This window comes from Protopterus annectens, chromosome 2.part1, assembly GCF_019279795.1.
Source record: "Protopterus annectens isolate FY-2018-M chromosome 2.part1, PAN1.0, whole genome shotgun sequence".
Lineage (NCBI taxonomy): Eukaryota > Metazoa > Chordata > Ceratodontiformes > Protopteridae > Protopterus > Protopterus annectens.
This window is the reverse complement of record NC_056729.1, coordinates 1,415,150,497-1,415,294,675: the sequence shown is the minus strand read 5'-3', so window position 1 is coordinate 1,415,294,675 and position 144,179 is coordinate 1,415,150,497.

The following is a 144,179-nucleotide window of genomic DNA, read 5'->3' as shown; positions in this document are numbered from 1 at the left end:
TTCTATACATTGATGCCAACATGAGAAATATTTCTCTTTCCATGAGTTGAGTATTTATGGAAATGTTATTAAAAGTTTTGTAATATTAAAAGGAGTTAACTGAAACCATAATTTAATTTCAATATTATGAAACTCCAAAAAGTTATAAATGTAATTTATATAATTTAGATTAGTAGGTTTGGTGGAATTGCATTGCAAGTTGATACAAATGATATGCCAGAGTATATTGTTCTGTCCAAGCAGTTGTATATTTTTTGCCAATTTATTTTCTTCATGAAAAATAGCAGTATGTAATGTTTTCCAAGTAGAACTTTTTGGATCTATCCAATTTATAACTGTTTTAAGAATAAATGCTTTAATGTAGGATTCTAAATCAGGAAAGTTTATGCCTCCCATTTCCCAGGGTCTAATATGGTTTAGAAGAGCAATCCTATTTTTTGGGATACCAAAGGAATCTTAAAAAGATACTATTTAATTCTTTTAAAACTTTTACACTAGGTATAATAGGTATTGCTAATGCAACGTAGTTTACCTTTGGGAGAAGTACCATCTTTATTAACTGCAATCCGTCTTCAAATGTTAAATACAATTTATTCCATTTCACTATTAATGATTTACGTGTAATCAGATTATGATTTGTAGATAACTGATTCTAATGTTGTACATAAAACTATTCCTAAATAATCTAGAGATGAAACCTGTTTTCCAACAATTGGATTTATGTTAGCATTAGAATTTTTATTATTTAACATACGTTTAGACTGGGAAGCATTAATCCTTAAACCTGAGATGTGATAATTTTCAGCTAATGAATTTAATTCACATATTGACTAGAGTTTAATAAGGTGAGTAAAATATCAGCAAAGAGCATTTTGGAATGAATTTGATTATTAATTTCAATACCTTTAATTTTAGGGTTAAGACAAATAGTAGAGGAAAAAAGTTCAATTGCTAATGCAAACACTGGCAACATGGGGCATCCGTGTTTGGTATCCTTAGTAATTTTAAACACATCTGATGTGAAAGGGCCTAACTTTACATAAGCTAGATTATCCTTATAAATGTCATTTATTAAATTAATGAATCTTGAGGGGAAATTATAAATCTGAAGTATTTTGAAAAGATAATCCCAGTTGAGTCAAATGCCTTTTCAATGTCAAATGTTACTATTAAAGCTTCAGCTTTGTCTCTATTTAAGAGGTCTATAATGGTTAAAATTCTTTGTATGTTGTCTTGAGTGGGTCTATCATGAATAAATCCCATTTGATCATTGATAACTTGAGTTAGAGATGTTTTAATCCTATTAACCAGTATAGACAAAAATTTTGTAATTATTTAGAAGTGAAATAGGCCTGTATGAACTGCATGAATTGGGATTTTTATTTTCTTTTAAAATAGTTGTAATCAATGTGCATCTCCATGAAGGTGGAATAATGCCTTGTAAATAAGTTTAATTTAACGCCTTCTGAAGTATGACTGCTGATGGAAATTTATAAATTTCTATGATTCCGTCTATGCCTGGAGCTTTATTATTTTTGCCTTCTTTAATTCTCATTAATTTCTTTAAGTTGCATATTTATATTTAAACTATCTGGTATTTTATTTAAATTTGTATAATTGTCCCATATCTATGTTACGAGGAGAATCATTAATATTGTAATGTTTTATAAAATGAAATTTGAAGGCTTCTAATATATCACCTATATCCGATACATTTTTGTTTTCCCCTTCATGAATTATATTTGTAATATTGTTTGTATTGGAATGCCTTTTTAATCTCATTGCTAGGCTATGCATATATTTGGTGACAGAGTATGAATTTAATTTAAAATTTTTTCAATGCCAGATTGGTTTTATGCATTATAATGTCATTGTATTATTTCCGACCAGGTTCTCCGCATCTTTAAGGTTAATTTCTAGAATTCATTTTTGGATATTAACTAACTCAGACTCCCATTTTTTATTTTATTACACCAGGAAATTTTACCGTAAAGATATGCTTGGTGAATCCCATAAAATAACTACATTTACGTCACCAGTATTTGCATCTAAATATTATTTTATTTCTAAATCTAACCAAGTCTTAAACTCATTTAATTTAGTGAAGTATGCAGGAATTCTTTTAATAAGTGTTAGTCTCTTAAAGTTCATTTGAATTCTAAGAATGAGTGAATTGTGATCCGATATGGGGCAGGGAATTATGGAAGAATGTGATATTTTCATTTTTTAAATCTTGGGATACATATACTCATCAATTCTTGTTTGGGTATTGAATCTATAATCACTATGAGAAAATTGTAATGAATTTTCATTTAAGACTAAATGAATCTAATAACTACATGTTATCTATTCATTTCTTTTCCTATAGATGTTATACAAAAAGGTCACTTACGTGTAGTCTCCTGGCTATCTAAGATGCAATTAAAATCCCCTCCTACAATTAAACTACCTTTTAGTTCTATGTGCTTAATTGTTCCTACTCCTATACCTGGAAACCAATAAAGATTCACCAATGTCCAAATTCTATTACTATATCTTATAATTACTATTGATAAAAGGCCATCTTTGTCTTCATAATTATATATTACTTGAAGATTAGTAACACTTTTCCTCCACAATGTTAATACTCCTGTTTGTTTACTATATGAAGAACTAGAGAGCTTTAAGAAATCATTTGGATTCTGAATGAAATCATTAACTTTAAAGTGAGTTTCCTGTAGAAATACTAATTGCTTTATTTACTTTTAGATATTTAAGTAGGCTAGATCTTTTCCTTGGGATATTTAAACCATTCATATTTAGAGAGAAGTACTATAGTCATCCAGTTAATTTATTGAAGAGTTCTGAATGGAAATAAGTTATTTTGCTACTTATTTGCTGTATATCTTCCATACATTTATTAATTCTGTAGTAAACCTTATTTCCCTTTGATTTATATATTATATATACACTAGTAAGACAAACAAGAGTAAATAGTTAATTGTATGCACATGTATAGGTAAATATTTAGAATTATATTTTAACATGGCATGAATACCATTCCCAATCTGAAACTAAAATGTTCAGTCAGATTAACCCTCATTACTAACAATAAATCAAATGAGAAGCTAGAGGCTCCATCATGTTATTCTGGAGGTAACAATCATCTCTATCATACATCTGGTTTGATCCATGCAGGTAACTATATTCTTATTATAAAATTAACTTGTATAGAATTTAGGCAATAACTTTGATCAACTTTACTTTGTGTAGTGAATCAAACATGTAAATCATTCAAAATCAAATATTCATGAAGAGTAAATATTTCGAGATATTTACTAATCCAGTTTCCTTTCAACTTTCAGGAGTTTCTGTATAGTGACCCATTCATTTAGTAATCTTATATGATATACTATAACCATTATAAGACTTAACTATAATAGTAACAATTAATCTAGTGAACTATAGTAGAACCACAAACCATTTCTGATGTATTGGTTAGAGTACTCAAAATTATATCATTCCAGACATGTAGTGATTCAGTACATATATAAAATACTGCTCCAAACAGTACTATATAGTATTTTAGTGTAAGAGCTCAGTATCATATTTGTTACATTACCCTAAACTTCAGTAGAGCTCTTTTGCTACTTTTAATGTAAAGCATTAAAATAGAGTAAATCATAAATGATTATTCAGTCATACCTCGTTATTAGAACACTCAATACCATTCTAGGCAATATAAATTCAATTAAACTACCATAAATGCTAAATAAATTATACCAAAACTTAAAAATGTAAGCAAGATAAACTGTCAGGTCTTTAATAATGATAACTTCACAACCCCGAGCCTTCTCAGCAAGAAATTCCTTTAGAATGCAGTTAAGGATTAGTATGATTACCTAGATTAATGAGCATGCACAAATTGCTCTTTGCTTGTATTCTGTCACTACTATATCAAGTGAGATGCAGTATTAGATATGGAGTTTTCAGAAAATATACACCTTTGTAAAGATAAAGTGTCAGTTAACACATCACATTTTCTTTTCTTCTAGTTGTGTAATCAGTTTCCAATTTTAAATTATTTCCCTTAAACCACCACAAAACACACAATATACAGGTATCTTAGAGTCTTGTTTTTGTTTATTTATTCAATAAAGAATGCAAGTTCATGAGTAATTTGAAAAACTCAAGGTAAAATGAGTCAACTGATGAATGTTTCAACTACCCTCTCTAATGAATGTTTCAACTACCCTCTCTATTTTAATGTTTCCTTATGTATATCTCGTCCTTTTATTTCATTTACCCCCCCCTTTTTAAGTTTGAGCAATGTTTAACAATCATTTTTCCCTTCTACACAGCCCTTCATGTTAACAGATTTTAAGGGTGGAAATAGGATGAATTTGTGCTAGTTTCAATTAGTGAAGGTGTGGGTCAACTAAAACATTGCATATATTATCACCTGTTTAAAGTTATACTAATCCAGACATTTCAGGCCTCATCTGCATATATTCAGTGAACTTGCAGAATATGCTCCATCAGAATACTTTTCCCACTATTACTGCTGCAAGACCAGAACTCACTTATGTCCCGTACTATAATACTAGAATGAAACTTTAAGTAAAGATCCATACAGCTTGCAACTATTGAATGTGAACATTATGCCAGCTTACATATTCCTGCAACACCTGTGACTAGTTTACCTGCTTTATATCACTGGACAAACTCAACATTTTGTCCATCCTTAAAATAAATGTAAACTTGGCTCAGATTCAGTATAAACTGTTAGTACTAACTTCTACAGTGGTTGTTCTTAGCCTTCTTTGAGTCTTGTCTACAGTTGTACCATTATAGATGGTCACTTTGGCTGTGCCTAAAATTATTCTTATGACATCAACGCACTATATAAATATCAGGGGCGATCTTTGCATTTGTAGAAAAACAACTAAGACTCTATATCGTTTAATGTCTGCACATGTGTATTTATTCAGCCGATATACTGCTTAGTTTTTTCCCTTGTTCACCATCAGTGAGAAATGCTCAGCTTTCTGGATGGGCAAGTCAGTCATACAAACACACACAGTAGCTCACATGTGCTATTCCCGAGTATAAGCAAAAGAAATCTATTCACATGCATAACTGGACTAGAATGAGAAAGTTTTAGACCTTAAATGGTTAGGGCACAATGCTCCGCACAGAGTCTTTTCATACATCAGCATTGAGACTGCTTACCTCAACAAAGGCGTCATTGACCATAAGAAATATACGCTTCACATAAGCGTCAACATCTAACATTCCGTGCCAACACCAACCCATGTAAAAAACAAAACAGGCTACTTTCAATATTCCCTCGCTTTATATTTTGTTAGTCAATGTATAAACAAAGAGATCCTGACCAATTGTAGGTCTCAACAATCCAAGGCTTTTTAACGCCTTGAAACAAAATGGAGGAGAAACATCCAAATAAACATTTTGTATTTAAAATAAAATTCTATGTGATTGATCTATCTAGAGGGGTAGAAGTGGAATTCATTTAATGTATAGGGTTTATAATTAGACGTTAAATGTTGAGAGCCCTTTACGTTCACGTCAGTTCGCAAATACACTGACAGGCTCGCTTAAAGGGTACTGAAGACTTCCCTGCATGTCTCATGCATTTGAAAGCTACACTTGTTAGTTTTAAAAATAAATGTCCAACTGGATTCATGAACTTGCTTGTAATAACCTCCAGTGTCTATGCATTTCTTTGCATAAATTAATGACAAAACCATACCAATGACTGAAACTAGTCATAGACATAATTAAACTTTACTTAATACTTAGCGACTAAGAGAAAATTAAAATAACTAATGCATAGCTCTTATTGTGCTAGAAAGTACAATGTATATTAAGTATTTCTTGCTCAGCAAATCATTTCTTTTCCCCGTGTATTCCTGTCATTGACCAATGTAAACTAATAGAGTCAATTAAATTATTGATGTTGGTTACTTATGTATTAAACTTTACATCTAAAGTATGCAATAGGAGTATTATAAGTTTATAAAATAGAATTTATAACATGCTTAAAAGAAACAAACAATATTAATTTGTTACCTTTAGTATAGATTTTGTTTTAGTTGATACTTTGAGTAGTGGAAGAGATACTTTGAGCCAGTTCTTTGCTTTTTTTTTACATCAATCCAATTTTTTTGGAGAGATCTTTTCAGCGATATAGTTAAAGCCCAGTCCATTTCCTCCGGAACTGTAACCATATTGTTTTTGATGTTACTGCTTTCTCAATGTCATTAAAAGTTTTTATTTCATTTGAAGTAAAAATCCTTATTTATGCAGGGTATGCCAGTTGTGCCATTATTTTGTTTTAAGTAATTTTACCAGTGGCCAGGCTTTCCTTCTCATTTCCAAAACTCGAGGAAAAGTCATTGCCAAATCTAATTATATTTTGCTTGTATTTCAGTGGGGATCTTCTCCAAGCACATTTAAGGACAAGTTCCTTATCAAGATGAGAAATTTAACCACAACTGATCTGGGCATGGATGATGGTGATGAAGGAATGGGTTTCCCCAATGGCCCTATGGGCTCTTTCTATACCATAAGAGAATCCTCTAGGATTTCAGGTAACCATGAGTTAAGGAGATCTCCTTCAGATTTTTCTGGTAAACCAAAAATTCTCGCATTAGACCTCCTTTCTCCATTTTCCATGTCATCCAACTTAAGATATTTATTTTGCTGCTGAAGGACATCTCCCTGGATTTCATCCTCTGAGCCTTCCATCTATATCAGATAAAGACTCTTCAGTGCTTAATATTTTAGTTTGATGCTGTTGAAGTAACTAAGATTCAGTTTATGGCAGTTCTCAAATTTTCTAAGTTGATATTGAAGCTGTCCATTTTAATAGATAGTTCTTGTGAAGTTGTTCTTGTGAAGTTGAAGACATCAACTTAATTTCTTTCTTCAAAGTAAATTCTGCATGTGAGTTCTTTGAGCCACTTATCTTCAGAGAGCAGTTTTAAACTCCAGATATTTCTGACATGAAATTTTTGAATAATATTCCAAACTCGGTATAATGACAGTATAAATGTTAAGGAATAATATTTAATGTTTTTTCTAAAAAAAAAATGGTTATTTCCTGTTAAAGTATTTTTGATGAGCCCTAAAAAGTGCTGCTTTCAGAGTGCCATTTAGGCTCCGCCTCCCTGCAGTTAAAAAAAATTGATAAATGCAATATAAATTCAAATAAAACTGCTCTTACCAGTCAACTCCACAACAAATCATAAACCAAGACAGGATTGTTTTGATATGCTCAGAATATTCCTCTGCACCCTGTGCAAATTTAGTCTAGGCCCCTTGTGGTGGCAAGAGCTTGCCTGTCCATAACCTATGCCTTTCTCAACCAAAAGTGAAACTAAAGGTAAAAGAAAATATGAAATCAAAGTAAGGCTCAATAAGCAGTCTTTTCCTACCTAGAAACAGTTAGTGATAAATGCAATTTAAATTCAAATAAAGCTGCTCTTACCAGTCAACTCCACAACAAATCACAAACCAAGACATGATTGTTTTGATATGCTCAGAATTTCTCTGCATCCTATGCAAAATTTACCGCTGTCTAGGCCCCTTGTGGTGGCTAGAGCTTGCCTGTCCAATACCTATCCTTCTCACAACCAAAAGTGAAACTAAAGTAAAACAAAATATGAATCAAAAGAAAGCTTGTTAATAAGCAGTCACTTCCAACAGTTAAAAATAGTGATAACAAATGCAATATAAATTTAAATAAAAACTGCTCTTACCGGTCAACTCCACAACAAATCACAAACCAAGACAGGATTTTGATATGCTCAGAATTTTCCTATCTGCAGTCTGTGCAAATTTATAGCTGACTAGGCCCCTTGTGGTGGCTAGAGCTTGCTTGTCCAAACCCTATCCCTTTCTCACAACCAAAAGGGAAACTAAAGAAAAACAAAATACGAATCAAAGGAAAGCTTGTTAAAAAGCAGTCTCTTCCTACCTACAAAGTTAAAAATAGTGATAACAAATGCAATATAAATTCAAATAAAACTGCTTACCCATCAGCTCCACAACAAATCACAAACCAAGACTGGATTATTTTGATATCCTCAGAATTTTCCTCTGCAGTTTGTGCAAATTAATAGCTGTCTAGGCCCCTTGTGGTAGCTAGAGAGCTTGCCTATCCAAAACCTATCCCTTTCTCAGTGAAACGAAAGGTAAAACAAAATATGAATCAAAGCAAAGCTTGTTAATAAGCAGTCTCTTCCAACCTACAAAATGTAAATAGTAATAAATGCAATATAAATTCAAATAAAATGGCAGTCAGCTCCACAAATCCAAAACAAGACAGGATTATTTTGATATGCTCAGAATTTCTCTGCACTCTGTGCAAATTTATAGCTGTATAGGCCCCTTGTAATGGATAGAGCTTGCCTGTCCAAAATCTATCCCTTTCTCACAACCAAGTGAAACTAATTTTTATTTTGTTTTACCTTTATTAAAGCAAAGCTTGTTAGTAAGCAGTCTCTTCCTACCTCAGTTAGAGATAACAATTGCAATATAAATTCAAATAAAACTGCTCTTACCAGTCAATTCCACAACAAATCACAAACCAAGACAGGATTGTTTTGATATGTTCAGAGTTGTACTCTCTTCAGTACAAGGACATTTATAGCTGTCTGGGCCCGGTGTGGTGGCTAGAGCTTGCCTGTCCAAAACCTAACCTTTTCTCTCAACTGAAAGGGAAACTAAAGGTTAAACAAAATTTGAATCAAAGCTTGTTAATAAGCAGTTTCTACCTACAGTTAAAAATAGTGGTAACAAATGCAATATAAATTAAAATAAAACTGCTCTTACCAGTCAACACCACAGCAAATCACAAACCAAGACAGGATTGTTCTGACATGCTCAGAATTTGCCTCTGTCCGTGCAAATATTTTGCTATCTAGGCCCCTTGTGGATGCTAGAGTATGCCTGTCCAAAACCTATCCCTTCACAACCAAAATTGAAACTAAAGGTAAAACAAATGTTTGAATCAGACTAAAGGTGAATAAGCAGTCTTTTCCACCCTACAAACAGTTAAAATAGTAATAAATGCAATATAAATTCAAATAAAACTGCTTTTACCAGTCAACTCCACAATAAATCACAAAGCAAGACAGGATTGTTTTGATATGCTCAGAAATTTCCTCTCTTCGGTCAGTGCAAATGTATAGCTGTCTAGGCCCCCCCTCCCCCTTGGTGGCTAGAGCTTGCTTGTCCAAAACCTATCAGTTTCAAACAAGTGAAACAAAAAGGTAAAACAAAATATGAATCAAGGTAAAGCTTGTCAATAAGCAGTCTCTTCCAACCTACAAACAGTTAATAGTGATAACAAATGCAATATAAAATTTAAATAAAACTGCTCTTACCAGTCAACTCCACAACAAATCACAAACCAAGACAGGACTGTTTTGATATGCTCAGAATTTTACTCTGCAGCCTGTGCAAATTTACCGCTGTCTAGGCCTCTTCTGGTGGCTAGAGCTTGCCTTTCCAAAACCTATCACTTTCTCACAACCAAAAGTGAAACTGAAGTAAAACAACAAAATATGAATCAAAAGAAAGTGTTAAACAATCTCTTCCTACCTACATTTAAAAAAAGTTTTAATAAATGCAATATAAATTCAAATAAAACTGCTCTTACCAGTCAACTCCACAAGAAATCACGAACCAAGACAGGTTTGTTTTGATATGCTCAGATTCTCTGCAGTCTGTGCAAATTTTTAGCTGTCTAGGCCCCTTGTGGTGGCTAGAGCTTGCCTGTCCAAAACCTATCCCTTTCTTACAACCAAAAGTTAAACTAAATATAAAACAACAAGATATGAATAAAAGTTCTTCCAACCTACAGTTAAAAATAGTGATAAATGCAAAATAAATTCAAATAAAACTGCTCTTACCAGTCAGTTCAACAAATCAAACCAGGACAGGATTCTTTTGATATGTTCAGATTTTTCCTCCCTGCAGTCTGGGAAATTTATACCTGTCTAGGTCCCTTGTGGTGGCTAGAGCTTGCCTGTCAAACTTATCCCTTTCTCAACCAAAGTGTAACTAAAGGTAAAACAAAATATGGATCAAGTAAAGCTTAATAAGCAGTCTCTTCCTACCTACAAACAGTTAAACATAACAAATGCAACATAAATTCAAATAAAACTGCTCTTCCACAACAAATCATGAACCAAGACAGGATTGTTTTGATATGCTCAGAATTTTCCTCTGCAGCCTATGCAAATTTATAGCTGTCTAGGCCCTTTGTGGTGGATACAGCTTGCCTGTCCAAAAACTATCCCTTTCTCACTACCAAAAGTGAAACTAAAAGTAAAACAGCAAAACATAAATCAAAGTAAACCTTAATAAGCTGTATCTTCCTAACTGCAAACAGTTAAAAATAGTGATAACAAATGCAATACAAATTTAAATAAAACCGCTCTTACCAGTCAACTCCACAACTAATCACAAACCAAGACAGGATTGTTTTGATACTCAGAATTTTCCTATCTGTAGTCTGTGCAAATTTATAGCAGACTAGGCCCCTTGTGGTGACTGGAGCTTGCTTGTCCAAAACCTATCCCTTTCTCACAACCAAAAATGAAACTAAAGAACAAAATATGAATCAAAGGAAAGCTTGTCAATAAGCAGTCTCTTCCTACCTACGAACAGTTAAAAAGTGATAAATGCAATATAAATTCAAATAAACCTGCTCTTACCAGTCAACTCCACAACAAATCACAAACCAAGACATGATCGTTTTGATATGCTCAGAATTTTCCTCTGCAGTCTGTGCAAATAGCTGTCTAGGCCCCTTGTGGTAGCTAGAGCTTGCCTGTCCAAAACGTAACCCTTTCTCACAACCAAAAGTGAAACGAAATGTAAAATATGAATCAAAGCAAAGCTGGTTAAAAAGCAGTCTCTTCCAACCTACAAACAGTTAAAAATAGTGATAAATGCAATATAAATTCAGTAAAACTGCTCACCAGTTAGCTCTACAACAAATCACAAACCAAGATGGGATTGTTTTGATATGCTCAGATTTTTCCTCCCTGCAGTCTGAATTTATACCTGTCTAGACCACTTTTGGTGGCTAGAGCTTGCCTTTCCAAAACCTATCCCTTTCTCACAACCAAAAGTGAAACTAAAGGCAAAACTAAATACGAATCAAAGGAAAGCTTGTTAATAAGCAGTCTCGTCCTACCTACATTTTAAAAAGTTATAATAAATGCAGTATAAATTCAAATAAAACTGCTCTTACCAGTCAACTCCATAAGAAATCATGAAACAAAGACAGGATTGTTTTGATATGCTCAGATTATTCCTCTGCAGTCAGTCCACATTTATAGCTCTCTAGGCCCCTTGTGGTGGCTAGAGCTTGCCTATCAAAAACCTATCCCTTTCTCACAACCAAAAGTGAAACTAAAAATATTAATCAAAGCAAAGCTTAAGCAGCCTTCCTAACAAACAAAGATAAATGCAATATAAATTCAAATAAAACTGCTCTTAGGAGTCAACTCCATAAGAAATCACAAACCAAGACAGGATTGTTTTGATATGCTCAGAATTTTCCTCTGCAGTCTGTGCAAATTTATAGCTGTCTAAGCCCCTTGTGGAGGCTAGAGCTTGCCTATCCAAAACCTATCCCTTTTTCACAACCAAGAGTGAAACTAAAGGCAAAACTAAATATGAATCAAAGTAAAGCTTGTTAATAAGCAGTCACTTCCTACTTAAACATAGTAATAACAAATGCAATATTCAAATAAACTGCTCTTACTCCACAACAAATCACGAACCAAGATAGGATTGTTTTGATATGCTCAGAATTTTCCTCTGCAGTCTGTGCAAATAGCTGTCTAAGCCACTTATGGTGGCTAGAGCTTGCCTGTCCAAAAGCTAACCCTTTCTCACAACCAAAAGTGAAACTAAAACCAAAAACTATATATGAATCAAAATAAATCTTAAGTAGTCTCTTCCTACCTACAGATAAGTGATAAATGCAATATAAATTCAAATAAAACTACTTGCCAGTCAACTCCACAACAAATCACAAGCATAGTGGTGCTGTATTGTTTGTTTCGTGTCTCCACTGTTTTCTCAGGGTAGCTCAGGCTAGTTTCAGGGAGGGGGCTGTTGAGCCAGCCCACATCCTAGCTTAGTCATGACCTGAGGTGCATTTCATTGCAATTCCAATACAGATTGCATTTTGGTGAACTGTTGGAAAGCTGATAGATTTGTCTATTTCAAACTGATAAGTACATATTTTGCCACTTTACACTTTCCTATTTATAGTGGTGGTGTATTGTTTCTGTTTGTCTCGTGTCTCCACTTTTTCCCACCTATCCTCCCTGTTCTTGTCTTGGTGGCTTTGAAAACTGCCCGCCCCTCTTGTAAGTTTGTATTTGGATACTCCTTCTGGGCCTATCTCATTTGCTCAGTCAACTGAGTGCAGTGATATTATAGGCACTCCTGTGTACGAGCATTTGAGAAGGACCATCCATGTAGTCTCTTAATCCTGCTGTGTTCCCTCCCTAATATTATATATATATATATAATATATATATATATATATATATATATATACACACATACACATATATATATATATATATATATATATATATATATATATATACATACACATATATACACACACACACACACATATATATTTCAGCTGCTCTTACTATAACTGTCTTAGTTGCTGTTCTGCGGGCTGTTCTGTTCAGTTCTTACTCTGCACTTATTACTGCTTGTTAGTAGGCTTCTATTTTAATGCCTTCTGCACTTGTTTAGTCATTTGTTAATTTAATTGCATTTAAACTGTATTTGCCACAATATTTATATATGTGTGCTAGCCTGCACTGCATTTGAATTGTATTTACTGCTGTTTTAGCTGCTTTTCTGTTAAAAAAATTCCTAGCTTATTTCCTGCCTTTCCTGTAACTTAGAGTCCAGATACAGACTTGCTGTATCCAGGTCTGTAAGCTCCTGAGCCCCCCCAAGCCTGTGTTGGAGGGAAGCCTTCTAGCTAATCAGTGGGACTGTTAAGCACTAGGTAGCCTACCACAGAAGAGGTGTCTGGCCCATAAATTAGTTTATTGGCCGTTCGGGAAGCTCTTCCATCTTTCAACCTTCTGATTCAAAAGCCTGTGTTTGTGCTAGTTTCCTGCCTCTGTTACTAGTCTAGTCCAGGTACAGATTTGCTGTATCCAGGACTTTGTAAGCTGAGTCCCACAAGCCTTTCTGTGCTGGAGGGAAGCCTTCTAGCTTACCAGTGGGAGTGGTAAGCATTAGGTAGCCTACCACAAGAGTGGTTCCTGGCCCAGAAATTTTAGCTACTGGCCATTTGGGCAGTTTTACCCATCTTTCAACTTTCTGGTTTAAAAGCCGCACTTGTGCTAGTTTCCTACCTTTCCTGTTACTAGCCTCGTCCAGATAGTTGCTGTATCCAGGATTGTTGGTAAGCTGAGCCCCCCAAGCCATTCTGTTGGAGTGCAGCCTTCTAGCTTATCCATTTCTCTCAACTTTCTGGTTTTAAAGCCCATGTTTGTGCTTGATCCCCACCTTTCTCTTAACTAGTCTAGTCCAGGTACAGATTTGCTACATCCAGGACTGTTTGTAAGCTTCTGAGCCCCCCCAAGCCATTCTGTTGGAGTGCAGCCTTCTAGCTTATCAGTGGGAGTGGTAAGTACTAGGTAGCCTGTCTACCACAAGAGGAGTGGTTCTTGGCCCAGGAATTGTAGTTTGACCATTCGGGAAGTTGTTCATCTCTCAACTTTCTGGTTAAAAGACCACATCTGCGCTTGTTTCCCCATCTTTCCTGTAACTAACCTACTGGAAAGCACTAGAAAGCCTTAAACGGATATAAGCCTTCTAGCTTGAGAGAGACTTTGGAGTGACTATCATTTTTCTGTATTTTCTTGCTGTACTTAACTGTTTTCCACCTAAATGCTGATTTTCCAGCACTTGTGATTTAAAAGCTTGTTTTTTTCACATATTGTACTTATTTGACTGCCTGCACTTTTAAATATTGTTTAACTGTTGTAGGCTACACACTAAAGTGTGATAGCCTTTTCTGATCACTTGTAGTCGTTTAAAGCTGTTTTAAGTGTACTTTTTACTGTTTTTGCCTTTTCAAAAAATAAAATACATTTCTTGTTTCCCACCTTTCTAAGCTAGTATAGTCCAGTGTTACAAGTTTGAGTTGCCCATACCTTACTTGGATAGAGGGAAGTTTCTCTGTTCACCTGTGAGAGAGGGGAACTTTGAGCAGCCATCTGTCCCTGGAGGAGTGGTTCCAGCCCAGAAGTTAGTTTAAAAAGTGTTGCATGGTTTTGTGCGCTGGGCAGCACCAGTTAGCTAGGGTTAAATTATTCCTGGCTCCACTAAGTCTCCTTCAGTTTTTCACTTGAAACTAGTCTAACTCTCAACCTAATCACTCAAAAAGCATCCTACAGTCCAGCACTTGCTCAGACCTAATAGCAAGCACCAATATACCCTGACACTCAACTGCCCAGCAGGGCAAGGCTTTTTATCCACCCCTCACCAAACAAGTGACTAAGCAGCTCACCCTACTATTCAGGCATGACCAAAGGGCAACTTCAGGTGTACTCCAGTCCAGCTGGTGAATCTGGGTATCCTGAGGCAATGTTACAACTGCCTCATGTACACAGACAGCCCTCTCTTACCACAAAACACTAACATACGAGAGATGCAATTATACAGCCAAACTGGAGGCTAAGGTATCGCCACCCAAGACTGGGACAGTAATGAGAAGGTTAACACTTGCACCACACCTCCAGCCTCACATAGACCTACTAAACCAGCACTGGCAAAAGATACACAAATACACAAAATCACTCTGAGGCTCTAAATAAAAACCTGCAAAAGCATCAGAGAGCTCCAAAGCACACACCCACAAAACCTGCACCTCCCATCACAAGCCAGACAACACAAAATCAATGTGCTGCACAATCACAGTCCTTAAGGCAAAATAACATACCCAACACTAGTAATAGGTGACTCAATAGTCAGGCACACTGACACCCCACTCACTAGGCTGGACAAGGTTACTGTTAGCTGCCTGTCGGGAGCCAGAATCCACCACAACACAAGCACTCAGGTCACTCCAGAACAAGTACAAATATGACTGTCATTGTTCATGTTGGTGTGAACGACCTGAGCCGTACCTCCCTGGACTATGAAAAGAGACATGGAAGAGCTCTGATCATGTAGCCCAGGTGGGTATGACCCTGAGTAGCATCCTGCCCTCACCAAGAATGATACCTCAGTATAAAGAAAAAATGATCAATTTCAACAATTGGCTAAGCTTCTGGTGTCAAAGGGGATCCAGTGTCTGTCAGCCTGGGACGACATGCTCGACAAGCTGCATTGCTTCACAAGAGATGGCTTGCACCCGTCATCCCTTGGCTTTCGAATACTGGCCAAGGCACTTGCTGCCCCCATAGTGCCTTTTTTAGGCAAAGCTCAAAATTCAAACCCACCTCCATAAATTGCACAAGTAAAAAAGAGGGTTATGCTATTCAATGTCAGGAGTTAAAATCTAAAAATGCATGTGCTCAAAGCACTCAAGTATGGAGAACGTAGACATCTGTGCAGTAACTGAAACCTGGTTCAAGGCTCCAGGGAGCACTACTGGGCTACAACTCATGCCACACATTTCAGCCAAAGAACACGGACCGAAAAAGGAGGGGGGGGTGTATCCATATTCAAGGATACCCACACATCCAGGTTAGTGGCGCAGCCTCTGAGATCATCCATGTGCAACTAACATCGGGCAAATCTGCAATGCAAGTTGTGACCTGCTACAGATCACCCTCCATGACCCAGGACCACCACTCCACCTTTCTGGAGACACTGGAAAACATGAACGTCCTACCAGACACCCTGATCTTGGGAGATTTCAATTACCCTACCATTAGCTGGGAAAACTACTTGAGTACAAACTCCCAGGCTCAGCGCTTCCTGGAATTTATCAACTCAAATGCCCTGGATCAGCTGGTAAACTCCCCTACCAGAGGCCACAACATATTGGACCTGGTCATCACCAACATGGGTGACAGGTGCTCCGTACCATAGGTCAACCAGTCACTGGTTAGATCAGACCATAAACTAATCACCCTGGATGTCCACACCCCACCACCACCCCCAACCAAAGAAACCACTTTTCTAAAGCAAACTTCACCTTACTTAAGTCAGAGGTGGTAAGTTTCACAGCCCCCACGCTAAAGGATAACACTGCCCAAGATGCAGAATCCTTTACAATTGCACTCTATGAGCACCTACAAGGATGCATGGATTGTGCCATCCCTAGCAAAACCAAGACTCATTCCCCTAAGAGAAGGAAACCAGTCTGGTGGACCCCTGCCATACACAGCTTATACAACAAGAGGAAACTAGTTCAGAAAAAAGCAAATCCCAAGAAGGAAAAGACATCCCCGATCAGTATCAGTAAGAAACTAAGGTCCCTCAAAATCATCCAAGGCTAACTTCAAACGTAAAATAGCCAAGGACTCTAAAGATAACCACAAAGCCTTCTTTAGCCATGTAGTGGCAACTCGCAGATATGCTCTGAGACGGTGCAAAATAGCACAAAATATACTGAACCTACTGATATTGCCAACATACTGGCAGATAGATTCAGTGCAAACTTCCTCCCTCTCACCTTCAAAAGGGCCCACAACAATACCGGAAAAGTGTAGTGTCCCAGAAATCACAGAAGCACAGGTGAAAACAGCCCTTTCAAAAGCCAAAAACACAGCGCCAATGGGGCCAGATGGTGTCCCAGGCTGCGTCTTGCATGAACTACAGAAAGAACTAACCCCCCACCTAAACACGCTGTTCAACCTCAGCCACTCCACAGGCTGTGCCCATAGAATGGTGCACAGCAATGGTTATTCCACTCCACAAAGGAGGAGCCACAACTGACCCTGGTAACTATTGCCCCATAAGCCTGACTAGCCTGGTCTGCAAGGCTATGGAGCACATCATGGAACTCATTAAAAAAGACACTTGACCCAACCCAGTTTGGCTTTGTTAAGGGCAGATCATGCCTACTAAACCTGGTTGACTTCAAGACAGTTATCAAGGCCATAGATAAGGGAAAGGTGCTTCACACAGCCTACCTTGATCTCGCCAAGGCGTTTGACACCATTCCTCTCTGGTATTATAGAAAAACTCACCAGCCTGAACAAACCCCTACGTCACAAGATTGGTAACTGGCTTTCAGACAGAACTCACGGTAAGAATAGCTGGCTCCAGGGCTGACTAAACCAGTCACAAATGGTGTCTCGCAAGGCTCAGTTCTGGGACCCCTACTGTTTGGCATATATTTCTCAGAAATACAGGTAAACACAGGACTATGGCTAAGTTCACCGATGACTGCAAACAGGGAGCCATAACTGACTCTCCTGCTGACACGGACATCCTCCAAAAAGGCCTTACTGAGACGGACACCTGGTGTCAAAGTCATAGCCTCAAGAGAAATGCCAAAAAATGCATAGTCATCCCGTTTGGGAAAAACAAAACACCCAGAAATTACCACATAGGCAGCAGCCCCCTTAATACAAGAGGTAATAACTGATCTGGGGACCCAGGTAGATATTAATCTCTCCTTTGACAATCAAATTGCCAAAGTAGTTAGGAAATCCTTTTATGTCCATCTAATTACTAAGGGGTTTGCATCTAGAAATAAAGAGGTTATAGTGCCCCTCAACCAGTCACTCAGACCCCATCATAGAGTACAATGCCCCATTTGGGATGTACCTCACAAGACACTTCCAACAGTTTGAAAAACAAAAGCACCTCACCAAGAGGATTACTGGCCTCAAACATATGTCCTATGCAGGCTGACTGAAAAAACTCCGGCTGTACTCGGGTGGCATATCGCTTACTCGGAGGTGATCTCTGCCTGACTTAGAAAGCCATGTCCAAGTCAGAATTGATGGACATGCTCCACCTAAAGAAATCCAAGTCACTGCGAGCCACACACTCCAGTGAGCTAAACCTCACCACAACAAAAAATAGAACATGCTGGAGCATAGATTCCTGTCAGACTCCCATGCTTTGGAACAAAATTCCTAACTACATTAGGCAGAGCCCCTAACACTCTTCAAGAGAAGCTTTGATGAGTGGATGGGTAACAGAAAGTACACCCCTGGGATCACTTCATTGGCTCTGCTTGACAGAGGCTGTTAATCAATGGGGCGGCGAAAGCAGACACTCTGGCTAGGCTTATAAATGCCCTCGGGCAGATAGCCTAGTACCTACCTATGAACCAAGACAGGATTGTTTTGATATGCTCAGATTTTTCCCCTCTGCAGTCTTTCCAAATTTATACCTGTCAAGGCCCCTTGTGGTGGCTAGAGCTTGCCTGTCTAAAACCTATCCCTTTCTCACAACCAAAAGTGAAACTAAAACAAACAAAAATATATGAAACAAAGTAAAACTTGTTAATAAGCGTTCTATTCCTACCTACAGTTAAAAAGTGATAACAAATGCAGTATAAATTCAAATAAAACTGCTCTTACCAGTCAACTCCAAAACAAATCAAACCAAGACAGGATTGTTTTGATATGCTGAGAATTTTCCTCTGCAATCTGCAAATGTATAGCTGTCTAGGCCCCTTGTGGTGGCTACATTGCTTGTCCAAAACCTATCCCTTTCTCACAACCAAAAGTGAAACAAAGTAACAGCAAAATACGAATCAAAGTAAACTACAGTTAATAGCAAATTCAAATAAAACTGCTCTTGCCAGTCAACTCCACAACATATCACAAACCAAGACAGGATTGCCTTGAAATGCTCAGAATTTTCCTCTGCAGTCTTTGCAAATTTATGGCCGTCTAGGCCCCTTGTGGTGGCTGGAGCTTGCTTGTCCAAAACCTATCCCTTTCTCACACCCAAAAGTGAAACTAAAGAACAAAATATGAATCAAAGGAAAGCTTGTTAATAAGCACTCTTCCTACCTACAACCAGTTAAAAATAGTGATAAATGCAATATAAATTAAAACAAAACTGCTCTTACCAGTCAACTCCACAACAAATCACAAACCAAGACAGGATTGTTTTGATATGCTCCTGAATTTCTCTGCAGTCTGTGCAAATGTATAGCTGTCTAGGCCCCTTATGGTAGCTTGCCTATCCAAAGCCTATCCCTTTCTCACAACCAAAAGTGAAACGAAAGGTAAAATAAAATATGAATCAAAGTAAAGCTGGTTAATAAGCAGTCTCTTCCTACCTGCAAACAGTTAAATGGTGATACATGCAATTCAAATTCCAGTAAAACTGCTCTTACCAGTCAACTCCATGACAAAAAACCAAGACAGGATTGATTTGATACGCTCAGAATTTTCCTCTGCAATCTTTCTACACTAGCTCTCTAGGCCCCTTGTGGTGGCTAGAGCTTGCCTGTCCAAAACCTATCCCTTTTTCACAACCAAAAGTGAAACTAAAAGTGAAACAGCAACATATGAATCAAAGTAAACCTTGTTAATAAGCAGTCTCTTCCTACCTACAGTTAAAAATAGTAACAAATGCAATACAAGTTCAAATACTGCTCTTACCAGTCAACTCCATAACAAATCACAAACCAAAACAGGATTGTTTTGATATGCTCAGAATTTTCCTTTGCAGTCTTTGCAAATTTATAGCTGTCTAGGCCCCTTGTGGTGGCTAGAGCTTGCCTGTCCAAAACCTATCACTTTCTCACAAACAAAAGTGAAACCAAAACAAAATATGAATCAAAGGAAAGCTTAAGCAGTCTCTTCCTACCTACACAGTTAAAAATAGTAATAAATGCAATATAAATTCAAATAAAACTGCTCTTACCAGTCAACTCCACAACAAATCACAAACCAAGACAGGATTGTTTTTTTATGCTCAGAATTTTCCCCTCTGCAGTCTGTGCAAATTAACAGCTGTCTAGGCCCCCTTGTGGTAGCTAGAGCTTGCCTATCCAAAACCTATCCCTTTCTCACAACCAGACGTGAAACGAAAGGTAAAACAAAATATGAATCAAAGCAAAGCTTGTTAATAAGCAGTCTCTTCCAACCTACAAAATGTTAGTGATAACAAATGCAATATAAATTCAAATAAAATGGCTTACCAGTCAGCTCCACAACAAATCACAAAACAAGACAGGATTATTTTGATATTCTCAGAATTTTCCTTTCTGCAGTCTGTGCAAATTTATAGCTGTATAGGCCCCTTGTAATGGATAGAGCTTGCCTGTCCAAAACCCATCCCTTTCTCACAACCAAGTGAAACTAAAGGTAAAACAACAAAATAAAAATTAAAGGAAGAGACTGCTTATTAACAAGCTTTGCTACCTCAGTTAAAAAACAACAATTGCAATATAAAACTGCTCTTACCAGTCAATTCCACAAGAAATCACAAACCAAGACAGGATTGTTATGGTATGTTCAGAATTGTACTCTAAGGAAATTTATAGCTGTCTAGGCCAGGTGTGGCGGCTAGAGCTTGCCTGTCCAAAACCTATCCCTTACTCAACAAAAAGTGAAAGTAAAACAAAATATGAATCAAAGCAAAGCTTTTTAATAAGCAGTCTCTTCCTACAAAGTTAAAAATAGTGATAAAAGCAATATAAATTTAAATTAAACTGCTCTTACCAGTCAACTCCACAACTAATCAAACCAAGACATGATTATTTTGATATGCTAAGAATAGAATTTTTCTATCTGCAGTCTTTACAAATTTATAGCCGACTAGGCCCCTTGTGGTGACTGGAGCTTGCTTGTCCAAAACCTATCCCTATCTCAACCACAAATGAAGCTAAAGAAAATCAAAATATGAAAAGGAAAGCTAGTCTATAACCAGTCTCTTCCTACCTACAAAGGAAAATAGTGATAAATGCAACATAAATTCAAATAAAACTGCTTACCAGTCAACACAAATCACAAACCAAGACAGGATTGTTTTGATATGCTCAGATTTTTCCTCGCTGCAGTCTGAAAATGTATACCTGTCTAGGCCCCTTGTGGTGGCTAGAGCTTGCCTTTCCAAAACCCCTATCCTTCTCACAACCAAAAGTGAATCTAAAGTAAAACAAAATACGAATTAAAGGAAAGCTTGTTAATAAGCAGTCTCGTCCTACCTACATTTAAAAAACTTAATAAATGCAATATAAATTCAAATAAAACTACTTACCAGTCAACTCCATAAGAAATCATGAACCAAGACAGGATTGTTTTGATATGCTCAGATTCCTCTGCAGTCTGTCCACATTTATAGCTCTCTAGGCCCCTTGTGGTGGCTAGAGCTTGCCTGTCCAAAACCTATCCCTTTCTCACAACCAAAAGTGAAACTAAGTAAAAAAATATGAATCAAAGCAAAGCTTAAGCAATATTTTCCTACCTACAAACAGTTAAACATAACGATAACAAATGCAATGGCCGGGATTCACTAATCCTCCATGTAAGACTAACCAAGTCTTACTCTGAGACTGCAGTCTAAGAGTATGACATCAGCTTGTCATGCATATGCATGAAGGTGTGCTGACTCAACTCTAAGGCTAACATGGAGCATGCACAAGTGCAGGGGGCATGTGCAGTCCAAAAATCCATGCCCCTGCAAGTGCCTAAACAGCAAATGCCACCAGACATGAGCGAGTCTGCTCAAATGTGTAAATCTCCAACACAACACTCCCCCACATTCCAAACCAGTGTACAAATAATAAAATGTAAAACCATTTTTTCCTCATTCCAGATATAGCTGCCTGTATTTGCACAGGTTTGCCCATTGCTTAGCTACAGTTAGCAGTTCAGACATCAAAGAGTCTAACTTATATGCAAATTAAGCCAAATAGCAATAGTGTAGTGGTAGAGCCTTCGCACAGAGGAGGCATTCCCGGTTCGAGTCCCACCACTCCCCTTCCCATTTTCTGTAGTAAATCTGAGCATAAAATTCCTGACATTTACCTTTTAAATTAGTACAATGCATTGAAATGGCCTATGTAGTAGTGAACTATATTATATATATGTATATGTATATGTATATGTATATATATATATATATATATATATATATATATATGTATATGTATATGTATATGTATATATATGTATGAAGATGAAATGGACATGCATACTGATAAAGTCACATGTAATGCATCTTAAGCAGTGTGAAGCACCGCTAAGCAAAGTTTACCAGTATTAAGCATATTTAAGTATAATTGCTCACAGCTTAGCAGTGCTTTAACTAGCACAATAGTTTTGCATGGAGCCGTGCATCGCTCCAACTAGTGCAAACAAAACAGGTTTTGCGCGTAGCTGTGCACCATGCTAACTAGCGCAACGTCGAGCAATGTTGGGCAAAGTTGAGCAAAGTCTGCTAAACAGTCACACCCCCTACTAAATCAGGCCAGTAGTAAAATAAAAAGCAATGACAGGTCTCGAACCCGGGATATTGTGCACCATAATCACAGTACTGATCCACTAAGCCATGACAGCACTTGATGTTCATGGACTGTGTTGAATAAAATCAAGAATTCAATACACTGGAGGTTCAGGTTCAAGAGTTTACTAGTGTACACCAGGAGGCAAAAAACTTACAAGTACAGAATTTTGTCTAACATGAAACAGAAAGCACACAATTTTATATAGTCTTAACATTCAAGCTGTGCCCACCTTACGGACGTGGTGTCACAGGGCATCTACATCACTTTAGCTTACAGTCCTCTATTCATAAAAACTGCTGATGCTGTATATTTAAAAAAAAATTTTTCCTCTGGTAACAATACGGCCTTGCTTTCCACCTGGTCAGGCAATGTCTTTCTGTAAAGACACTTCAAGGTTTCACACCAGTTCGAAACCAATAGCAGATTCAATCTTCTAATACACATCTTTGTTCACTGTAACACTTTCCCACCAGCTGCATGCTATCTTAGTAACACATATATACAAGGCCAAATCCCAGCAGGAAAGAGCAGATGATTTCATTTCACTGACCCAGCAGATAATCACTTGTAAAAAGCATAAACATTAAAACTTGCTAAGCTAGCAACTGCCAGGGTCGGAGGTCAGTTTGCTACAAGCCACACTGCAGTTCCAAAACTACTTGCATTTACACATGAATTTATCCGGTTTTATGATTAATAGAATAAAATGCATTATATACTACTTTGTAGTTAAACTAGCATTTCCAATACACATTTCTAACATTTTCCCTCCTATTAATACTTTTTATTCTATTTTGAAGTATGCATAGTGTCATTTCATCTCCCAACCTCTTCCACTAAGGATTTTCAGCTAGGTGAGTCATTCAATCTATACTTCAGAAAAAATGTCATCCGAGATCAATTTTTCAATCTCAGATATCTTGATACAAGGTTTCAGTAACAGATACATCAATAAAATCTTTGATTAGTCTTTTCATGCAGGGAATTCCACAGCAAACATGCTCCTATTAGGAGTATACCCACACAAATGGCAATCAGAATATTCATTAGGATGGAACCCCACCCCCCCAAATAGATTCTGGAAAAAGTCTGTGGGTTTGGGCGTGGTTCAGTCATGGCTGATACTTGCTGAATTACCTCTAGGTGGTTAATTTCATGCCTATTGTCTGGTATGTACGCACAGCATTCTTCTTTGATAAGCGCGCATGTACCACCTCTCGCCGCTAGGGTGAAGTCAAGAGCCATTCGATTTTGTAGCACAACAGTTCTCATTGCATTCAGTTCATCAGTCACCAGTTCTAAGGCAGAAAAAGTTGCATTACTCATTACTTCGAGAAGTTGACAACTTCCTCAGCTCCCAGATTGATTTGACTGCTCCATATGCTGGGAATATTCCTGCCCAAGATATAACACTGTCACTCAAGTCCATATGAGTCAATTTACATTTGTCTTTCATGCTATTATGGTCTTTCCAGCCAGCTTCGATCCTTCCAACTGGATTTACAGGTTTTTCAACTGGATCTTCAGGTTTTCGGGCTACTTCACTCATGTTTCGTATCTTACCCAAAGGTAATTCTGCAGCATGTCTTATTGCCGGAACCAGATAACCCAAAAAACAACTGCCGGACCAATTCTCAGGTAACCATTTATATGCTTTTTTCCCCACAAATAAAATAAGTTTTCTACTTTAGTACTAATACACATTAACCCTGCATGAAACATTTTCTGATCTATAACTGACAATGGTTTAAACAAAACAAGATTCTTGCGAATGTCATTCATGGTTGTTTTCAATGAGTTCAAATATGAGTCATAATTAGTATTGCAAAGAATATTGCCATTACTATTCTTAATATAACACCTGTAAGATATGGTTATATTACAATTGCTCCAGCCCACCTGGAGAGTATCATTTTTGTAAAAACTTACAATTCCTTTTTGTGTGACAGGTAAAAATAGCTATTTTATCCTGTGATCTCACAGTTCCTGTATCGAAGAGTAAATTCTCCCAAGTCTCATTTATCCCCAAAGGGATAGTGGACATTATCAGTCCTCCATATGCTGTTGGTATAGCTGTACAAACCCAGCAATTTGAAGTGTTCATAGTCTCTGCATATACATGCTTCATGGCTAGGTATGTTTTAAAATTTGGATGCCAGTCTATGGACGTTTCATCACGCCTTTCCACTTTCACTTGTGTGGTTGTGTGCAGGATAAACCACAACAAGAGGAAAATTGTCACAATTGGTCAATAAATGTATACTCAACAAAATGATTATGCAACATCTCTGGGGGTTGATATAAATTTCTATTCGCTTTGTTTTTGGCCATCTTGGTCCTGTTGTATATCAGTCACAAAGTTTTTATCAAGTTGAAAGTTCTTTACCGGTTTGCAGTGTCAAATGAATCCAGGACGTCCTCTCAGCCACTCTGACTGCAGTAGGCGTTACCAATAGTACCTGGTATGGTCCTTCCTACTTCGGACTCGCCCAATTCTTCCTTTTCTTCACTTTTAGCCAAACCCACTTCCCGGGGGCCAAAACTGCTTCTACCGGTCTGGTCTGTTCCTTATCTGAAAGAGAGTTAAACTGCAAAACAGATTTGTTAACAGTTTACTCATAACTAGCTAATGAACTGTCAGCCTCTTGTTCTGTGGGCATGAGAGCTTTCCACTGAGGCACATATGCTCTCCCAAAAATCATTTCAAAGGGAGTCAAACCCTTCACATTTGAAACTGTTCTCATACTCAGCAGTGCTAAAGGCAGACAGTATATCCAATTCTTTTGGGTTTCCTCAACTAACTTCCTAAGTTTATTCTTAAGGGTACCATTGTACCTTTCCACCAGTCCTGCTGACTGTGGGTGGTAGGTGCAATGGTTCTTTAAGGAGATACCAAAAAATCTCACAAGTTGCTGGATTGTCTGGTTCACAAAATGTGTGCCGTTGTCACTATAAATCCTTTCCGGAATGCCAAATCTAGGGATTACTTCTTTTATCAGGGCTTTCGCTACTGTTGCTGCATCTGGATTTTTGGTTGGAAAAGCTTCTACCCATTTAGAAAACATATCTAAACTAAACAGTATTTCTTCCCTTCACACTTAATTGTATGAAATCCATACAAATAGTATGGAACGGATATGGCGGTATAGGAAAACTTCCTTGCTTGGTTTTAAATGCCCCTTGTGCATGGTGCTTGTTACAAGTAGGACAAGCTGCACAAAATGTTTGTATAGTTTGTGAATCCATATGTTTGGAATATTCGGTTTACTAACTGTACCGTCCCCCCTGTTGAGACATGGCACTGCCCATGGCTCAAAGCTGCATATCTATATAAATTAGATGGCAATATCAGTTCTTTGGAAATGTACAGTCCATTTTCAAGAATTGCGCCTCATTTTTCCCATTTTTGTTTTTCTGCTTTTGTAGTAAGCATCTGCATTGTTTTTAACATGTCTAAATCTAAAATCTCAGAGGGTTGCAATTTCCTGAGGCCGCTTGCTTTGCAGCTGCATCAGCTCGTGCATTGCCTTTCGAAATCTTATCCTGTTTTGTATGAGCTACACATTTACAAATAGCTACTTTGGTATGTAACTGAATAGATTCTAATAATTCCAAAATAAATTGCACATGATTAATAGGTTTTCCACTAGATGTTATCATTCCTCTATTTTTCCATTGCTGCGCAAATACATGTACTGTAGAAAAAGCATACTGACTATCAGTATATATGTTTACACACTTGTCTTTTGCTAAAGTACATGCCCGCGTCAAAGCCATCAATTCTGCTGCTTGTGCAGATAAGTTATGAGGTAAGGATTGGGCTTCTAGAATTTCAGTCCAACTACTGCATATCCCACTAGATTCTTTCCTGTAGGGCCCCTTCTGCATGAGACGTCCACGTAATGTGTCACCTCGGCATCATCCAAGGGCATATCTGTGAGATCTTGTCTAGGCAAGGCTAACTGTTCAATTTCCTGCAGGCAGCTGTGTGGTGTGCCATCCGCAGGAGTTGGGAAGTAATGTTGATGGATTTAATGTCGTACATCGTTCAATTGTCATATGAGGTTGGCTCAGCAGTATAGTCATACATGAAAGATGTCTAGCAGGAGAGGTATGCTACTTTTTTTCTTGCAGTAAAATTATTGCGACTGCATGAGGCACTCTCAATGTGAGAGGGTGGAACACCACCACTGAGGCCGAAGCCTGTACTGCCATTGCAGCTGCAACTACTGCCTGTACACTGAGGCAAAGATTGCACCACTGGGTCTAACTGCGATGAATAGGCTATGGGGCGTTGCCTATCCCCATGTTGTTGTGTCAGTACTGATGTCATATATCCTTGCTTGCAATCTACGGTCTGAAAGAACAGTTTGATAATTTGGGAGTCCTAAAACTAATGAAGAAGCTATCAACTGCTTCAACCTGCAGAAAGCCATTTCTGCTTCGGTTGTCCATTGTAACAAATCTTGTGCTGCCATTGGCGTTTTATATATCAAGTCAGTGGAGCAGATTCCAAAGCATAATTTGGTATCCAACTCCGACAAAAATTAGTTGTACCCAAGAAGGACATAATTTCCTTCTTGGTTGCTGGTTTGGGTGCTTGCAAAATCGCCGTTTCTCTTTCCTCGTCTTTCTCTTTCCTAGTCTAATATTCTACCTTCATTGGATATCACATCCTAGGTATCTAACTTGCTTTTTCCAAAGTTGTAACTTATTGTTTACTTTGTGCCCTTGTGCAGCTAAAAACTTCAATAATGCTACAGTATCCTCCCTGCATTGTTGCTGGGTGGGGGCTGCTAGCAAGATGTCATCTACGTAAACTAGAATGACTACCTCCGGGTGGGGTAAACCCTGCCAGGTTGCTAGCCATTTCTTGTGCAAATATTGTTGGGCTCTCACAATATCCCTGTGGTAGTAGAGTATAGGTATACCTTTTACCCTGAAATGTAAATGCAAACCAATATTGACTATCAGGATGTATAGGTATCGAAAAGAAAGCATTACTGATAACTACCACAGAGAAATATTTTTGTTGCGGTTTTAAATCGTTTAACAAAGTATGCGGGTCTGGCACCGTAGGTGCTCTAGGTATTACTGCATTATTTACAGCTTGTAAATCTTGAACCATCCACCATTCCCAGTTTGCTTTTTTAAAAGCAAATAGAGGTGTATTAACATGGTGAATCAGGAGATTCTACCAGTACTCCTTTGAGTAATGCTGCTATTATAGGTTTGATTCCTATTTCTGCATCCTTTCTCAAAGGGTATTGTCTTTTCTGTGGTCTAAATGCTGACTTCGGGGTAATTGTAACTGGTCCTGCTGTTCAAATAAGTCCTACATCTGACTTGCCTGTTGACCAAAGAGTCGTTGGAATTTCACAGCTGTCCTCGCTAGATTGCAAGTGAACAGCTGGATGTGTCTGTCAACCAATTCAGTTTTTGTTTCTGTATCCCTTGTTCTGACAGTTCTAAGTCAGTCTGTTTATCCCATCTTGTCACCTTTTCTCCCAAGTCTGCCCATTTTACATTTTTATTCTTTGTCAAGCTGACGTGGCAATCAATTTGATTTGTACAGTGCAAGGAATTCTTGAGGTAATGAACATCTAACTACACTGTTCCCTCAGTATCCCAGTACAAAGTACACAATACTAATCTAGTTGCATGATTTCTGAACAATTCTTGCTCATACTCTATCAGGTCCTGGTGTAGTACAGTAGTAGAGAGTACAGTGCAACAAATGCTGTCGATCAGTGTCAAGGGAGGGGGCTTTAATGATGGCTACATGCATCAGTTCCTAGTTACTGACCCTGGACTAGTCGTGACTAGGTCCTGGCTGTACCAGTAAAAAGTTTCACCCTCTGATCGTACTACAAAGTAATCCATTTCTCTGCACCGCCATACCTTGTACAGTTGGCACTACTGCTATGCCAAATATCTGCATAAGGTCCCTGCCCAATAGGCTCACTGGACACTTTGCAGAAACGGCAATTTTACTTCTCTGGGTCATACCTGAAACAGGGTCAGTTATTACTATATCATGGGAAAGTGGTTCCCTGCATAGTTGTCCGTTTGCAGCTTTTACTAGTATATAATCAGGTGATTCGGAATGTTCTGGTAACTTGGAGGGGTGTATCAGGGTTCGTGACGCTCCTGAGTCACACAGGAATTTGACTTCCCTTCCCTCGACCAGAAGTGTAACTTCCGGTTTCGTATCTGCTAAGTAGAGCTCTAAGCTCAATAATGCCAAGTCCAAAATTTCACTTTCTTCATCCTCCATATCTACTTGCGCTTCCTCTATTCCTTCTACCACATTTATATTTGTTTTCTGTAACTTTTTGATGATTTCTGACTTTCGCATGATGTATCTTCACTATCATATAGTCAGTCCTAGTCTCCCTTATCTTCTGAAATTACCTTTTTGTTCTGCTTACAATCTCTTGCTAGATGTCCCTTTTTCCCCACACTTGAAGCATTCACCTCTTTCCTCTTCAAAATCTTCTGATCGTTTGTTTATTTCCCTGGGCATTCTTCTTGCCCTTTTTACCTGACTAACACAAATACTTCAGCTCCGTCTTCAGCAATGAAGACTTGCGCCTTTTTTCTTTTTGCTATTGAAATGTCTTTCAGCATGTCTAACGTATTCAAGTAAGGCTTGTAGCCTACCTGTTCGATGGTCTATCATATGCTTCATAATGAAGCTAATAGGTGCAATGCAACCTTTTAGAAATGCATTCTTTAACTGTTGTATACAGGGAATCATTAGTTTGGTTTTCAGGAACAGTCATACCGCTACGATTATTAAAACATTCCAATAATCTAGCATAGTATCCATCTATTGTCTCATTTTCCTGTTGTATGCATTGATTAATGCAAGTCCAGTCTGCTCTAGGTTTCCATTTCTCAGATTTGGTCTGTAAGACCTTTCACTGTCTAATTCTGTGTCACTATGTGGGAGTGGTTTAAGCTCTGCATTATGAGGATTCCAGGTGCCACAAATCATGTGCCAATCTGGACCTATAATTTGTCTCACTACTTTTTCCACTTCTTCCCCATTCAAGTGGTAACTCAACCTCATGCCTTGTAAATCTAAAAATTTCGTAAAATTAACTTTCGGATGGGGAATTCCCTCAGTAGCTTTTCGGATATCCTCCGGTGTCCATGGTATATATACTAAGAGTGTTGGGTCCTGCCCTTCCTGTCCTGCCTGAGGATTTGGAACCTCTATAAGTGGGCATATTTCTTCCTCACTCATCCTGTAGGTTTCTCTATTTGATATGATTCTGCGTCCCTATGTATTTTACGTGTCCGGGACCTAGTTTCAATGGGATCTCTAAAAACGGTTGTGGTCTTGCTGAGACTTCAGGATAACACGGAGGCGGATCAGCCTGTCCACTCGCTTCATATCCTGAAAAGGGTAAAGGAGGGGCAAGGGAGGAGGAGGAGCTGTTGCTATTACCAAGTTATCTTTGGTCTAAAAATAATGTTTGAATTTTTAATCTTCTGTTCTCTACGATTTGCTTCCTCAATCCACCTGTGTGCCTGAGGAATACCTAATCGGCGTTGATTTTTTGCCTGACCTCCCGCATCGGATTCAAGTTGCTTAAGGAGTTTAACTAGTGAAGTTTTATCTAGTTTACCATCAAATTCATATTTAACCCATTTCGCATACCCAACGTTATCGGAACGTTGTGATTGCATGTATTTTGCATCTTCGGTTAGGGACGAATCTCGCGATGTTTTAGTGCACTGATTTCCCATGGTAAAAGAAAATGGGACGTAACCCTTTTTCACGCGATATCGGAAGTTCAGTTCCTTTTCACAGTTCATCTAGAATAACTGCCTACCTTATTCTGTTACCCTGATCTATGACCTAATATACAGTACTTCCTTTTGTCCCTGATCTGCATAACAAATCTTAATATACTGTAACCTAGTCCCTGATCTAAAACAGAAAAAAGGCAAAATCTTCCTACCTGAGCCTCTGGTATTGAGTCGTCCAGGATCCGCTCTTCGGCCAGTGGCCAGCCTCTTTAAACGACAATTCAGTTGGAGGTCTTTTCACCCAAGAACCATTTCGGTAACTTCTCCTGTGCAGTAATCGACCACCGGTAGACTCTGATCTGCAGCTGTCAGAGGGACTTCCGGCTAAGGACCAAACTGTTAAATAAAATCAAGAATTCAATACACTGGAGTTCAAAAGTTTACTAGTGTACACCATGAGGCAAAAAATACACAAGTACAGAATTTTGTCTAACATGAAACAGGAAGCACACAATTTTATATAGTCTTAACATTCAAGCTGTGACCACCTTACTGACGTGGTATGTCACAGGGCATCTACATCACTTAACTTGGTCCTCTATTCATAAAAACTGCTGCTGTATATTAAAAAAGTTTTCCTCTGGTAACAATACGGCCTTGCAAAAACTGATGCTGTATATTAAAAAAGTTTTCCTCTGGTAACAATACGGCCTTGCTTTCCACCTGATCAGACATAATGGCCAGGATTCACAAAGCCTCCATGTAAGAGTTATAACTCTTACACGGAGGCTGCAGTTAAACGGAGTGATGTCAGCATGCTCTGCATATTCATGAGAGCATGCTGAATCACACCTAAGGTTAACACAGTCCGTGTAAGACAGTAGGGGAGCGTGTCTGTAGGCAGAGCCCTGCAAGCGGACACGCCCCCAGAAGAGTAAAAGTGCCCAAAGTAAACACCCATGACAGAGTCCATGGAAATGTGAATAAACACAACACAATCACACCTAAGGCTAACACAGTCCATGTAAGACAGTAGGGGAGCGTGTCTGTAGGCCGAGCCCTGCAAGCGGACACGCCCCCAGAAGAAGTGCCCAAAGTAAACACCCATGACAGAGTCCATGGAAATGTGAATAAAGACAACACACATGCCCCCACAGACTAGGAACATAATGTACAAATGAACATCTTATAATTTTTTTTAAATTGTAAAGATGTTTGCCCGTGAGAACGCTCGTTTGTGCGGGCGTGCCCATAGCGCAGCCACAGTTGGCAGTCAGTGGGAAAGCATATAAGAACTAAATATGTAAAGTAAGCCAAGAAGCAATAGCATAGCGGTAGAGACATCGGCTGAAGAGCAGGCATCCATGGTTCGAGCCCCCACAACATTTTTTTTTTAGCAAAATAAGCACGAAACAAGTCCCTGACAAATATATACACATAAAATCACAATTTATGTAAAATGTAATGAAATTGTCCATTTATTTTGAAGAAATGTGAGGTAACAAAATAGAAAATGCCAGATATGCCTATAGCTGAGCTACAGTTTAACAAGGTGAGTGCATCTGCCCGCAGCTGAGCAGTGGTTTAACAGGTGGAAAATGAGTGCCCGTAGCTGAGCAGTGGTTTCACACACTGAAACTGTGTGACCCTAGCTGAGCTGAGCGTAATGTGCGTGCTGACAACCAAATGAGCTGTGAACCAGCGCACCCAGTTTGCACGGAGCTGTGCACCACGCCAACAAGCTAACTGACAGGCAACATTGAGCAAGCCGCATCAAAACTGCCTTTACACAGACACACCCCTCACCCAGTCTAGACTGTCATAAAAAATAAAAAGCAGTGGCCAGGTTCGAACCCAGGATACTATGCACCATAGTCAAAGTACTGAACCACTAAGCCATGACAGCAGTACCTATAAATGCAGTAATAGCAAATATATAGGAATGAATAGAAAGTGGAGCATGACAAAGCAGGTTTTGTGAACTGGATACAATTCCAAAATGGCCAATCACAGATAAGTGCGGGAAAAAAGGCATATATAAGCCCCATAGGCGGGAATACACAGCATAAATGATTGTAGAACTGACTTGCAGCCAGAATGTCAGGTGTAGGTGAGGGTAGTTGCTTTCGAGCACAGAGGCGGGGCGTTGAGTAGTCCAGATACATGGTCTGGCTCCTAGTCCACAATCATGAGGCCCAACTCATGCAGGGCCAGGTCCTGTGGGGAGCATATAGGGCTGAAGCATGGGATCGGTTGGCTCATGATCTCCAGTGCCACAGGGATTCCAAGGACTGGTGAGCAGGTCCGTCACCACCATGCGGACCTGAAGAGACACAAGCAGGACCAATTGAACCTTTGGATACAGGAGGCCCGGCAAATGCCCAACGCCCCACTACTGAGTAAGTTGCATTTAATTATGTAAGAAATTAAATTAGCTGATATTATGGAGATGTGTATTCCAACATTACTTCATTTATATTACAGCTGCAGGTGTCCATTCTGCAAACCGCAGAGCCTATGGCAATAGGCTGGTGCGGTTGCGCCACCAGGCAGGTCAGTAATCCACTCCCAGTAACTGTAAAGAAATAAAGTATGACAGTTAGCAAAAGAGTACAGTGTAGTCACTAAGTAATAAAATGTGCAAGTAACAGTGTAAAAGTGTTTGCAAGCATTGCTTGATTACAAAAGTGTCGCAGTCTGTAATCCAAACAGAAAAATGAAAATGTCTGAAATAGTCTGAAATAAAGATGCCCCACCTGTAATATAGTACACAACCTGCAGCAGGCTGAAAAGTACAGCTACAGAAGATGAGCAAATCACATGTGTGAAATATATCCCTGTTGAAATACTGAAACATGACAGAAGTGAGACTGCTGGAAAGGATTGTAATAACTACAGGTAAAACATGTCAATAAAGCCTAGAAGTACCATCGTGAATAGTAAAATGAAAACAAGTGAGAGAGTGTGAAAGAGTTATGAATCCACCAATAAAGTAGTAAGAACCCCTGAATAAAGTATACTGCAGTCAGTACAGAATGAAATGAATGTGACAAGTAGAACCAAACTGCGAAATGTGTCCAAAGTGTTGCTGCAGCCGGAATGTGTATCCCAAAATCTGGATATGTTGCTCTCAGTCTGCAATATGCAGATAGTATGATTGTCTGAAATATCAAACATCCACAGTTGTCTATAGCTATAAGCAAATGTAGCAGGATGATGTAGCTGAACAAAGCCAGATATGAACGTGTATGAATAACAATAAAATGTATATTGATGTAGCAGTAACAGTCCTATAACCAAATGGTAGTTATCATATAGGAAACAGTAGTGTGTATATATCTGTAGCTATTAGAAATGTACAGCATATGTATTGGTATTCGAAGGTGTTAATATTTTCTTCACCCCACCCTATAACCACATATAATCCATTCCACGTGAAATTGATATGTGCAATCACAATTAACACCCCTGGACATTTGCCCTGTTGGGTCATAAATATTTGCATGTCCGTTGATGCATCTGCCCTGTTCATACATCCAAACCTGATGGCCTGTTGCCATCAATCAACCCTGCATGTTGTTGGACTGTATTGCTGTTCAAATTATGCATGTGTTATGCTCGCTGTTAAATGGTGTGAATATCTGGGTGTTTGGTTAATGGGAATACTAATGCATGCTGTTACAACTAATTGAGAATGGTATTGTATGTTACCAACCCAAACCCTCATGACAATGCAAAACATAGGACAGGGAAGGTGGGTTCCAGCAGACCCACCTCTCCCAACTCAGCTGGCGAGTGCACCTGGCACTAGTGCCCAGTCTGGACCCTCCTCCAGTGGCCCTGTGCCACCTGCGGGTGGAAGCGCTGCAGGGGATGGGGCCCATCCCCCCTCTGCAAGCGTGGCCGGAGGAGAACCACCACTCAGCCTCTGTAGTGTCCGGACTGTGGTGTGTAGGGAGATCCAAGACTCTGTTCTTGGGCCCCTACGCCAGCTTGAGGCACAGGTGGCACAACTTAAGGGCATGCCTGTTGCCTGGCCTACACAGCCCCCAGCACAGCCCCGTCCTGGGCAGTGAAGGAACAGTGGCAACTGCCCATGGGTGGGGATATCAGTTCCACTGTTGCCATCTGTGGGCTCATGGGCTCTGGATATCCAAACCTCCGTCCCTGTCAATTGTGTAACCCCCCCCACACGTGTCATACACCGCCCCTGTATGAGTCTTGTTTGTCTTGTCTGTTGACCTACCCAACCTACCTCCCCAGCTATACAGACTTCCTTCACCTGAACAAAAAAAAGGACACTCTGCACCCACAAAAAAATTATGCCCCACACATACCTGCCCATTCCGCACATGTCTGCCGGACATGGAAACTATCAATTACAACTGGCTGTACAACAAGTATTATTGTTGTCCTTGCACCTCTCAGGGGTGGAAGGTATCAAATGTCACACCAAATTACAAACATGCACAGATGTTGCTGATGAAGAAATGGGCAGCTATGGGCCTTGCCTACATCCCTCCTGCAAAACCCAAGCTTGTTTCCCTACTGTCTTACCCTCTTTGTGACCCCTTTTTCACCACTTTCCTGTCTCCCCATTTTCATTTCTGATAGCTCGGGTGTGCGCAACAGTAAACACGTTTAAGCGGTTGTAAGTGGGTATGCGTGGAGCTGAACACCAGTGCGCATGCGTGAGCTCCACACAAACCAGCGCTAACCCAGTTACAACTGCTTAAAAGTGCCTTAGGCACTCTGACAGGTCCTGTAGTCAGTTCAAAAGCAAAATAAAATCCCACTCAGTCCCGAACCCAGGACCTTGGAAACAGTAGTCTGCATGACTTACCACTAAGCCATGACTGTTATAAAAATACATTGTGCTAAAATAAATATATCATGTAATAGTAGGAATGAATGAAAATGGAATATAGGATGTGTAGTACACAAAGCATGTCATTTAGAATTACTGTCAAAACTAGTGGATTTCCATAATAGTAGTGTGTGAACAGAAACAACCATGCTAGTTGGTAGCTAGTAGGTAATGTCACTGTAGCACCTTGCAAGCCACACACTCACATCAGGATAATCACTGCCCATACCCCACAACCTCTTACAGGATACGGACCAAGTAATAAAATGTGGAGCAAAGGGCCAAAATCAGGGACACATTACAAATAATGTTACAACAAACTTACAGTTCAGAGAGTAACAGGTTCTGCATTTTGTGGGATGTTTGGAAGGGTATGAAGTCTGAAACTTGAATGTTTGTCACTATATTCTGACTTGAGCCCAGAGTGATTTGCCAGAAAAAGCTGTGCATGAGATATTGACCAAAATATGAGGCAGAAATGTGGATAACCTGCAAATATTTGTACACATGAGAGGTCTGACACCACCATATTTGAATAGTTAAGAGCCTACACAGCAACAGTGAATGAGTTAGGGATGCCCCACAGACATGTGAAATGTACAAACAGTAGGCAGAAAGGTGTTACAACACATGCAATGGTAACTATGGAGTCTTGAAAGTATGCACCACTTGCATGGCAGAAAAAGTGTAGTAATACATATGCTCATGCTATCCCAGTCACAACTGCAGCATACCAGACAATTTAATGGGTGTACCCCACCAATATGTACCATTCCATGAGGCAGATAACAGATGCACCTGAAAGTCTCTGGGGCCTGCTCAGCAGCATACTCAAATACCCTAATAGATGTCAAGGCCCACACCATGGCCAGACCACACTGCATGCTGCAACACCCTAGCAGATATAGCAAGCATTCCAAGGTGTGAATGTACATGGAAAATAGGAAAGCCACAGCAGCACACTACAGTCAGGACACCTAGCAGGCATGCAAGTAGTGACTGTAAAGGGCAACTATTGAAGCCATATCAACAAAGTGCAAGCAAAAGTGCAAGGAAAGCACACATTAACAGTAGTAGTAGTTGTAGGTGTCAGTGTACATAGTTAGTACAGGAAACTGGAGAAATGAATGGAGGAATGTTAATCTACAACACAGCTGGAAATGAGATACCAACCTTTACACTCACAGAACATTGTCCACAGCATAGTCCCTGCCCTTAAAATCTGAAAGGGCTACGCCCATCTCACAACTTTTTATAGCACTGTTCTGAAATCAGTGAGAACTGCAATCAGTACACAATTGGCTGCATGCAATTAGCAAATGCTGGCTAAAATTGGTGCAGAGGCCATCACATGGACATATGCAGATACCTACAAAAGTATGCTGTACTCCCAGTCCACACATGCGATACTTTCATTGCACCCTGAGGACACAGACACACAGACACACACACACACACACACACAGACACACACAGACACACACACACACACACAGACACACACACAGACACACACACAGACACACACACAGACACACACACAGACACACACACACACACAGACACACACACACACACACACACACACAGACACACACACAGACACACACACAGACACACACACAGACACACACACAGACACACACACAGACACACACACAGACACAGACACACAGACACACACACAGACACACACACAGACACACACACAGACACACACACACACAGACACACACAGACACACACACAGACACACACACAGACACACACACAGACACACACACAGACACACACACAGACACACACACACAGAGACAGAGACACACACACAGACACACACACACAGACACACACAGACACACACACAGACACACACAGACACACACAGACACACACAGACACACACAGACACACACAGACACACACAGACACACACAGACACACACAGACACACACAGACACACACAGACACACACAGACACACACAGACACACACAGACACACACAGACACACACAGACACACACAGACACACACAGACACACACAGACACACACCTGTTCAGCTCATTGGTCCATACTGTGAACCCTCCATATGTGTCATTGGTCTGTATCCATATGTATATGAAGATGTGCAAAGGGCAGGGGACATACAGCAACCATCAGGGAAGGCTGTATACATTTGTATGTGAGAGCATCTATGTGCACATATCAATGTAAGCTGAATGTAGGTTGTAGTGCAATGTACAAAGTAGGTTTGTTATTTCAGCAACAGCCACCTGAAAGCTGACAACTGGCAAGTGGAGCAGCAGGACACAAAACCAGATGGCAACACAAGCAGCTGTGACAAACACAGGTAATGTAAAGTAATACTATAACTGTCTACATACTGTGAACCCTCCATATGTGTCATTGGTCTGTATCCATATGTATATGAAGATGTGCAAAGGGCAGGGGACATACAGCAACTATCAGGGAAGGCTGTACATACATTTGTATGTGAGAGCATCTATGTGCACATATCAATGTAGGTTGAATGTAGGTTGTAGTGCAATGTACAAAGTAGGTTTCACAGTTATGTATGTTTAGCAGTATGTTAGTGTGTGCATACAGTATGGTAGACAAACATGTTTATATACCTGTCTATCATATGGATATGTATGTGTAGAGACAATTGACATTCTGAGTGAGGCACGTGTACAGATGTATTGCAACAGGTGCCTGGTGACAAAGGCATGGAGTGAACACAAGTGTCAAAACTGGAGTACCATACCCCATTTCAAATCACCTACACCAGTAACCACCAGATATGTGATTGGCTGCCCACCACTGCATGTGTCAGGGGTGAACAGGGTCATAAATGTGTACAATAGTCCCCCCAATGATATTCAGTGGCACACTATTCCTGGAATACCTGCACATGGTATGTCAGCAGACATGGTGTCAGCTATGGACATGTAGGTCAGTGTACCCCTCCACACCACATAATGGCTGCCATGGTATGTACCTCACATGACAGCTACAGATATGGAGAAGGACAGCGACATGTACAACAGACAATGCACTCACATTACCAATGCACAGTGACTGACAACACTTGAGTACACATACTACCCACATAGAGGTTACCACTCCTGGATTTACATACGCAAGTCACACTCATGACAGATGTCCAACAACCATAGTAACACCTCACACCATCCACAACCTAAATGACTGCTGTGTGTCGTCCATGCCACTGCAATGGAGAGCACATGTTGAGGTAAAGGTTCCTACCCACAGATAAGACATACCTTGCAATAAACCACAGTGTTAAGAAGCAAGACTCCATGAGTACATGTCACACATACCCCTGCTGAATGTTAGGCAGATAGGTACGAGTCACCCTGTGTAACAGACAGCAGCAGGTACCATCACACCACGTGTCACAATGGTCAGGGTAGCAGAACAGTATGCTGCTGTAGTCCCAGGGGCAATAGCATATTGTATAGTATTGTAATGTATTGCATTGGTATGTTGAGGTGCCTCCTTCGTGGAGTGGAACCACTGCTGCTGTGCGCCAGTGTACAGGTACATATCCTGTAGTCAGGCTAGTGTTACATAGCACTTCTGTATGTGTGTTTAGCTCCCATCAGATTTCATGTAGCATGCAACCGGGGATACCATCAGGTCCCAGTCATGTTGTGTATTCTGCTTTCCTGAGGGCGGCTCTCACCTGGACATCTGTGATGACAGGGAGGTTACAGTCAGCTGGGATAACTGTCCTATATTGGGGGAGAGGGAGGGGTGACATCTGCACTGAACCTGTCTGCCACAATGTTGTCAATATCTGTGGTTTCAGTGAATTGTTGTGTACTAACTATGAGCATAGAGGAGGGATTCTGACCAGGTTGCTAACATAACTGAAGGCCTTCTGGTTATCTGTAGTGTCCCTCTTGATTTCCCTCTCAAAGTTGCCCATGGATGTTTGTATGAGGGAAAATAGATCCTTACTAGTTCTGCTCAAACATGCCTTCCCTTTATGGAATTATGCTCTGTCTTGCAGTAGCTTCCATCTTTTGTAATACAATCTGTCTATGGCTGGGGTCCACCAGATAGGATGCTGTCCCTTTGTGGAGAGTGTCTTGATCATATATGGGATTGCATGATCCATGCATTCTCGGAGATGTGCGTAGAAAGCATTTGTGTAGGGGGTCAGCATTGTGGGTTGTGTCTTCCACTGGCCCAGTGGGCTGAAAGGATACCATGTCACAGTTACAAAGTTTGCATCTGCAATGTTATTCACTATAGTCGTTTGTGCTGGTGGTGGAGGTGGGATATGTATATCCAGGGCAATTAGTTTGTGGTCAGCTCACAGTAGTTGATGTAGGCGATACAGTACCTAGATACAAACCCCCAGAGTGAGGAGGTGTTCTCGACCTGAATCAGTGTTCCGACTGCTGGGGTTTGGTAGTATGTCGTATGGAGTGTGCCAGGTACTGTTGCACAGTTGCTGGCTGGGCACTGATACCTGGCCATTTACATGTGTATCCACCAATAGACAGATGCTATATATGTGAGATGTTGTATCATAAGTAGAGTAGCATGTGTAGTATGTGTGCCAAATTCTGCTGACATATTGCTGATATCAGGTTATTCTCTTTTTCAGGTACATGGCTCACCTGCGAAATCCAGCTTACTCCGCAGCTGAGGATGAGGAGATACACCAGAGCCTGGTGCAGGATTATGCAATACTCTTTTCCCGCACCAGCCAGAATCAGCAGGAGGGCTGCACTGTGGCAAGACCTGGTCTGTCGGGTAAATGACATAGGCATGAATAGGACACATGAGCAGGTAAGACATCACTGCAGTGATTTAATCAGAAATGTCCATCAGTGTGCAGATATCCACAGGCAACAGGTCACCACAGGTGGTGGGGTGGCTACACATCCCCCACTCACCAGACTGGAGGGACTACTCATGAGTGTAGTGGCTCCAGTCCGCCAGCAACAACAACAGCAGCAGACATGCATTATGATGGAGGCTGGAGCCATGCAGCAGCAAGACTGAGTGTGCAGGTAATATGCCATATGTATAGTTGACTTGTGTACACTGGTAGTTAATGCATGTGTGAGGTGTGTCCTTGGTTTGTAGCTGTCATCATAGTATTTAATGTGCAAGTGTGATATCCTCAATATTAGCAGCTGACCTGTGGAAGGCGACTGTTGTACTACTGACCTGCATCATACTCAGTAACAATGGCACAGTTGTGCCCACTGACATTAGTTTCCTCACTTCTGCAGGTCCCTCCGGTGTAACAGCAATGCAGCCTATCCATGCTGGTGAGTGTGTATCAATACCTGTAATAGTCTTGATAGTAATAGTATTAGGCTCACTTAGTAGTGAGCTTTGTATGCATGCAGGTGTGTCTATGTTGATATCACGCATACTGAGTGTTGTACAATTGTGTGCAACTGTGTGCATGTGCGCACGTGCACACGTGTGCATGTGTGGATGTGTGCATCACTGGTAATAGTGTAGACATTGTAAACTGTTTCCCCGTTTCCCTCCCACAGGTTCTGGTGCTGCTCTGGTGTCATGCAGCAGGGAACCTGAATCAGGTGCCATGGGTACTGATAATGACGACATCTGTGTAATGGCACAGGAAGGTATGCCAGGGTCCATCATTGGTCAGCCGATTGACCGTACACAGCTGTCAACCCCATCAATGTGCACAGTTATCCTGCCAATACACCCTTTGTCACCAATGTCCCTAGGTGATGGACAGCATACAGTGGGCATTGACCAGGGTAATGTGGTATCTGTGGCACAGGCCTCCCCACACAGCAGCCATGGGCATGGCCCTGAGATGGTACCACAGACAGATGTCCAGGGGTTCTCATGGGAGCATCCGTGGGTGTACTGCCCCTGTCAGACGTGCCCACAGAGGTCTTACCTCAGCTATGTTTCGGGCTGTCATGCAGGCAGTCATGTATGGAACGGTACACCAGACAGGGTCTGAGGGAGCTGACAGCATGTCACACAGCCATGACTGACAGTATGTGTGACATTGCGGCTGCCATCCGTAATTTCACCGATGTCAGACAGACGTTGTGGGGACAGACCGGTTCCACAACTACATGTCCATGAGCCAGGGCGATGGTGGACAGTTGAGGTGTCAATGTGGGTGTATGCCAGCAACAGCAGCTGGCAGTCGTCCGATAACAGGGCCGCTGCTGCCCCCAGTGCCAGCAGCCCCAGCAATGCTGGGTCTGTGCTGTCAGACAGCTCCAGGAGACCATGTGCACGTGGCTCTAGCCAGGCCCGACAGGGATCTGTGTCCAGTCAACGAACACCTGCTTCTGACAGTACCCAGTCTGGGTTGGTACCGGATATGGTCCGTAGCACCCCTGCAAGGCACAGGTACCGTGTACATGGCCAGAGACACTGATCTGTATGACCTGGCAAGTACAGTCTAGCTGTCCACAAACACCAGTATATGGCAGCCATGAGGTGGAACTGTGCATCCATACACACATGCGAATTAACACCTAGGGCTACCGCATACATGCACACACTGCATCAACATTGCCCCACCTTGTACTGCTGTCCCTCACCAACACACATACATGTCAATCGGTGGTATCGGTGGCTGACTCAGGCATACCAAGTTCACACCCTGTGCATATGAGACTGTGCCACCTCCTGCAATCTGTAACATCAGTGCAGGTACAGGTTAACATGTTGCTGATGCACAGGGTGACTATAGACTTGTAGTAATAGTATCATGTTGTTAACAGTACTGTGTGCTGAAATAATTGTGGGTATATCACAGCATGCCTGAGGCAGTAAGGGTATGATTGTCATGTACTGTTGTCTACACCCATGGTAAGTACCATAGTGTATCATCTGCACATGTTGGCATACTGGTGGTAAGGATGTCAACAGAAGGCTACATACATAGGTAGCACAGGGGATAAGGTAATGAAAGTATTAATATGCAATGGACATGTAAACTACAAGTGGCATGTTGCCCACACTGGACTCTACAGTGCGGATGTTGGAGGATGTTGATGTGTGCAGTACTACACGACTGGTACAGGACACAGGAGTACCCTAGCACTACAAGCTCACATCTCATACCATGCTAGACAGCCCCAACACACAAAACTAACTGTCACAGGAGGGAGAGTCTCCATACATGTCAGGGATACTGTGGTGGCAGGCCAGGTAGCATACATCCTACTAAGTATGGAACCACTGAGTGAAGGCTCAGTGTCTGTTATTTGACACGTGTATTTACTGCAGGTACGAGCACATGGGTTTCCATCCAGTTATTGTACATCCTGACAGTACATGGTCTGTACACTTGTGCGCTGAGACTGGACCCTAGCCATCTGACCTGTGTATTTCCATGTACATGTGCATAGTGCCTGCATATTTGCAGTGTTACCTACTGGAAGTGGTACAGCTTGTTTGTTGTACAATGGACTACATGCAGCCCTGCTTACTGTAGCTTTGTTTGCATGCATGTTTGCTTGCAATTACCGTGGAATACTGATCCCACCTGCAATGCATAGTTAGAGCTTCTGTGGACTCCTAGTGACATCTGCAGAGCTTACTATATGTATGTCCATGTCTCACTTGACAGAATGTCACTGTTTGTCCTGTTCACATGTACGTTGCCTGTGACATTGCATATGACTTACCTGGCATTTGTCCACGTGAGCAGTCATATGCTACTGCTAACTAATCACAGGCACTACACCCTCACATTCATCTTCTGTTGAACCACCTGCTTCACTAGGGACAGCTTGCACCTGTCACCCCTGGGCTTTCGGATATTGGCAAAGACTCTTGCTACCCCATAGTGCCTTTGTTAGGCAAGGCTCAAATGACAAACCCACCTTCATAGGTATCACAGGGGATTAGAAACCAAGAGTAATGCTACCCAACGCCAGAAGTCTAAACCTCAAGATGCATGCACTCGAAACTCTCCTTAGCATGGAGAACATAGATATCTGTGCAGTAACAGATGCCTGGTTCAGGGCTACTGAGAGCACCCCAGCACTACCAGGTTATACCTCATACCATGCTTTTCAGCCCCAAAACTTGGAACGAACCACAAAAGGAGGGGGAGTATTGATATTCAAAGATACCCACACCTCCAGGTTGGTGGCAAAGCACCAAGCATCAGAGACTATCCATGTGCAACTAACAATGGGTGAAACTTCCTTCCAGGTTATAGCCTGCTACAGACCACCCTCCCAAACCCAGGTTATAGCCTGCTACAGACCACCCTCCCAAACCCAAGAACTGCACTCAGCCTTCCTGAGAACAGTGGAAAATATGAAGGTCTCTCCAAACACCATTATATTGGGTGACGTCAACTACCCAAACAGACTGGGAGCATGACTCTAGCTCCAACACCCTAGGCCAAAGATTCCTAGAATATATGAGCTCAAATGCTATGGAACAACTTGTTACCACTCCCACAAGGGGAAATATACTGGACCTGATAATCACCAACATGGGGACTCTATGCTGCAGACCAGAAGTGTATCCCTCACTGGTAAGATCAGACCATAAACTAATTTCACTGGATATTCACATCCCGACCCCACCCCCTGCCCAGAACACCAAACAACTTCTCTAAAGCAAATTTACACTCCTCAAAACTGAGGTGGAAACCTTCAAAGCCCCCGGGCCTGTGGAAACCAGACCAGACCGCAGATTCCTCTATAAATGCATTCTATGGACACCTTCAGGAATGCATGGATCATGTGATCCCGAATAAAACCAAGACCCAATCCTCCAAAGGCAGACGTCCTGTCTGGTGGGCCCCAGCCATAAACTACACAATAGGAGGAAGCTACTAAATGATACAGCAAAATCCCAAAAAGGGAAGGCATCACCGATCAGTATTAGAAAACTACAGGCACTCCTAGGATTGTCTAAGGCCAGCTTAGAGAGAAATTGCACAGGACACCAAGGATAATCACAAGGCTTTCTTTAGTTATGTTAAGAACCTGGGTGGTAATTCCCAGATATGCTCAGAGGTAGTCCAAAATGTCAATAGAAACACCAAACCCACAGACATGGCCAACATTCTAGCCGACAGGTTCAGCGCAAACTTCTCCCCCCCTCCACACCGAAAGGTCAAATATGTATCCCAGCAGAGTGCTGCCCCCCTGACATCTCAGATGCTCAGGTAGGAGCCGTCCTCTCCAAAGCAATACACACTGCATCAATGGGACCAGACAGTGTCCCGGGCTGTGTCCTACATAAACTCAAAGAGCTACAACCAAACATAAAACTACTGTTCAATCCCAGCCTTACTACAGGATATGTGACCAAAGAGTGGCATACAGCAACAGTGGTCCCTCTACAGAAAGGTGGTGCCTCAACAGATCCTGGACACTTATCGCCCCATAAGCCACACTAGCTCGGTCTGCACAGCTATGGAAAGGATCATGGACCTCAAAGATATTGGGGACCTACAGAAACTGGATCATACCCAGTTTGGCTTTAAGGGCAGATCCTGCCTCTCAAACCTGGTTGATGTCTTTGAAACAGTCACCAAGGCCATTGACGAGGGGAAGGTGGTCCACACAACCTACCTGGACCTTGCAAAAGCCTTCAATACAATACCCCACTCAGGCAGTCTAGAGAAGCTCACCAGCTTAAATACAAGCCCCTATGTCACTAGATGGATTGCACACTGGCTCAAGGACAGAACCCACATGGTTAGAATTGCTGGAGCCATGCCAGACTCCAAACCAGTTACAAGTGGTGTCCCACGAGGCTCAGTCCTGGGACCTCTCTTGTTTGGTATATATTTATCGGTGGTACAGGCCAACATGGAAGGACTGTGGCTGACCAAATATGCAGATGACTGCAAACTGGCCGCCATAAATAGACTCTCCAGCCGACACAAGCATCCTCCAAAAGGGCCTCAAACAGACAACTTGTGCCAGAGCCATGGCCTCAAGCTGAATGCAAAAAAGTGTATAGTCATCCCCTTTGGCAAAAACAAAGTGCCCACAAAGTACCACATAGGTAGTAATCCATTAAGTACAGAAGTAATTAGGGACCTGGGGACCCAAGTTGATAGCAATCTCTCATTTGACAACCACGTGGCCAAAGTGGTTAGAAGGATATTTTATATAGCCTACCCCATCATGAAGGGATTCACATCTAGATTAGGGGAGGACATCGTGCCTCTCTACTCATCCCTCATCAGGCCCATAATTGAGTACAATGCCCCTGTTGGGATGTATCTTACCAGACACCTGCAGCAACTGGAAAGACCCCAAATGTACCTCACCAAGAGGATCAAAGGGCTCAAACAGATGCCATATGCTGACCGGTTAAAGAAACCCCAGCTCTACTCAGTGGCATACCGCCTGTTCAGAGGCGATCTGTGCCTGATGTATAAAGCCATGTCAAACCTGGAATTAATGGGCATGCTGCACCTGAGAATATCCAAATCCCATCGAGCTATACGCTTGAGACTTGAACCTCGGCACTGAAATAAATAGGACATGCTGGAGGGACAGATTCATAACCCAGAGGCTCACTTCACTCTGGAATAAAATCCCAGTCCAGGTTAGGCAGAGTCCCTCATTGACTCTCTTCAAGAGGAATCTTGATGAGTGGATGGGACATTGTAGGTTTACCCCGGGTATCACTTCTGTGTCACTGTTAGACAGAGGCACAGTATACTAACCTCGAAAAAGGGCATGGCAAGATAAATTTACAATGGATGGCGACAGCCAAACACATTCTGGCTAGGTTTATAAATGCCCTAGGGCAGATGTTCATACTAGGCTATGTACCTTGTTCCCCATTGGCCCTATGTGCTGTTAATCACCATGGCAATCACAATACTATGGTAGCATGTGCAAAGGTCAGTTGTCAGTCACCTCTATGGTACAGTTGTGGAATATGTGGGTCATGTGGCAATGTCACAGCTGCCACATGTACAGTCAACCCTCTCCCCTACACATGGACGTACAACACATATATGAGATGGAACCACATAGCCAAACTGGGGACTAAGCACTCTGAACCCAGTACTGGCATAACTGGTCAGTTGGCATGAAATACTACAATGACTACAATACCAGTCTGATGTAGACCTACACTGACAGCAATAGAAGCACGTGAACACACTGGGCCATTCGTGGAGCCTAAGAATAGCATCCTGCCTGAGCGTCAGACACCTCTGCAGCTGGCACACAGGCATACGTTATGCCAGAACACATCACGCATAACACATAGCACACAAATCCTGTGTGCCAAACTGTCACAGCCTGTACGGCTAGACACCACACCTGCCACAGTTGTGTTAGGTACCTTTACTGTCCAGTACAGTGAGGTCACGCTCACCAGGCTGGACAAGGTGAAGGTCAGTGATATGCCCGTGGGGCACTATGGTCCACCACACAACACAAGCATACAGGTCAGTCAGAGGCATGGACACATGACTGTCATTGTCCATGCCACATACCTTCTCCTGCTGTACTTGTAGGGTGCTGACATCATCAGTGTTTAGAAAGGGGAATGTGCATCCTGTAGTGTGTTCTCCTAGTTGCCAAAAGGAACATTTCCCTCACACAGAATTGCACACACTAACCCCACTCATCCAAACACACACACTTGCCATTTGCAGGATTCAAACCCCTACCCAACTATGTTATGACACTCAAGACGGGGCGCATTAGCAGAGCACGCTATTCGCATTACTGGGAGGTTTCCCTTCTCCTGTTGTACTTATAGGGTGCTGACAGTGTTTAGAAAGGGGAAGGTGCATCCTGTAGTGTGTTCTCCTAGTTGCCAAAAGGGACATCTTTCATACAGACTTGCACACACACCAACCCCACTTCACACACCCACCAACCACACCCACACCCACCAACCCCACTCACACACTGAGCATTTGCAGGATTCAAACCCCTACCTAACTATGTTATGACACTCGAGACAGACGCATTAGCAGAGCGCACTATCCGGATTACTGGGCATCTGTTCTGCACCTGCAGTATTTATAGGGTGCTGACATCATTATTTCTACAGAGGTATGTACATCTAGTACCACCTGTCAGGTGGGGGATAGCATATATATGTATTTGCAGCCACCTGCGTCAGGGTCAGATATGCACATGGCACTGGCAGGTTATGTTTTATACCATGCTTCGTAACCACAGGACCTGTAACAACCAGTCCTGACCACCCCTCCCACATCCAGGACACACTTTGCTTCCCTGGACAGTGCCAAGATATGCAGGTGTTCACATACAGTGCCAAGATATGCAGGTGTTCACATACACCATTCCAGTTGTTAAAGTCAGGTACAGGCATATTGTGTGTGGGAACTACTCAGGCCTTTACAACATTACCCTACAGCCACTACAATTTGTGAGTCCATGTGCTATAGCAGAACCACTCACCACAGCCACAAGGGGGAATACATATTGCACCTGACCATCTACATGGATACTCACTGTTCCACACCAGAGGTAGACCACCATTGTTGATATCTGACCATACCCACCTTTCCCTGGCCATCCATATCCCATCCCCACCCCCAGGCAAGGTTGTCACTGCAAACAAACTATCTATCAACAGCAGACTTTACACTTGTGAAGTCTGGGATGGAAGACTTCAAAGGACCCATGCTGGGGGAGTATACAGGCCACTCTGCATAATCCTTGACAATTGCATTCTATGAGCATGTGGAAGGTTTGCATTGATCATGCTATCCCAAATATACCCATGACTGCTCCACAACAGTACACCAGCCATATATGAACTGTCCAACAGAGTGAGCTAATACATGGCAGAGCAGTAGCCCAGAGGGAAAACATCTCTGAACAGTACTGGCAAGACACTTCAATCCCTCATAATCAGGACACACTGACAGTGAAATTGTCCAGACAATGCAGATAAGGCTCCCCTCAGTCTTATTGATGCCCACTTACTGTTAGAGGTCCTCAGCAACCCTCTTCCAGCACACACCAACATGGCTGTGACTTACCAAATTCAAACCCTGGGATCTCCAGTGTCCCTGCTTGACAAGAGGCACAGCACACTAGCCTCACACGGTGCCTTATGTGACCTACTTTAGTGGCACAGTAGACTACTGTACTGGGGAGGCAGACGCCAAGCACACTCTGGCTAAGCTGTCATTCCCTAGGGCAAACAGCCTAGTGTTGACCTCTACACCCATATGTTTGTCAAATGCACATCATTTGTTGCAGATAGACTGTTTGCAGGTCTTTATTGCCATAGCATTCCCTGTTTGTATGAACAAGTTGTATATCTGTGGAAGATGTTAGCATATGGGAGGGATCCACTATATCACGTATGTCTCTGTAGTCATTTAACTGTGTGCATTGGGCAGATAGCTGTAATGTGGTTGGTTCCTGGAATAACATGTACAAATCCAGATGTGTGGCCAACTGCTAAACTGAGATTTGGCCTAAGTGTGTGAGCATGCCCAGTTCAGCCTTCCCATGGCATGTTGTCTGACATGTCTCATTTATCAAAGTGTGTGAGCATGCCCAGTGTGAGCTTTCCATCTGTTGAACTCTGCAGCCCACCACATTTGTGGATGAGTGAACTTCAACAAATATCTCCCGTTTATGGTTGTGTGTTGTGTCGTGTAGTTACTGTCAGACTGCTTTGTGTGTGAACACAACAGGGATTATACTGTGCCTGCAGGGTTTGCATGGGATACTTCGCATAGAGTTGTCAACATCCTTTCATACTGACCTAACTGTAGTACCGTATAGTGTACTGATTCAGTACTTAGACTGTGGTGGACAGTATCCTGGGCTTTAGTCCTATCACTGCTTTACATTTCCATAGTGAGCACAACAGCCAGGTTAGGGGCCAGTTGTGCACATCTGACCATGTTGCATTATGTTCAGATATGAACTACTTAAAACCAGGCTTGTCCAACATTGGTAGTGTATTCCACAACATAGGTGTAAATTTGCAAACACTAGCGATGTGCCCTAGGCCATTTCTACTGCTAGTCGGAGAGTGTTTGTCCGACACATTGTAAGTGGAGTTTGCCATGACATATGTCATGGTTAGTATACTGTGCCTCTGTCTACCTGCGATATAAGTGATACCCAGGGTAAACCTACCATCTCCCATCCACTCAAGATTCCTCTTGAGGAGAATCGATGAGTGACTATGGATAGCCTGTACTGGGAGTTTACTCATGAGTGGGGGTGGCTTCTGTGTTATGGATCATGCAGTACAGCTTGTCCTATGTATGTCAGTGCTGGGGTTCAGGTCTCATGTGCATAGCTCACTGCCATTCAGATTGTACAAGGTGCAGCATGTTTATTGATTCCAGCTTGGACATTGCTTTATACATCAGGCACAGCTTGCCTCTGGGTGGGCAGTATGGCAGTGTGTGTAGCTGCAATTTGTTTAATCAGGCAACACATGGCATCTGTGCAAGCTCTTTGATACTCCTGGTGAGGTACTGTTGGGGACTACAGTTGGAGGTGTCTGCTGAGGTACATCCCACAGGGGCTATTTTAGTCAATTGTAACGCTGATGAAGGATGACTGCAGAGCCACAATGACCTCCCCTTATCTAGATCTGACAACCTTCATGATTAGGTGGGTATATGGTATGTTTCTGTAAACACTACAGCCACATGTTTGTCTATCACCTTGTGTCCCCAGGTCACATTACATGTTAAGTATGTAATGGGTTAACACCTATGTGGTAATTGGTGGGCACTTACTGTATATCCACGGGGGTTTGACTATACACTTTTCTGCAATTAGCTTGCTGACATGACTATGGCACCAGTTTCTATGTGGCCCTTTTGTGGGATGCGTGTGTCAGCTGGAGGGTCATATGGTGGGCAGTTTGTAGTCCTCTGCAAACATGCTCAGACAGTCCTTCCATGTTGGCCTGTACCTATGGGACATACCAAATGAGGGAGGTCCCAGGACTAAGCCTTGTGGGATGCCAGTTTTATCTGGTTTGTAGTCTGACTTGGCTGCAGCATGTCTGACCATGTCAGTTCTGTCCTTAGTCTGGTTTGCAACCCCTCTACTGACATAGGGGTTTATATTTAAGCTGGTGAGCACATCTATAATGAACATGTAGGGTATTGTATTGAAGCCTTTGCAAGGTCCAGCTACGCTGTGTGGACCACATTGCCCTCAATGACCTTAATGACAGTTTCAAATGAGTCACACATGTTTAGGGGCAGGATCTGCACTTAAGCCACACTGGGTAGGGTCCGGTGTCAGTAGGTCCCCAATATCTTTGCGGTACATGCTGATCCTTTGCATAGCTGTGCAGACCAAGCTTCTCAGGATTCTGGGGTGGTAGTTTTCAGTATCCATTCAGGCAACACCTTTGAGAATGACCACTTATACACTGCTCTTTGGGTACATATCCTGTGGTAAGGCTGACATTGAGCAGTAGTGTGATTTGGCATTCCATTCTTCTTGGAGTCCATGTTGGACTCAGCCCAGGACACCATCTCATACCATTGCTGCTGTGTGTTTTGCTTTGTAGATGCTGGCTGTTACCTCAGCATCTGCAATGTCAGGGGGCCAGCAGTCTGCTGGGATAGATATTTTGCATTCGGGGGGGGTGGTTTGCACTGCACCTGTCAGGATGTATGTTGGCAATGTGTGTGTGTTTGGTATGTTTGTAATATTTGTGTGATTCAGAGCATATCTGTGAATTCCCAACATGGTTCCTTTTCCTACCATCAGTTGAGTAAGCCTTGGGATTATCCTTAGTGTCCTGTACAATTTATAACTTCATAGGTTCATAGGTTCATACTAGGCTAGCCACCCTAGGGCATTTGTAAGCCTAGCCAGAGTGTGTGGGGCTTTTGCCACCCCTTGCTATGTGATTATTATGGCCATTTATGATTTGCTTTGCTGTGCCTCTGTCTGGATGTGACAGTGAAGACCCCCAGTGTAAATCTGATAATCCATCCACTTGGCAAGATTCCTGTTGAGTGTCAGTGAGGGGCTCTGCCTAACATGGAGTGGGATTCTGTTCCAGGGTGTGGGGAGCCTCTGGGTTATGTATCGGTCCCTCCAGCACATCCTATTTTCATTATGTGTTGAGGTTGACATCTCTCACTCACAGCTCCGATGGCTTTGTTTTCTGGGGTGGAGCATGTCCATTACTCCTGTGTTGGACATGGCCTTGTACAACAGACATACAATGCCTCTGTGTAGGCAGTATGTGACTGCATTCAGCTGGGGTGTCTACAGCCAGGCAGCATATGACATATATTTGAGACCCTTTATCCTCTTGGTGAGGTACCTTTGAGGTCTTTCTAACTGCTGCAGGTGTCAGGTAAGGTACATCCCAAATGAGGCATTGTACTAGATTATGGGTCTGATAAGAGAACAGTACAGGGGCACAATGACCTCTGTTGATGTAGATGTGAATCCTTTCATGATACAGTGTCCAATATAGACAGTCTTCCTAGCCACACTGGCAATGTGAGTTTCACATAACAGGTTACTGTCCACTTATGTCCCTAGGTCCCTGATTACTCCTTCCATACATAATGGTTTACCACCTATGTGGTAATTTGTGAGTACCTTGTTTGGTATTTGGTGGGACATTCAACTGTCCAGTGTCTTCAGGACGGCTGGGTGGGGTTCCTGTGTGTGAGAGTATGGTCTGTAGCATGCTACAGACTGTACAGCAGTCTTGCCTATGGTTAGTTGCACATGGGTGGACTCCAATGCCTTGTGCATTGTCAGTTACCTGGACGTATGGGTGTCTGCTGAATATGGATACTCACCCTCCTTTTATGTTTTGCTCCAGGTTTTGGGGCCATAATGCATGACACGTGGTATAACCTGGTAGTGCTGGTGTGCTGTCAGGAGGCTTGTGGCATATTTCTGTCACTGCACAGACATCGATGTTTTCCATACTGGGGATGGCCTCGGGAGCATGCATATTGAGGTTTACACATCTGGCATTGGTCAGCATTACCCTTATGTTTCTTTCCACTTATGTTTTGTAGGGTGGTGGGTTAGTCTTTTCAGCCTTGACTACGAAAGGCTCTATGGAGGTGGCAAAAGCCTTATCCAATATCCAGACGCCCAGGGGTAACAGGTGCAAGCCATCCCCAACAGCTGCATGGCTTGTCAAGCATGACATCCCAAGCAGACAAACATTGGATCCCCTTGGAATGACACCAGTAATTGTGCCACTTGTTATAACTGATCATTCCGTGTTTGTACTGTGGCATCATTCTTGGTGAGGGTAGGATGCTGCAAACTGTCAGTGTCATACCGGCCTGGACTACATAATCGGAGAGCTCATCTGTCTCTTTTCATGTAGTCCAGGGAGGTACATCTCAGGTCATTCACACCAGCATGGACTAGGACTGCATCATTTCTACTTGCTTTGGGGTGACCTGCATACTTGTGTTATGTGGGGTATTGTAGCAGCCTACAGGCAGCTTACTGTACCCTTTCCCTTGTTCAGTCTGGTGTGCGGGACAGCAGCGTCTCACACTATGGAGTCAACTATTACAACTGTATCAGGCATGTTGTTTCTCCTTCTGACCTGTGACTGTTTGGCACACCAGCTTTGTGTACTATGTGTTGCATGTGCTATGTTTGGAGGTTGTTTGATTGGGTGTCTGCTTTGGAGGCCTCTGTTGGTGTGGTATGTTTGTAATTCGGGCCTCCGGGAATGTTTTTCTGTTTATGTCTTTGGTTTGCAGTTGTGATAGGTCTATGTGGGACTGGGTTTGTGGTGTGTGTGGTTACCTTCTCCTCCTGACTAGTTTTGGGAGTACTGAGTTGAGGGAGCTCAGCCTCCAGTTTGGATAGATGGTTGCATCTCTCACATATTTGTATTTCTTGGGGGGAGTTGGGGGTTGTCTGTGTACTTGGGGCAGGTGTAACATTGCCTCAAGATTCACAGATTCAACTGGTTGTAGCTGGCCTTAGTGGATTGTATGTGTGGACATATTTTATTGCCATACTAATGATCAGGGATTACTTTTTTTAATGTTTGCTCTATCATGCAGTAGCTTCCTCATTCTCTTGCATGGTTTGGTTATGGCTGGTGTCCACCATGCCAGATGCCTGCGTGTATGGCATTGTCTTGTTTTAATTTAGGATTGTATAATCTAAGCATTCCTGGCAGTGTTCATGGAATGTCTGTTTAACAGGTTGAGGTGTGGCCCATATTTTGCACCTGCACAGGACCTTTAATGGATTCCACATCAGTTTGGAGTGCAAATTTTGCTTTACACATGTTTTTCACTGTTTTGTCTGGCCAGGGACTGTGGTCAGGATGTGTATATCCAGTGTGATTACTCTATGGTCTGGTCTTACCAGTGAGCAATACACTTATCTTGCCATCTAGTACCCATGTTGCTGATCATCATATCCAGTATGCTTACCCCTCTTGTGGGAGTGGTACATTGTTCCTGGGCATTTTGGTTTATGGATTCTATGAACTTTTGTCCTAGTGTTGGAGCTAGTACAATGCTCCCAGTCTGTCTGGGTATTTTCAGTCACCCAATATAATGTGGTTTGGAGGACTTTATATATTCATGTATTCCAACATAGGCCAGGTGCAGTTCCTGGTGTTGGGATGGTAGTCTGTACCAGGCTATAAACTGGGGGGCAGTTTTAGCCACTGTTACTTGACCATGGCTAGTCCATGCTGCTTCTTGTTGTGGTACCAACATGGGGGTGTGGTTATCCTTGACAATTATTGATAGTCACCCTCCTTTTGTAGCTTGTTCCATGTTTGGAGGCTGTACAGCACAGTATGAGGTGTAACCTGGTAGTGTTAGGGTGCTGTTGTGAGCCTTGACCCAGTTTTCTGTTACAGCACAGATATCAACAGTCTCCATACTGGGTGAGTTTAGACTGCATGCATCTTGCTGTTTAGACTTCTGGCATTGGGTAGCATTACATCTAGGTTCTTATCCCTTCTGATACCTATGGAGGTAGGTTTGTGTTTTGAGCCTTACCTATTCAGGGCACACTGTGGGTAACAGCCTTTGCCAGTATCCATACGGCCTGCACTGATAGGTGCATGCCAGTTCTAGTAGGTGGAGCATCATGTCATGCTCAGCATGTCATCCCAGGCTGGCACACATTGGATCCCCTTTGACTAACTGCAATACTTCAGCCAATTATTGCACTTGATCATCTCATTGTCATATTGTGGCATGATGCTTGGTGAGGGTAGGATGTTGGTCACGGTCCTCAGGTGTGCATATAGTACATGGTGTTACATTACTTAACACATGGCATTCATGCCTCAGGTGGTGCTGCAGGGCTGCCTCTGTCGGATGCACATATTACACTCCCTGTACATGTTTGTGAGCAGGTCATGTAATTTTAGGCATCCCTGTTATTATTTGAGCGAGTCAGAGGGGGTATCATTCCCAGGGTTCCTACTGAGCCAGTGTATGTGCTATGCGTTGCCTCTTTGCCAAGGCAAGGGCATACTGGGCACGCCTCCTTCTGCCTACTGGGGCAGGCTCAGGTTGTTCCTCCTCAGAGTCACGGTCTGCCTGTGATGGCCTTGGCAATGGTGGGGGGCTGTTTGGCCCAGCCCTATGCTGGTCCTGCTGCAGCTGTTTTCGCAAGATCATATTATGTAGCATAGCACATACCATGACAATTTGGGTACATGTAGTTGGTGTGTACTGCAAGGCTCCACCAGATGTGTCCAGACACCGGAACAGTGACTTGCAGCCCAAACACATGCTCTATTACATTACGTGTTTGTGCGTGCGCCTCATTATGACGTTCCTGTTCAGGTGTGTGTACGTTTCTGATGGGTGTCAGCCACGGCTCGTGCATAACCTGCATCCCCCACTAGGTGTCCGTGTGGGATGTCCCCATTGGCAAATGTCTGGTACAGCTGTGTCAAATGCCAGATGTAGGAATCATGGTAGCTCCCAAGGCAGCCAGCACACATTCATTATTATGCCCTGGGCATCACACACGACCTGGCAGTTGGAGGGGAAGCCCTTGCGGTTAATGTAGGCCCTACCCACTCACCGGCTGGTGCTTTGATGCATATGTGCATGCAGTCTATTGCACCCACTACCTCCAGGTATTCCGCTATTTGCTGGAAGAGACACATTGCTGGCCAATACCTCACGGGCATTGGGGAAATGTACATGATCACCGACATGTGCGGACATGGCATCCAGGAACTGGTGCAGTACCCTGGAGGCTGATGCCTGTGATATCCCCATATTACCAGCTGGTCTCTGGAAGGTACCTGTTGCTAGTATTCTTAGGTCAACACATACCTTGGTTTCCACTGGGATGGGTTCCCCTCTGTTGGTTTTATGTGTGAGGCGTGGCCTGCACAGCTCCACTATTTGCTGCAGGAGCTCTGTCCACTCTATAGCGCTCTACTATCTCCAGCTCATGTAACCCGTGGTAGGTGACCCTGGGCCTGTACACTCTTCTCAGTCTCCTCACTGTGGGTTGTCTGGCACCATCTGCATTGTCATCACCCTCAGCAAGTCGCCTATGTCTCATGACAGCTATGGCAGCCCCTAACATTTCTGCTCTGAGTTCAGCTTTCAGTTTTCACTTCTAATGGCTTACTCCTGTCTTGCAGTGTCTCGAGAAATATCTTGCACTGCTGTTCGCAGAGTTTTAAGTGCTTGGCTGAGCTACTATTCTGCCTGTGTAATTGCCTGCTTCCAATTGTTTTCACCTGCTAGCTCCAGCAGTATTCCCTGCTAGCTTCCTACTAATTCTGTTGCTTCCTTTTTCCTTTGTTTCCTCAGGGGGGAGCAGCGTGCATACTAGAAGAAACACGCTCACAGTGGCTTACACGCGTGCACACATGCTTACACGGTTCAGAATCTGCTTATTCGGGTTAAAATGCGCGCACACCAGCGCAAACAGTGTTAAACATCTCCCAACACGCTCCCACATGCTCAGTCTGCCTTACATGCGCACAGTCTCTCGCGCTCCATGGCATGCACATGTGCGCATGCACGCCCAGCAAGAAACTTTGGTGTAGGCAGTGTACACCTTCCATTTCTTGACTTTCCCATGCTTTTGTGCCACTCCTCTTTCCATGATGTGTCTGACATCTGTCATGTAACTCTGACCTCCAATGAACTGCATTTCTTTCTGCCATTCCCCCCTGTGATGTCACCTATCTCCTACTCTATTCCTCCCCCTTATGTATCTGTTACACTACTCAGAATGTGCTCATTTGCTATGTGACAGTGGAATTCAGTATCCTAACACTCATTTGCATCAGATTGCCTACTAATGCTTAGTTACATCTCTTAAACTCAGCTTCCCCCCTTAGCAACCACTAAACGGTGGCCATGTTGTTTTTGGTCTGCTGGTCCCTGCATTGTAAATCCATGTATTGCATAAAACCCACATTTGTGGGTTTATAACCTTCATTTTTATGTTTTTATATAGTGCAGCCCGTTTGTGCGGGGCTGCGCTGCATTTAAACACTGGCGATCGCCGAAAAAAAATCTCATTTGCATGGGGGTACCTTGCCAATGGCCACATTTGGCCATTGGCATGCTGCCTGACACATATGCACCCTTTATTTGGAGTCGACATTGCTCCATTGTGTTTTTTGCAGAAACGTACTCAGTTGTCAGAATACATTTCTGCAGCTAAAACGGCTTACACGGGCTGCTTCGGGCTTCCTGGATCGCTAATCAACCTCATTTGCATGCTATTCGGCTGCAAGTGAGGTGATCTTATCCACGCCCACTCCGTGTAAGACGTTTTAGCTGGTCTCTTACATGGACTTTGGGCTGTTCCTGGATCACGAAGGCTGCCTGGAGTCTTACACTACTCTTAGACTCCGTGCAAAAGTTCGTGAATCCTGCCCAATGTCTTTCTGTAAAGTTACTTCAAGGTTTCACACCAGTTCGAATACAATAGCAGATTCAATCTTCTAATACACATCTTTGTTCACTGTAACACTTTCCCACCAGCTGCATGCTATCTTAGTAACACATATAGAAGGCCAAATCATCCCAGCAGGAAAGAGCAGAAGATTTCATTATTTCACATTTAATTTCTTGACCCAGCAGATAATCACTTGTAAAAAGCATAAACATTAAAACTTGCTAAGCTTGCAAGTGCCAGGGTCGGAGGTCAGTTTGCTACAAGCCACACTGTTTTCAAAACTACTTTCATTTACACATGAATTTATCCTCCGTTTTAGATTAATAGAATAAAATGCATTATATACCACTTTGTTTTTAAACTAGCATTTCACATGTATTCAAATACACATTTTTCTAACAGACTGTCAACACACATACATATTAATCAAAGTCTACCCAGTGCTAAGCAGGTGTGCACTCAGCTGAGAATTTTCAAATCCGGCCAATCACAAAGTGCAGGAAATGAGGCATATTTAAGCTCCATAGGTGGGAATACTTGCCATAACTGGTTGTAGCTCCCATCTGCAGGCAGAAATGGCTGGTGTCGGAGAGGGTTCTCGCTTCAGAGCGCAACGGTGGGGTATTGAGGAGTCAAAAGTGATGGTTTGGCTCCTCGTCAATCATGATGCTAGACTCCTGCAGGGCCAGTTCCAGGGCATGGAATACAAAGCGGAAGCCTGGAACCATCTCGCACATGAACTCACCAGTGCCACAGGCATCCCTCGGACTGGTGAGCAGGTCAGACACCACCATGCAGACCTGAAGAGATGCAAGCAGGACTAACTGAACCAATGGATACAGGAGGCCCATGGGATGCAAAATGCCCCACTACTGTGTAGGTAGCCATGGAATAAAGTATGTAAACATTGCTAGTGTAGTAGATAGTATGGATAGGTACATGTCTCAATTATCACTTCATTTACTTCACAGCTGCAGGTGTCCGTGCTGCGAATCAGCAAGCCTATGCAGATGGGCTGCTAAGGCTGCGCCATCAGGCAGGTTAGTAATTTTTCTGCATGTACTGTTATATAAAATAAGTGAGAGAGCCTGAAAGTGTCATAGCCCAATAATAAAGGTATAAGGCTTGAATAACCTCTCTGCATGTACTGTTATGTAAAATGAGACTCTGAAAATGTGTCGTAAACCATAAAAAGTACAATACATCTTGAATAAGATGTCTGCATGCAGTGTAATATCAAATAAATGAGTCACTAGAAAAGTGTGTAATGTAATTAATAAAGGTATAACTCCTGTAGTGTGTCCGTGTCACTTTCTTCGAAATGTTGATGTACTCTTGCAGTATAGAAATAGTAGTTTGTATTAAGCGCTGTCGACCCACACTTGGGTAGGCACATAGAAAGTGGATGAAGGGGGTAGGCACACAAGTGGATGAAGGAGTGCCAGTATCTCAAGCATATCTGCATCCTCAACTGTTCCAAGGCTGGCATGTACAGGTAAATATGGCACATGAGTAGTTTGTTATTGTGTTCACCAGAAATGTCAGTGTGCTGCTAGAAATGTAGGGAGCTGTTAAAGTATAACTGAATGTCACCTGAACACATCCAGATATGTAGACATATAAATAAAATATATAAATATGTAACAGTAACATCTGCATCCTGGACAGTTTGTATGTCAGATACAGGTCAGGTATACAAGGAACTAGCAACACATTTCACAACGTAATGGACATTGCCTAGTGTAATACATGTAGGGGATATATACCTGCAGTCAATAGGAATGTAGTGTAAACTAAGTTGTTAATGGAGGTATCTTTACACCCTACTGTATGTGCATAAACAATGCAATTCCACACCTCAATGGGTATGTGTAATCTCAAAACATTTGTTGGGACATATGTCCTATTGGTTTATAAACATCTGCATTTACTTTGATGCATGTGCCCTGTTCAAACACCACAATCTTGGTGGCCTGTTGCCACCAATCAATCCTGCATGCTGTTGGAATGTCCACTGTTCTATATATGCATGTGTTATGCTTGCTGTTCAACTGAACTCTGGTGTTGGGTTAATGGGAATATTAATGCATGCTGATACAACCAATTTGGAATGCTGTTGGCTGTTACCAACCCATATTGTCATTAAAATTCTCCTAAACACAGAACGTATGGGAAGGCCGGTCCCAGAGGACGCACCTATCCCACCTCAGCTGGCAATGGCACCTGGCACCAGCAGGTCTGGTGCTCAGCCCGGGACCTCCTCCTCCATTGGCCCTGTGCCACCTTCGGGTGGAAGCACTGCAGTGGATGGGGCTTGTCCCCCCTGCAAGTGTGGCCAGAGGAGGGCCACCTATCACCCTCCGAACAGTCCGGGCTGTGGTGTGTAGGGAGATAGAGCGTTCAGTCGTTGATCCTCTACGCCAGCTCGAGGCAAGAGTGGCGCGACTCATGTGAGCCTGCCCCTCCTACGCAGCCCCCAGCACAGCCACCCTCTGGGCTGTGAAGGTGGCAGTGGTGACTGTCCATGGGTGGGGATCTCAATTCCACTGTTGCCATCTGTGGGCTCATGGGCTTGCGATTTCCAAACATCCTTCCCAGTCAATGGTGTTCACCCACCCCATGTCATATTCCACCCCTGTATGCGTCTTGTCTGTTTACCTCCCCAACCTACCTCCCAAAATATACCTACTTCCCCTACCCCATATTCCACTCACCTGAAAAAAGAAAAATGGGCAATCTGCTCCCACAAAAAAAATTGCGCCCCATACATAGCCGCCCATTTTGCACAAATATCCGCTGGACACAAACTGAAATTCAATTGGCAGTACAACATACTTTGTTGTCCTCACCCCTCTCTCAGGGGTGGAAGGTTTCAAATTTCCCTCTAAATTACTAGTATATTCACAGCTGTTGCTGTTAAAGAAATGGGCAGCTATGGACCTTCCCTACACCCGTCCTGCATATCCCGAACTGTTTTCCCTACCGTCTTTCCCTCTGTGCCCCTTTTTCACCACTTTCCTATCTCCCCATTTTCTTTTCTTTCAAAGAAATGTGTGGGCTTTCCCATCTCCCCATTTTCTTTTCTTTCAAAGAAATGTGTGGGGGTTAGCAGGAGTAAGCACTTTTTAGTAAGCGGGTTTGAACGAGTGTGCATGTGTGCGCTTAGCATTGCTAAGCGTCGTGCAAACCCACTTACAACTGCTTAAAAGTGCCTTAGTCACCCTGCATACGAGGGGCCTTGTTCTGCTCAGCAGCAAAATAAAACACCACTGTCAGTCTCAAACCCCAAACCTTGGACACACTAGACTGCATGAAGTACCACTAGGCCACAGCAGATATACAGCAGGTTGTTGCTGAAGTATATACATCATGCATCAGAATGTGTGAATGTAAGGAAAGATAGGAATGCCATAACAAAACCTGTTCTGTGGAACTTTACCAGCAGTTGTTGTGGAATTGCATTACCTGACTGATAAGAACCAGACATTCTAGCAGTAAATACTGTTAGAGCAACACTTTACAACCCCCACACAGTATCATAGGACAATCCCCACCCAAATGTACAAAATACCAGTGTGTTAAAGGTACAGCAAGGATGTAGGTAGGCACTCAGTACTGGAAGTGTCCAGTTTTCATGAGCACCCTGTGATAATGTCAACAAAAAAAAGCACAAACTGTGCAGGAGTACATTTATATGCACAGTACAGTAGTTCCCAAACAGTTCATGTGCAAAATGAAAACATCTCAATAACTAAGTATGTATGCCAGCTAACTGTACAAGTAGAAAAGAAAATACATACTCCCATGTATCGTGTTACCATTTGTAGGGGTGAGTACAATTCTACACTGTCAACTGTGTACTGGAAGTGGCAACATTCAGGTCTGAGTACAACATTCAAATCACTGGCTACACCTCTAGCAGTTATGAGAAGAATACCAACCTGACTTGCACAACGGTGTCCACAGCAAACAAGCATGGTCCCCACTTTGGAAAGCTGAAAGGGCAATGCCTACCCGACTTAGCAATTTATAGTATTGGGTTGCTATGACAATGAGTACTGCAAGTACCACACAGCAGGCTGCATGCAATTGCCAAATGGTGGCCACCAATTGGTGCAGAGGCCATCACATGCACATGTGCAGATGCCTATAAAAGCAGGCTGTACTTGCTGTCCACACATGCAATCACTTCACTGCAAGTATGGAGAGAGTGCGAGAGAGACGGACGTACAGACGCAGCCAACAGCAGCAGGAAAAAAAAAAAGATAAACCACTAATATATTGAATGAAAAAGTAATATATAGCAAAAAAAGAAAAACTAAAATATATTGAAAAATATATTGAAAAATATATTGAAAAATATATATTACAAAAAACCCCATCTCATATTGAAATAAAAATATTTCCAAAAAATATATATTGAATATATTTAAAAAAATATTGCAAACATATTGAAAAGAATCATATTGAAATAAATCTTCTAGTAAATAAGCTATAAAAATAAAAGCCATTACAAAGCACACGAAGCAGAGGAATATGAACACCTACAAAGGTAAGGTATGTAACAGCTATGTATTTACTGGCATGTAGTAGATGTTTATGAAGAGTATTGAATCTTCCATATATGTGGCAGCAGTACGTATCTATGCACAGATGCCCTGCATCGGTGTGCAGCTGTGTGCAGTGGGATATGGCTGACATATGTAGTTCAGCATTAAATGTCAAACATCTGATCCATGTTATCTGTGTTCTATACAGTATTGTGTACAGTGTGTGGGAGTAGCGCATACGGTTATATAAACATGGATGTTAAGAACAAATGCATGATAGTCATATTAATGTGTAGCTTAGCATTGGCAACAGCTGTACCAGGCTAGTATGTTAATCTAGCATTTGCAGCTATATATACACCCTCTAATATTACTGTGTGCTCACATGTGACACCTGTTCATGTTGCAGCAAGGCCCAACAGGTCAGCCATGAGGTACACAAACTTACAACAGTGTGGACCTTGTGTGTATGGCACACATATATGGAGAGATCTGTCTGTCAGATATATTAGCATCTGTACATGTACATAGAGCAAGGGACATACTGCAAGGGACATACTGCAACTAACAAGACAGCATAGTGCTGTTATGACATGTGGTGGTTAAACGCTGTGGGTATGATTCATCAGGTTTGTAGTGTTGCAGCCACTGAGGCCTGCTAAAGCTACATGGGCTGAGAACACCTTCAATGCATTCCGCACAACACTGCAATATTATGACAAAGGTATACCTCACAACCTTTGCATAATTGATACCCCCACCATGAAAGGTGGACTGCATGTGTGCATGTACACACACAATTATATATTGGGAGGGGGTCATATTTACTGCAACAGATGCCTGGTGACAGCCATGGACCCAAGCTTACTGTTGACACTGCATTAGCATACCTTCTTGCAAAGACTCTGTACCCATGAACTACCACATAGGTGGTAGTCTACTTAACACCAAAGGTGTGATAAGAGACCATGGGACAGGTGGACAGTAGTCACCCCTTTGATAAGTGCCACACTAGTCATGTCAACTGTCTACGTGGCACATCACAAAAGGTGTCATCCAGGGAAATATAGGTCAGTGTCCCCCTATACTCACACAAAGCCCATTATCAAGTACAATGCCCCATGCGGTGTGTACCTCCAAGACATCTACAGCAACTGGAAACGACACACATACCGCACAGAGTAATATCAGCCTCAAACAGATGCCCTATGTAAACCATTTCACAAACCCACAGCTAGACTGTTGCATACTGCCTACACAGAGGTGACCTCTGCCTAACATACTAAGCAATGTCAAACCCAGAGCTGTTGGATATTCTCCACAGACAGATTACAATCCCTATGAGCTACATGCTCTAGGGACCTAAACCTTGTGACCTCAATAGACAGCACATGCTGGAGGGATAGATCCCTATCTCAGAGACATTCCATACTCTGGAACAAACCACCTATCAATAACAAACAAAGCCCCTAATTAGCTGTCTTCAGAAATAATCCTGATGTATGGGAGATGGGAAATACACCCCAGGAATCACCTCTGTGGCTCTGCTTGACAGGGCCACGTAAAACATACTTACCTGTGTGTCAAAGGCCAGGGTAGTGTATGGCTAGACTTCCATAGGCCCTACGGCCAATAGCCTATTACCTACCTATGAAGCGATACACACCCACATGTACTTGTTGCAATAATTGCGCTATGTGAGGTTGACTGAGTGTGATGGTGAATGTGTTAGTGAATGTCAGTTCTGTATGTGTGATAGCTTAGTGGGAAACTGTTTCAGTAATGGTATTGTGTCCTAGCTGTGATCCCAGCAAAAGATGTGTATGCAATCGCTAGGCAGAAAAAGCAGTATACCATACGGTCTGACGTAGTCCCTTGGTGTTGACTGGGATGTCCCACTGTAGGTTAAAGCAGTACATGTATGTTTGAGTGTTACTGCTGGTGAATCCAACTAATGTATGAACTTTTAGTACTACCTGAAGCTGTATGCCTACGCACAGTATGGTGCATGTCCACATTTCTTGGAACCACTGTTTTGTGTGTTCCCTGTAGTCCTCACAGATTACATACCTCAGGCATAAGGCTTTGTAACTGACAGCACTGTATGGTACACAGGTAAAGGTCATCTGAGTTGCCATACCTTTGTGTCTGGTATGCATGTGTGTGGGTATGCCTGTACACATGGCCTCAGTCATGTGTTACAGGATATAAGTGCATATCTAGCAACATGTGTAGTCTAGTACAGCAGTATGCCACCTATATTAACGAATGTGCACATGTTAGGCAGGGGTTTGCCATAGACTAGTGTGGTATACTGGTAATACTGTAACTGGACTTACAATCATTGCAATGGAATACATATTTCCTGATGCAGTAGCTTGATATATACCTCCTGTGGCTAGGTGGTGCATTGTCACATACAGTGTGCCATGTACTGTTGTAGAGTCTTACATACTGGTTTCTCTTTGTTGCTGTGCAAAACATAGTTTGATATATAGAATGTGCCAGGCACTGTCAGGCAGCTGTGGGCCGAGCACCGATATGTGGTATTGAAAGTGTGTATCCTCTGACAGCCAATACGTTGCTATATATGGCAGTTAATTGATATCTGTACTTTAGAATGTTAAGTGTGCCACATGACATGCTCACACTTTAGTCTTCCAGGGTAATGGCCCACCATCGTAACCCCACCTACAGCACGGCAGAGGAACTGATAACAGCAAGCCTGATGCAGCACTATGCCCTGCTGTTCTCCAGAACCAGCCAGGACCAGCATGAGCTGACTGCACTGTGGCAAGATCTTGTCCATAGGGTAAATGACATAGGCATGCATAACCTGACATATGAGCAGGTACGCCATCACTGCAGTGATTTAGACATGTCTGGCAGCGTGCGTCAGATATCCATAGACAACAGCTTGCCACAGGTGGTGGGGTACCCATCCATCCCCCCCTCACCAGAGTGGAGGAGCTGCTAGAGCCAGGTGGCTCCTGGCCAACAGCAACATCAAGCAACATGTATCATGGAGGCCGGATCCACCCAGCAAGTTGACACGGAGCGTGCAGGTAACATTGCATAGCTGTACACTACTGTTGCCTCTATTGGTAGAGCATGCTCATGTGAGATGTGTACTGTGTAGAGGATGTGGTGCCTAGTGTTGTGCAATACTAATAATTAGGAATGTAATCTGTAGGCCTGTGACTCAACCGTTGTACTACGGTAAGACTGCAGACAGTAGCAATGCCACAGTTGTTGCCATTGACAAACATCTCATATCCTTGTAGGTCCCCCTGGTGTGACAGCAAGGCAACAGACCAATGCTGGTGAGTGTGTTCTACATTTATTACTAATTAAATGTAGATGTCATAGGTGAGCTGTAGGTCATATACACAACACCTACGCATAATGCATGTTGTGCATGTTTGCTGAGAGACTATGCACATCCCAGTAATGTGGGTAGCTGCCTTAAACAATACACAGAGCATCCCGCACAATTGTGACAACACTGTAATGGACATTGGATATGCAGAGGCAATACACATGCACAAAACACACAACTTTCATACGCGGTACACATTCACATGCTACACATGGTGTATTCAGCGCTGTAAGGTCACACTCCAGTATCCTAAATGTCATCCGCACAGCACACAATATACCAGAGGGACTGATGCCTCATGTGGCTGTAAGACACTCTTCAACACAACATTCATGTTAGGCAATGCCCCCTATTGAGCACCATACAAACCCATGTAACAACTGGCTGTGAAATGGTGAATATAGCCATGGTACAGCAGTTCTAGTACAGCATGGTATGTGCTGGTCTGGCACACATTAGTAGCCTTGAGTGACCACATGCTGCATGATGGCTCATGGTACTACACCCCATCCAGTTACAGTGACCACAGTACTACACATAGCATTAAGTGCTATGCACCTCAGTGTTGTGTGCGCGCACACATATGGACCGATACACAATATGCATAGCAATCACCTTTTGTACAACGTGACACAAATGAATTGTAATGCTATTGAGTGTATAGGTCACATAACACTATGTGTGATGTCTAATATTGCAGTTGTGTTGTAGCATGCATGTCATGGCTGGCACTGGCATGGCCACAATATGTCCTACACTCAACATAACCACTGTACAATGGCTATGTTGAGCAATGGTATTCCATCAGCTATACATGCACCACTCATCCTGTGTGTATACATAGCATGCATATGCTAAACCTGTGTCCACATGCATCTGCTAAAGACACAGACGCTCTAATAAGAAATGGATATCTATGTGACACAGATACACATCCAGCCATGGTATGTATACCTGTGAGTAATGGTGCACAGGACATTGCAGAGCTTTTAATACTTACACAGCAATGTTGTCCATGTACACAGAGTTCCAGGGTGAGGCCAATCACTGAACACATGCATCAAAGCCATGTATCTACACCCGCACAGCATGCTGTTGAGCAATGCATGTCCTGCATGCTGACAGGTGTGATAGCACTGTTTGCCTTGTGATACTGTACCCCACCATCACCCGCTATTGAGTACATTCTGGATTGCTGGTGGTGTGTGTGCGCGTCTGTTTTAGTGAGGAGTGCATTCGTGTGTACATGTGCATATGTGCCATCATATACAGGTGGTAAAGTGGGTTTCCTGTCTTCCCCTCTCAGGTGCCGACTTTGGGCTAGTTCACTGCAGCAGGGAAACTGATGTCACTGAGCAAAATAGTGATGATGATAGGTGTGTTGAGGCACAGGCATGTTTGCCAGGGTCTGTTGGGCCACCAATCGACAGTACACAGGCATGTTTGCCAGGGTCTGTTGGGCCACCAATCGACAGTACACAAGTGTCCACCCCATCCATCCATCACCAATGCCCATAGCTGAGGGACAGCATACAGTCGGCATTTGCTAGGACAGTGTGGTATCCATGGCACATGCATCCTTACACAGCAGCCATACCCCAATGTCTGGAAGGGTACCACATAGGCAGATGTCCAGGGGTTCTCGTCTGAGCACTGCTGCTCATGCCACTGGCAGATGTGCCACAGGTCTTACCTCATGCATGTTCCAGGCTGTCATGGAGGCACGTATGGAACGGTACACCAGACAGGGACTAAGGGCACAACACTGCTGTAATTGACAGCGTCTGTGACCTAGCTGGTGCCATCTGTAATTACACTGAGGTCACTGATAGATGTTGGGGAGAGACATTAGATGTCCTCTGCAATGTCATGTCCATGTGTCAGGACAGTGGATGGTTAATTGTTGACGTGGATGTATGCCAGCAACATCAGCAGCTGGCAGTCACTGCAGATGCCCCTCAAGCCACAGCTGCTTCTGTAGTGCCAGTACCAGCCCCAGCAATGTTGGGGTGGGCTGTCCATAAACGTCCTAGAAGACCACATGCACGTGGCTCTGGACAGTCCCAGCAGGGACCTGGGTCCAGTGTACATCCATCTACCTCTGGGGATTGTACCCAGTCTGGCTTAGTACCGGATAGTGTCAGTAGCACCCCTGCCAGGCATAGGTACCATATCCATGGCCAGAGACTGATCTGTAAAGCCTCACAGGTACAAATACCCATATATGGCAGCCACATGGTGGAACTGTGTGCATGCAGACACACAATCCAACCACTTAGGGCTAATACATACCCACACACATTACATCAACATTGGTCCATACCAGTATTCTTGCCCCTCGCACAAAGTAGATTGGATGGCTCACTGTAGGCCTCTGGCAAACCATATGATAAAACCTGTGCCATCTCCTGTCATCTGTAACATTGATGCAGGAAGAGGCTACCATGGTGCTGATGCACAGGGTGTCTTTATAGCAGTATAGCAATGTTAGCATGTTGTCAGCAGTAGAGTGTAATGATATGCTTGAAGGTGTAGCTGAGCAGGCATGATGCATTAAAGCTATGGTTGTCATTGTAGTGTTGTTTACACCAGTGTTAGTTCCAATTGTGTATTGTCTGCCCATGTGCCACTTGGCTGTGTGCAGTATTGGCAGCATGTGTTAGAGAGTGGACAGTATGTGTGGGATGTGTGTAGCACAGATTTGCAGGTGTACAGTTGTGAATATGGTGGAGGTGCACTGTCTGCATGTACGTGCATAGTGGACACATGGGCAGGGTGACATGCTCTGTATTACAGTAACACTCCATAGTTTCTATTGGTGGCCAGTATGCATTGTACTACACACATTTCGGAACCTGACTACACGTGTGTATGACATGGTTTGACACTGCTGTGGGGAATACTGTTAAGTCATTGTTTTGCATTCTGGTAATATACATGACTTTAACAGCCTGACCATAACCAATCGTTAGATGGTCTTGACAGCTGACACAGATGTAGGACACAACATTTGGATCCTTCAGGTACTATACTATGCCAGTAACCAGTGGTATTCACCTACACCCATTACCGAGACCACTCCCGTTTGGCATATGACTCCAGTACAAGCAATCACAGTAGGGATATGTCTGTCCACATCTGGTAATGCATACTATGGCCTATACTGCTTTCTCCAGGCGACATCCTCCACAAAGGTATCAGACAGATACCCGTTGTCAAACCCATGCTGTAAAGCTATAGGCCAAACCAAGCATAGTCATCCACCTTTACGGAACATAGTATCCCTACAGTACCACATAGGTAGTAGCCACCAACATGATGAACAGGTACCGATGTGTACATGCAACCTAGTGTTACATCATCTCTCCTTTTGATAATCACATTTCCTAAGGTATTTTGAAAACCCTCAGTGGATCACATAAGCAATAAGGGGTCTGCATGCATATCCACAAAGTTTGTTGTACACCTATCATGAATAGTGATCATTGACAGACTGTTTGAACAGATCTGACATACCTCAGCCATGAACCCTCACTCACAATTCAATAGGAACTGTAATGAGTGAGAGACAGATGACCTAGGCCAGGCATCACTGCAGTGGCTGGCCTTGTCACAAGCATACAGATGTGACCTAAGGTCTGGGAAGCAGCAGCACAGTTTGGCAAAGATGACAGCTGTGTTCTTGGATAAAGCAGGGTTCCCACACATGCAATAACTGAGGTAACATGCACGTATGTTTTTGCCTCACAGCTACCTCACATGTGCAATGCCTACTGATATGTCATATGGTAGTAAAAGCAAAATCCACAACACATTGATCAACAGTGTCACAGAGCACACACTCACCAAGTGCAGAATTCAAACTCCTACCTAACTACTTCATATTACATATTACAGGAGTACACATTAACATGACACGCTATACACATTACTGGGAGGTCTCTTTTCCACAGGTATATTCGTAGGATGGTGACAGACTTGAGAAACTTAAGTATACCACTTGTAAGGTGTACTACTACTCTACAAAAAGGTTGCTCCTCTCCAAGGTAATTACACAGTTGTCAAGTACAGGATTCAAACCTCCTACCCAACTATTTCAGGATACTAGAGTACTATTTCAGGATACTAGGAGTACGCATTAACACTTCGTGCTATACAAATTACTGGGAAGTGTCTTTCCACAGGTATATTTGTAGGATGGTGACAGACTTGACAATGATTAGTATACCACTTAAGGTGTTTTACTACTCCAAAAATGTTGCTCCTTCCCAAGGAGACCACACAGACTTGTAGAGTGCAGGATTCAACCCCCTACCTGACTACTTTGATATTCCAGGAGTACACATTTACACAATGAGTGATGCACGTGTTCTTTCCACAGGTATATTTGTAGGATGATGACAGACTATACAATGTGGGTTACATTAGGTGACATTAGGTGGGCTACATAGAAGGAATGTCTGAACACTTTGGCCATGTGACCAAAGTGGAGTTTATCTACCTGTTGTGGTAATTTGTGTGCACATTGTTTTACTCACAGGGGATGACTATGCATTCATTGGCATTCGGCCTGAGGGCATTGTTTTGACACCAGGTATCAGTCACTTCTGGAGGCTGTAGTCGATTATGGACCACAGTTAGCAGTCATCTGCAAACCTGTTCAGCCATACAACTCCCATGCTTGCCTGTACCTGAGCAGTATCTACTGAACAGGTGGGATCCCAGGACCAACACCTGTGCGATGTCATTTGTGACTGGCTTAGAGTTGGACATAGAACCCGCAACTCTGAACATGTGCGTTTGATCTGTGAGCCACTTTGCCACCCATCCTGTGACATAGCTGTTAATGTTCAAGCTGGTATGCTTGTCCATGACGACAGGGAATAGTGTAGAAAATCCTTAGTGAGGTCCAGGTGGGCTGTGTGGACTACTTTCACCTCCATCTAGGTCCTTGGTAACTGTTTGACATAAGTCAACTAGGTGTAGGAGACGGGATCTGCCTTTAACAAGGCGGAGGTGTGTACAGTCCAGTGTCTGGTGGTCTCCAATGTCTGTTTATGGGTTCCATAGCAATTTGCTCAATAGCTTTGTAGACGAGGCTGAGTAGACATATAGAGCAATGGTTTCCAGGTTCTGTTGTGGCACCCCCTTTGTGGAGCTGGATAACTTAATGTATGCCATTGTTTGGGTACATAGCCTGTGGTACGCTTGAGTCTGGACAGTGGATGTAGGTGAGGGTGTAGTTACTTTTGGGCCTAGTTTGGGACGCAGCCTGGGACACCATCCAGTCCCATTGATGCTGTGTTCTTAGCTTTGGAGAGGGCAGTCTTTACCTGCATCTCCATGATGTCTGGAGCTCAGCATCCTTCTAGATGGACAGGGCCATTTGAGGGTTTTGGGGGGGAGTTTACACTGAACTTGTCCCCCAGAATGTGGGCAATGAAAGTTGGTTCAGTGTATTTCTTTCCTTTTTCAGTAGCTGACAGCATATTTGGAAGTTGACACCTACATGTCTGGTATAACTACCGAAGGCTATGTGGTTATTCTTACATTCCTTGGCTATTTGTCTTAAAATTGAGCAATCGTTTCTTTGTAATAATGATCAGTGATGCCTTTCCTTTAGTGAAGTTGGCTCTATCATGTGTTAGTTTCCTCCTCCTGTTGTCTAGCTTATTTATGGGCAACAACCACCTGATTGTTGTCTTATTTTTGGAGGAGTGCATCTTGGATTTCTTTGTGTTGTCTCGTTCCATGCATCCCTGTAGATGCTCATAGGATGCACTTGTAAATGATTCTGCAGATTGTATACCATTATCCTATAGCAAGAGGTCTTTGGAACGTTCCACTTTGTCTTGGGAAGTGCAGTTTGCTTTGGAATAGGTCTTCACAGTAGTTTCATTGACTGGGTGGGGAGGGCGGGATGTGGATGTCCAGTGTGATTACTTTATGATCTGATATTACCAGCGAGGGGTTTATCTGTTGTGGAACACTGATACCCCATGTTGGTGATAATGTCCAGTATGTTGTCACCTGTAGTGGGCATGGTGACCAGCTGTTCCAGGGTGTTAAGAGTTTTTAAACTCTAGGAAACATTGGGCAAAGGACGTTGTACACGAGTAATTCTCCCACTCAATGTTCCCACTCAATGTTTGGGTAGTTGTAATCTCCTCATATAATGGTGTTTGACAGGACCCTTGTATTTTCCACTGTTGTCAGGAATACTGAGTGAGGTTCCTGAGACAAGATATGTGATCTGTAGCCAGCTACAATCTGATGAGCAGCTTTGCCCAATGTTAGTTGCACTTGCATGGTCTCCAAGGCCTCATGCAGTGCCACTAACCTGAAGGTGTGGGTATCCATAAGGTAAATGGGTACACCCCTTCCTTTTGTATTTCACTCGTGATTTTGGGTCAGAGGGATTGTGAATGTTTTATGTGGAGCATGTCCCAACAGCTCCGTGTCTGGCATAGCTTTGTATGTTAGGCAGTGAACACTTCTGAGTAGGCGATATGCAAGGGAGTACGGATGGAGCATTTTGAGATGGTCTGTGTATGTCATGTATTCCAGGCCACTAATGCTCTTTGTGAGGTATTGCTGCAGGCTTTCCGGTTGCTGTGGTTGTCTTGTGAGGTACATAGCAGAAGTGGTGTTGTACTCTATTATAGTTCTAGTGAGTGATGAGTAGAGGGGAACAATGTCTTCTATTCTGCATGACATTTTGTGATGAGGTGTGCCACATAGGAGGGTTTTCTGACTACTGTGGGAATGTGATTATCACAGTTGTGTCCACTGTCCACCTGTGACCCAAGGTCTCGTCGCACTTTCAGTATGAAGTATACTACCACCTATGTTGTAGTTCTTGGCTACAGAGTTTGTAGGGGATGACAATGCACCTTTTGGCATTGAGCTAGAGCCCATGGCTTTGACAACAGCCATCTGTCTCAGTGAGGCCCTTTTGTAGGATGTCAACATCTTCAGTGTTTACAATTATGGCTCCTAGTTTGCAGTCCTCTGGAAACTACAGTTGCCACAGACCTTCCATGTTAAATTTTACTTCAGGGAAGTAGATGCTACACAGCCTGGGATGTTATCTGTTTCCATGGCTGCTGTGATACTGGCTTTGGATAGTGTTTCTGTGCAGCCGTGATGACAGCAACTTTGCAGTCTTCCATTATAGAGATGTGCTCTTTCATGGGTGAGGGGGGTAAAGTTAACACTGATTCTATCTGCCAGGATGTTGGCAATATCAGTTGGGTCTGTATATTTAGCGCCATTGAGTTGCAACTCAGAACAGATCTGAGTGTAGCCATGACATGGACCTGTTGGGCAGAGATCCGAGTTGGCAGTATGCAACAAGAGTACAGATTGGGTTACATTCAGTCTTGTTACATGGGGCAACTATATGAGGCCAGTAATCCTCTTAAGGTACTTCAGTGGTCTTTCTGGCTGCTGAACATGCCTAGTCAGATTCATCGCAAGTGTGTTGTGGTACTCTGATGGTTCTGATGACCGCTGAGTAGTGGGAACCTCCTTTGACCTACATACACAGACCTTGTCAGTTTGTGTGAAAACATGGCATGATTTTCTGACCACTTTGTGAATGTGTTTCTGGAAGTAGAGATGACTATCCACATTTGTCCATAGATCCCTTATCACATCCGTATTTAGCCTAAGTGTGTGAGCATGCCCAGTATGACCTTTCAGTGTGATGCTGAATGAAATCCACTACATTTGTTGTGTGTGAGCATGCCCAGTATAAGCATTTATACTATATATGTGTATGGCAAATTAAGTTGTATTTTTACAGCAGGGCTCACCTGTGTCATAGATCAACAGGGATCATGCTGTGCCTGCAGGGCTTCCATGAGACACTTTGCATAGACTTAACATTCCTACATACAGGGGGGATAGCTATTCTTTGTACATTTCTACTTGGGGGCACACCTGATTGTTACTGTGGGTGTACATAGGATGAAGGTTTCACCTGACACATTTGCTATGCCTGCACTGCTATGTACGGTACACCATTTCAGTCTGTACTGTTGCCTATCGTACTGGCTTGAGGCATACCTACCATGCTACAAAATCTTTGTCCAATGTCACGTATATTAGATTGTGACTTCATAGCCTACACAACCCACACCACACCGCCTGGCCTGATGTTTTCTGTCTGCATAGGCCTGTGGGGGAGGTTGCCCATATGCCTCTTTAGGGGCATGATACAGCATTTTTGTGTTTGCATTAGTGTACAATTGTCCTGCTGTGTCAGTGCCACTGAAATGCTATCATGGCTTAGTGGTTCAGTACTGTGACTATAGTGCACAGTATCTTAGGTTCGAGCCCTGCCACTACTATTTATTTTCATGTTGGGCAGACAAGACTGCTTAACAGTAAAGCAAATATGAGCATGTTTACCTGACTTGCTCAACTTTGCACGACTTTGCCCAACCTTGCCCAACACTGCTCAACGTTGCCCAACATTGCGCTAGTTAACATGGGCAATTTTGTTTACATATACTAAATATTGGTAAATGTTTTATGTGAGAGTCAGAGGTATCATTTCCAGGGTTCCTACTGAGCCAGTGTATGTGCTATGCGTTGCCTCTTTGCCAAGGCATACTGGGCACGCCTCCTTCTGCCTACTGGGGCAGGCTCAGGTTGTTCCTCCTGCGAGTCACTCTGTGCAGGCCTTGGCAATGGTGGGGGGCTGTGTGGCCCTACCCCATGCTGTTCCTGCTGCAGCTGTTTTAGCAGGATCATTGTGTAGCATGGCACATACCATGACAATTTGGGTACATATAGTTGGTGAGTACTGCAAGGCTCCACCAGATGTGTCCAGGCACCGGAACCATGACTTGAGCATCCCAAACACATGCTGGCTTACATTTCGAGTTTGCGCGTGTGCCTCATTATGGAGTTCTTCAGGTGTGCGCGCACATTGCTGATTGGTGTCAGCTATGGCTCCAGTGCATATCCAGCATCAGCCACGGCTCCAGTGTATCCAGCATCCCCCACTAGGTGACAGTCAGGGATGTCCCCATTGGCAAATGTCTGGTACAGCTGCATCAGATGCCAGATATGGGAATCGTGGTAGCTTCCAGGGCAGCCAGCACACTTAGTATTATGCCATGGGCATTGCACATGACCTGGCAGTTGGGAGTGGAAGCCCTTGCAGTTGATATTGGCCCTACCCTGCTCACCAGCTGGTGCTTTGATGTGTATGTGCGTGCAGTCAATAGCACCCACTACCTCTGGGTTTTCCGCTATTTGCCGGAAGAGATGCATATTGCTGGCCAATACCTCATGGGAACTGGGGAAATATACATGATCACTGACATGTGCTGACATGGTATTCAGGAACTGGTGCAGTACCCTGGATGCTGATGCCCGTGAAGTCCCCATCATATCACCAGTTGGTCTCTGGAAGGTACCTGTTGATAGTATTCTTAGGCCGACACACACCTTGGTTTCCACTGGGATGGGTTCCCCTCTGTTGGTTCTGTGAGAGGCAACAATTTGCTGCAGGAGGTCTCTGTCCACTCTACAGCGCTCCACTATCTCCAGCTCATGTAGCCCCTGGTAGGTTACCCTGGGTCTGTACACTGTCTCCTCACTGTGGGTTGCTCACCAGCATTCGCAATGGCACCACCCTCAGCATCTTGCACATGTTGCCTTAGCTTTTTAAGTGTTCACTTCTGTTTGTAGACTGCAGTGTTGCAGTGCTGAGAAAAACATGGGGAATGTTGTTTGCAGAGTTTTAAGTGCTGGGCTAGTGTACTGCCTGTGTAATTGGCTGATTCCAATTGATTTCACCTGGCAGCTCTGCTAGTTCTGTCAACTTCCTACTTCTTTTCCTTCCTTTTCCCTTTGTTTCCACAGGGGGCAGCACCGCACACACACATGCGCACACAGGCTTATACAGGCTTACACGGGTGCACACAGGCTTAAGATGGGTTTACAGGCACACACGCGAACAGTTAAGCATCTTTGCAAGAAACTTTGGTGATATCCACTGCAGACACCTGGTTTCTGGGTTTCAGTTAAGACAACTGTAGACACACCTCTTCCAGTCCTGAGTAACACAGAAAACACATGCCACACTGCTCCAATAGTCTTTGATACACACCCCCTCATGAGGTCACCCATCTTCTACTCTACTACTCCCTTAATCCTACACTTACACTCTAGGGACATGGTTCACATGGCAGGGAAACTTGGGATTCACTATCCTTATCCTCATTTGCATAGGATTGCCTACTAATGCTTGGTTACATCTCAAACTGAGCTTCCCCCTTAGCAACCACTACTCAGTAGCCATGTTGTCTTCAGCCTGCCATTCACCTGCATGCATGGTAGAGAAATATTTTTAACAAAATGCCGATTTTTGGCTTTTTTCTTTTTATTTTCTGGTTTTTATAGTGCCGCATGTTTGCACGGCACTACGCTTAATCGAAGATCGGGGAAAAAAAAATATTTTTAATATTTTGCAACAGATTAAAATGCCAATGGCCTTATATTTGGCCATTGGCATGCTTCCTCAACTGGATGCATCCTTTATTTGGAGCAGTCAGCTCCGTTTTGCTATTTGCAGAACGGTACTCTATTACCAACAGAGAACATTTCTGCAAATAACTGTACTCTTACTCGGACAGGTTAGTGTTTCCTGGATCGCAAATTTACCTCATTTGCATAGTTTTCAGCAGCAAATGAGGTAATTTGCATAACATAACACTGTCCGTGCAAGAGTAGTTTTAGGAGCCCTCATGCACGCCCCTGCTGGCTGTTGCTGGATCGCTCGGCAAACATATTGGATGTCTGGAGTCTTACTCTACTCTTGGACTCTGTGCAAGCCTTCGTGAATTCGGCCCAGTCCCTTTCTACGTACAGTTACAAATAGTGATAACAAATACAATATAAATTCAAATAAAACTGCTCTAACCAGTCAAACCAAGACAGGATTGTTTTGATATGGTCATATTCCTCTGCAGTCTGTGCAAATTTATAGCTGTCTAGGCCCCTTGTGGTGGCTAGAGCTTGCCCGTCCAAAACCTATCCCTTTCTTGCAAACAAGTGAAACAAGGAAAACAAAATATGAATCAAATTAAAGCTTGTTAATAAGCCATCTCTTCCTACCTACAAAGTTAAAAATAGTGATAGCAAATGCAATATAAAGTCAAATAAAACTGCTCTTACCAGTCAACTCTACAACAAATCACAAACTAAGATAGGACTGTTGATATGCTCAGAATGTTCCTTTCTACAGTCTGTGCAAGTTTATAGCTGTCTATGCCCCTTTTGGTGGCTAGAGCTTTCCTGTCCAAAATGTATCCCTTTCTCACAATCATAAGAGAAACACAAGGCAAAACAAAAAATATGAAATTAACCTTAAGCAGTCTCTTCCTACCTACACAGTTAAAAATAGTAACAAATGCAATATAAATTCAAATTCAAATAAAACTACTCTTACTAGTCACCTCCACAACAAATCACAAACCTAGACAGGATTGTTTTGAAATGCTCAGAATTTTCCTCTTTGCAGTCTGTGCAAATTTATATCTGACTATGCCCCTTTTGGTGGCTAGAGCTTGCCTGTCCAAAACCTACCCCTTTCTCAACCAAAAGGTAAAACAAAATATGAATCTAAGTAAAGCTTAAGTAATCTCTTCCTACCTACAGACAGTTAAAAAGTGATAACAAATGCAAGATAAATTCAAATAACTGCTCTTACCAGTCAATTCCACAACACATCACAAACCAAGGCAGGATTTTTGATAGTCGGAATTTGTCTGTGCAAACTTAAAGTTGTCTAGGCCTCTTGTGGTGACTAGAACTTGCCTGTCTAAAACATATCCCTTTCTCACAACCAAAAGAAAATTTAAAGGTAAAAGAACAAAATATGAATCAAAGTTTAATAAGCAGTCTCTTCCTACCTACAAATAGTTAGTGATAACAAATATATAAATTAAAATAAAACTGCTCTTACCAGTCAATTATACATCACAAACAAAGACAGGATTGTTTTGATAGTCGGAATTTGTCTCTGTAGTCTGTGCAAACTTAACTGTCTAGGCCCCTTATGGTGGCTAGAGCTTGCCTGTCTAAAACCCATCCCTTTTAACTAGGTAAAAAAAATATGAATCCAAGTAAATCTTAATAAGCAGTCGCTTCCTACCTACAAACACTTAGTGATAAATGCAATATAAATTCAAATAAAACTGCTCTTACCAGTCAACTCCACAACAAATAAACCAAGACAAGATTGTTTAGATATGCTCAGACTTTCCTGTCTGCAGTCTGTACAAATTTATAGCTGTTTAGGCCCCTTGTGGTGGCTAGAGCTTGCCTGTCCAAAAACCTATCCCTTTCTCACAACCAAAAGAGAAACTAAAGGTAAAACAAAATATGAATCAAAGTAAAGCTTGTTAATAAGCAGTTTCTTCCTACCTACAAACAGTTAAAAATAGTGATAACAAATGCAATATAAATTCAAATAAAACTGCTATTACCAGTCAACTCCACAACAAACCACAAACCAAGATATGCTTGTTTTGATATCCTCAGAATTTTCAGCTATGCAGTCTTGGCAAATTTATAGCTTTCTAGGCCCCTTGTGGAAGCTAGAGCTTGCCTGTCCAAAACCTATCCAATTCTCACAACCAAAAGTGAAACTAGGTAAAACAAAAAAATATGAATCCAAGTAAATCTAGTTAATAAGCAGTCGCTTCCTACCTACAAACCGTTAAGTGATAAAGGCAATACAAATTAAAATAAACCTGCTCTTACAAATCACAAACCAAGACGGGATTATTTTGATATGCTCAGAATTTTCCTCTCTAGTCTGAGCAAATCTATAGCTGTCTAGGCACCTTGCGTTGGCTAGAGCTTGCCTGTCCAAAACCTATCCCTTTCTCACAACCAAAAGTGAAACTAAAGGTAAAACAAAATATGAATCCAAGTAAAGCTTGTTAATAAGCAGTCTCTTCCTACCTACAGTTAAAAATAGTCATTAAGGCAATATAAATTCAAGTAAACCTGCTCTTACCAGTCAACTCCATAACAAATTACAAACCAAGACAGGATTGTTTTGATATGCTCAGAATATTTCTCTGCAGTCTGTGCAAATTTATAGCTGTCTAGGCTCTTGTGGTGGCTAGAGCTTCCCTGTCCAAAACCTATCCCTTTTCCCTTTCTCAACCAAAAGTGAAACTACAGGTAAAACAATAAAATATGAATTAAAGTAAAGCTTGTTAGTTTCAAAGCCCCCGGGCAAATGGAAAATGCTACCCAAACTGCAGAATCCTTTACAGATGCACTCTACGAGCACCTACAGGAATGCATGGATCATGCCATCCCAAGTAAAACCAAGACTCACTCATCCAAAAACAGGAGACCAGTCTGGTGGACCTTGGCCATAAATAAGCTATACAACAGAAGGAGGAAACTATTACATAAGGCAAGATACCAAAAAGGGAAGGCATCCCTGATCAGTACTAGCAAGAAACTTCGATCCCTCAAAATCAAAGGCTAGCTTTGAAAAAAAAATCGTCAAAGACTCTAAAGATAATCACAAGGAGTTCTTTAGCTATGTCAATAATCTGGGTGGCAACTCTCAGATCTGCTCTGAGCTGGTGCAAAATGGCACTAAATACACTGAACCCACTGACATTGCCAACATCCTGGTGGACAGGTTCAGTACAAACTTTACCCCCCTTCCCCCCAAAAGGGCCAGTGTCCATCCCAAAATAATGCAGTCCCCCAGACAGACAGATGAAAGCAGCCCTCTCCAAATTAAAAAAAATACAGCATCAATGGGACCGGATGGTATCCTGGGCTGCATCTTACATGAGCTCCAAAAAGTACTAACCCCTCACAAATTCACTGTTCCAACTCAGCCTTACCACAGGTTATGTACCCAAAGAATGGCATACAGCAACAGTGATCCCACTCTACAAAGGTGGCGCCACAATGGATCCCAGGAACTATCGCCCTATAAGCCTGACTAGCCTGGTCTGCAAGGCAATGGAGTGCATCATCATGGTTTTCATAAACAAAGACATTGGGAATCTCCAAACACTGGACCCTACCCAATTCGGCTTTGTTAAAGGCAGATCTTGCCTCTTAAACCTAGTGGACTTTGAAATAGTAATCAAAGCCATAGATGAGGGAAAGGTAGTCCACACAGCCTACCTGGATCTCACAAAGGCCTTCGACACAATACCCCACTCAGGCATCATAAATAAGCTTACCAGCTTAAATATTAACCCATATGTCAAGATGGGTTGCAAACTGGCTAAGGGATAGAACTCACATGGTCAGAGTTGCAGGTGCCATGTCTGACTAAACCAGTTACAAGTGGCGTCCCACAGGGCTCAGTCCTGGGACCGCTCTTGTTCGGTATATACTTCTCTAAGGTACAGGCAAACACGGGAGGACTGTGGCTTACCAAGTTCGCAGATTGCAAGCTGGGAGCCATAATCGACTCACTGGCTGACACAAGCATCCTCCAGAAGGGCCTTATGGAAACGGATACCTGGTGTCAGAATCATGGCCTCAAGCTAAATGCCAAAAAGTGCGTAGTCATCCCCTTTGGGAAAAACAAAGGGCCCACAAACTACAACATAGGAGCTAACCCACTAAGTACGAAAGTAGTAATTAGGGATCTTGGGACCCAAGTAGATAGTAACCTGTCCTTTGACAATCACATTGCCAAAGTGGTTAGAAAAACCTTCTATATAGCTCACCTAATCAAAAAAGCGTTCACATCTAGATCGAGAGGTCATTGTGCCCCTCTACTCATTGCTCATCAGGCAATTGAGTACAATGCCCCATTTGGGATGTACCTTACCAGACACATGCAACAGCTGGAGAGACCTCAAAAAATACCTCACCATGAGGATTGTGGGCCTCAAACAGATGCCCTATGCAGCTCGACTAAAGAAACTACAGCTCTACTCAGTTGCTTACCACCTTCTCAGAGGTGATCTCTGCCTGACGTACAAGGCCATGTCTAACCCGGAATTGGACATGCTCCATCTCAAGAAAACCAAATGCATTATAGCTACACGCTCCAGGGATTTAAACTTTAGCACAACATTAAACAGGACATGCTGGAGGGATAGATTCACATCTCAGAGGCTTCCCTCGCTCTGGAATAGAATCCTGGTTCATGTTAGGCAGAGCCCCTCGCTGACCCTCAAGAGGGATCTTGACGAGTGGATAGGAAATCGTAAATTTACTCTTGGATCACTTCTATGGCCCTGCTGGACAGAGGCTCAGGAATCTAGTCTAAAAGGGAGGCGAAAGCCAACACATTCTAGCTAGGCTTATAAATGCCCTAGGGCAGATAGCCTAGTACCTACCTATGAACCTATAAGCAGTCTCTTCCTACCTACAGTTAAAAATAGTGATAAAGGCAATATAAAATTCAAATAAACCTGCTCTTACCACTCAGCTCCACAACTATTCACAAACCAACACAGGATTGTTTTGATAAGCTCAAAATCTTCATCTATGCAGTCTGGGCAAATTTATAGCTGTCTAGGCCCCTTATGGTGGCTAGAGCTTGAGTGTCCAAAACCTATCCCTTTCTAACAACCAAAAGTGAAACTACAGGTAAAACAAAATATGAATCAAAGTAAAGCTGGTTAATAAGCAGTGTCATCCTACCTGCAAACAGTAAAAATATTGATAACAAATGCAATATAAATTCAAATAAAACTGCCCTTACCAGTCAACTCCACAACAAATCAGAAAACAAGACAGGATTGTGTTGGTGCTCAGAATTTTCCTCTGCAGTTTGTGCAAGGCCCCTAGTGGTGGCTAGAGCTTGCCTGTCCAAAATCTATCACTTTCTCAAAACCAAAAGTGAAACTAAAAGGTAACAGAATATGAATAAAAGTAAAGCTTGTTAAGCAATATCTTCACCTACAAACAGTTAAAAATGGTGATAACAAATGCAATATAAATTCAAATAAAAAAACTGTTCTTACCAGTCAACTCCACAATGAATCACAAACCCAAGACAGGAATGTTTTGATATGCTCAGAATATTCCTCTTTGTGCAAATTTATAGCCGTCTAGGCCCCCTGTAGTTGCTAGAGCTTGCATGTCCAAAGCCTATCCCTTTCTCAATCAAAAGTGAAACTAAAGGTAAAATCAAAGTAAAGCTTAATAAGCAGGCTCTTCCTACCTACAAACAGTTAGAGATAACAAATGCAATACAATTTCAAATAAAACTCCTCTTACCAGTCAACTGCACAACAAATCACAAACTAAGACAGCATTGTTTTGATATGCTCAAACTTTTCCTTTATGCAGTCTGGGCAAATTTATAGCTGTCTAGGCCCCTTGTGGTGGCTAGAGCCTGCCTGTCCAAAACCCAACCCTTTATCACAACCAAAAGTGAAACTAAAGGTAAAAACAAACATGGATGAAAGTAAAGCTTAATAAGCAGTCTCTTCCTACCTACAGACAGTTAAAAATAGTGATAAATGCAATATAAAATAAAACTGCTTTTCCCAGTCAACTTCACCACAAATCACAAACCAAGACAGGATTGTTTTGATATGCTCAGAATTTCTCTGCAGTCTGCGCAAATTTATTGCTGTCTAGGCCCCTTTTGGTGACTAGAGCTTGCCTGTACAAAACCTATCCCTACCACCAAAAAGGTAAACTAATATGAATCAAAGTAAAGCTTTGTAATAAAGCTGTCTCTTCCTACCTACAAACAGTTAAAAATAGTGATGCAAATAGTGTCAAGTAAAAGTGCTCTTACCAGTCAACTCCACATCACAAACCAAGATAGGATTGTTTTAATGTGCTCAGAATGTTCCTCTAGTCTCTGCAAATTTATAGCTGTCTAGGCCCCTTGTGGTGGCTACAGCTTGCCTGTCCGAAACCTATCCCTTCCTCAACTAAAAGTGAAACTACAGGTAAAACTAAATATGAATCAAAGTAAAGCTCGTTAATAAGCAGTCTCTTTTTGCCTACAAAGTTAAAAATATTGATAAATGCAATATAAATTCAAATAAAACTGCTTACTAGTCAGCTCCACAACAAATCACAAACCAAGACAGGATTGTTTTGATATGCTCAGGATTTTTATGTCTGCAGTCTGTTCAAATTTATAGCTGTCTAGGCCCCTTGTGGTGGCTAGAGCTTTCCTGTCAAAACCTTTCCCTTTTTCACAACCAAAAGTGCAGCTAAGGGCTGGATTTATGAAAGCTTGCACGGAGTTGTAGAGTAAGATGTCAAACAGGCAATATGTCTGCCTTGCGATCCAGGAACAGCCGGCAGGGGCGTGCACAAGAGCTGCTAAAGCTACTCTTGCATGGACAGCATTATGGTATGCAAATTACCCAATTTGCTGCTGAAAGATATGCAAATGAGGTAAATTTTCAATCCAACAAACACTAACCTGTCCGTGGAAGATTAGTGTTATCTGCAGAAATGTACTCTGTTGGTAACTGAGTACAGTTCTGCAAATAGCTAAACGGAGCTATGACAGCTCCAAATAAAGGATGCATACAGTTAAGTATGCCAATGGCCAAATATAAGGCCATTGGCATTTATAAATGTTTAAAATGATTAAAATCTAACTCCCCCCCCCCCCGATCTCCGATGTTTAAGCATAGCGCAGCAACGGGTAAACATGTGGCACTTTAAAAACAAGAAAATAATTTTAAAATAGCCAAATAGCCATTTTCACTAAAAAGCTTATCCTGCCATGCAGGTGAATGGCAGTCTGAAGACATGGCCACAGAGTACTGGTTGCTAAGGGGGGGAAGCTCAGTGAGAGAGCTGTAACCATGCATTAGTAGGCAATCCCATGCAAATGAGGATAAGGATACTGAATCGCAATTTTCCCCAGCATGTGGGCCATGTCCTAAGAGTGTAAGTGTAGGAGTAGGTGAGTAATATAGAAGTACTGGTAACATCATGAGGGGGTATTTCAGAAAGGCCGTAAGCCAATTGGAGCACATTGTCTTGTGCTTGCCCTGAGTTGCTCAGGATTGCTAGAGGTGTGTCTACAGTTGTCCTATTTGAAAACCAGAAACCAAAGGTGCACACTGACAATATCTGAAATTTCTTGCAAACATGCACACGTGTGCGTTCATGTCTGCTTGTGTGCGCTCGTGTTTGCGCGTGGTGCTGCCCTGGGCAGAAACTGCCCCGGGTGGAAACAAAGGGAAAAGTAGTAGGAAGTTAACCAAGGAGAACTAGCAGAGCTGCCAGATGAAATATATCCGAATCAGCCAATTACACAGGCAGACCAGCTCAGCACTTTAAACTCTGCAAACAGCATTCTCCCCTGTTTTTTCCCCCCAAGAACTCTGCAACACTGCAGATACAAAGAGGGAAAGCTTAAAAAGCTTACGTCAGACAAAATGTTAAGGGCTGCTCTTGCTATCATAAACTAACATGTGCAAGGTGCCGAGGATGGTGATGTGAATGCTGAGCAACCCACAGTGAGATGAAGAATGTACAGACCCAGGGTAACCTACCAGGGGCTACATGAGCTGGAGATAGTGGAGCACTATAGTGTGGACAGAGACCTCCTGCAGCAAATTGTTGAGCTGTGCCGGCCACACCTCTCACAGAACCAGAGGGGAACCCATCCCAGTGGATACCAAGGTATGTGTTAGCCTAAGAATACTAGCTACAGGTACCTTCCAGAGACCAACTGGTGATATGATGGGGATTTCACAGGCATCAGCATCCAGGGTATTGCACCAGTTCCTGGATGCCATGTCAGCACATGTCAGTGACCACGTATATTTCCCCAATTCCCGTGAGGTATTGGCCAGCAATATGAGTCTTTTCCACCAAATAGCAGAATACCTTGAGGTCGTGAGTGCAATAGACTGCACGCATACACATCAAAGCACCATCCGGTGAGCAGGGTAGGGTCTACATCAACCGCAATGGCTTCCCCTCCAACTGCCAGGTCATGTACGATGCCCAGGGCATAATGAATGTGTGTGCTGGCTGCCCTGGAAGCTATGATTCCCACAGCTGACGCAGCTGTACCAGAGATTTGCCAATGGGGACATACCACATGGTCACCTAGTGGGGGATGCTAGACAAGCACTGGAGCCATGGCTGATGACACCCATCAGAAATGCACACACCCGAACAAGAACTGCATAATGAGGCACACGCCCAAACAAGAAACAATTAAGCATGTTTGGGATGCTCAAGTCACGGTTCCAGTGCCTGGACACATCTGGTGGAGCCTTGTAGTACTCACCAACTACATATACCCAAATTGTCATGGTATGTGCCATGCTACACAATATGATCCTGTGGTAACAGCTGCAGCAGGAACAGTATGGGGCAGGGCCAAACTGCCCCCCACCATTGCCAAGGCCTGCACAGGCAAAGCGTGACTCAGAGGAGGAACATGAGCCTGCCTCAGTAGGCAGAAGGAGGCATGCCCAGTATGCTCTGGCCTTGGCAAAGAGGCAATGCATAGTACATACACCGATTCAGTAGGAACCCTGGAAATGACCTCTGACTCACATACAGTAAAAGAGATGCCTAACTTGACACTACCTGTTTTCAAACCTGTATAGGGAGTGTACTATGTGCATCCGACAGGCAGCCCTGCAGCACCACCTGAGGCATGAGTTCCCTATTTTAAGCAATAAAAAGCACTGCTAAGCACATTTAACAGTATTGAGCATATTTAAATATAATTGTGCATAGCTGTGTACCATGCTAATCAGTGCAACATCTGGCAAAGATGCTCACACCTGCTTTACTGTTCCTTAACCAGTCAGGTCTGCCCAGCAGGAAAATAAAAAGCAGCGACAGGGCTTGAACTCAGGATACTGTGCACTATATAGTCACAGTACTGAACCACTAAGCCATGACAGCATTTCGCTGGCACAGACACTGCTTAAGTCACTCACATACCAGTTGTGGGGGTCACATACCTAGCAGTCACAGCCAGCAGGACAATTGTAGACAAACAAATGCTGTATCATGCCCTCTGAAGAGGCATGAGTAACCTCCCCCAGGCCTATGCAGACAGATAACAGCAGGCCAGGCAGTGTGATGTGGGTTGGGTAGGCCAAGTCGTCACAAACTAATATGCGTGTAATTGGAAGCTAAGGTCTGTAGTATAGTGGTATGCCTCAAGCCAGTACGATAGGCAACAGTACAGACTGAAATTGAGTACCTAACATAACAGTGCAGGCCTAGCAAATAGTGTCAGGTGTACCCCTCATCCTATGTACACCCACAGTAATAATTAGGTGGGCCCCCTGTAGAAATGTACAAATAGCTGTCCCCCCCTGTATGTAGAAATGTTAAGTCTCTGCAAATTGACTCATGGAAGCCCTGCAGGAACAGCATGCTTCCTGTCTATGTACAACACAAAGGTGAGCCCTGAAGTAAAAACCAACTTGATTTTTCATACACAGTATATATGCCCATGGTGGGCATGCTCACACACTTAGCAAATTTGTCATCAACATACTGAAAGGTCATACTGGGCATGCTCACACACTTAGGCCATGTCAGAGTACAGCAGTGGGCCACACATCTGGCAGTTACAGTTCTTACTCCAGACACTTGTCACTATTCACCAATCCTGCACACAGTGATATGAAAAGACCCAAATAATATATTGGACCCCTGTCAAACTATGTACTACAAGTACTTAAGTTGTTCAAAGAAAGTGAAAATCCAAAGATCAATAAATCTCCGATCATCAAGAAACAATGAGCACTACTAACATTATCCAAGCCATGTTCTGGCAAAAATATTGCCAAAGAGTCCATAGAGAACCACAGCTTTCTTTCGCTATGTCATACATATCAATGTAAACTCATATGTTTTGAGTCAGTGCAAAGTGAAAATGAATACATGTACATGACTGACATTGCAATCTTGTCAAACAGGTTCATACCATACCTGGAGATTGGGAAAACCCAGAAATCACATATACAATGGTTAAACAGCTCTATCCAAACCTAAAAACATGGTGTCTATGGGATGACATGGTTTCCCTGGCTGTGTCATATGTGAACTCCAAAACAAACAGACCCTGCACCTGAACAGTCTGTTGAGACCCACCCTCTATACAGGATATGAAAATGTTGAATGGCTTACAGCAATGTTTGGCACACTCCACAAGTGTTGGTGCACAACAGACCATGGGAACTATCATCTTATAAACCTAATACGCCTGATCTGCAAGGCCATGGAGTCCATCATTATGGAACTCAAACAGAGCTATTGGGAGCCTACAAGCACCCAACCCTACCCATTTTGGTTTGGTCAGGGGAAGATCATGGTTCCTAGACCTGCTAAACAGTTTTCAAGGCAGTCACCCAGGACATACATTAATGAAATGAGCTCCACATGGCATAGTTAGACCTTGAAAAGCCCTTTTCCAACATCCCACACATGTTGTATCCACAAAATTAACCTGTGCATACACACGTATGTCATCTGATGGATTGCCAACTGGGGCACAGTGGTCTCCTGTTCAAGCTGGTAACAACTGTTGTCCCCCATGGCTCAGTCCTGGGACACCTCCAGTCCTGGGACACCTCCTGTCTGGTGTATACTTTTCAGAAGTACAGTCAAACACACGATGGCTATGTTTAGCAAAGTTTGTGGATGACTGCAAAAAAGTTGTCATAATCGAGGTTTGGGACAACAGACATCCTTAAAAAGTGTCTCAGATGCGGTGTCAAAATTATGGCTTCGAGCTACAGTCATACAAATACCGCATAGGTGCCAACACCCTAAATATGAAGGTAATAAGGGATCTATGGACACATGTGGATAGTCATCTACTTCCAGAAACACATTCACAAAGTGGTTAAAAAATCATGCTATGTTCCCACAAATTGCAAAGGTCTTTGCATGTAGGTCAAAGGAGGTTCCCTCTACTCAGTCATCAGACCCATCAGAGTGTCACAGCACACTTGTGATGAATCTGACTAGGCACCTTCAGCAGCTGGAAAGACCACTGAAGTACCTCAAGAGGATTACTCACCTCAAACAGTTGCCCCATGCAACAAGACTGAATTTAACTCAATCTGTACTCAGTTGCATACTGTCTACTCAGGTGATCTCTGCCAACAGACAGGTCCATGTCCAATGCAGAACTGATGTACATGCACTATCTGAAGTAAACCCAAGCTCCCAATCTACATTAAGCTGAGTCCCTAACTGACTCTTCCAGAGGAGCCTTGATGAGTGTTGTGAAACTGAACTGTCACACCATGGAGAACTTCATCAGCTCTACTACAGAGCCTAGGGAACTAACCCCATGTGTGGTGATAGCTACACACTCTGGCCATATTAATATATGCCTTCAGGCAGATGGCCTATTACCTATCTATGTATCTATATATGTAGGGGAAACACAGTATAATAAGCCAAAGATGGATGGGCAGAGGTGTGTAAGAGGGTGACCATGACAGGTAGCCATCCAGGCCTGTCCCACCCAGCACACACCCCAATGGCACAAAAGACATGAGGTGCACATCTCACCCATGAGGTGCACATCTCACCCACTGTACTTAACAGCCACCAGTATCTGTAAGCATTAGTGTATGCAGTTCACGTGCCTGCTGTACAACATGACTGTACAATGAAGTACACATCTACTATATGTAAACATGTACCTGTCACATACTATCTTCACGAAGGCATATATTAGCAAAGGCAAGTTGTGCAGCTTTCACCACCCCATTGGGTAATCTTTCAAGCCCTTGTTCTAATAGTTAGTAACCTAAGCCCCTTTCTAGTGGGGCTGCTGATGTGATGCCTGGCGTGAATTGTCCCATTTCCCATCCACTCATCAAGGTTCCTATTGAAGAGTGTCAGCAAGGGGATCAGTCTGATGTACATTGGGACTCTGTTCCACAGTAAGGTAAGTGTCTGGGATAGTACTCTATCCCACCAGCATGTTGCATTCATTGTTGTGATGAGGTTCATACCCCTGGAGTGTTTAGTGCGACTCAATTTTGTTATCCGTAGATGGAGCATGTTCAACAGTTATGTGTTGGACATGGCTCTGTATGCTAGGCAGAGTGTGCCTGAGTAGACGGTATGCAACGGAGAACAGATTTGCATAACTGAGACCAGTAATACTCTTGGTGAGGTACCTCTGTGGTCTACAGCTGCTGGATATGCTTAGAGTACATCCAAAATGGTGCATTGCACTCAATGATGGTCTAATGACTCTTTTGATCCTGGTGCAAACCCTTTGTTGATTAGGTGGGCCACATAGGATTTCCCAATCACTTAGTCATCTTTCCTTTGACAACCATGTTGCCAATCTACTTGTGTCCCCAGATCCCTTATTACCTTGTCAGTTTTAAGGGGGTAACACCTATGTGGTAGTTTGTGGGTACTTTGTTTTCACCAAAGGGGATTACTATGAATTCTTCCACATTGAGCTTTAGGCAATGATTCTGACACCACACATCTGTCTCAGAGTCCCTTCTGGAGAATGTGTCATCCGGGGAATCTATTATGGCAAACACTTTACAGTTCCCAGCAATCTTAGTCTACCACAACCCTCCTGTGTTGGTATGTACTTTTGAGAAGTCTATACCAAACAGGAGGGACCACAGGACTGAACCCTGGGTACACCAGTTGTTACCGGTGTAGAGTCTGACATGTAGCCAGCAACTCTTAATTTGTGGGATCTGTGAGCCAGTTTGCAATCCATCTTGTGATGTATGGATTCATGCCCAGGTTGGTGAGCTCATTTATGACACCTGACTGGGGAATGGTGTCAAAGGCCTTAGCGAGGTACAAGTAGGCTGTGTGGAGCTCATTTCAAATCTGTAGCCTGGGTAACTGTCTCAAAGAAATCCACCCAGTTCAGGAGGTGTGATCTGCATTTGACAAAGCCAGACTGGGTGTGCTTAACTGTGTGAAGGTTCCCAATGTCTTTGTTGACTTCCATTATGATTGGCTCCATTGCCTTGCAGATCAGACTCATCAGGTTCATAGAACGTGAATGCCAAGGGTCTTTTTTGGCCCCACCCCTGTGGAGTGGGAAGAACCTTGCTGTACAACATTCTATGGGTACATATCCTGTAGAGAGCATGTAGAGAGGTGTAGGTATCCTTGATGAATATGGATACATCCCCACCCTATGTGCTGTGATCCAAGCTCTGATGCTGGAAGGTATGGAATGAGTTAGTATCCTGGTAGTGCTTGTGTGCTCTCTGGAGCCTTGAACTAGGTTTCTATTACTGCACAGATATCAATATTCTCCATACTGAGAAGTGCCTTGAATGTGTGCATCTGGAGGCCGAGACTTCTGGCAATGAGTAGCATTTAGCTCACTTTGTGGTTGTGTGTTGGTTATGGGGTTTGGTTTGTCCTGTCCTGAGTGACTGGTGTTCCACACCTGAAGTCAATGCCTCATTGGTCCGATCTGACCATAAGCTAATTACCCTACATATCCATATTCTGCCCCCACCGCCCATTAAGGAAACCATGTTAAATTTCTCCAAAGCCAACTTCATGCTTCTTAACACAGAAGTGGTGAACTTCAGGGCATCCATGCAGATGGACAATACAGTTAAGACTACTGAATCCTACACAATTGCACTTTATAAGCACTTACATGAGTGCATGGATCGTGCTATCCCAAACAGAACTAAGATGCTATCCTCCAAGAAAAGGAGGTCAATCTGGTGGTCCCCTGCCATAAACTGCACAACAGAAGGAAGAAACTGTTGCAAAAGAGGGTAAAACCCATGAGTGGAGGAGCCCCCTGGTCAGCCTCAGTAAGAAGCCGAGATCCCTGATAAAATCCTCCAAAGCTAGTTACAAAAACTAAATTGCCACTGATTCTAAAGACAACCACAAAGCATTCTATAGCTGTCAAGAATCACAATGGCAACACTCAGATCTGCTCTGAGTTATAGCACAATGGCATTAAATATACAGACCCAACTGATATTGCCAACATCCTGGCAGATAGGATCAGTGCTAACTTACTCCCCTCTCATCCATGAGAGAGCCCATCTCTATACTGGAAGAATGCAAAGTTGCTGTCATCATGGCTGCACAGGTAAAAAACTCTCCAAAGCCAGGAACAGCATCCAGGGGACTAGATAACATCCCAGGCTGCGTTCTACACGTACTACAGAATGAACTGGCACCACACCTAAGTACCATGTTCAATCATAGCCTCACCTCAGGCTTTGTGCCTGCTGAATGGCGCACAGCGACTGTTATCCCACTACACAAGGGGGGAGCCACCACAGACCCCGGGAACTAGTGCCCCATTAGCCTGATGAGCCTGGTCTGCAAGGCCATGGAATGTATAATCATGGAACTTATAAACAAAGACATTGGTAATCTCCAAACTTTGGACCACAACCATTTCAGGTTTGTAAAAGGCAGATCATGTCTCCTAAACCTGATAGACTGCTTCACCAAAGCCGTAGACAAGGGTAAGGTGGTTCACATAGATTATCTAGATCTTGCAAAGGCTTTTGACACCATCCCCCACTCTGGAATTATAGATACTCACTAAACTAGGTATAAATCCCTATGTCACAAGATGGGTTGCCAACTGGCCCACTGACAGAACCCACACTGAAAGTAGCAGACTCCCAAGTCTGACTTCAGACCAGTGAAAAGTGGAGTACCACAGGGTTCAGTCCTATGTCCTGTCCTGTTTGGTATCCACTTGAAGTACAGGCTAACACAAAAGGTCTTTGCAGTCATCTGGGAATGTCATTAACCAAACTAGGAGCCATAATCGAAACTAATGATGTGGACAGCCTACAAAAGGGCCTCACTGAGACAGATGCCTGGTGTCAAAGCCATGGCCTCAAGCTCAATGCCAAAAAGTGCATTGTCATCCCCTTTGGTAAAAACTCTACCTATGAACTACAAGATAGGCGGTAGTATACTTAACACTGAAAGTGTGATAAGAGACCTTGGGACACAGGTGGCCAGTAGACTCCTTTGATCATCATATCACCACAGTAGTCAGGAAATCCTACGTCACACACCTCATCACAAAAGGTTTCTCATGCAGAAAAAAAAAAAAAAAAGTCATTGTTCCCCTCTACATCACTCATTAGATCCATTAGAGTGTACAATGCCCCTTTTGGTATGTACCTCAAGACATCTACAACAAGCAGCCCACAGAAATACCTCAGAAAGAGGATTAGTGGCCTCAAATACATGCCCTACACAGACCATCTCAAAACACTCCAGCTTTACTCTGTTGCATATCGCCTACTCAAAGGTGATCTCTGCCCAACATACAAAGCTATGTCAAACACAGCTGTTGGACATGCTCCACTTCCCAATCTCAGGGCTTTGGCCCCAAAACCCGGACCAAAATACAAAAGGAGGGGGTGTATCCATTTTCATAAAGGATACCCACACCTCCAGGTTAGTGGCACAGCACAAGGCCTCGGAGACCATCCAAGTGCAACTAACAGTGGGCAAAGCTGCTTATCAGATTGTAGCCTGCTACAGATCACCTACCTCGTCTCAGGACCCTCACTCAGCATTCCTGAGAACAGTGGAAAATAAAGGTCCTACCAAATACCATGATATTAGGAGATTTCAACTACCCAAACATTGACTGGGAGAATTACTCAAGTACAAACTCCTTTGCCCAATGCTTCCTAGAGTTTATAAACTCAAACACCCTGGAACAGCTGGTCACCATGCCCACTAGAGGTGAACATACTGGACCTGATCACCACCAACATGGAGGATCAGTGTTTCACACCAGAGGTAAACCCTCACTGGTAAGATCAGATCATAAAGTAATCACACTGGACATCCACATCCCGGCCCCACCCCCAGTCAAGGAAACCACTATGAAAACATTTTCAAAAGCAAACTTCACACTTCAAGTCTGAAGTGGAAAGTTTCAAAGCCCCCTTGCTACAGGATAATGCTATCCAATCTGCAGAATCCTTTACAAGTGCATTATATGAGCATCTACAGGGATGCATGGATCGAGCCATCCCAAGTAAAACCAAGACTCACTCATCCAAAAAGAGGAAACCAGTCTGGTGGTCCTTGGCCATAAATAAGCTAAACAGAAGGAGGAAACTACTACACGAGCAAAATTCCAAAAAGGAAAGGCATCACTGATCATTAGCAAAAAAACTATGATCGCTCATAAAATCATCCAAGGCCAGTTTCTAAAGAAAAATTGCCAAGGAATCTAAAGATAACCATAAAGCCTTCTTTAGCTATATCAAACTTGTGGCAACTCTCAGATATGCTTTGAGCTACTGCAAAATGGCAAAAATACACTGAACCAACTTGACATTGCCAACATCCTGGCAGACCAGTTTAGTGCAAACTTCACCCCCCTCACCCCCAAAAGGGCCCGTGTCTATCAGAAGAACGCGGAGCCCCAGACATCATGGACATGCAGGTAAAAACAGCCCTCTCCAAGGCTAAGAACACAGCATCAATGGGACCGGATGGTGTCCCAGGCTACGTCTTACACAAGCTCCAAAAGGAACTAAACACTCACCTAAATTCACTGTTCAGACTCAGCCTTACCACAGGTTATGTACCCAAAGAAGGGCATACAGCAACAGTCATCCTGCTCCACAAAGGTGGAGCCACAACAGAACCTGGGAACTATCACCCTATAAGCCTGACTAGCCTGGTCTGCAAAGCTATGGAGCGAATCATGGAACTCCGAGACAATGGGAACCTCCAGACACTGGACCCTACCCAATTCAGCTTTGTTAAAGGCAGATCCTGCCTCCTAAACCTAGTTTGAAACAGTTACCAAGGCCATAGATGAAGGGAAGGTAGTCCACATAGCCTACCTGGACCTCACCAAGGCCTTGGATACCATTCCCCACTCTGGCATCATAGACAAGCTTACCAGCTTGAACATTAGCATCTATGTCATAGGATGGGTGGCCAACTGGCTCACTGATAGAACACACATGGTCAGAGTGAGTACAATGCCCCATTTGGTATGTACCTTAATTGGCACATGCAACAGCTGGTAAGACCACAGAAGTATCTCACCAAGAGGATCATGGGCCTCAAAGAGATACCCTATGCAGCTCGACTAAAGAAACTCCAGCTCTACTCTGCTGTTTACTGCCTGCTCAGAGGTGATCTATGCCTGACGTACAAGGCCATGTCCAACCCGGAATTAATGGACATGCTCCACCTCAAGAAAAACAAATCTTAGAGCCACACACTCCAGTGAATTAAACCTCAGCAAAGCAATAAACAGGATATGCTGGAGGGATAGATTCCTGTCCCAGAGACTTCCCACACTCTGGAATAGAATCCCAGTTGATGTTAGGCAGACCCCCTCGCCGACCCCCTCGCAGAGTCTCCTCAAGAGGAATCTTGACGAGTGGATGGGAAATTGTAAATTTACCCCAGGATCACTTCAGTGGCCTTGACAGAGGCCCAGAAAACTTATTTAAAAGGGAGGCGAATGCCAACACATTCTGGCTAGGCTTATAAATGCCCTCGGGCAGATAGCCTAGTACATAGGGACCTGAACCTACATGCTCTAGGGACCTAAACCTTGTCACCACAATAAACAGAACATGCCAGAGGGATAGATTCCTGTCCCAGAGACTTCACATACTCTGGAATAAACTATCTATAGCAAACAAAGCTCCTCATTAGCACTCAAGAAAAATATTGAATGGATGGGAAATAGGAAATTCACCCTGGGGATCACGTGTGTCTGCTCGACAGTGACACAGGAAAATAAATTACTTGGGTGGCAAAAGCCAGGATACCTTTTTGGCTGGTCTTGTACAGGCCCCAGGGCCGATAGCCTAGTACCTACCTATGAACCTTTGAGCCTTGCCTAAAAAAGGTAATATGGGGACAGCAAGAGCCTTGGCCAGTTTTCAGAAGCAGAGGGATGACAGAAGCAACAAGGCTTGTCTATTATGTCACAGGCAGACAGACTGGATCCCCTTTGAATGACACCAGAAGCTCAGCCAATTGTTGAAGTTTATCTGTTATATTGCAGTATCATGTAGGTGATGGTAAGATGCTACTCAAGGTCAGAGTCATAACAGCCTGGGCTACATGATCATAGAGCCAATATACATCTCTTGTTATGTTGTCCTGGGAGGTATGTCTCAGATCATTCACAATGACATGTACAAAGAACACGTCATATAGGTAGCTGTTCTGGAGTGATGTAAGTGTTTGTGTTATGTGGCGGATCATAGCACCTGAGACAACTGACAGTAACCTTCCCCTTGTCCAGCCGAGTGGAACATCTGTGTGCCTGACTATGAAGTCACCTATTACTAGTGTGTTGGGTATGTTGTTTTGCCTTGGGGCCTGTTGTGAGGCACACTGCTTTGGTGTATTATGTGTTTTCTGGCATGTGCTTGGAGGTGCATGTTGCTTCCTTGTCTGCTTAGGAGGACACTTTCAGATTAATATTTGTATTCTCAGAGTATGGTAGTGTATTTGTGTGTGTTTTGCTGGTGCTTATAGTGTAGGTCTGAGACAGTTGGTGTTGTGGTTGTAGGACCCTACTCCTGACTGTATTGTCCAGTATTGGGTTGACAGAGCTTAGCCACTGGTTTGACCCTGTGTGTGCCAGCATGTGGTGCATCAACCCATATATGATATGGTCATGGCCTATGCATACAATACGCTCACAATACACCTAGTATGATAAGCCTGCTGAGGTTAGCAAATGTGAAAAAAATCTTTGTGCAAACTGTCAGCAAGTAATGCCTGTATTGCACCCTGTAACTCCATATTGCTTGCTGAAGTGTAAAGATGTACTTAGTTTGGATTAAGAACACCGCACTCGCCAACTGTGTCTCTCTCTCCCTGGGGAGAGAGCAACCTTTTTGGAGACTACTCAAACACCTTGAAAGTGGTATACTCATGTCAAGTCTGATTATGTCACCATCCTACAAATATACCTGTGGAAAGGTGAAATCCCAGTAGTGTATAGCACGTTGTGTAAATGCATACTGCTGTAGTATCATAATGCAGTTAGGTAGGGGTTTGAATCCTGCACTTGCTAACTGTGTCTCCCTGGGGAGGAGCAACCTTTTTGGAGAATACTCACACCCCTTAAAAGTGGTACACTCATCTTTGACAAGTCTGATGTCACCATCCTACAAATACCTGTGGAAAGGTGAAATCCCAGTAATGTGTATAGCACGTCATGTAAATGCATACTGCTGTAGTATCATAATGTAGTTAGGAAAGAGTTTCAATCTTGCACTTGCTGTGTGTGCGCTCCAGGTGTGTGACAGTTGGTCAATGTGGAGTGGGTTTTGATTTTTCTAGTGTAGGACATATCACAATGTTACTACAGAAGTAATTAGGGACCCAGGGACCCAAGTTGATGGCAATCTCATTTGACAACCACGTGGCCAAAGTGGTTAGAAAAACATTTTATATAGCCCACCTAATCATGAAGGGATTCACATCTAGATCAGGGGAGGTAATTGTGCCTCTTTACTCATCCCTCATCAGGCCCATAATAGAGTACAATGCCGCTTTTGGGATGTACCATACCAGACACCTGCAGCAACTGGAAAGACCCCAAAAGTACCTCACCAAGAGGATCAAAGGGCTCAAACAGATGCCATATTCTGCCCGGTTAAAGAAACTCCAGCTCTACTCAGTGGCATACCGCCTGCTCAGAGGCGATCTGTGCCTGATGTATAAAGCCATGTCCAACCTGGAATTGGACATGCTGCACCTCAGAAAATCCAAATCCCATAGAGCTATGCACTTGAGACTTGAACCTCAGCACTGAAATATAGGACATGCTGGAGGGACAGATTCATAACCCAGAGGCTCCCTTCACTCTGGAATAAAATCCCAGTCCAGGTTAGGCAGAGTCCCTCATTGACTCTTCAAGAGGAATCTTGATGAGTGGATGGGAGATCGTAGGTTTACCCTGGGTATCACTTCTGTGTCACTGTTACACAGAGGCACAGTATACTAACCTCGAAAAAGGGCATAGCAAAATTAATTTAAAATGGGTGGCGAAAGCCAAACACTCTGGCTAGGCTTATAAATGCCCTAGGGCAGATAGCCTAGTATGAACCTATGAATCTATGAACTGTACGTGCATTACACATGTAAGGTAGCTGTGGGGCAAATCCATATGCATACATGTGACCTCAATTTCATAGGTGGGTACTCTTCTTTCTCCATGAACGCATCTGTTATTTGTCAGAACATGCTGGTGCTTTCCAGACCTTAGGTCACTTCTGTATGCTTGTGACAAGCTTAGCCACTGCAGTGATCCCTGGGTTACATCTTCTGTTTCACATCCACTCATCATGATTTCTATTGAAGAGCGTGAGTGCTGGTTTATGCTCAAGGCATATTTGAAACCCATTCCAAAGCAAGCAAAGTCTGGCAAAGATGACTAATCATAGGTGTGCAACAACCTCTGTGGATCTGCATGCAAACCCTTTATTGCTTATGTGCTCCACAGAGAGATTTCCAAAACCCTTTGGTAATGTGATTATCAAAGAAGAGAGGACTAAATACATGGCTCTATGTATACATTAGTACCCGTTCCATATTTTGGGGGCTACTACCTATGTGATACTCTGGGGATAAAACTGCTCTTACCAGTCAACTCCACAACAAATCACAAACCAAGACAGGATTGCTTTGATATGCTCAGAATTTTCCTCTGCAGTCTGTGCAAATTTATAGCTGCCTATGCCCCTTATGGTGGCTAGAGCTTGCACGTCCAAAACCTATCCCTTTCTAACAACCAAAAGTGAAACCAGAGGTAAAACAAAATATGAATTAAAGTAAAGCTTGTTAATAAGCAGTCTCTTCCTACCTACAAACAGTTAAAATAGTGATAACAAATGCAATCTAAATTCAAATAAAACTGCTCTTACCAGTCAATTCCACAACAAATCACAAACCAAGACAGGATTGTGTTGATATACTCGGAATTTTCATCTCTGCAGTCTGTGCAAACTTATAGCTGTCTAGGCTCATTGTGGTGGCTAAAACCTGCCTGTCTAAAACCTATCCCTTTGTCACAACCAAAAGAATATTTAAAGGAAAAACAAAATATGAATCAAAGTAAAGTTTGTTAGTAAGCGGTCTCTTTCTACCTACAAATAGTTAAACATAGCGATAATAAATGCAATCTAAATTCAAATAAAACTGCTCTTACCAGTCAACTCCACAACAAATCACAAACCAAGACAGGATTGTTTTGATACTCAGAATTTCTCTGCAGTCTGTGCAAATTTATAGCTGTCTAGACCCCTGCTAGTGGCTCGAGCTTGCATGTCCAAAACCTATCCCTTTTCACACAACCAGAAGGGTAACTAAAGGTAACAAAAAATGACTCAAAGTAAAGCTCATTAATAAGCAGTCTCTTCCTACCTACAAACAGTTAAAAATAGTGATAAAGGCAATATAAATTCACATAAACTTGCTCTTACCAGTCAGCTCCACAACTATTCACAAACCAAGACAGGATTGTTTTGATATGCTCAGGATTTTCGTGTGTGCAGTCTGTGCAAATGTTTAGCTGTCTAGGCCCTTTTTGTTGGCTATAGCTTCCTGTTAAAATCTCTCTTTTTACAACCAAAGTGAAACTAAAGGTAAAACAAAATATGAAGCAAAGTAATCCTTGTTAATAAGCAGTCTCTTCCTACCTGTAAACAGTTAAAAATAGTGATAACAAATGCAATATAAATTCAAATAAAGCTGCTCTTACCAGTCAGTTCCAGAAGTATTCATAAACCAAGACAGGATTGTTTTGATATGCTCAGAATTGTCATCTATGCAGTCTGGGCAAATTTATAGCTGTCTAGGCCCCTTGTGGAGGCTATAGCTTTCCTGTCCAAAACCTATCCCATTCTCACAACAAAAAGTGAAACTACAGGTAAAACAATTAAATATGAATCAAAGTAAAGCTTGTTAATAATCAGTCTCTTTACCTACAAAGAGTTAAAAATGGTGATAACAAATGCAGTATAAATTAAAAAAAAAACTGCTCTTACCATTCAGCTTCACAACAAATCACAAACAGAGAGGATTGTTTTGATATGCTCAGAATTTTCCTCTGCAGTTTGTGCAAATTTGTAGCTGTCTAGGCCCCTTGTTGCTAGAGCTTGCATGTCCAAAACCTATCCCAGTCTCAACCAAAAGTGAAACTAAAGGTAAAACAAAATATGAATCAAAGTAAACCTTAATAAGCAGTCTCTTCCTACCTACAAACACTTAGTGATAAATGCAAAAAAGTCAAAAAAACTGTCTTCCAGTCAACTCTATAACAAATGACAAACTAAGACAGGATTGTTTTGATATGCTCAGAATTTTCCTCTGCATTCTGTGCAAATTTATAGCTGTCTAGGCCCCTTATGGTGGCTAGAGCTTGCCTGTCCAAAACCTAACCTATCCCTTTCTAACAACCAAAAGAAAAACTACAGGTAAAACAAAATTAATCAAAGTAAAGCTTAATAAGCAGTCTCTTCCTACCTACAAACAGTTAAAAATAGTGATAAGTGTAATATATATTCAAATAAAACTGCTCTAACTCCACAAAAAAATCAAAGCAAGACAGGATTGTTATATGCTCAGACGTTTCATGTCTGCGTATGTGCAAATTTATGTCTATGCCCCTTTTGGTGGCTAGAGCTTTCCTGTCCAAATCCTATCCCTTTTTTTCACAACCAAAAAGGGTAACTAAAGGTAAAACAAGAAAATATGAATCAAAGTAAACCTTGATAATAAGCAGTATCTTCCTACCTGTAAAACAGTTAAAAATAGTGATAACAAATGCAATATAAATTCAAATAAAACTGCTCTTACCAGTCAGCTCCACAACTTTTCAAGAACCAAGACAGGATTGTTTTGATATGCTCAGAATTTTCATCTATGCAGTCTGGGCAAATTTACAGCTGTCTAGGCCCCATGTGGATGCTAGAGCTTACCTGGCCAAAACCTATCCCATTCTCACAACCAAAAGTGAAACTAAAGGTAAAAAAATGAAATGACCCAAAGTAAAGCTTGTTAATAAGCAGTCTCTTCCTACCTACAAACAGTTAAAAATAGTGATAACAAATGCAATACAAATTCAAATAAAACTGCTCTTACCAGTCAACTCCACAACAAATCACAAACAGAGAGGATATTTTTGATATGCTCAGAATTTTCCTCTGCAGTCTGAGCAAATTTATAGATGTCTCGCCCCCTTGTGCTGGCTAGAGCTTGCCTGACCAAAACCTATCCCTTTCGAACAACCAAAAGTCAAACTAAAGGTAAAACAAAATATGAATCAAAGTAAAGCTTGTTAATAAGCAGTCTCTTCCTACCTACAAACAGTTAAAAATAGTGATAACAAATGCAAAATTGTTTTCCAGTCAACTCCATAACAAATGGCAAATGAAGACAGGATTGTTTTGATATGCTCAGAATTTTCCTCTATGCAGTCTGTTCAAATTTATAGCCGTCTAGGCCCCTTGTGGTGACTAGAGCTTGCCTGTCCAAAACCTATCCCTTTCTCACAACCAAAAGAGAAACTAAAGGTAAAATAAAATATGAATCAAAGTAAAGCTTAATAAGCAGTCTCTTCCTACCTACAAGCAGTTAAAAATAGTGGTAACAAATGCAATATAAAATTCAAATAAAAATCGCTCTTACCAGTCAACTGCACTACAAATCACAAACCAAGACAGGCCTGCTTGGATATGCTCAGAACTTTCCTCTGCAGTATGTGCAGATTTATAGCTGTCTAGGCCCCTTGTGGTGGCTAGAGCTTGCCTGTTCAAAACCTATCCCTTTCTCAACCAAAAGAAAAACTAAAGGCAAAACAAAATATGAATCAAAGTAAACCTTGTTAATAAGCAGTCTTTTCCCCAACTACAATTAAAAATAGTAATAACTAATAACAATTCAAATAAAACTGCTCTTACCAGTCAATTCCACAACAAATCACACCAAGACAAGATTGTTTTGATATACTCGGAGTTTGACTCTGCAAACTTATAGCTGTCTAGGCCCATTGTGGTGGCTAGAGCTGGTGGCTAGAGCTTGCCTGTCCAAAACCTATCCCTTTCTCACAAAGTGAAACTACAGGCAAAAACAATAAAATATGAATCAAAGTAAAGGGTGTTAATAAGCAATCTCTTCCTACCTACAAACAGTTAAAAATGGTGATAACAAATGCAATATAAATTCAAATAAAACTGCTCTTACCAGTCGGCTCCACAACAAATCACAAACCAAGGCAGGATTGTTTTGATATGCTCAGAATTTTCCTCTGCAGTTTCTGCAAATTTATAGCTGTCTATGCCCCTTGTAGTTGCTAGAACTTGCATGTCCAAAACCTATCCCTTTCTCACAACCAAAAGTCAAACTAAGGTAAAACAAAATATGAATCAAAGTAAAGCTTGTTAATAAGCAGTCTCTTCCTACCTACAAACAGTTATAGTGATAACTAATGCAATATAAATTCCAATAAACCTTCTGTTACCAGTCAACTCCATAACAAAATCAAACCAAGACGGGATTGTTTTGATATGCTCAGAATTTTTCTGTCTACAGTCTGAGAGAATTTATACCTCTATAGACCTCTTGTGGTGGCTAGAGCTTGCATGTCCAAAACCTCTCCCTTTTCACACAACTAAAAGTGAAACCAAAGGTAAAACATATGAAGCAAAGTAAAGCTAGTTACTAAGCAGTTTTTTCCTACCTACAAACAGTTGAAAATAGTGATAGCAAATGCAATATAAATTCGAATTAAACTGCTCTTACCAGTCAACTCCACAGCAAATCACAAACCAAGACAGGATTGTTTTGATATGCTCAGAATGTTCCTCTCTGCAGTCTGTGTAAATGTATAGCTGTCTAGGCCCCTTGTGGTGGCTAGAGCTTGCCTGTCCAAAACCTATCCCTTTCTCACAAAGTGAAACTACAGGCAAAAACAATAAAATATGAATCAAAGTAAAGTTTAATACAGTCCCTTCCTACCTACAAACAGTTAAAAATAGTGATAAAGGCAATATAAAATCGAAATAAACCTTCTCTTTCCGGTCAGCTCCATAACTATTCACAACACAGGATTGTTTTGATATGCTCAGAATTTTCATGTCTGCAGTCTGTGCAAATTTATAGCTGTCTATGCCCCTTGCAGTTGCAAGAACTTGCATGTCCAAATCCTATCCCTTTCCACAACCAAATGTCAAACTACAAGTAAAATATGAATCAAAGTAAAGCTGGTTAATAAGCAGTCTCTCCCAACCTACAAATAGTTAAAAATAGTGATAACAAACCTAATATAAATTCAAATAAACCTGCTCTTGCCAGTCAACTTCACAACAAATCACAAACCCAGAAAGATTTGTTTTGATATGCTCCGAATTTTCCTCTGCAGTCTGAAAATTTATAGCTGTCTAGGCCATTTATGGTGGCTAGAGCTTGCCTGTTCAAAACCTATCCCTTTCTCACAACCAAATGTGAAACAAGAGAAAACAAAATATGAATGAAAGTAAAGCTTGTTAATAAGCAGTCTCTTCCTACCTACAAACAGTTAAAGTGATAACAAATGCAATATAAATTCAAATAAAACCGCTTTTACCAGTCAACTCCACCACAAATCACAAACCAAGACAGGATTATTTTGATATGCCCAGAATTTTCCTCTCTGCAGTCTGTGCAAATTTATAGCAGTCTATGCCCCTTGTGGTGTAGGGCTTTCCTGTCCAAAATCTATTCCTTTCTCACAACCAAAGGAGAAACTACAGGTAAAACAACAAAACATGACCAAGTAAAGCTTGTTAATAAACAGCCTCTTCCTACCTACAAACAGCTAAAAATAGTGATAAAGGCAATATTAATTCAAATAAACCTGCTCTTACCAGTCAACTCCAAAATCACAAACCAAGACAGGATTGTTTTGATATGCTCAGAATTTTCCTCTTTGCAGTCTGTGCAAATTTATAGCTGTCAAGGCCCGTTGTGATGGCTAGAGCTTGCCTGTCCAAAACCTATCCCTTTCTCACAACCAAAAGTGAAACTAAAGGTAAAACAAAATATGAATCAAAGTAAACCTTGTTAATAAGCAGTCTCTTCCTACCTACAAACAGTTAAAGTGATAACAAATGCAATATAAATTCAAATAAAACTGCTCTTAACCAGTCAACTCCACAACAAAGCACAAGCCAAGACAGGATTGTTTTGATATGCTCATAATTTTCCTCTGCAGTCTGTGCCAAATTATAGCTGTCTAGGCCCATTGTGGTGGCTAGTGCTGCCTGTCCGAAACCTATCCCTTTCTCAACCAAAAAAGTGAAACTAAAGGTAAAACAAAATATTAATCAAAGTAAAGCTTAATAAGCAGTTTCTTCCTACCTACAAAGAGCTAAAAATAGTGATAACAAGTGCAATATAAATTCAAATAAAACTGCTACCAGTCAACTCCACAACAAATCACAAACCAAGATAGGATTGTTTTGATATGCTTAGAATCTTCCTCTGCAGTCTGTGCAAATTTAGAGCTGCTAGGCCCCTTGTGGTGGCTAGAGCTTGCCTCTCCAGAACCTATCAGTTTCTCACAACCAATAGTCAAACTAAAGGTAAAACAAAATATGAATCAAAGTAAAGCTTGTTAATAAGCGGTCTCTTCCTACCTACAAACAGTTAAAAATAGTGATAAATACAATATAAATTCAATTAAACCTTCTCTTACCAGTCAACTACACAACAAATCACAAACCAAGACAGGATTGTTTTGATATGCTCAGAATGTACCTCTCTGCAGTGTGTGCAAATTTATAGCCGTCTAGGCCCCTCATGGTGGCTAGCGCTTGCCTGTCCAAAACCTATTCCTTTCTCACAACCAAAAGTGAAACTACAGCAAAATGTGAATCAAAGTAAAGCTTGTTAATAAGCACTCTTCCTCCCTACAAACAGCTAAAAATAGTGATAAAGGCAATATTAATTCAAATAAACCTGCTCTTACCAGTCAACTCCACAACAAAGCAAAAACCAAGACAGGATTGTTTTGATATGCTCATAATTTTCCTCTCTGCAGTCTGTGCAAAGTTATAGCCGTCTAGGCCCATTGTGGTGGCTAGTGCTTGCCTGTCCAAAACCTATCCCTTTCTCACAACCAAAAGTGAAACAAGGGAAAACAACAAAATATTAATCAAAGTAAAGCTGGTTAATAAGCAGTTTCTTCCTACCTACACAGCTAAAAACAGTGATAACAAATGCAATATAAATTCAAATAAAACTGCTCTTACCAGTCAACTCCACAACAAATCACAAACCAAGATAGGATTGTTTTGATATGCTTAGAATCTTCCTCTGCAGTCTGTGCAGATTTAGAGCTGCTAGGCCCCTTGTGGTGACTAGAGCTTGCCGGTCCAAAACCTATCCCTTTCTCGCAACCAAAAGTGAAACAAGGGAAAACAAAATATGTAACAAGCTAAGCAGTCTCTTCCTACCTACAGTTAAAAATAGTGATAAATGTAATATAAATTCAAATAAAACTGCTCTCATCAGTCAACTCCACAAATCACAAACCAAATAGAATTATTTTGATATGCTCAGAATTTTCCTCTCTGCGGTTTGTGCAAATTTATAGCTGTCTAGGCCCCTTATGGTGGCTAGAGCTTGCCGGTCCAAAACCTATCCCTTTCTCACAACCAAAAGTGAAACTAAAGGTAAAACAAAATGTGAATCAAAGTAAAGCTTGTTAATAAGCAGTCTCTTCCTACCTACAAACAGTTAAAAATAGTGATAACAAATGCAATATAAATTGAAATAAAACTGCTCTTATCAGTCAACTCCACAACAAATCACAAACCAAATAGGATTATTTTGATATGCTCAGAATTTTCCTCTCTGCAGTCTGTGCAAATTTATAGATGTATAGGCCCCTTGTGATGGCTAGAGCTTGCCTGTCCATAACCTCTCTCACAACCAAGTGAAACTAAAGGTAAAACAAAATATGAATCAAAGTAAAGCTTAATAAGCAGTCTATTCCTACCTACAAACAGTTAAAAACACAGCCAGCCTTAGGCATAGGCGAACTAGACGATCGCCTAGGGCGCCGTACAGGCCAGCCTCAGAAAGGGCACTACTTTTAACTATTTATTTATTTTAATTAATAAAATTCTTCTCGCTCGGCTCCCTGTTCCAGAAGCCTGATCCATAGCAAGAGAGGGGTGAGCGCCCTCCCACTTACTTACAGCTGCAGGTTGGCTCGGAAAAAAAAAAATACGGTACACGAGTCTGTTACCTTAAGGAGCCCAGCCCTGACGCACAACCTTCAACGAAGGTACACCCCTTCATGCATGTCTCCACACAGAAGACGCTTTAGCTGAGAATCGAATGGGACTACATCTTACTGTGCGGTGACAACGCTACTGCAGCACCACCACTGCAGTATGAAAAGCTCATTCAGTTTGTTTGTGTCTTTCGGCTTATTAGGGGTCGCCACAGTGGAACTCCGGTCTGCTAATGATTGGTAGTGGATTGTACCCATTACTAGGTTTTATAGATGAAACTACAAGGTCCATAGACTGTACTTTCAAATAAGATTTTAATAATAGGTGCAGCTATTGATGGATCTCAGTGAAATTCAGGATGTGATGCTGCTGTTTTGATATTCTGGGTTAGCTACATAGAAGTTTTCAGTGCCTTTATTTACGTCCGGCCATTAACAGTCTATTTAATATTCTAGCTTTGGTTTTGTCCATCCCAAGGAATATTTCCAAAATAGGTATTTCTTCTTTCTTTACCATGCACAGCAAATCAAAACTGAACTCATAGTATGGGCATGGGGTGGGAGCATGGCATTTGTCTGTGTCCCGTTCAGTTCAACCTATATTTTCACTGTGTCTGCTTAATGTACTGTCTTCCTTCTGTATTTTCATAGAATTGTAATTACGTATCTGCTAATTGGCCAAGTCATGAAACCTTTTGTCATCTGAAAATACAGCTGTGGGCATTTCTTCTTTTTTTTTCTCTACAAAATGTCACTCACTACACTGACTTTTTCAAGTTTTTGTTTTGTGCAGTTACTTTACTATTACTTCAATAGCATGTCTTTTTGCTGTGAATCCTTTTTCTGACTAGCTTTCTGTTTACACACTGCAGAGGGCAACCTAAGACTTTGCTCAAGTGTCTTCTTTTAGTGGTATTATCATTATGTGCCTCTCCCTCTCAGGTTCCACAAAGAAAACTTTAATGGCTGTAATCTTCTGACAGAGATACATAATATGCACTATTGTTTTTTCTATTTCAGATTTTGTATTGAATAAATCTCTGCACCAGTTGTTTAACAGTATGCCGAACTTATACATTCTGAAGTTTCACCACCTATCCATGTCTCAACTGTACATATTGTACAGTGTGCGATATTGTTGTTGTCATTCTATTTTTACTAGGTTAATATTCTGGTCCGCAGGACTGTGTATTCTTTACAGTATGTTAGGCTGCAGTTCTCCATCTGATTTATATGTGGGATATTATTGTCTAGTGGTCCATTCAATCCCTTTTCATCCACCAGCACCACGCACTTGTCTAACTCGGAAGAGGTACTGAAAAAGTATCTTGTTTCTACTGTTATAGTTGTCACTTGATTACATTCCTTTGGGACACTGTCATTATCAGAATGTTGGTTGCAAATTCATTTTTGATAGGCACAAAAGTTACATTTCCTTTACCTGCATGTTAGTTACAAATCACATTTTACTATTTATAGCATTCCTATTAATAGTTAAAACATTTTTCAGTTGGAGTCCAATTTTATGAGTCCACAAACATCAGCACATTCTTATAAGGTGCTCAGTAATAAACATTGCTTCAGTAACTGGCAACCTTTTATTAAACCTGAGACTAGCTCTTCTGGTTGGTATTTCAAATGCAGCACAGTAGACTTCAGTGCCATAATCATTAGTTACGTTCTTTAATAATTGATTGGTCTTTGCAAGAGCCAACACGTTGGTTATCATAGCCTCCGTAGCCTGGTATTTACCTATGATCCTATGGAACTAACTGCCACCAGGGCCTATATAAGCCTAGGTGTGCACCTCAACCCAACTGTATACCTATATATTATTAATGAGGAAGGGGTATTTTAGTTAGGAAGTTCCTATAGGTTCTGTGTGTGTGTTGGGGGTATGTTAGCTTGGGCATAGTTACTGGCTGCCACTGTGTATCAGGGACATGGGGCCAGACCCGTGGTGAATTTCTGATTTCCCATCCATTAATCAATGTTGCATTCAAAATGGGCTAAGGATGGACTCTACTTCACATGGATGGGGATCCTCTGGGACAGATCTGTCTCATCAACATGTCCTATTTATGTCAGAAGCAAAATTTAAATCCTCAGATCTAGTGGTTCTGATGCTGTTTGTTTTGCTATATTCTGACGGTCCATCAGAGCTGGATTTGATTATACCTTGTATGCCTGGCTATGCAATCGCCTCTCAGAAACTGAGCTTTATGGAGATCCATACAGTACAATGTGCTTATACCCTGGATTTTCTTGGTAGGGATCCTTTTTGGGTGTTCCAGCTGTTGCATATGTCTTGTCAGGTACATTTTGTAGGGGGCATTGCACTCAATGATGGGTCTAAGGATTGAATAAAGTGGCACTAAGTTTATTGGACCTCGAGGTCATGCCCTTACTTTTACATTGGGAGACCCAGAATGATTTTGTTGCTACCATGGCTATATGTTGTTCAAAGGACAGATTGCTGCCTGCATACGTTCCCAGATCTCTGACTAATCGGTCAGCTCTTAGGGGGTTCTTATCAATGGAGTAATTAGCCTGGGTGGTTGTTTTCCCAAAAGGCACTGTAATGCATTTATTGACATTGAGCTTTCATCCATGCCTTTGGAACTAATCATGTGTCTGTGTTAGACTGTCTTGTAAAATGTTTGTGTCATGGGGGGAATTTATGATAGCTCACGATTTGTAGTAGTCTACAAACTTGATCGGCCAAAGCCCCATAATATTTACCTTTACCCCTGAAAAGTAGATGCCAAATAGGAGTGGTCCCAACATAAAACCCTAAGGTACCTCACTGGTGGCTTTTCTTTTAGTGGAGGAGGTCTCAACAATCCAGATTTATTGGTTCCTGTGTTTGATTCAGCTGGCAATCCAGAAAGTTAGGTAAGAATTTATTCCCAAGTCACTGAATGTCAACTATACCTGAGTGAAGTATTGTATCATATGCCTTAGACTGGTCCAGGTAGGAGGTATGCACCATTTTCTACTCATCCATTGCTTTTGTGACCATCTCAAAGAATCTCTGCAGTTTAGTAGGCATGACCTTCAGTTGGCAAAGCCAATCTGGATTGGTTCTAGTGTCTGAAGGTTGCCTATTCTTTTGTTGATGGTTTCCATGATAATTCACTCCATGACTTTACATATTAGAGTAGTCAGGCTAATGGGGTCTGTAGTTTCCAGGGTCAGCTGATATTACACCCTTGTGAGGCCAAAAATCTTTTCTGGTCCTCCATTCTCATGTTACAGTGCCTGTTTTGAGGTTCTAGTCAGTGACTCACGTGGACCAGAAACTTCATGTTTCAAGCTATTTAGGAGAACCCTGGACATAGTTGGGCCCCACTGCGACTGTGTTTTTAGTTGTAGCTAGTGCCACCAGGACCTGTTCACTGATATGGGGCGGGGGGGGGGTAATGCTAACAGGTATTTCATGCTGGGAGCTAAGATGAGACTGGGGGTTGGAGATTCAGCTGAATTTTTCAGCCTGTAAGAGGTTGATAAGTATGCATATCTTTCAGCTGTACAGATGTTTGCAGAATGTCCAAATTCTTGGGTCATATTTTTAGCCTATTCCTCATAAAATGTGTGGTTTTCTGGAAAATCCCTAAAGACTGAAATAAATAAATGTTATACATTTGAGTTTCAGTCTTCATTTCCTTTAGACAATGCCTGCTAAGATAAATGCTGTTATTCTAGCAACTCTTTAAGTCTATAAGAGCAATATTTATAATCTGTCCTTTTGGAGCCCTTGCCACCCCCCCCCCCAATATTTTAGGCTTTGACAAGCTCTCTTGTGCTAAGAAGTTGAGAGGTATAGAGGCATTGTATGTAATGCCCTAGATGACAATTATTTGGTGCATTTTAAGATGAAGTAGTGGTTCTGCTTTCCCAAGTGTGTCTTCCTTTGCTTAAGATGCCTAGTGACTATGAACTTGTTGTTTTCTCAGTCATTCCCTATTGTAGTATTACCAGCTTACCAGTTTTTTTATGTAACAGGCAATTAATTCTTAAAGGGCAGCAAGCACTGAATTTGTAGATGAAACACTGAAATATAAAGTGGCTTACCAGTAACAGCCTCTTCGTTAGTTACGAATCTCTTTAATGTGGAATTATTCAGATGAAATTTACTTCTGCAGAGATTGCGCTTACTGACTTATACTGATGGATTGTAATGATAGAAGTCTTGAGTGGCCTTTTATGGTTAAAATATTCTGAAATGGGTAGTTATTTCATTATTGGGAAATGCATTGTTTCATTGCTTACTGGAAAATGTTCAAAACTACAAATTTAAAGCACAAAGCTACAAATTCAAAACACACACTAACAAATGGTGCCTTATTGTACAGGGAATTTGAAAGTAGTGTTAGTACCATAATTGCCTTTGGTGCAGAAGGCTGTGGATTCTACTACCACACCATGTAGATGGAGTGCTGATATTGCAGTGCCCATATGATTGCATTATAAGGGGGGGGGGTAGCGGTTTTACACTCCTGAGTGTGTCTCCTTTGTATGAGATATCTAGTAACTATGAACTTCTCAGTTTTAGTCATTTCCTTTTGCAATATTACCAGTTTATCACATTTTTAATTGTAATATAGGCAATTCTTCAAGGGCAACTTACAATGAATTTGTAGATGGAGCATTGAGGTGTAAAGTTGTTTGCCAGTAGCAACCTCTTCATTAGTTGCATGTTTCTTTAATGTGGAATTATTCAAATGCTTTTACTTCTGCAAGATTGTGCGTTGAGTGATATTGGTGGATTGTAATGACAGACGTCTACCCTTTTATGGTTGAAATTTTCTGAACTGAATAGTGTTGTCATTACTGATTTTATACATAATTTCATTGTTTATTAAAAGAATGTTAAACTGCAATTTAAAACACTTTCTAACAAGTGGCAGTGGTATTATACAAGGAATATAATTTACTATAATCAGGAAGGTGAATCAAAAAATGAATACATGCATGCATGGCCCTAAAAATGTGTGCAAGGAGTCTATTTTGAAAACAGCCCAAAGATAAACTTAATGGCCAGATGCATTTTCTATGGATGTGGGTTTTCATGCCATTTCAATGGCAGAGAAGTTTAATGCTTATGCTAAGTCTGTTTTCATTGCGAGATTGTATTGTTTAGCAAATAGCAAAACATCTGTGTTTGTGCTATTCTTACTTAAGCTACTGTACAGAGGGAGGAGAGAGGTTGCTATTTTACTTTCACTGAGCTGTAAGACTCACTCGCCTACCCCAAAGTAAATTAAACTGTAAGTTAAGCAGCCCTTTGAAACAAGGCACATGGTCTTCTATTTTTTGAGGACATGACTTTTATAGTAAAATATGTGTGAAGGAGCAACAGATAAAGCAGGTTTATTAAAGGAAAATTCCACCGTCCTTCACTTGCAGTTTACTGCATTATAAGATATCTTTTTTTTTCTATGCATTTAAATAATTGAAAGAAAAGACTGAAGTGGCCTTCTTGGAGAGTGGCCTACCTGTGGGTGTGGCTTATAGGGGTGTGCATTAGTACGGAGTGGGTGGGGCTTAAGGGGCGCTGGAGTACTACTTCGCCTAGGGCGCCATTTCAGCTAAGGCCGGCCCTGGTTAAAAATAATAACAAATGCAATATGAATTCAAATAAAACTGCTCTTGCTAGTCAACTCCACAAGAAATCAAACCAAGACAGGATTGTTTTGATATGCTTAGAATTTTCCTCTCTGCAGTCTGTGCACATTTATAGCTGTGTAGGCCCCTTGTGGTGGCTAGCGCTTGCCTGGACAAAATGGGTCTATATTAGAAGAACGAAGGTGTACTTACCCAAATATGTAAACGTCGACATGTCTTCCATGATCTGCAAAAAACATTGATAGTCCTGAAGTGCGAAATCTGAAACTTCGAATCATCATGGTTGGCCCTTCTGTGGTATAGCTCCTAAGGTAAGTGTGCGATAGTTACAGACCTTAGGGTTATGGTGCTGGTTAACGTAAGTACATACATTGTGGTATATGCAAGATTTAGTGTAGGGTTAGAAGTAGGGTTTAGTTTAGGGTTAGAAGCAGGGTTTTGGGTAGTGTATGTGCATGGTTTATTTAGTTTGTTTGGGGAGGTAGTAGATAGCCTGCAGTTGGGAGGGACAACTATGACGGTTCGAGTTTCGCGGTTTAGGGCGTTCAGTGTATTCGCGGTTCACGGAATGTGTCATGTTTTAGTATTCGGTTAATAGGGCTTTCATGCTTATAATATAGAACTGTCCAAAACCTATCCCTTTCTCACAACCAAAAGTGAAACTAAAGGTAAAACAACATAAAATGAATCAAAGTAAAGCTTGTTAATAAGCAGTCTCTTCCTACCTACAAACAGTTAAAAACAGTGGTAACAAATGCAATTTAAATTCAAATAAAACTGCTCTTACCAGTCAACTCCACAACAAACCATAAACCAAGACACGCTTGTTTTGATATGCTCAGAATTTTCCTCTCTGCAGTCTTTGCTAATTTATAGCTGTCTAGGCCCCTTGTGGTGGCTTGCCTGTCCAAAACCTATCCCTTTCTCACAATCAAAAGTGAAACTAAAGTTAAAACAACAAAATATAAAACAAAGTAAAGCTTGTTAATACAAAATCTCTTCCTATCTACAAACAGTTAAAAATAGTGATAACAAATGCAATATAAATTCAAATAAAACTGCTCTTACTAGTCAACTCCACAACAAATCACAAACCAAGATAGGCTTGTTTTGATATGCTCAAAACTTTTCTCTCTGCAGTCTTTGCTAATTTATAGCTGTCTAGGCCCCTTGTGGTGGCTAGAGCTTGCCTGTCCAAAACCAATCCTTTCTCACAACCAAAACTGAAACTAAAGGTAAAACAACAAAATATGAATCAAAGTAAAGCTTGTTAATAAGCAGTCTCTTCCCACCTATAAACAGTTAAAATAGGGATAACAAATGCAATATAAATTCAAATAAAATTGCTCTTACCAGTGAACTCCACAACAAATCACAAACCAAGATAGGATTGTTTTGATATGCTTAGAATTTTCCTCTCTACAGTCTGTGCAAATTTTTACCTGTCTTGGCCCCTTGTGGTGGCTAGAGCTTGCCTGTCCAAAACCTATCCCTTTCTCACAACCAAAAGTGAAACTAAAGGTAAAACAGCAAAATATGAATCAAAGTAAAGCTTGTTAATAAGAAGTCTTTTCCTAGCTACAAACAGTTAAAAATAGTGATAACAAATGCAATATAAATTCAAATAAAACTGCTCTTACCAGTCAACTCCACAACAAATCACAAACCAAGACAGGATTGTTTTGATATGCTTAGATTTTTCCTCTCTGCATTCTGTGCAAATGTTTGTGATGGCTAGAGCTTGCCTGTCCAAAACCTATCCCTTTCTCACAACGAAAAGTGAAACTAAAGGAAAAACTACAAAATATGAATCAAAGTAAAGGCTGTCCAATGTAGCCCTGTGTAGGGCATCCACGTGGCTTGATTGTGTGCAGACAAACACTCACACATGTCTATCACAGGCCGGTCACCACCAGACATGCCCAGCTCCTCTGCACGGCCAAGCTGAACACCATCCATCCAGACATGCACGCAGATATGATGTCAACTATATGGCCCAGCCTAGGCCACTGGCAATCCCACATCACACTCTGTGCATGTGATGATACCTGTGTCACATCCCTGTTATCCATACCATCAATGCAGGGACATGCTAATATGGGTCTGATGCAGTACAGTGTAGTAATGTAATGCTGTGTAAGGTGCTGTCTGGTGGCAATAGTTATGGGTACACATCGAGTTGTATGTACCTTTTTAGCCATGATGTATTATTGCTGTTAGTACTGCTGACTGACTGTAGTGTCACATACTATATTCTGTTTGTGTTCCAGGTGTCTATGTGTCTGCAGGCTGTGGGCCTGCTGACAGTAGCAATGATGAGTATGGCAGAGTGGAAACACAGTGACCATTTCATATCTAAGGTACAGCTGTACATGTACATGTTTACCAGGTGTGTTTACATGCAACAATGTATGAGGGACAATTGGGGCAGACAGTGTGACCTTGCATACATACCCCTTGACACAGCCAGCCAGCCATCATACATGTCACCTGTGTGTTCTGTAGTACCACAGGCTCATACATACAGATGAGGTTACTCCCTCACAAGCTTAGCCATTACTTTAACTGCAACAGATTCACCTATCAGCAACTGTTGTCTCTGCCATTTCTGTCCCATCCACTCAACCTTGATGCAGTTGATGAAGGTATGTATGGTACTATTTATGACAGGTTTGGGGTATGTATTCCTGACACAGGTCAGCCTATGTTAGTCTAACCTGGCAATCACCAGCATGTGTGTCTGCTATCTCATATGCAAGTCTGGCCTCTCATGCTGGTAGTGCACACAGAGTCATAGTCCTATACATGAGGAAGCTGTTGAAGGGCTGAGCACAGTCCGTACCTGCCCAGTCTTCCAAACGATAGCACTAGATACATAACACAAATACCACAAAGGTAATGTAGTGCTGCAGTGTCTGCCACTACTACTCAAGTGGGTGACAATTCCAGGGGCTGTTAGGACTGCCAATGGTGGGTTCAGAGGCCGTTAACATGGTACAGCCATCTGACACACACACACACACACACACACACACACACACACACACACACACACACACACACACACACACACACTGCTGCATGGAGACATACATTGAAACACACATGCACATAGAGTTGACACTTCTCAGAGTAGATTACCTACCCATCTATTTATGTACAATACACAGTGATACAGCCATTGCATGCACCACAGTGGCTTTGTGTTAGAAACTGTGAAACTGTGCTTGTAATGTGGATGACATCTGTATGGGCTGAAACTAGGTTGGCAATGGGGGAGTTCACAAGGTGGAAGAGGCACACAAAATGGTATAGCCATCACATACACACATTAAGCACAGCCACAGTGAATGTGCATACAGAAACACAAACACAGTTGCCAGCAGACATATTAGTACCTCTACTAATCTACTTGTATGTACTATAGTACTACGTACACATGACATGCTCCACATAGATTATATGCCTGGGACATAACACACAACCTCTTACAACACGTAATCTTGTGAATGCCTTCATGGATGGTGGGATAACCCACCAGAAATAGCAACTGGTCTTATCTACTGCTCCTACAAACCCGGACAAATGTTCATAGGTTCATAGGTTATAGGTTAGTACTAGGCTAACTGCCCTTGTGAGCCATTTTAAGCCAATTATCCCCCTCTGAGATTCAAACCCTGTACCCTGTGTTTGTAAGGCAAACACCTTCACCATTAGGCCATCCTCCTAGAGTGACAGACTTTGTATCAGCATGATGTGTCAGTCAGGTACGATGTCTGATGCTGGCATATGTGTCACTACTGTAACTGTGACATATTTGGCAATGATATCACAGGAATGCTCATTGTTAGGGGATACAGACCATGTATAGGTTGCAAACATCTGAGTATTCCATGTACATCTATACAGATGACTGGTATAGGCTGTATAGTGTAACATGGTGCATGTGAGGCAGATGCCATTAACAGGCTCTTTAAAGTAATGACATGGGGAGGGGGTCAACAGGCTTTAAAATGGTATAACCTACACACACAACACCCACAGGGGATATACTTCACACACACTGCTATAGTTGTCAGTATTGAGATTAGAACCCCTACCTATCTAATTATTTGTACTATAGTAGTATGCAGTTATTGCACATGCCACAGAGCTTAGAGGGCTGACAGGTGTATACAGGTACTTCTAAGGTGAATCTCATCAGCAGGCCTTGTAAAGTAGGGCAATGGGAAGTGTACTGGGTGGTACATGCTCAAAATGGTATAACCCACACCCCCAGATGATATGATTCTTAACCAAACACACAGAGAGGATATGATTCTCACACACACACACACATACACACACACACACACACACACACACACACACACACACACACACACACACACACACACGTACACAGTATCACAGTTGCCTGTATTGAGTTTAGAACCCCTACCTATCTAGTTATGTGTACTATAGTGTTATGCAGTTATCGCACATGCCACAGAGCTAATAGGATTTAACAGTATCCCAAGGTATGTCTAAGGTGAATTACATCAAGAGCCCTTGTAAAGTATGGCAATGGGGAATGTACTGTGTGGGAAGGGTATCAAAATACATTACCCTACAAACATACACACTTACAAACACCTTTACATGCACACACATTTGCCGGAACTGAGAGTAGAGCCCCCTGTCTCTGTAGTTATTTGTACTATACTTTTACATAGTTATTACATGTGCCACAGAGCTTACAGGGCTGAGAGCTGTCCAAAGGTACCTCTAAGGGGAATGACATCAGGACTGATACAGTAGGGCACTGGGAGGTGGTGTGGGTGAGAAAGTCCTCAAAATGTTTTATCCTACAAACATACATACTTACAAACACTTTTAAACACACGCATACAGATTTGCGGAACTGAGAATATAATCCCTGCCTATCTAGTTATTTGCACTATACTGTTATGTAGTTATTGCGTGTGTCAAGGAGCTTATAAGGCTGAGAGCTGTCCAAAGGTACTTCTAAGAGGAATGACATCTGCAAGGCTGGTAAAGTAGGGTACTGGGAAGTGCACTGGCCTAAAACACACACACACACACACACACACACACACACACACACACACACACACACACACACACACACACACACACTTGCCAGGACCGAGATTAGAACCCCTATCTATCTAGTTATTTGAGCTATAGTGTTACACAGTTATCACACATGCTGCAGAGTTTATAGGATTATCAAGTGCCCAAAGGTACTTTTAAGGTAAATGACATCAGCAGGACTGCTAAAGTAGGGCACTGGGAAGTGTTGTGGGTGGGAAAGTCCTCAAAATACTTTATCCTACAAACATATACGCTTTCAAACACTTCTACATGCACTTGCCAGAATTGAGAATAGAACACACTGTTACATTTGTATTGCACACACCACAGAGCTTAGAGGGCTGAGGGATGTCCAAAAGTACTTGTACAGGGAATGACATCAGCAGGATTGATAAAGTAGGGCACTTGGGAAGTGTACTGAGTGGAAATGGCCTAAACCTGTTTCACCTACAAACAAACACACACACTTGCATTTGCCAGGGCTGAGATTAGAACTCTTACCTATCTAGTTATTTGTACTATAGTGTTACGCAGTTATCACACATGCAACAGAGCTTATAGGGCTGACAAGTATCCAAAGGTACTTCTAAGGGGAATGACATCAGCAGATCTTGTGAAGTAGGGCAATTGGAAGTGTACTGAGTGGGAACGGCCTCTTAATATTCAAACCTATAGATATACACACACACACACACACACACACACACACACACACACACACACACACACACGATGTGATGTTACAACCACCACCTCAGTACTGTTACACAATGGAGCTCACCTTCATCCTGGCATGTATGACTGGTTATGACTGGTATGCCACTGTCCACAGTAGGACATCACTATATGCCATTCAGGGTGTCCTTGTGTAGGACTCAGTCTCTGTTTGTCTCACTGTCTCTCTCTCTCTCTCTATCACTGTCTTTCTCTTCCCCACATCTATGTGTGTGTATGCTTGACATATTGTTATCTGTTGCCCATATATTTGTCTGTGTATCACATGCAACAGATGCAGATATATCACATATGGGCCACCTATAGCTAGCTGAGGGCAATCCTGTCTGATGGGTGTGTGTAAAGACAGTTAAGGTGTAAATAGCTGTCTGTATGCAAAGACATATATGCACACTACAGTGATATAGTCTGATGTGGGTTATGACATGGGCTGTAATTTTCTAAGTGTAGGAACATGCCCAGTATGACCTTCTATAGTAAGAGTGGGACTCCATTCCAGAGATAATTGTACTCCAGTCTGGAGTTTTGTGTACTACAGCCATACCTCTCAAATGTAAACAGGAAGTTGCTAGATTTAGAGGGTTTGTTTTATCTGACATTTTCTGACATATCTGACACTGAAATATACTGTTTCACTACGTAGTGATAGACATCCTCAGATCATCACAGTGCTTTACCAGAGAAATACAAGATGTATGATGCACGGACCAATATTATGAGCCAAACTATAGACATTCTTGCCCAATTCGGACAGTTGAAAGGTGTGGCTACAGCCGATTGACCGATGAAGCTCTGTAAACAGCCCAGCAACTTGGTGATATACTGGCTGGGGATCTACTGCTTATGTGGTATTCTTCTTACCTGAGAAGTCATATCCTGGTATGACTATACCTCTCAACTGCACAGTTTTTTTCAGATTGTCCAGATGTTTGTCTAGAGATTTTGTCCAGTCTACATAATCTTGTGTTTTTATGGCAAGTTATTTGCAAATAATTAAAGACTGAAGTTACAAAATAATGACAGACATTAGTGTTTCAGATTTCATAGCCTTCAGACAATTCCTGCTAATGCAAAACTCATTATTCTACTAACTTTCTCAGTTTATAACAGCAATATTTACAACACGAGCCTATCATTGGGCCTTTGTCCCATTTTTATTTATGACCTTGTCCAGATGTCTTGCTGTCTGAGGCTGAGAGGTATGGGTGTAGGTACAGAGTGCTGAGCAGAAATGTCCATTATATGTGTGGTATATTGCACATAGCGCTGTGACTTCTAGGTATCTCAGTGGCAGGGCAGTACAGAGTAATGTGGTGAACCACTGACAGACAGTTTTGTATAGGTTGATAGGGTGCTATGACATAAGTAGGCTATTGGCCCTGAAGCCCTTATAACCCACGCAGACGAGAGTGTAGCCCATGTTAAGACATGTCAGCACCCAAAGCCCCTGTCCAGCAGGGGCACAGGTGGAATCACAGGACTGTATTTTCTGTTTCCCATCAACTTATACAGGGAGCACATCACTAGGGGTATTTAGGCACGTGGCTTGATGTGGACAGGGAGTGTATTCCACAGATGGGGGATTGTGTGGGACAGGTATCTGTCACACCAACAAGCTGTACTGATATCACAGACCAGGGTGATGCTACTCTTATGGGTTTATCGAGTGGGCCTTGACTTCCAGATGTGCAACAGTCCCATCAAGGCAGGGTATGGATTGCTTTGTATGCCAGACAGGGGTCACCTCTACAGAGTCTGTATGGAATGGAATAGAGGGACAGTTCTGTTAGGTTATCTGTGTAGGGTAGGTGTTTGTGGTCCTGCATTCTCCTGGTGGGGAACCCCTGTGGTCTCTCCAGCTGCATGTGCTTTGTAAGGTACATGCCGAAGGGGGCATTGAGCAAAATAATTGGCCTCATAAGGTTAGCATACATGGCTCTTATGACCTCTTTGTCCCTGGATGGGATACCCTTACATTGGAGTTGTCCCATATATGAAGCTTTCTGTACAACAGGAGCAACATGGTGCTCAGACATCAGGTTGCTATCAACCTGGGTAGCCAACTGCCTCATTACCGATTGTGTATGTAGGACACAGTTGCTACTGTGATACTATGCAGGGATGTCAGTCTCCCTGAAGGGGATGATGATGCATTGGCAGGCATTCAGCTTGAGGCCATGTTTCTGGCATAAGGCATTTGTTTTGGTGAGACCCTCTTGTAGGATGTACACATCACTTTGGGTATTGATGGCTATTCCCATCTTGCAGTCATCTGCCAACTTGGTCAGCCATGGGCCAGTGTTTTAGGCATGTATGAAGGCTGTCAGTCAAGCTAGATAGAATTTTTTAAATAATTATATGTCATTGTTAATATTAATATGATCCACAGGCTGGTGTAACAAATGTAAGATAATTGTGTTATGTTCTGAGCTTCAAAACTGCGACCACAGTGCACCCTGCTGGAAGAAAGTTGATAAGTGAAGCATTTTATGACTGTTTGATCTGAAGCTCAGAGACAGGATGTCTGGGCTGGAAATTCTTTCCATTGTTTTGAGACAAGAGATAATTACTAGGTTTTACATGTAAAATGTATTTTATTGTTGTGGCTTCCTGTAGGTGCAGATTACAAAAAGAAATGTTAAAATTCTAAGTTCTGTGAGCCTGGGAAATAAAATCAGAGAAGTGTCGAGAATTATGTCATCTGAAATTACTCAGCAGTACTGTGTATTATCAATTTAAGGACAGAAAGAAAGAATAGCATTTTGTATCTTGTCTTGGATCTGAAATCATTCCACTCACCAGCACTTGCTTTGCTTTGTAAGTAAAGTTATTTAGAACTTAGTATTTCACTAAGAGATAGATAGAATATGGCCAGATTAGTCTAGCTGTTTTCTATATTTATGGCAGACTATCCTACAATATTGTTTTAAAGCATTTTCCTGTGATTTCTGAACTCTCTAATATCATTGTGTTGAATTGATGATTATTGTATTGTGTTTCTGTTATTTATTATTAAATATTTTAAACCTTTTAACTGTGGCTGTTTTGTATAGAGATAATTTAAGCTCTTAGCATACTTTGCATTTATTTGGTGATACTGTACTAAGCCACTCCTAAATAACCTTAGCCCTGGATTACATTTACTATTTGGATAACAGTAATAGCACACGGTGGAATTAGTCACCCTTTGGGAAGGGTGTTATAGTAGCTGATAAGTAGTGGTTGGTGGCAGGGATTTCTACCTTACAGTCTGGGCAGGAGGGGGCATAGCTGCAGAACCTGTTCCAGCCTTCCCCAGGAGTGTCTGTGTGTTTGTATATAATTCATATCTCAAAGTGTGTGTGTGTGTGTGTGTGTGTGTGTGTGTGTGTGTGTGTGTGTGTGTGTGTGTGTGTGTGTGTGTGTGTGTGTGTGTGCGTGTCAGCTACTTGGGCAGGGACACAAAGCACTGGTTAGACAGAGAGGGTGCAGGAGGTTTTGGCTTGACCACTCAGCTCAGATCTGTACCCTATAGCTGTGCCAGTGGGGAGTCTTATTGGGGATCTGGAGAGAAAGGGAGAAACCAGCCCCAGACTGACTGTGATCGCTGTGTGCTTTTAAGGGAAATTGTACTTTACTGTGTGTGTACTTGTTATCCTTCCCAATGTACACACCCCTCACTGTTGCTAGTGGTGAGGATTGAGGCTCCTTGAGTACTGGGCCAGTGCACGGGCATCACAGCCTGCTCCTCAAGGAAGTATATCCTGTATATCAGAGGCCCCCCCGACCGATCCATGGGGTATGCCACTTATTGCAGGTGTACTGTTTGAACTGGCTACCACTATTATGATTATGTGGGTTCTGTCAATGAACCAGTTTGATATCCATCCAGTAACATGTGGATTGCTGCCTAGTTGACAGAGTTCATGTACTATGGGCAAGTGGGGAATGTTGTGTAAGGCTTCAGCCAGGTCATGGTGGCCAAAGTGCACCACCTTTCCCTCATCCATGCCTTTGCTGGCTGCCTCACTCTAGTCATCCAGAGTTTATTGACATACCTCCTCTGAGGATGGCAAACTGTGTAGGGTAATGTATATGAATTTTGCCAATGTCCCTGTTAATGTGATCCACGATAATCCCATTGCATGGTCTTGCAGATCAAGCTAGTTAGGCTGATGGGTCTTTCATTTCCTGGATTGGTGAACACTCCACATTGGTGTGAAGGGATGCCAATGGCTGTCTGCCACTCAGCTGTGACATAGGCAGTACTCAGGCTTTAGGTGTGTAGGCCTCATAATGGTACTGCCAGTTCATGCCTGGGTTCATGTAGTTTGCAGCCTGGGATGTATTTAGGTCCCATGGAGGCTGTCTTCTTGACTTTCAGATGGCAGTGATGCCCTGCTCTCTAGTGATAAGGGTTGGGTGTTCAGGTACTGGGGATGTCCTGCTTTCATAGGTTCATAGGTAGGTACTAGGCCCTTGGCCCTAGGGCCTATATAAGTCCAGCCAAATGGTACCCTTGCTTGTGCCACCCAAGAAAATTATTTTCCTGTGCCCCTGTCAAGCAGAGCCACAGAAGTGATCCCCGGGGTGAATTTTCTATCTCCCATCCAGTCATCAAGATTTTTCTTGAAGAGTGCTAATGAGGAGCTTTGTTTGATATAGATGGGTTGTTTGTTGTTCTAGAGTATGGGAAGTCTCTGGGACAGGAATCAATCCCTCCAGCATGTTCTGTTTATTGTGGTGGCAAGGGTTAGGTCCCTAGAGCATGTAGCTTGAAGGGATTGGGATTTCTTTAAGTGGAGCATGTCCAACAGCTCTGGGTTTGACATAGCTTTGTATGTTAGGCAGAGATCGCCTCTGAGTAAGCAATATGCGACAGAGAAAAGCTGGAGTTTTTTGAGACGGTCTGTGTAGGGAATCTGTTTGAGGCTGTTAATCCTCTTTGTGAGGTATTTCTGCAGCCTTTCCAGTTGTTGTAGATGTCTTGTGAGGTACATACCAAAAGGGGTGTTGTACTCTATAATGGGTCTAATGAGTGATGAGTAGAGGGGGCAGAGGGGAGACATTTCCACTGAATCTGTCATCCAGTGAAGTGGCTATATCTACAGCATTTGTGTATGCTGTGTCCTTGGCCACCTGTTCTGCACAGATCTGTGTGCTTCCTTTGGAAATGCAGACATATGTGAAGAAGGCTTTATGATTATCTGTTTTAGATGTGAACAATTTGGACTCAGAGTTGCCTTTAGTGGATTTCACTGGTGCTCTTATTTGTTTGTTCAGGCTAAGGGGTGATTATTTTCAATTGTGCACCTGCTCATTCTCAGTCCTGGACAGCAATATTATCCTTTTGGTATATAGTTACTTTATTGCAGATGTTTGCAGACATGTTTAGTCTCCCTCGCAGATGGTGATGTTGTCCTGTCAGGTATTCCTGATTCCGTGCATCTCTATCTATATGCTGGCATGCTAGTTTTGTGTACATTCAGAAGTTGGTGCCTGTTCCTCTACTACAGTAGGTGGCTGTTCAGCTGTTTATACCATCCCTCTGGTGGTTATGATCAGCTTCTGGGACATTTTCCTTTTACCAAGGCTAGAGATGGGTCAGGAGAGATGGTGATATGACATTTGACTGCTTTTCTGTTGGATCTTGCCAAGGAGGAGGATACCGTAGGGGTGCTGCAGTGGTTGATCATGTTGGTTACTGCCAAATCCAACATAGGTATCACATCTTGTGGGGGTATCAAGTGGCTATCCTAAAGAGGTAGCTCAAATAAGATGGGAGCATCTCTGTGTATTTTTGTTCTGACATATTTGGATTTCCAATCAATGTTTATGCAATACACGTCAGCCAGGATCAGGGTGATGGGTGGAATCTTGATAGATTTGTAGAGGGCAAGATATGTGGGGTGGGGTGTCCTGAATCAGATATGTGGGCCTGTAGCTATGTATAGTTTGCATAGGGGTCTTGTCGACAGTTGACTGCACTTGGAGTGTCTCGTGTGTTAGACTGTTTGACCAGCCTGGAGGTGTGTGTCTGTCTAATATATATTTATACTCCACCTCCTTTGGCTTTGCTACCCACATTTTGGGGTCTTCTCTCCATGGCTGTGGGCCAGGTTTCTGTGAGTGCCCAAATGTTACCATCTTCCAGGGTTATGACTGCTGCAATGAGTGCATTTACCTGTTTAGACTCCTAATGTTTAGCAGCATGGCCTTTAATTTGCATTTTGTTGAGTGTTTTATGTTGGTAGTATGGACCCCATGACTTTCCCTACAAGGGCACTGTGGGGGAGGCAAGGCCTTTTGCCAGAGACCTGAAAGCCAAGTGAGACAGATGCAGTGTGGTCTGTCAATCATATGTTCTCAGGCTACCAGACAGTGGATCCCCCTGAGATGACACCAGTAAGGGAGCCAAGTGTTACTGACAATTATTTTCTGTTTGTAGTGAGCCATCATTCTGAGTGACAGCAGACTGCTGCTTAATGCTAGGGACAAACCTGCATGGGACACATATTCAGCAAGCTGAATCATGTCTGTCTTCCTATAGTCCAGGGAGGTACATCTGACATCATTCACACCACCATGGACCAGGCTGGAGTGATACCTAGCTGATGTGGGGTGACTTGAGTGCATTTGTGATATGGCAGATTATAGCACCTGACAAACAAGTGACCATGACTTTCTCCTTATCATGCCTGGGGAGAGGCACATCTGTGTGTCTCCCAGTGGAGTCTTCTATGAGTAATATGTTGGGGGGTCTACTTCACGTTGTCGAAGGCTGACATTATCGAAGCTGATATTGTCGGCACTAGATTAACGAAAGCAAAAAACATTGAGTGTTTAAATGGAAATCTCTGTAAGGGGAGATTTCTGTTTAGTTCAGTGTAGTGCGGTCTCAGAGTTGGTATATTTAAATTGGGGGGGGATGCAGGGGGGGCTTGCCTTCCTACTTGCAAAGGTAAGCTTTTATTTATTTTTGTTTTTAGGCATTTTTTTTAATCTTTTGCTGTTTCAGAATTCAATGATATGGTGTTGACCATATCAGATTCGATATTCTGAAACTTCGATAAGATAATATAGATGCTATGTTGGGTGTATGGTAAGGCCTTAGTGTTTGCAAGACCCTGATGTGTGGACTCTGCATGGTCTGTGGTGTGTAGGTTTGTGGAGTCTTCATGTGTTTTTGCCTCTGAGGTGTCCTTTGTTTGGGTTTTTGTTTTGTTGCGGACCTCCATTTACATGGGTGTGTCTTGTGTATTTGCAGGTGTTGTTTACTGACTTCATGTACTGCATGGCACCTATGTCACTGCACAATTTGTTCTGGTATGCACATTCTGCATTTGTCTGGCCAGTGGTTCCCCTTCTCCTTATGTGTTTCTCTTTGTCCTTCTGTAGTCCAGTCACAGGCTTTGCCCACAGTGGCTGCTGTTATGTATTTGTAATTCTGGTGTGAGCGGGGTAAATACTGTAACATCACACACAAGGTTATGGACTTCACACCTCTGAGTGCACCTATTTAGCAAGTTGTCCATCATTGCACCACTACATTTGCTGTGGTCCTTAGATGGTTTGTGTTACTATATGTTATTATGAGGCTACATGTTGGCCTAACTGTCAAACCATCACAGACTGACATCTGGACAGGTCCATATATGACCGTCAGACAAAGGCCGAAACATGGGGACAGGGTGTTAATACTGTTCTGCCAAACATAGACAGTTGGGAGACCAGTTTGGTATTTGCTTGCTTTCTCTTATGGGTATGACATCTGCTTCTCCACTGGCTGCCATTGATGTATTGGCATGACCCTTTCTTGTTTTTCAAATAGTTGGCAAGTGAATGCAATGTTAGGACAAGAAGAACAGATATACATGGCATACTTGTACTCCTTCTGTGAAAACCTGTCATTCCAGGGGTATGGATGTTGGCCAGTGGCATGTTGTCAGTGCTGACACAGCAAGATGGCAGCCTTTTATAGCCTGGCAGTACACTGACCTTCAGGTACCTGCTGTCCTACTAGGCACCATACCTTCCGACTTTTTAGAGCCAGATATCTGGACAATGTCATAAGTAATTTGGGTACAAAGGCCTACTTATAGGGACCATTGTTAACTATTGGCCTTACAAACCCAGAAAGGTGATACAATAACAGGTTTTGCATTAGCATGCAGTTTCCTAAAGGGTATGAAGTCTGAAACAACAATATGTCATTATTTTCTGACTTTAGTCTTTTGTCATTTGCCAGAAAACTACAATTTCATGATAAACAGACTATAAATATGATGCAAACCTCTGGACATTCTGCAAAAAGTCTGTACAGTTGAGAGGTATGCTAGGCACTGTGTAGTTTAATCAGAGCTGTGCACTGCCTATATGTGTTGCCCCCTGTTCCTGACCTGTCCAGCTTTCCTGCAGTAACAGATATTGACGTCTGGACAGTGTGTACAACTCCTACCGTAGCTGTATTTAACATGCAAAATAGTTGGCACTGCAGTTCTTAGAACATGGACCCTGTCAACCACAGTACTATACCTAGGCCACTAAGACACGACAGCCAGGAGTAAGTGCAGGCCACATACTGACAGTATTAACTACACATATACATAGCTCATTGACCCCTGCATATTGTGGACATGCAACACGTTATCAAGTTGATTGGGACAGCCCTGGGAATGTGTGCTCTGCTGCTAATACCCTACAAACATTAATGTTACTGCATTTCTATGGGAACATGGATGTGTTGGGGGGGCACACCTGTCAACTGTCCACATTTGCACAGACTGTGCTGATGTTCCCTTTACATTTTTGTTCCATTTAGCATAGTATTGTGTCTGCCTTGGATAATACAGGCATATGACTAAAGACCACAGCTTAGATTGTAATGGCAGACATTTCATTTTCAGATGTCTTACCAATCAGAGCCTTACTGCAGTCCAACTGCAAGACCTGCTGTGATATCACTGTGTAAGTCTGTAAGGGAATATGCCATCATTGTCCCCATTTGTGGGGCTTTGCCAGACATTTCTTTATGGTTTTCCATGGCTGACTTGCTGGGTGAGGCTGAGGGGTGAATATGGGACCCCCACATTGACATCCATGCATGTGACCTATGACCTCCAGTTAGTTAGCCCCCCCCCCCCCACATAGACTGCAGTGAGATTTGTCACCTAGGGGACTGCTGTATACTCTTTGGAAGCCAGTATTGGGTGGACATTTCCTGTCGTCCACATAGCTGTCAGTTGTCTGCTGCTATCCTGGTAGGCCACTACATTCCCTTGTATGCATACAGTGATACCATAGCTATGCTACCACAATGTATTACTCCATTTATTTATTGTTAAGAAGACTGACTTACGTTGGACCTGCAGCAGTTGTGAGGATGGTGCTTGAGGGCTGGCTCTGTTGGATGCACACAGTACACAGCCTATACATGGTAAGATACAGGTAGTGTGGCATCCATTTTACTGTGTGTGTGAGTCAGAGAGAGGTGAAAGTCCCTGGGTCCCTACAGTGTCAGTGTATGTGCTATGCGTTGCCTCTTTGCCAAGGCCTGGGCATACTGGGCATGCCTCCATCTGCCTACAGGAGCAGGCTCAGGGGGTTCCTCCTGCAAGTCTCCCTGTGCTTGCTGCGAACTTGGCAATGGTGGGGGGGGGGCTGTGTGGCCCTTCCCTGTGATGTTCCTGCCACAGCTGTTTCCACAGGATCATATTGTGTAGCATAGCACATACTATGAACATGTGTGCACATATGGCTGGTGAGTACTGCAGAGCTCCACCAGATATGTCAAGGCAGTGGAACCGTGACTTGAGCATCCAAAACACACACACTCTACAATGTTCCTGATTTGTGCATGTGCCTCATTATGGCATTCTTCAGTGTGTGTGTGTGTGTGTGTGTGTGTGTGTGTGTGTGTGTGTGTGTGTGTGTGTGTGTGTGTGTGTGTGTGCACGCATTTCTGATGGGTGTCATCATCCACGGCTCCAGTGCATAGCCATCATCCCCCACCAGATGGCCATACGGGATGTCCCCCCTGGCAAATGACTGGTACAGCTATGAGACATGCCAGATGTGGGAGTCATGATAACTACTGGGGCTGCCAGCACATGCATTCATGATAATGCCCTGGGCATTGCACATGACCTGGCAGTTGATGGAGTGATATCCCTTGCAGTTGACATAGACTCTACCCTCTTCACCGGGTGGTGCCTTGATGTGGAAGTGCATGCAGTCTATGGCATCCAGTACCTCTGGGTAGTCTGCTACATGGTGGAAGAGATACATATTGCTGGTCCTCTCCTCTGAGGTTCTGGGGAAATATATGTGCTCACCAGCATGTATTCACCTAACATGCAGGAACCGGTGGAGTACCCTGGATGCAGATGCCTGTGAGACCCCCATGATGTCCCCAGTAGGTCTTTGGAAGGTACCTGTAGCTAGTATCCTTAAGGCTACACATACCTTGGCTTCAACTAGGATGGGTTCCCCTCTGTTAGCTCTGGGTCTGAGGTGAGGCTGGCACAGCTCGAGGAGTTCCTAAAATAAGTCCCTGTCCACCCTGTAGTGCTCTAGTATTTCCAGATCATGTAGCCCCTGGTAGGTTACCCTGGGTCTGAACACTTTTCTCCTCCTCCTCAGTCTGGGATGGTTGTCAGCATTATCCTTCTTACTGCCCTCAGTCTCTAGCACATACTGATGTATCAAAGTGACAGCAGCCCCTAACATTTTATCAGTTAAAATTCCCAACTGTGTACACCAATGGTGCAGGGTTTGTGGGAAAAAACAGACTGAAAGGTGTTTACATACTGTATACTGTTGTGCTGCAAGTGCTGCCTGTGTGATTGGCTGACTATGATACATTCCACCTGCCAGATGTATTATTGAGGGGTTTGAATGGGCCACTGTGACTAGGAGAGGCCATTTTAGTTATTTATAGGTCATTTCCTTTATACTTCCATTTCCATTTTGTTCTTGTTTTTGCTCTGTTTAAACCCCATGGCGCTCTGTGCAAACTGTTTTAGAAAGTGTAAACACTGCTGAGCAGAAAAGGCCATCCCCTGGACATGAACATGCTCCTCAGTTCTTGCAATAGCTAAGCACAGCTAAGCAGCCTCAGACACACCCCACTGCTTAGCTGTGCTTAACCGAGTGCAAATAGGAGCCGCAGAACTCTAATATGCTTACACCAAGCATGGCACACCCCCTTTTCATGTCAGCTGCTTCCCCTGCTTACACCATCATATTATAGCTCCTACACGGTTAGGTGCATGCGGACAACAGTCTTCCATTTTGCTATTCAATAAATTTAGCTCATTTGCATACCCCACTGCCTTAGTCCCTTGTTATAGTACTATTCCGGAGCCTATGTCGTTAGCTACCACTGTTACCTGTTATTGTTTTGGTCTGTATGCTACCCAGTATAATGGCAAAATTCATCTTTCACATAAAATTGACTTTTTATATATATATTTTTTTATTTACTGCATGATCTTGTTTGCCTACTGTTGCGCTATGCTATGATTTTTATAATTTTGAAAGAGTTTTCCATGCTAATGGCCATATTTTTGGCCATTGGCATGCCTAATACTCATAATACATATTTTACTTTAAGCTGTCATGCCCTCATTTTGATTTTTGCAGAAATGTACATGGTTAGTAACTGAATACACTTCTGCAGCAGACATGGCTCTGACACAGATGCCTGTCTGCTTGCTGAATCACTAATTCACATCACTTGCATGGTTTGCACCAGCAAATGAGGTGATTAGCATTATTCCATCACATCCATGTCAGAATAGTGCCTGGAGGCTCGTGCATGCCCCCAGCCTTGTTTACTGGATCGCTTGGCAGCCATATTCTGTTCAGACACAGAGAATCACTCCATGTAAGCTTTATTGAATCCCAGCCAATAACTATATAAATAAAAACTACATCTTAGTGATATCAGAATATTAACATATTAAACTATAACATTTACATGTTTGATGATACAGTATTCGATGTTATACATTTTCAATGTTATGAAATTCGATGTTATGAGTTTTCAGTGTTTTGGGTTTTCAATTTTATGGTCTCAGGGTTTTGAGTTTTGATGTTATGAGAATTAGATGCTTTGAAGGGGAATCATACATATATATATGTATATATATATATATATATATATATATATATATATATATATATCATCATCACCTCCTTTCGGCTCTTCCTGTTAGGGGTCACCACAGCGGATCACTTGTTTCCATTTCTTCCTGTCCTCTGCATCTTGCTCTGTCACACCAACCACCTGTATGTCCTCTCTCACCACATCCATAAACCTTATCTTAGGCCTTCCTCTTTTCCTGTTACCTGGTAGCTTCATCCGTAGCATCTTTTTCCCAATATACTCCGCATCCCTTCTCAGCACATGTCCAAACCAATGTAATCTTGCCTCTCTGGCTTTGTCTCCAAACCTTCCAACCTGGGCTGACCCTCTAATATACTTATTCCTAATCCTGTCCACCCTCGTCACACCCAGTGCAAATCTTAACATCTTTAACTCTCCCACATCCAGCTCAAACTCCTGCCTTTTTGTCAATGCCACTGTCTCCAATCCATATAACATAGCTGGTCTCACTACCCTCTTGTAGACCTTGCCTTTCACTATTACAGGTACTCGTCTGTCATAAATCACTCCTGACACTCTTCTCCACCCACTCCATCCTGCCTGTACTCTCTTCTTCACCTCTCTTCCACACTCACCGTTACTCTGAACTATTGACCCCAAGTATTTAAACTCATCCACCTTCGCCACCTCTACTCCTTGCATCCTCACCATTCCTCTAGCCTCCCTCTCATTCACACACATATATTCTGTCTTAGTCCTGCTGACCTTCATTCTTCTTCTCTCTAGAGCATATCTCCATCTCTCCAGGGTCTCCTCCACCTGTTCCCTACTCTCTCTAAAGATCACAATGTCATCTGCAAACATCATAGTCCATGGGGACTCCTGTCTGATCTCGTCTGTCAACCTGTCCATCACCATTGCAAATAAGAAAGGGCTCAGCGCTGATCCTTGATGTAACCCCACCTCCACCTTAAATGCATCCGTCACTCCCACCACAGACCTCAACACTGTCACACTACCCTCGTACATATCCTGTACCACTCTTACATACTTCTCTGACACTCCTGACTTCCTCATACAATACCACAACTCCTCTCTAGGCACCCTGTCATATGCTTTCTCCAAGTCTACAAAAACACAGTGCAACTCCTTCTGACATTCTCTGTACTTCTCCATCAACACTCTCAGAGCAAACATCGCATCTGTAGTGCTCTTTCCCGGCATGAAACCATACTGCTGTTCACTAATCATCACATCCCTTCTTAACCTAGCTTCCACTACTCTTTCCCATAACTTCATGCTGTGACTGATCAATTTAATCCCTCTGTAGTTACTACAGCTCTGCACATCACCCTTATTCTTAAAAATCGGTACCAAAACACTTTTTCTCCATTCCTCAGGCATCCTCTCACTTTCCAAGATTTCATTAAACAATCTGGTTAAAAACTCCACTGCCATTTCACCTAAACACCTCCATGCTTCCACAGGTATGTCATCTGGACCAACAGCCTTTCCATTCTTCATTCTCTTCATAGCTATCCTTACTTCCTCCTTGCTAATCCATTGTACTTCATGATTCACTATCCCTACATCATCCAACCTTCTCTCCCTCTCATTCTCTTCATTCATCAACCCCTCAAAGTACTCTTTCCATCTCCTCAACACACTCTCCTCACTTGTGAGTATGTTTCCCTTATTATCTTTTATCACCTTTACCTGCTGCACATCTTTCCTAGCTTGGTCCCTCTGTCTCGCCAATTGGTACAGGTCATTTTCTCCCTCTTTAGTGTCCAACCTTTCATACAACTCTTCATATGCCTTATCCTTAGCCTTTGCCACCTCTCTCTTTGCCATGCACCTCATCTCCTTATACTCCTGTCTACTTTCTTCATCTCTCTGACAATCCCACTTCTTCTTTGCCAACCTCTTTGCCTGTATACTCTTCTGTACTTCCTCATTTCACCACCATGTCTCCTTGTCGTCCTTCCTCTGTCATGATGTGATACCAAGCACCTTTCTAGCTGTCTCCCTTACTAGCTCTGCTGTAGTTACCCAGCTATTTGGTAACTCTTCACTGCCACCCAGTGCTTGTCTTAACTCATCCCTGAACTCCACCTCACAATTGCCCTTTTTCAATTTCCACCATTTGATCCTTGGTGCTGCCCTCACACCCCTCCTCCTCTTCTTGATCACCAACGTCATCCTACAAACCACCATCCTATGCTGCCTGACTGCACTTTCTCCGGCCACCACTTTACAGTCTCCAATCTCCTTCAAACTGGCCTTCCTACATAAGATATAATCCACCTGTGTGCATCTTCCTCCACTCTTGTATGTCACCCTATGCTCCTCCCTCTTGTTAAAATACGTATTCACCACAGCCATATCCATCCTTTTCGCAAAATCCACTACCATCTGACCTTCTGCATTCCTTTGTTTAACACCATACCTACCCATCACTTCCTCATCCCCACTGTTCCCTTCACCAACATGCCCATTTAAATCTGCTCCAATCACCACTCTCTCACCCTTGGGTACAGTCATCAACACTTCATCCAATTCACTCCAAAATTTTTCTTTCTCATCCATTGCACACCCAACTTGTGGAGCATATGCACTAACAACATTAATCATTACACCATCAATTTCCAGCTTCATAAACATCACTCTATCCGACACCCTTTTCACCTCCAAAACACTCTTCGCATACTGTTCCTTCAGAATAGCTCCTACGCCATTTCTCCTCCCATCCATACCATGATAAAATAATTTGAACCCACCTCCGATACACCTAGCCTTACTCCCCTTCCATCTGGTCTCTTGCACACACAATATACCAACCTTCCTTCTGTCCATCATATCAGCTAGCTCTCTCCCTATACCAGTTATACTGCCAACATTCAAAGTTCCGACCCTCACTACCACAGTCCTAGCCTTTCTCCTCTCTTCCTGCCTTCGGCCATGCCTTCCGCCTCTTCTCCTCCTTCGGCCAACAGTAGCCCAATTTCCGCCAGCTCCCTGTTGGCTAACAGTACTGGTGGCAGTCGTTGTTAACCCAGGCCTCGACTGATCCAGTATAGAAATATTAACTGGTGACTGCATGAAAAGATTTGGTGAATTTTTACGCCGGATGGCCTTCCTGACGCAACCCTCCCCATTTATCCGGGCTTGGGACTGGCACAAAGAAATGCACTGGCTTGTGCATCCCCAAGTGCAGAGTGATTTAGACCCTCCACATATATCTATATAACAGTCACATAACACACACACAGTTACAGTTACATCCCTTATACACCCACACCCACACACACACACACACACACACACACACACATATATATATATATATATATATATATATATATATATATATATATATATATATATATATATATATACATATATATATATATATATATATATATATATATATATATATATATATATAGGGTCCATATCACATCAGCAAAAGCTAAAAATAGTGAACGTTGATATATTGAACTTCAAAGTCTGAAAGCTGAAAACAACAAAGGAATGGATCCGCAATTTTTTTCCCAGGGAAAAAAATTGGTGTGCCGTTCTCCGGGCTTTTCTGTTTTGTCCACTGTGGTGTGATCTCAGAGTTGGTATATTTAAGTTGGGGGGGTGTGGGGGCGTAGCCCCTACTTATTTTTGACTGTATACTCTTTTTTTTGGATCAGCGCATTTTTTCCCTGGGAAAAAATTCACTGATCCGTTCCTTCGCATTTTTCAGCTTTGGACTTTGAAGTTCGATATATCAGCATTTGCTGTTTTTAGCATTCGCTGATGTGATATAGACCCCATATACATGTGTATATGTGTATGGGGATGTACGAATGTCCACACATACATGCAGGATGCACCTACACACACAGCAGTTGTTTGATGGTAACAGACTAAGGCCGCATAATGACATAACTGTCCAAATACAGAACCCTCTACCTGTCGAATGTCACCCTGTAGACAGGCAATGGTGAGCAGGTGGTGTAATGTGCAATGGCATCAATGCAGGACTTGGACAGACCGTATTGTCAATGGCCAATTATCCACCTAGCAAACTGCAACTGGGCAGACATGATGGAACTGGTGCCTGTACACACATACCAGGGGTATTAACACGTACTCCACTGCTAGGACACTAGATACACTAACAGCATAAAGCAGGTTCACTCTGCAGGCCACCCATTCTGTGTAATAGAAGGCCACATTGCATAGTCCACAAGTACTGTGGCTGCAGCCATGTGTACAACAGGTTTAACCAGAAGCACGTGCAATACATACTGCAAGCTGTAGTGTATAATAGTAGGTAGGTAGGGTTTCTAATCTCACTGTAGCCACTGTGTGTGTGTGTGTGTGTGTGTGTGTGTGTGTGTGTGTGTGTGTGTGTGTGTGTGTGTGTGTGTGTCACACCTATCTCTCTGTAATGGTTACACTTTTTAAGGCCCTGAACCTACCTGTCACCCTCCCAATTGGCCTCCTTTACAAGGGCTGCTGATGTAATTCACCTTAACACTTTCAAAAGTAGTAAGCTGAGTGGCACCTTCAGTAAATATGTAGTGTTGTAGTGTACATAACTAGATAGGTATGGGTTCTATTCTCAGTAAGGGCAACCCTGCAAATGTGTGTGTACATATAGCCCTGCAGCAGTGTGCCTCTCTTGCCTATCTGGGTGCAATGGTGTAACATTTTAAGGCCCTGTGCCTACCTGTTGTCCTCCCAGATGGCCTCCTTTACAAGGGCTACAGATGTAATTCACCTTAACAGTACTGGATGACACTCTCAAAATGAATAAGCTGCATAGCACATGTGATAAGTATGTAGTGTTATAGTATATATACCTAGGTAGGTAGGGGTTCTATCCTCAGTAAGGGCAATTCTGACTGTATGTGTAAATATTTCCCTTGCAGCAGTGTGCCTCTCTTGCCCATCTGGGTGCAATGGTGTAACATTTTAAGGCCCTGTGCCTACCTGACGACCTCTCAGTTGGTTTCCTTTACAAGGGCTGCTGATGTAATCCACCTTAGCAGCACTGGCTGACACTTTCAAAACAGATAAGCTGTATGATGTATGCAATAAATATGTAGTGTTATAGTGTACATAACTAGATAGATAGGGGTCCTATTCACCATAAGAGCAACTCTGTCAGTTTGTGTATATATTTCCCCTGCAGCAGTGTGCCTCACTTGCCCATCTGGGTGCAATGGTGTAACATTTTAAGGTCCTGTGTCTACCTGTCAACCTCCTAATTGACCTCCTTTCCAAGGGCTGCCAATGTAATTTACCTTGACAGCACTGGCTGACACTTTCAAAGCAGATAAGCTGCATGGTGCATGCGATAAGTACACAGTGCTATAGTGTATACAAATCAATAGGTAGAGGCTTTACTTTAGTAAGGGCAACTCTGTCAGTATATGTGTGTAGATATATCCTCTTGCAGCAGTGGGTCTGTCTCACCTATCTGTGTGCAAAGGTACACATTTTCAGGACCTGTCAACCCCCATTGGCCTCCTTTACTAGCACTGCTGATGTCATCCACCTTAACAGCACTGGCAGACATTCCCACAACACATAGCCTCTGTGGCGCATGTGATTAATACATAGTACTATAGTATCTATACCTAGATGGGTAGGGGTTGAAATCTCAAGAAGACCAGCTCTGTGAGTGAGTGTGTGTATATATGTAAATATAACTCCCTGCAGCAATGTGGTAGTCTTGCCTATGTGTGTGCAATGGTTAAACATTTTAAGGCCCTGTGAGTACCTGCTGCCCTTAAATAGCCCACATCTACCTAGGCATAAATGCTATCTCACAACACCTACATTTGTAGGTACACAACACTCAGGTGACACATATCAAGTGTGGTATGCCTTGTCACAGTGTATGCATGCAGGAGTACACTGTCCACGCATTGCCCCTGACACACTGCTCTACACAGACACACCTAGGTAATCATGCACATATAAAGCCTTACCTTACTGATGTTATATGTCTGCTTTGCTACCATGCCATCCTGAGCTGCTGTATCACCACCAAGTCTCCACATCATAGTCACTCAGACCCCTGCAACAGAAACATACAAATATCTGAGAGATACCTGTCATTCTACAACACCTCTGCCAATCTAACATTATGCAACAAAGGAACCAACATGTGAATGTGTATTTTTAGACACATGCCAGCAGACAGCACCTGTCATGGCATAACAGAACCACAGTAAACAATGTAATGTAATTTACTATAGTTACCCTGTGCATCAGACCCATATTTGCATGTCCCTGCATTGATATAATGGATGGCAGGGATGTGGCACAGGTATCACCACATGCACAGGGTGTGGTGTAGGGGTGCCAGAGGCCTAGGTTGTGCCAAACAGTTGACATCATGTGTGGGAGTCAGGAAGGGGTGTTGGTCAGCTGGGCCATGGAGAGGTGCTGTATGTGTCTGTTGGTGACCTGCATGTGACACTGATGTACGAGTGTGTATGTGTGTGTGTGTGTGTGTGTGTGTGTGTGTGTGTGTGTGTGTGTGTGTGTGTGTGTGTGTGTGTATACACAGTCAAGCCATGTGCTAGCCCAACACATGGGTATGTTGGACAACAGTGGACCATATATGGCAGACTGGGCAGTTCACCATCTCTGGCCATGAACATGGGAACTGGCTCTGCCAGGGGTGGCAGTGGCACCACCTTGCCCAAGGTCAGATGCAGTACTAGTTGCTGATGGTGACTGGTGTCTGCTGGGACTGTGTTCCTCATAGGACCGCCCAGGACCACGTGCCCATGGCCTGCCACATCATGGTTTGGACAGTACCCCCCTTCTGTAGTGCTGGAGTTACTGACACTATGGGTTTGTGAGTGTGCACAGCCACATGGACTCTCAGCAGATGTTGTTGCTGACCTACGGCCACTGTCCAATGGCCTACTCCCACCAAATGTTCTAGCACAGACAATGAGAGGTCAAGGACTGACGGTGTCTCACCCCACCATCTGTCCACTACATCAATGAGGTGATGCATAGTATCACCTATGTTGTGGATGGAGTCACGGATGCCAGACAGTGATGCATCCATGATCCTGAGCATCCATCTAGTGCTGCATTCAGAATATGCCTGAGCCTCCATGACGGTCCGAAACATGCGTCGAGTGACTCATGATGTGATACCTGTGACAGGTGGTGGATGGGCAACAGTCCTCCTTCGAGCACCCCTGTCATTCTGCCTGTGTAGAACCTCGGCAGTCGTATGGCTATGGCTAGTGTCAACAGTCACTTATGCTATAGTCACCACACTTTCCTGTTCGATGCTGCCAAACTTTAACTGTCCAATGTATGTGGCCACAGTGGACTGGGTATGTGTGGGCAAACTGTGTGTGGGGACATTTGTGGGTAAATGGAATGTCAACCCATGGACAGAGTCAGCCCCCAACAACTCCACCTGTGCCTTACTATGGCCACCATCATCATCAGAGTCTGATGAGACACTGACATCAGGTTGTGAGGGTGACACACTCCAACGCCCACTGTCACCTGTCAGGAGTAAGAGACTATACCTACATTAATAACAGAAATAGTTCACTTTGCAACAAAGAACCCCAAGCTGTATTAGCATAAAAAAATGTTTTAATCTCAGCTTCCGTATAAACACTTCATCAGAAAAGTCTGATCAAATAATGCAATTGGTTTATATATATTAATCAATTAACCATAGTTAAAAACAATCAACAATTTTAACCCTTTAGTTTCCTTCTTGCTAAAAAACATTTTATGTTAACATGTTCATTCAAACCAGGGTGAACTTCAGTACACAAACTTATTTGCCAACGCACTTCTCTAGTTTCAGTTTCATTTCTGAAGTTACTCCCTCTTCTATCTATTGTTACTTTTTCAAGAACTGTAAACAAGAACTTACTAAAATTCTTACATACTTTGGAGTGCTTGTAAAGTTCATTGTTTACATCTTTATTCTTAACAGCCCTTACATGTTCTTGAATCCTGTCTCTCAGCCTTCTTGTAGTCATACCTACATAGAAGGAATCACAGGCTGGGCACAGGGCAAGATAAACCACTGCAGAAGTATTACAACTATACCTTTCCTTGAAATCTATGTTGTAATTTAAATGGGGCAAAATCACAAAAGCACCTTCGTGTATGAATCTACAGCTGGAACAACCATTACACTACACACACACACACACACACACACACACACACACACACACACACACACACACACACACACACACACACACACACACACGTAAGGTGGGACAACTGCATTATACATACCACATCTTATTTCTGATCACATGTACAACACACAAGTAGGCCACAACATATACAGACAAGCAGGCCCTTCATAACATGCACTGCAGCTACATCCGATTAATGTTGCTAGTACTATACACCTGTGGGATAAGTGATATGTCAGTGTATGTGATGGACCTACACCTAAAGCACAGTGCACCTGTCTTCACCATACTATTGCCCCTGGTATAGCAGACTGCATAAACCTTCACAACAATAAGTGCAAATGTGTAACAGCTCCTGCAAATACACTACTGTGATTACCAATTCAATACACCGCAGTGAACCCCTCCAAAAATGATCATACAAGTATTGTACTCTGGCTAAGCATAATAGCTGTGTTTATGGCAAACTGGCTGCCCTTAACATTCATAGGGTATATGTGAGCCATAACAAAACACTTTCAGACTCACCGGCTTCAGGATGTTGGAATCCAGCCACACCAGATGTACCTATGGAAATGTGAGGGAGAGGTATTGTCAGCAAACACAAAGGTGGCATTTTTACAGGATAATAGGTGCATATATATCAACATGTACAGTAGGAACTCTGATACTGCCCACATTGCTGACATTCTGAGTATGTGTGCACATATGTTCATTACAAACAACCCCCCCACCATCCCATGCAGATTGATCTGACATCTGTGTACTGGTATGTAGAGGCTGCCATAATGACTGCTACAGTATTACAGTGATGAACACAGGAAGCGTATCTGGATGCTCTTCTGCAGTGAAAGCTGTGCCACCCACCTCCATGATGTATGAGGTGATGGATGCTTGAGAGCTGGTGATTGATACCAGGTATGCCAGGAACTCCCCTGTGGCTGAGAGTGGTTGTTCTGCTGCAGGCCCTCTACCAATGACAGCACAGTCTCTGGCCACAGCAGCAGCCCTTTACTGTGCAGCATTTAACATATTTGTTTCCCGGTGTCAGACCTGCTCATAGCTTCTTTCCTGTATCCCTACTTGGTTCACTGATGTGATGAGGTTAGCCCACAGTGCAGCATGTTGCTTCCAATTCTGGCAACTCCTAGAAAGCAGGATGTAGTGATGGAGTCTGAGCCCATCCATGATCAATTCATTTTCGCCAGCAGAAAAAGGTGGTTGCCTCCGTCTGTACATGGTTTCTGAAAGAGAAGAAGAGGGGAACATGTCACAGGACCAGATACATTGCTCTCCACTATGTACACACCCTTCACATCCAGATTGTCCAGCACTATCCTCCACTAACTACCACATGATACCCAGCCATCTATCAACACAGTATTATGTGGCTATCAGCAACACAGTGGCAATAAATCATGCACTTTCCTGCTTATCTTGCTCTTTCCTGCTACTTGCTGCTTGTTCTCTAAAGTGTTCAACTGCTTCTGTTCTGTTGCATTTATTACTGCTTGTTTATACCCTGTCTAAATTGTAAGTGTTATTGTAAGCCTCATACTTTTAGTTTAAGCACTTGGGCTTTAGGCCCACCCCTTAGGTCTCCCCAGTCTTTCTCCCTCAGATTCTGACAAATATGGATGGACAATGTCCTAGAGTTTCTCCTGCCAGTCTGCTTGATATAGGCATCCTGACAAAATGTAGCACCTGCTGCATGTATACGGACAACCATCTACTACCACCACCTAGGAACACAATTTGTGAGAGATGCAATTACATTAGGAACCTAGAGTCCATGCTCTCCCCCTCTCAAGCCAGTATATCTGGCACTGAAAAAGTTGTCAACACAATCAGTACGCCTCACACACCACCCACACCTAAACAACACACATATGTGGAGGTCCTCAAAATAAAATACCCAAACAAAGGAGACCTCTGAGGCAAAAACTCACATGATCTCCACAGCCCTCCACACCACATACCACGCATAGTCCACACATAGCAGGCTGGCTAAGGAGAAAATCAAGGTTAGTTGTCTGTCAGTTGCCAGAATCTGCCATATCACATACGTACTACAGTCTCTCAGCAACATGCACTGTTATGACACTGTCATAGTTCATGTTGACATGAATGACGTGAGATGTACCTCCCTTGACTATATGAAGAGACACATGATTGACCTCACTGATTATGTGTCCCAGGCGGGTATGTCCCTAGCCTTAAGCAGCATTCTGCCATCACCCACAACGATGCCTCAATACAAATAGGAAATGATTGACTTTAACAATTGGCTGTATTTCTGGTGCCATTCCAATCTGAGCCAGTACCTGACAGCCTGGGAGGATATGATCGACAGACCACGATGCTTTGGCAGAGATGGCCCACATCTGTCTCACCTGGGCTTCAGGTTGCTGGCAAAGATTCTTGCTTTCCCCATAGTGCCCTTTTTAGGAGCACTGATGAGGTTAAAACTACCAACATAAAAATGTCAAAAAAACACAACTTAAAGGTCATGCTGCTAAACGGTAGGACTCTGCACTCATTGCAAGCATTCTTAACCGAGGAAAATGCTGATATCTGTGTAGTCACATAAACCTGGTTCACAGCTACAGAGAGCACCCCATCCTTACCTGGTTACCCATCCTATCATCCATTCAGACCCCAAAGTGTGGCCAATAAAGCCAAAGGAGGTGGAGTTTCAATATATATCAAAGACATACACACCTCCAGGCTGGTCAAATGATATGACACACAGGAGATGCTCAAGGTGCAGTTAAAGACCCCTATTGAAATCATAGCTAGCTACCAGCCCCCCAAATCTGACTCAAGATGGCCATTCCACCTATATGGACCTGTTCATCTCTATTAGAATGCAAGCCTTCACCCTTATCCTGGGTGACTTTAAGTGCCCAAACATAGATTGGAAGAACTACTCATGCCAGAACAGAAGTAGCCAGATATTCATAGATTTTGTCAATGCAAACACCTTTGAACAGCTAGATGATACCCCCACAAAAGGTGTAAATATCTTGGACATGGTATTAAACAACATGAGTAACCGCTGCAGCATCCCTACACTATCATCCTCCCTGGTAAGATCCGACAATAAAGCGGTCATTTTTGAACTCACTGTCTCTCACAATACCCATCTAGCTAGGGTCAGACATAACAATGTCTCCAAAGTTGATTACAGGCTTTTGAGGGATGGTATAAACAGCTTCACAGCCCCCTACCCCTCTGTAGGAACTGACTCCAATATCCAAAACTGCACCAAAGCAGTATATGAGCAGGTATATGGATGCATGGGATTAGGAATACCCAACAGGACTACAAAATCATCTGCTAGGATAAGTAAACCTCTCTGGTATACATCTGCAATATATACATAAACTGTATAACAACAAGAAAACATTGCTGTCCAAGACCAGGAAGAAGCAGGTGCCCAATTGGAAGCAATGTCTCCTTAGCCTGAACAAGCAAATAAGAACACTACTGACATCCTCCAAAGCAAACTTTGAGTCCAAATTGGTGACATCTATTACAAGCAATCATAAGTGCTTCTGTACATATGTCCGCAACCTCAAAAGAAGCACCCGGATCTGTTCAGAAGTAGTGGTCAAGGACACCACATATACAAATGCCGTAGGTATAGCACAGTTGTGGCCTGAAAGATTTGTTGAGAACATCACCCCTCTGTCCCCCCCCATCAGACGATCAGGACATCCCTAGTACCTGCCCCCTTCCCCTAATATCTAGGGAATAGGTCATCACTGCTGTCTCAAAGGCAAGACATACAGCCTCCATGGCACCCAATAACATCCCAGGCTGCATCCTAAATGAACTCAGGCAGGAACTTGCAGCACCATTACGCACCCTATTCAACCAAAGGCTGACTACTGGCTTTGTCCCAGCTAAGTGGAGGACAGCCACTGTCATACCTTTGCACAAAGGTGGAGCCTCCACTGATCTGGAAAATTATAGACCCATCAGCCTAACTAGCCTGATCTGCAAGGCCATGGAATGGATTATCATGGACCTCATTAACAAGAACTTTGGCAACTTCCACAAACTGGATCCCACACAGTCTGGCTTTGTCAAGGGGAGATCGTGTCTGTTAAATGTGGTTGACCTCTTTGGGAGCAAAGCCATGGACAAGGGGAAGACAGTGCACACCACCTACCTTGACCTGGCCAAAGCCTCCGACACTATTCCACGCTCGGCCATAATAGATGAAGTCTCTGAACTAAGCAGCAATCCATATGTTACCAGATGGGTAGCAAACTGGCACACTGATAGAACCCACCTAGTCCAAATAGGTGAAGCCACCTCAAGTAGTAGACCCGTAACAAGCCGTGTACCCCAGGGTTCTATCTTGGGGCCTCTGTCATTTGGGATATACTTTTCTGAAAGGCATGGCAAAGACAGTGGGCTAGGGCTGACTAAATGTGCAGATGACTGCATAATGGATGCTGTCACCAAATCCACTAGTGATGTGGACATCCTCCAAGAGGGTCTTACTCAAACAAATGACTGGTCCCAGAAACATGGCCTCATGCTGAATACCATAAAATGCATCAGCATCACCTTTGGGGAGAGTGATGTCCCCGCAAATTATCACATTATTAACGATGTATTAGGCACACAAGCTGTCATGAGGGATTTGGGAACACAGGTTGATAGCAACTTGATGTTTTACCACCATGTTGCATCTGTTGTATAGAAAGCCTTCTACATGGCCCACCTCCTAATTAAGGGTATCTCATCCAGGGACAAGGAGGTCATAACTTCCTTGTATTCTTCCCTTATAAGGCCCATTATTGAGTACAATGCCCCTTGCATATACCTCGCAAAGCACATGCAGCAGCTTGAGAGACCACAGAGGTTCCTCACCAGGAGAATCCAGGGCCTCAAACATCTACCATACTCTGATAGGCTAAAAGCCCTATCCCTCTACTCAATCTCATACAGACTCCTCAGAGGTGACCTCTGCCTGGCATACAAGGTGATCATGGACCCCACCTTGATGGGACTGCTGCATATCCGCAAGTGAAGCTCCACTCAAGTAACTCACACTCATGCCCTCAACCTGCTCTGTGACATCAACAGGTCTTGTTGGTGGGGGAGATTTGTGTCCCAGAGACTCCCCACATCTGTGGAATAGACTCCCTCTCCATGTCAAGCAGAGTATCTCTTTAACCCTTTTCAAACGCAACCTGGATAACTGGATGTGAAGCAAGAATTACACCCTTGGGATTCCACCCATGTCCCTGTTGGACTGGGGCATCAGGTGCTGACTTCTATAAACATGGGCTAAACTCTTGGCTAGGCTTATAAGGGCCTCAGGGCCAATAGGGTAGTAACCTCCTATGGTCCTATGATCCTATGAATACCGATCATGGCCCTGTGTGCTGTGACAGAGTGTGTTGTTATGCCTCCATTCCCATCAAAGCCATCTACTGTGGTGTGTCCCCTATGGGCTACGTCCCAGTACCATGTCATACAGCCACCGTCCAACAAATAGGTGAGTGTTACTACATGTATAAGAGGACAGTCCAACAACATCCATGTGATGCAATGATAGACAGCACTGTAAACGTGGTGCAGGTTATCTTCCCTGTAGGTGTCCGATGTCTGCAGTACAGAGATGTTTGAGTATGTGTTCATGTGCCTGATATATGTGAACCCTCTGCCAGAAAAATGTGGATATCTGGAAAATGTTTGGAAAATACATAATGGTTGTTCACAGACTGTGATGAATCTAGCTGTCACACAGCAAAACTGTCAAAAAATAGTTATGGTAGAGTAATATCTGTAACTGTATGCATCCCCTTACTTTGTAAGCTCAATATGTACACTCTGTTGCTGAGGTTGGGCCTGTGTCCCTGCACTACTACTGTCTATAACCTGAAGTCCTGCTGTAGGGGGTCACCAGGTATGCTAGCCATACCTCTCAAGCGATGAGATATGGATGTTGAGTACACAGTAACGTAACCAGAGTACCTCAGGGACACTGAGGGACACCTGTACAATGTTTGAACTATTCCTGTGTGAAATTCACAGACTGAGAGGAGCTGAATGACAGTACATCATGTGATAAGCTAGCTGTCTGCACCATTACTTATTTTCACTATTGTGTAACACACAATCCAGTAGCATTCATACAGGAGCCAATCATTGTAGGAGGGCCATAGAGGGCCAGAGCTGTGATCTATCACAGCAGTCAGAGTTGACAGGGAAGCTTGTAGGTGCTAGACAGCTGACTCTCAGCAACATGTCATTCCAAAATATATACTACCAGCCTACTGTTCTAATCCCTATTCCCCATAACTGCATCCTTCCATTTGCGTGCTATTACCTGGAGACTTCCATTACATACCTGGTAGAGTGCTGTACTCCTTTTTGTGCAGAAATCCTGAAGAATATCGGTTGTGATATCACAGTCTGTCTTTGTAAAGAAAGTCACAGACCTGTTTACCATAATCAGCTGCTTGTCTTTTGTAGGTAATGCTCATGATCAGGTGATTGCCTGTGCACCAATCTGTGGCTCAGACTTGTTAACTGCATTCAGAACAGCTGGATTGCACTTTCATTAGCCAATGGCATGGCACAACAGTGCTATATTTAAGGCCGTCATGTAGGCATTGGCCCCTCTCCTACTCTGTGAGATGGACATTATAGAGGTGTGGAGACTACAGAATTGCACAGGGTATGTAGAAATGCTGTCCACTGTTGGGATTTATGTGGTATGTCCACAGTTTTGCATGCTATGTTTGGCCACTGTGAACAGACTTTCTGATTGCGTGGCAAGTTAGTGTTAAACAATGTGGGCTGAGATCAGTAAGGGGGAAGACAGATGTGAGTGTCATACCTTATAGACATCAGAAAATGCATGTTGCTGCAGTAGCTGCTGGTCTATCAGCTGTGTATGTTTGTAGGGGAAGACTGTGACACATGTCCCTGTCACTTGACCTTTGCCTCCCCCTTTATGTATGGATGTTGTGTGGATCTGTTGTTCTAGGTGGTTGTGAAGTATGGTAGGTCTGTAACAGGTAGATGAACATACTGCCACATATGTTGCAGGCTGAGGCAGCTGCCTTTTGTCCAGGTGTCCTACTGGGGAGTGTGAACACATTGGAGGACAGCAAGCTGTATGTGTCAGTGAGGGAGCAGTGTCAGGTCTGTTGTAACAGCTTAGCCAGGGTGAGGGTACCCATAACAATCCAGGTGCGGCATGTGCTTCAGGTACATATGTCATTTAACAGTGCCAATCAGATAGTGGTAGGCAACATACTGTATAGGTAGATTGTACATATTTGTGCAGTGGGTACCTACCTACAGGCCTTTGACATGTTAAGATTGGTAGCAGTGAATGCAGTAGCAGCAACCTGTTTCAGTTAAAATTGCAGGACTCAGTTATTATTTTTTGTTTCCACAAGCATGTAATTAAAGTGCAACACACTGGATTCAAACCCAAGACTGTGGGTGGTAAAATGCACCGCACATAAGGAATTTAACAGACTGAGCTACTGAGTCAATACCACAACAGGTGTATTTGCAAGATATATGTGCATGCATACAATCTGTTACACATGATTGGCATTAGCATGTGTGTTCAGATGGGTATGATGTGTAACTGTCTGTCATGATTTTGTAACCTCAATCTGTACTGACTTGCCAGTACTTCAACACACAGAATAGATTACGTGACAACAATGACAACAGTAGGTGGTACAACTGTGGACATTCTGCAACAGTCTGTGCAGTTGTCAGCTATACCTAATATGCTAGGTCTCATGTACATTTGTCAGTATTTATTTATTTGACTGTGTACTGGTTTGGTGTCTCCATCACAGTTCCAAGTACACTGTCAATGTTCCCATTATATGTACAAGCAGTGTGTCATTGTCAATCAGGATATGTTTATGGAAACACCTGCTTTGTTTCAGAGCTGAGTGGCATAGATGGTAATGCACTGTGCTGTAGTCAGCAGGGTCCCAGGTTTGAGAATTGATGGCGTAATTCTTTTGCAAATGTGCCTAACGGTGTGGGAGGGTGATTAAGGCAGTTCTAAGTGGGTTTTCATGGGTTTGTGCAGTGTGCCACTCCACTAAGCCCTGCTTAAACCTGTGCTAATTCAAAAAAGGAAAAGAAAAAAAGGGGTGATAGGAAAGTGGTGAAATGGGGGCAAGTAGGGGAAAAACACTGTGAAAAGCAGGTAGGGATGTGGAGGATGGGTGTAAGAAAGGGTCATAGCTCTCCATTTCATGTACAGCAACAGCTGTGTAGGTTGTGGACAATTTGGAATTTGTAGCCTC